The 144179-nt window shown below is 45.6% G+C and overlaps 3 protein-coding genes across 4 annotated transcripts in view; 2 read left to right on the top strand and 1 right to left on the bottom strand.

Annotated features, from left to right (window-relative positions):
• chst8 (carbohydrate (N-acetylgalactosamine 4-0) sulfotransferase 8) overlaps nt 1–4214 on the top strand; it is a 136267-nt gene extending 132053 nt beyond the window's left edge. Inside the window, exon 4 of the mRNA XM_080843639.1 lies at nt 2767–4214. Within this exon, the coding sequence (XP_080699765.1) occupies nt 2767–3861 (1095 nt within the window). The 3' untranslated portion in view covers nt 3862–4214. The remainder of the gene's footprint in view (nt 1–2766) is intronic.
• Nucleotides 4215–28911: 24697 nt separating this feature from the next.
• kctd15b (potassium channel tetramerization domain containing 15b) lies at nt 28912–53901 on the top strand (the record flags this gene model as incomplete). Of its 2 annotated transcripts, none has more annotated exons than XM_080843947.1 (5): nt 28912–28923; nt 31544–31719; nt 39093–39237; nt 47745–48050; nt 53743–53901. In XM_080843947.1, the coding sequence occupies 5 exons, from the start codon at nt 28912–28914 to the stop codon at nt 53899–53901; spliced, it is 798 nt and encodes a 265-aa protein (XP_080700073.1). The 2 variants fall into 2 exon arrangements, with proteins under 2 accessions (XP_080700073.1, XP_080700072.1); XM_080843946.1 differs by lacking the exon at nt 28912–28923 and adding an exon at nt 29895–29948.
• A 9202-nt stretch (nt 53902–63103) lies between these two features.
• On the bottom strand, nt 63104–143390 carry LOC308369148 (transcription initiation factor TFIID subunit 4; the record flags this gene model as incomplete). Its single annotated transcript, XM_080843493.1, has 15 exons — nt 63104–63277; nt 88070–88192; nt 101593–101649; nt 106166–106291; nt 107892–108022; nt 114849–115018; nt 121076–121190; nt 122299–122374; nt 125306–125488; nt 126275–126364; nt 126821–126943; nt 128175–128324; nt 129495–129545; nt 135178–135356; nt 142061–143390. The coding sequence occupies 15 exons, from the start codon at nt 143388–143390 to the stop codon at nt 63104–63106; spliced, it is 3078 nt and encodes a 1025-aa protein (XP_080699619.1).
• Between the last annotated feature and the right edge of the window lie 789 nt (nt 143391–144179).

The following is a 144179-nucleotide window of genomic DNA, read 5'->3' as shown; positions in this document are numbered from 1 at the left end:
TGTGAGTGTGTGTGTGTGTGGTAGATAGTGTGTGTGAGAGAGCGATACAGAGAGACAGACAGAGAGATGGTGGGTGTTTCTGTGTTTTAGCCTGCATGGAGAGTTGTGTTGTGTTTGTGTAGATTCTTCAGGGATTCTCTGTATGCAAGCATGCAATCTTTGTCTGTGTTCATGTGGGAATGTGGATGTGTATGTATATATCGGTGTGTGTGTGTGTGTGTGTGTGTGTGTGTGTGTGTGTGTGTGTGTGTGTGTGTGTGTGTGTGTGTGTGTGTGTGTGTGTGTGTGTGTGTTGGAGACCAGGAATAGCTGTCAGACTGCTTGATATGTTCAGCATGCCCTGCCTGGGTTTCTTGAGGAGTGACCTCGTTGTGCTCCCTCCTCTACTGTGATCATCAATAGATGAGAGAGATACATTACGTGTAATCTTTGTGTGTGGCCTCTCTCATTATTATAGCGTGTGTGTGTGTGTGTGTGTCTGTGTGTGTGTGTGTGTGTGTGTGTGTGTGTGTGTGTGTGTGTGTGTGTGTGGTGTGGTGTGTGTGTGTGTGTGTGTGTGAGTGAGACAGAGATAGAGAGAGAGAGAGAGAGAGAGAGAGAGAGAGAGAGAGAGAGAGAGATACTTAACTCCTAATTGCAGGCTCAAATGTAAATGTATTCATTGGTATAAATGCAAGTGTGTATGTAAGTTTGTGACGGCTTGTATGTGAGAGTGCAGTGGTTATTGCCTGTGGAGTTTGTGCGTGAGGTATATGCTTGTGTGAGTGTGTGAGTGTGTGTGTAATACATTACCTGCAACTGTGGATCCAGATAGGCATGCATACACGTTATGAGTATATATGTGAACTGGTGTGTGTGTATGTGTGTGTGTGTGTATGGCAGTTTGTGTTCATGTTTCTGTACAAGTGAGAGTGTGTGTGTGTGTGTGTGTGTGTGTGTGTGTGTGTGTGTGTGTGTGTGTGTGTGTTGCCTGCTTTGTGTGAGCCTGTGCTGAATGGCTGAAGCAGCCTCTCAGAGAATCACTGCCTCCACCAAAGCCTCCCAGCGCAGCCTGTGAGACATTCCACATCTGCGTCCTCCAATTACAAGTCAAATGAGCCCTGTCCAATAACAGGCCTAATCATTTTATTAATGGTGAAATTGCGATTATATTCAATCCAATGGGTTTATGGCTCCATGATGATTTCTAATGAAAACGAATATGGTTGCCCAGGCATAGCCACTAGGCAACTTCATGTGACAATCAGGGCATATTAGCTAGTCTGATTTGGCAAATGGAATAAAATGTTTACAGGACATGTATAATGCATCACAGTGCAGTTAAATCAGAAGCTTGGTGAAGTTACACTGCACAGTTGGAGGACATATCTCAGCTAGGAGGGTTTTTTAATGAACACTGAACAGTAGAACAGCGCCATCAAGTGGCCAGATTAAGCACATCACCAACAGCTACACGGCTTCACCAAGAAGTAACTCACTAACTGTTTTAATTAGCCACAAACTAAAAATGTGCTGTCTTAATTACCCACAAACTGAAAATGCGTTGTTTTAATTATCCACAAACTGAAAATGCTTTGGAAACAATGTTTGCAAAATGTTTCTCTCCATTCCATCACATTTTGGGCACATTTCATTGATAAGGGTCACAAAATGAGGAATTATTTCGGCAGGAAACTCACGTTCTGCTTAAATAACTTTTATATCTCAACTAAGTGGACCCAGTAGTGGAAGGGGAACCATATCAAATTAATGCAGCAGTGCCTAAACTGATGCAGCCACAAGTGTCTTATCTTGAAATGAGCCGTAAGCCGAGTATGTGAGAGGCCACACAGTTGAAATACACTGTAAATGTCTCTGGCTTCTCAAAACTGCTGTTATGTTGCATTAGACCTTTTGATGTACCAGCAGACAGACACCAGCCATCGTATAGATCTTTACAAACTGGCCAACTGCGCCATTGCCAAAGAAACGTTCACCGTGTTGCCTACGCAGTGTGCACAGCTATTCAAGAAAAACGGGAACCGACATAGGTCTACACAAGGTCACTAAATGTGCCAGGGCAAAGGAGATATCAGAATCCCCTGACCTTATGCCACATGTTTTGCTACATTGGACTGCATCGCACCCCAAATGAGGCTTACCGTGATTACATCAGCAATAGACTACTACAAATGTGCTGTGTTGATGTGTGTATCATTCCTGTGCTGTGTGGATGCGAATGAGTGTCTCCATCCTAATATCACTCGAGAAGTATTACTGGCAATTTCAAGATATTTATCAAGACAGTTTTATAGACAGAATATTTTTGGAACAAAATCACAGGTTGCAAATCTGGTTACTCACAAAGCTTTTGGTGGTCAACAGTTTAACACATATAAGTCTGCTACAATTGTGGTAGTAATGTGGTAGTTATTAATGGGATAATTCATATGATTTGATCATTCATAGGATTTGCTATTTTTCAGAGAGACTCACAGTATGATGAATCCATACATATCTGTAGCTGAATATATAATATAATATGATATCTCACTACATAGAAAAACTGACTCCACATCTGTACCATACATTTATATATATTTACATGTCCTTTGTTCTTTCACTATCTTTCATAGGCCTTTATGACGATGTTTAATCTAGCATTTATTAAAATACATAGTGTTCAGCTTTGGGAGTATTCTATCATTTAAGTGTTACCATCTCTTGTGTTCTTTTGTTTGTGTTAACCCTGGTGCTTATTCACAAACCTGTTGTCGTCTCTTTCAGGAGCTGAGGAGTCCAATCCCACCCATGCAGTTCCCCGCGTTCGAGCCCATTTCCCCGGGGTCAGCCGAACACGACCCAGACTCCTCTCAGGTGACCAAACGCCACAGGAAGCTCCTGAAGACCAGCCCTGTGATCCGACACCAACGAAACTCCTTCCCATCCTCCTCCTCATCTTCATCATCGTCATCTTCATCGGTTTCATCATCATCAACATCGTCATCCTCCTCCTCCCCTCTGCCTTCCTCCAGGCAGGGCAGCTGGGATAGACTCTCACACATGCAGGAAGCACGCAGACGACTGATGAAGGAGGTGTGCACTAAGTACAAGAGCAAGATTTCGCGGACAGTCACACCACAGAGTGTGTCACGGATTTACGTGGAGGACAAGTACAAAATCCTGTACTGCGAGGTGCCCAAGGCAGGCTGCTCCAACTGGAAACGGATTCTGATGGTCCTGGCGGGCCTCGCCTCCTCGGCTCAGGAGATCCAGCACGACGATGTCCACTACGGCAACCACATCAAGCGGCTGGACAGCTTCGACCAGAAGGGGATCACCCATAGGCTAGAGACCTACACCAAAGTTCTGTTCGTCCGCGAGCCACTGGAGCGCCTGGTCTCTGCCTTCAGAGACAAGTTTGAGAGCCCTAACACCTACTACCACCCGGTGTTCGGCAAGCCTATCATCTCCAAGTACCGCGCCAATGCCACCCAAGAGGCACTAAAGACCGGCAGCGGCGTCACCTTCCAGGAGTTCATGCAGTACCTGCTTGATGTGCATCGGCCCGTGGGCATGGACATTCACTGGGAGCCCGCACACAACCTGTGCAGCCCCTGCCTGCTGGACTACAACTTCATCGGGAAGTTCGAGACCATGGAGGACGAGGCCAACCATGTCCTCAAACGGACTGGGGCGCCACGCAACCTCACCTTCCCCAGCTTCAAGGACAGGAACCCCGGGGCAGAGAGAACTTCCTCCAGAATCATGCAGCGCTACTTTGCACAGCTCAATGCCTCAGACATGCAACGAGCCTATGACTTCTACTACATGGACTACCTAATGTTCAACTACTCTAAGCCCTTCAAAGACTTATACTAAAATACTCTTCATTGCTTCAAGCCTTTCCCTGACAGATCTACATATCTTCTCCCAATTGTCTTTTGTCAGACATTGTGTCATTTTAAGCTGCAAAGAGTAGTGTTAAGCAACACTGCCAATTCAAACTACGCAAACTACATGTACCAGTGTAAGACTAACTTACAATGACTAACCGATTGCTGTCTTTGCTCTCTGATGAGAAGTTGAGACATCTGCTTAAATCTCACCAGGTCTGAACCATGATCCCCCCCTTCCTGTCAGTCTTCTCTTCGGTTCCCACTTAGGGTAAAACCTCATCGCATTTAGATGCACACAGCCAGAATGAAGCGTCCCAGCTGACACCCCTGCTACTTCAAAGACACTGAAGGGTAAATACGGACCCCCGTAGGCAGCTGGCTCTGGTGGCCTGGGCTCGGTCCAGAACAGTACTGGAGCTGGCTGCCCTGTGGGGAGCTGTAGGAGTAGAGCATATCCCTGGTCCCACCGTACCCCCACCCCCCATCCCCCTGTAGGTAGTTCACCACTGTACCCTTTAGTAAATACACACAAAAAAGCACTGTCATAAAGCCTTTACTGACAACTATTTTAGAGAAAAAGGGCATTCAAAAAAAAATATATATTCTATTTTTATATGTATTTGTATGATGGGTTGATGGGAATGATGGGTTTGAGCTTAATCAAAGCGTTGTGTGGGTGTGTGTATGTACGTGTATATTTCTTGTTTTCCCCACTGACTGATGTTTTTAGTAACTCAAAGCTTCACTCCAAGTGTCCTGTGACTGCTCATTCAGTTGTCTTTCTCCTGATTCACAGTTACGGTAAAGCTATCTTAGATTCCTGGACATGCTCGTTTCTGACAGAACATCAGCACCACCCAGGAAAGTCAATTCAATTGAGTTCAATACATTTCAATTCAATTCAATTCGTAGATCGGGTTCGAGAGACTACAGCAGCATCCCACAGCGAAGATAGTCTTGACTAGGAGGGGAAGAAAGAAACAGCCCAGTTTTATTGGTATTGGGAATTTTATTTGTTTAGTTTTGATGACTTATGTTTAGTTATGGCTAGCTGGATTGGTGCATGGGGAATTCTAGTTACACAAGCATAGTAAGGGTGGCAGGACACAAAAGCAGTGACCAACTTGTTGGTGACAGCCACAACACGCGCCACATGCTGTGCCCGGGATCTGTAAAGGCCCTCCTTCACAGTATCAATGACTATGGGATGCACTAAAGAGGAATGTCTTTAATCTCGATTTGAATATGGAAAGGCTGTCTGCATCTGGAGGCAGAAAGATTATTCCAGAGGAGGGGGGCTAGATAGCTGAACGTTCGGCCTCCTATTGTGCTTTTTGGAATCCTGGAGGGCAATAGGGGATAACTAATTTACCTTTACCTTTAGGTAATTTGGAACCAAGCCATTTAGGGCTTTGTATGTTAGACCACAAGTCAGACCCCAGTCACAGACCAAAATGGGCCACCACTCACGTCACCTTGAGAGATGTAAGAAGATAGATAGAGAGAAGGAAAGAAAGATAGATGGATTGACAGACAGATAGAGAGAAAGAGACCACGTTATACCATCGCTTGAGCCTAACCATTACATAATAGGAAGAAAGACCATGAGTGAAAGTGTGTGAGGTAGCAGAGAGATAGAGTGATAGCAGGAGATGATGAGAGAATGAGAAGGGGGACAGAGAGAGAGAAAGAGAAGGAGAGAGAATAGAGAGAATCCCTCACAGCAGGTATCATTCTAATCATATCTATCTGAGGCAGCTAGAGGAACAGGATGGCTACTGTGATCTGCTTTCATCACATGTGCATATTAAATCACCGCAGAGAGAGAAGAAGAAAGAGAGAGAGGAAGAAAGAGAGATAGAGGGGGAAAGAGAGAGAGAAAGAGAGAGCTAGACCAACTGGCCGACAGCCCAGACACGAGCCTCTCTACATGTCGGGGAAAGGGCTTTGTGCACATCAACAGTGTACGGCTCATGGCACATGATACAGCACTAGGGCTCTCCAGCATGAGATCACAGAGCCAAGGGCTCAGAGCAGAAGCTGACTGGATCACTGACACACTAACATCATAGCCAGCACTGCAGTCATGGCAGCCACGGTCATCCACAACAGCTCCTCTCGTGTGGAGTCTACAGATATACGCTGTAGTCACTGCATTTGTTGAGGCTAAAAGGAATGTCGTTATTTTTCCTGCAATTTGTGATCATGTGCAGAGACCGGAAAACAGTATTGAGAACATGCAAATAAGCTAAGTTTAAGAATTTATGTGGAGTACATGCAAACCAAGTTGTGGATGCGGTCCAATGGCACACTACAGCAAAGTGAGGAGACAATTTCCATAACGGTTACTTTTGATAAACCACCAGTAGCATAGTTTAGCATAGCATTTATGCTGTTCAGCTTTTAGACAGCACCCTTCATTTAAAACCTAGATTCCAGCACTGTTGGTGATTCTGACATGCAGTGATATTTTTTAAGGTGAAAGCAACTTCAACAAAGATTTCAGCAGGCATCTGTTTTCCCATCCTGATTGGGGTTGAGTATGGAACAGAGCCAGTCACTCTTTGTCTGTCTGATCTGAATCCACCACTTGTTGCTATTCAACAATCAGATGCCGGCTGGCCAGGAAGATAACCCTGTATTCTCTGAAAGTAACTAGGTATGGATGGCTAACACTCAGACTTCACTTGATACTTATCAACACCCCTAATCGTGCACTCATCACCATCTTGCTGAGGTGGTATGGAGGTCAGTGTCAGACCAGCTTGGACAAGAGTTCCGGAGGAAACATTGAAATTGCTGTGTTAACCCCCGAGTAGCCAGTGTGCGTCTTTCACGCTCACGATCAGGAGATCAGGCCGTTCCAAAAGTTAGGTCTTACTGTGATGTCCCTCTTTTGCTGTGCACAAAGTGTGCCAGTCCACTTAAGCCATCCATGTTCCATGTTCCATGTCCACAGACCTGTTGTTCTTCACTAATGGGCACGCTGAGCCCATAAGTAGTGCTGTTTATTTTCTACATTACCAAGGACAAACAAATGCACATATTCTGCATTCTATTTTTTTTTTTGTTATTTTCATATTTAAGTATATTTTTTGAATGAGAGAGAGTAAATATATAATAAAGTACACATAATGAAGACATATATTACAAAGAGATAAATACAGTATATATCAGATTCTATTGATGTAGTGTGTTGGCTTTGCCGTAACCCCCCCCCCCCCAAAAAAAAGCATACTTATTCAGATGATTTCTGAGGATTATATGGGGTGCCCAGTTTCTGGCTTCAATCTGTGGGGTGGATGTTGGCTAAATCTACGTGAATGCTTATCCCCTATCCTACGGAAGCCTTAAGGGGAAAAGAGGCAAAAAAAAATGTCTAAAAAAAGTTTCTAGTGGGCACCACAGACAAGAAAGCTGTGCATACATACTTTCTCGAAAGAACGGAAAACTTTTACATGAGCACCTGACATGTGAGCACGGGATGGTTTCTAGTGCACACCAGAAACTTTAAAGATTTATTTTTTGCCCATGTCCCCTTAGGGCTCAAATACACATAAGCGTTTTTTTTTAAACGCGACGCTAGGAAATGCATTGATTCCTATGGTACGGCGCGCTTTGCGTGAAAGCGCGCCGTACCATAGGAATCAATGCATTTCCTAGCGTCGCGTTTTTAAAAAAACGCGTATGTGTATTTGAGCCCTTAGGGTTCGAATACACATAAGCGTTTTTTTAAAAACGGGACGCTAGAAAATGCATTGATTCCTATGGTTTGGCGCGCTTTGCGTAGGCGCACACGCCAAGCGCGCAGTACCATAGGAATCAATGCATTTTCTAGCATTCCGTTTAAAAAAAAAAAACGCTTATGTGTATTCGAACCCTTAGGGGCTCTGCACCTACCTGAGTTCTCGTTCATGGGGTTGTTTTGGGAATAAATGTTGGTACACTACAGATATATCAAAACTATGTAAGGTAACATGGTATGGTGAATGTATTATCTATCGTAGGTGCAAAAGTGTACAAAGTCATGGTCTCAAACCTTTTGCCTTATTTTACACTGCCAATCAAAAAGTGTATATCAGGAAGACATTTTTCAGGTGGTTGATTTCTTTCTGCTGAGTGTCTATGAATAAATGTTTTGTCTGCTTTTAACCGTCTCTCCCTTCATTCACTTATGTCTACATTTACAGTTATTCATTAAGTGGACGGCTTTATCCAAAGTGACAGTACAGCACTCATACATCTACTTTCATCTAGATGTGTGTTCCCTTGGTATCTGAGTCATGACCTCCATGTTGCCAGCACCTCACACTCAGTTGAACAGCAGGAGCAATGAACACTCTAACACATGCTTTAATAGTCATTTCAATCTTGTATATTAGAGGTCCGAGCCCTGAACTGGTAACTAATGATTCAACAGAGTAGCTGTTAATTGCACACATTTCAATTACTACAGTGAGAGCTCCTGTTTGGAAGGAGTCAAAGGTCTCCCACATGATACAAGTTTTGAAGTCAATGCAGCTTTAGAGAGTGATGTGTTCTAAACTTTATGTGTGAGATAAATTAAATTTTGGGCTAACGATCCCAGGTTTAAATATGTCTCCCTAGTTCATAAGCGTACTCAAGCTTACTCATTTTAAGAACACTTAATCTTGTACAGAATGAAACCACTATGTAGTAAGTGACCTTTGCTCACTCCTCTGGTAAGGCACGTTATTCAAATATGTTTCAAGGATCTGTCCTGGTTATTACTCTTTCTCTATGAAGGTGAGCAATACATCTATCAAAAGGTTTAGATAGTGTAATTGCACTACTTTCTGCAGAAAAAGGGCCCACTCTGCTGGAAGAGATCCAAAATCAATACAGCACATGAATAGATAGATTCATTTCCAAAGGAACACAGAAAAGGAGCTGAATTGGATGGCAAAACCACTTTGTTATGAAGGGCATCAACAGCACTGTATATAGCCGATGCAAACCTTGAGCACGACTCTCATAAGAGATCTAGATAGGCAATGTACTAGTTGAAATTTATAGTAGAGAGCATTGTAGTTATCATCTACAGTAAATGAAAACCACACCAAACTTTCATGACGGTTGAAAGATAAAACTCAAAAGCACTTATGGTGAACGACAAGGGCTTGGTGAACACAGCTCTGTTTTGATTGGTACACACAATCCTGTGTTTTGATTAGTAAACACAATCCTGTGTTTTGATTGGTAAAGACAGCCCTGTGTTTTGATCGGAACTGGCACACGGTGAAGTACGCTCCGTACTGTACAGACATGAATCCTGATAGGCATCTTTCCACAAAGCGAATTGAAGGCACCTGTCTATCTTTACGTTTCTGTCAGAGGAGAGCTGAAGGCAAACATTCCTGCTGATGACGAAAGCGTCTCTCCATCTCATCTGCAGTGTTTCTGTGAAGGGAATGACCTCAGATGCTAAATCAAGTTTCTTTTAAGATTCATACTTATTCATTTAGAGGGTGCTTTAACCTAAAGCAGAGTAAGGTACAGGTAATGAGTATAATAGTAAGTCTGAGACCTCCTGACAAATCAGCAAGCATGTCTGAACTTTAATAATATCAGCTTACAGAGGTAATTCTCTTCTAAGCTGATGGAACTGAATATAGCTGTTAACCTGTTTTGTCAGACATAAAATAAGTGCTTGATTATTTTGTATTATCTTATTCTGTAACCCAAGTTCTGGTTCATAGGCTTTGTCTTTGTATCAATAAGAGCAAATAGCTGAGACTCATTAGCATTCAAAGGACAGGTGAGGATTCAGGTTTTCCATTATGCATTTTAACTCCCTTCCCCCAGATAGCCTCCTTCCTGCTATGATAATCCTCCACCTTTTCACCACTCCCCTGTATTCTCCTATTCTTTCAAAACTCTCTCTGTTTCTATTATTATTATTGTAATTATTATTTTTATTATGTTTTATTCGTATTATTACTTGATCTTTTTTACTTTAAATATATTTGCTTTAATGTTAAGTAATTTGTTTTAGACAAAAGCACTTGCTGAATACTGTTACTATAACTATGATATCATCTTAATGGTAAATGCTAATGCTGTAAATGTCTATCAAAGCTGTGAGTGGCTGATGTTGAATTAAATCTACACATGGGGTAAAAGGCTGATGTTGAATTAAATCTACACATGGGGTAAAAGGCTGATGTTAAATTAAATTTACACATGGGGTAAAAGGCTGATGTTGAATTAAATCTACACATGGGGTAAAAGGCTGATGTTGAATTAAATCTACACATGGGGTAAAAGGCTGATGTTAAAAGGCCCATTCTCTGCTACCATCACCCCTGTCACTCCAATCAATGGCACACCATGTTAGCTCATCCTACATGATCGTGTTGAAAAGGTAAATAATCATTCTTTGGGCTGCTGGAGGATCTGGAGCATCAGCACTTGTAGAATGAATCATGGTCTAAAAATGGTCACAAAGAAAGAGCTTACTTCAGAAACAGTCTGCTATTGTTCCAAGAAATTACAGCTATTCCATGCAAGAGATTGGCAAGGCGTGCTATCCTTCAGAGCACAGTGTAGACCAACTTTAACCAGGATACAGAGGGAGGCAGGGAGGCAATGGTGCACAACTGCACGAACATCCAGGGGCGGACAGGGGGAAAAAAGTGGCCCGGGAGTTACTGTCAGACCGGCCCACTCAATACACGGCGCGCGGTCCGCTAAGTACATGGCGCACTGCCCACTCAGTACACGCTGCGTTGCCCAGTCAAAGCATTGCACGTATCTACCAGTCAGTGGCCTACTGGGAAAAATACCCATACACTTAACATTGTTTTGGATGATTACAAAGAAATTACATCATATATGTTTGTTTTTTAATGGATCCACCAATTTGCCTGGATGGACACATAGAATAAAATGATACTGGCTATTGTAACACTCCAAGGTAGGTATAGTTTGCTAGATGAGTATGCTTAACTCAGGGCTAGTATCAGATGGTTATACGTATAACTACAAAGCGTATTAGATAAATATACCTGAAATTAGTGCTGTCAAACTATTAAAATATTTAAACACAATTAATCGCAATTTTTTTATCTATTATAAATGTCCCTTCATTTATTTTTTTATCCATTTTTTTTTTTTCATTGTAATGCTCTTATCAACATGGAAAAGTGGATTGGCTTGCTTTATGCATATGTTTTATTTTATTGAAAAACAACATTGCGAAAGTGAAAGTCCTCTCTATGGCAGAGGTGTAGACACACACTCTGAAATTCACCTCTGCATTTAACCCACCCAGGGAAGTGACACACACACACACAGTGAAGTGAAGTAACACTAACCCGGAGCAGTGGGCTGCCATTGGCGGCGCCCGGGGAGCAGTGATCGGGGTTAGGTGCCTTGCTCAAGGGCACTTCAGCCGTGGATGTGGGCATGGGAGAGCAGTGGTCTACCACTTCCCCACCCACATTTTTCCTACTGGTCGGGGATCGAACCGGCAACCCTACGGTTTCCAGCCTGAAACCCTAACCAGTAGGCCACGGCTGTCCCAACATTGCCAAACAGGGCGGTACAAAATAAAATTCTGAAGTGCACATTTCAGGTAAACAAGGACTGCCTATAGTGCAGTCAAACCATGGCTTAATACATTTCTTTTTTTTCAGTTTGCTGTGAACATAGCAGTCAGGCCTCTTATTTGAGAAACAATTAACCGTAACAGTTAGGTTACCAATAGAAGGTAAAACCTACTACTTCTTTGCTTTTAGCCAGCTACTCAAACAGACAAGCCTGTTGACATTTTCAGACAACAGTGAAGCTTGCTTCATTTGCGCAACACAAACAAGCCCAAACGGGGTCTAGCTGTATCCGGCGTGGTGCTGTAGTTTTTCTGAGGTTAATAGTGGTTGCAACAGCATGTAAAAAAAACTACACAGTTTGCGAGGCCAAAAAGAACGTTAATCTAGCGAGAAAAACATTGACGTCGTTAAAATGGGTTTGCATTAGCGTCGTTAATAACGCGTTTATCTGACAGCACTTTTTTAAATACAATTTGCTCAATTGAAATACACTTATTTTGTACTTAGTATATTAAAGTGTCACTTAGGGTGTACGTTGTACCCTGGCTCTTATCTTGGCTCTCAGGAAGAGTTTGACAGAGGCAGCGACGAGTTGTGCCTCATTTCAGATTGTGCAATCCCTCTCAAACTGGCGGTTGAGCGCATGCGTAGAAGCCCGTAGAAGGGCTAGGGCTGACTGCACACGTCACTACGGTTGCGTGCCCTTGCGGGGCGTGTTGCGTGTATGCAAATCCAAATTTAAGAATCCTCTACCTCAATCCGCACAGCTGAGACAACTTCGGCTGTGTAAGAACCAATTTTCAGGTGTATATTAATAACGTGGAGATCTTTTCTTACGTTGAACTTCCGAAGTCTGTAAAACACAAGAAGATACTTAAAAAAATCGTGAAATAAGCACCATAAGTGTGAAGACAGATCGCGAGTAGGAGTATAAAACTCAGTCAGTGCATTTGTATCGATATAGACTTTAGAGAAAACTAGACCTGGGCTGTTATACACGGCATAAATCAATTTGTACCGGTTCGCGAAGGGAGTGGGCCGCTTAGTGATGGCGGTGAGCCGGTATATTGGGCCGTCGGCCCACCGGGGATTTCCCCGGTACTCCCGATGGCCAGTCCGCCCCTGCGAACATAGGAACATCGGAATCTCTAGTTTAAGAAACAGTTGCTTTACAGGTCCTCAGTTGGCATATAGTACCCTTAAAATACCAGTGTCATTGTGAGCAGTAGAGAGGCTCTTGACTGCTGGCCTGGGCAGAGTTTCAAAGAAACAGCCATATCTGAGGCTGACCAATGGCAGGAACAGACTAAAATGGGCAAAAGAAAACAGATACTGGATGGAAGATTACTGAAAATACATTAAACACGTACACATCTATGTTGAGGTGTTTGGATCACAGAGTGGAAAGGTTTGTGAGGCATAGAACAAATGAGAAGAGGCTGAAGGAGTGCTTGACACTAGCTCTCAAGCACAGTAGAGAAAATGTGATGATCCGGGGGTGCTCTGGCGGTGGTTAAGTATGTAATTTGCACAGAGTAAAAGCAATCTTCACTTGACTGGTGACTTGAATCACTTGAATGATCACTTTATCCTACAACAAGGCAAAGCATTGCTCCAAATTATGCAAGACCTATTTACTGAAGAAGCAGTCAAGCTGTAATGCTTGTAATAGCTGCCAATGGAGGATTCTTTGATGAAAGCAAATTATCAAGCACAATCATCTGAAAAGGTTGTGCGCATATGCATGTTGTGTCAGGGGATATTGTGCAGTGGCCTATATTGGTTCCGTACATAGAACTGATTTCTCTAAACATCAGATGAGTTTCTAATGTGTGAACAAATGCATCAACAATTGCATAAGGTTCACTTCACAAATATTTGTTCATACATTAGTGAACACAAACAATCACACGGATTACATACAATGGCAAACCATTAGTAGATCTAAAATCAAAAACAGAAGTTTACGGTTTGTCTGTCTTACATCCATTATTCAATACAATAGACTTATTCATTTGAACAAATCATTTTTGACACATCTTCAGTATTGACACGAGATATATTAACTACTGGCCCACATGCTTCACTCAATGTGGAATACATTGAAATAAAAATAAAGAAAACATAACTTAAGAGACAGGACGAGACTTAACACTCAAAGGCTATGATCTATTACTTTGGTTACGTTTTTGATAATGAGCTTTATGAACTACTCCATATACACAGATGAGCAAAAACATTTACATTCATAGATGAAGCGAATAATGTTGTCGAACTTGGAACAACACCAGCATTTGTCAGTGTCTAAGGTACATCAGAGGGGAAGCGAACAGGAGAAACTCATAGTCAACATGCTGGATGAAATGTGCAGGTGTGGAGACCTGAGGGACTGTGACATGGGCCACACATGGTTATGATCCCAGGACTGGGCAAGAACATCTCTGAAACAATAAGGCCAGCAGGGTCCTCCCGGTCAGCTATGGTGAGTGCCTAGCAACAGCGGTCGGGGAGGACGGACAAACCATGAATAGAGTGTTGGACACCAAAGACACATTGATTAAGGCTTTCCAATTTGGAAAGAAGGGCTACTGCAGCACAGGTCTGGGTGCCATTTTAATGGAAATAAGAAATGGAAAAATTGGGAAATGATTTTGCAAAGAATGTGTAATCACCCACAGTGTATCACAGCCTACTGCATGGGATTGCACAGCAATCGACAAGTCAAAATGACCCTTGCCAACCTCTGTCCACCAACGAAAGGACCTATGATGGGGACGTGAGCACTGAAACTGGATCTTGGAGCGATAGAAGAAGGTTGTCTAGTCTGCTGTGGTTTATTGATGGGTAGGTGTGTGAGCTTTGCAATGTAACATAGCATAAAAAACATAAAACAGGTGGACATAATGTTTTGATTCATCAATCAATGTAATCAGAATGAGTTAACGGATGTAAAGGCGAGTAAAGCAGAAAAGGGAACGTAAACATATAACATGCATGTGGTAAATAAGAAACAAGAAGCATGGTGAGGGGCTTTGAAAGGTTGTGTTACATTTGTCCCAAGTTTGACAAATACCAAAACGTCTAAAGATGTGCTTGTAAAGCCAGAGAGCTGATCTTGGAATTCAAGGCAAAAATAAATGTTTTATGAAAGACCACAGGGCATGACCTAAGTTTTACCGCAGAGTTCAAAAGACCTAGAGCCCGAACAGTGTGGACTACACCAGTGTATGACTACCCCCTACTGGCCAATCATTTATTAATCAAGAATCTCCAACAGACTTTGACTGACCGCTCACTTTTCACAACCTCTGTGACGACCTCTGTGACACACATGGCCAAAATAATTGTTGCTCTCTATGTATTTTTTGTCAAATACCTCTTATTTTAATTTATGTTCGCGAGCTAATTTATAGTATTTAAGCCAGTCCATTTATGCCAATTTCGTGATGAAAATCGGCAGCACTACGGGCTAAATGGACACTGCCTTAGTATGACCACTAGGTGTCACCCCATGTTCCATTTTAAAAATAGATCACAGTGTATGGATCTGATTTTCTTGAGATCACCATGGCCTAAATGGCTCTTCAGCTTGATGACAAAGTATGTTTTACCCTAATGTTTCTAATGGTCAGTTAAAGGGACCAGACATCAGGAAACAGTTACACTAAGCACACCACAGCTCCATATTTAGCATAAAACCTTTTACATGCATCAATATGCTATATCCATTGCACCAGGACAGTTACATTTTTACAAAGGATTTTTGCATTTTCAGTGCATCCAATGAAATGTGATATGATTACTTTGTTTCCACAACCCACTTAAAGGGCTTTAATGGCTGTATGTATCGAATCAGATTCTTCATGAAACACAACCCACTTTTAATTAAGCTATATACTGCCATTGACATTAATTATGCAACATCATTAATGAACTTGAATCAATAAAAACACAGGATCTATAATTAAGCTGAAAGATAAATGGGGGGAGTTCTATAACCTTCAGGCTATCTCTCAGCGAGGGCAATGGAGCCTGTTTGCCCGCAACATTTGGGTCATAAAAGGGAATCTCTTGTATCCCTGTTAATACCTCTGGAACAGCAGCTATCCCTTTAATGAAGACATTTGGTCGATGTATTTTTAATGCTAAAGTGATTTTTAGGCCATGCACACCAGCTGCATAGTGACAGGAGGATCAAAAGTAAGCACTTTCTGATGGCACAGTTTGCCGAAAAGCACGAAAAAAAGGGGGAATGAGTAAGGAATGCATAAGAGAAGTAAAGAAAGGTGAAGAAATGGGTAGAAAAAAGAGGGAATAGAGAGAGAGCTAGAGAGGGAGAGAGACAGACATAGAAGGAAAGCATAGTGGAAGGTAGAAAGATAAGAGAAGGTAAAAAGACAGGAGATGGAAGGAGAGCAACACACGACAGGAAGCAAAAATGGGAAAGAAGATATTTAAGAGAGGAGGAGGACAGGAAAAAGGAGACGAGAGGTGATTGGCATGGGGGGGGGGGGGCAAATAGGAGAAGATGGAAGAGGAGCGCAGGTCCACAGAGGAGAAGAGTTGACGAAAGGAGAGTAAAGGAGAGGAGAGAGAGACAGAGGAGGAACAGGAGTCAGCTAATGGACATGCTCTTTTAGCATCCGACAGCGTGGAGTGCTGACAACAAATGTGTTACTTGTTCTGCTTTCAAAATAAGAGCATATTTTCCTCCCAGGCCATCAAGGCTGGTGTAGAGCTGCTGAGGGCTATGTGAACACGGCCTTACTGATGATGCTCCTGTGCTAAATAAGCCAAGATCAGACCTTTTCTCATGTGTGATGGAGGGGGAAAAAAGATGTAAGACATCATTTCCTGGGCCATAAACCATATGTGGTAATAAGATTTCACCCAGCCAAATCATCATTCCTCTCCACCTGGAGAAAATACGCTTCAAAGCCAACGATGTTCAGACTGTATGAGTCATATCTGCGCACAGGTAAGGTTGACATGCTGGCCAGCAGGTGCCTTCTTCTGATGCCCACCTGCTCCCTGTAGTTTCCCACCAGTGCACAACTACTGATGATTTATGCATTTTGGTGTAATTGTGTGCAACTGACTGAGTTCACATTCTTGTTGTCCTCCCACAGGGTGCTGTTCATGACTGAAGAGGTGCGTCCCCTGCTCATTAGGTGGTTTACATGCTGTTACTCTTTTCATTATCATGTGGTTTGTGTGTGTGCCTGTGTGTCTGTGTGGGTGGTGTGTGTGTGTGTGTGTGTATGTGTGTGTGTGTGTGTGTGTGTGTGTGTGTGTGTGTGTCTGTCTGTCTGTGTGTGTGTGTGTGCATGTGTTTGTGTGCTCACCTGTACCAAAGCAGACAGCTGGCACCGAGTGACCACTGACAGCCTGGAAGCAGCGGGCGTACGGAGAAGCAGAGACGACCGAGATGAGCCGCACTGCCTTATGGGTAAATCCAAGGAGAAGAAGGGGGGAGAGTATGAGGGAGAAGAGGACTACCTGAGCCCATCGCTCATGCTCTGACAGGTGAGTTTGTCTGTGGCGGCAGTAGCAGGCAGCGGCGGAGGTGGGAAAGGCCCCTTCAGCCCTTTGCAGTGCGATGGGGCCCTGGATGAATGGGACTCTGCTGTGGGACTAAATTAATACGGGGGCCCAGAGTGGAGTGGAGTGAATTGCTTTTAGACCAATGTCCTCCCACGGACCTAATCAACACAGGGTTACTACAGAGTACCCCCCAGGGCCCTGCTGGCTATTTGGGGGCAATCTGCTGCCACGTCAGGGGGCAGGTGCGGTACAGCAGAACCGGGGGGGGGGGGGGGCTCATCAGTGGCTCCGATCCTCCCTCAGTGTGGCTGGGTGGAGGACAGAGGCACAGGAGGGATGTTGCCATTTTCATTCTTATGGAAACCGAGGACTTTTTCCGTTTTTGGTTATATTAGGACAGGTAAAGAATAAGCAAGCCTGATCGTGGGACAAATGGCAATGCTCAAATACTCGCATCAGCTATGAGTACCAGGGGACAGATGCTTGGGAGCCCAGTATTTTTTTCATTAGAAAATGCCCAATCTTAACCCGACACACAATTCCAACCTATTTCCCACTTGAAATACCCAGCATCAGACTATCAGACACCACTCTTGTGCCTTGATGTTTTATAGGTGTATACTGGGTTTGGGTATTTTTCAATCAAGACACTGATTTCCAGTGACACAGTAATGTTGGATTGTTGCTTACAAGTGCAGATACCCAGATAAGTATTCCATTGCCATTCTCTCATGGTGGAACATGGTAAAGCTCCCTTTCTGTGGATACATCCTCAAATTAAACTTATACAGACAACATCTCTCTCTCTCTCTCTCTCTCTCTCTCTCTCTCTCTCTCTCTCTCTCTCTATCTCTCGCTCTCGCTTCTCTCTGTCTTTCTGTGATGGTAACTGACTGGGTGAAAACAGGTTTCCCATGCTCTCAGGTGCTCTAGCACAAGGGTGACCAGGTGTCCCACTTTGCATTGTTCTGCACAGCATTTTAACCCTTTGTCCTGCATCCTGCATGTGTCACCGGTGAAAACTTCTGCGTTGTGTAATATATTTGATTCGTGGCCAACTGTTGCAGAATGGATATTTATTCACCTGTAAAGCACACCAACAGAAACAGTTAAGTCTCCAGCTTGCCAGCTTCACTTTACATGCTCATTCCAAGCATATGTCAAACAGGCTAATACAAACAGACATGTAATATATACATAAAGAATATATACATTAAGAAAGATAAATCAAAACTGTATCACACCTGTAAAGCACACCAACAGAAACAGTTTGGTCTCCAGCTTGCTAGCTTCACTTTACATGCTAGCCCCCACATGTAGCAAAAAGGAAAATCATATAAACAATATGTCAGAAGGATATTCTTATAAATAGTCCAGATATATAATACATATCATAATAATAACTTTTAAGGGGATATATAATAACAGATGCCTATTTTTAAAGGCAATATTTATCAGATCATTTATCCCCATGAATCTCAGCCACCTACCACATTCCAAGCCCTGTCAAACAGGAAAGAGGAAGGAGGGAGAGAGCAACATAACAGGGGGAGACAGGGGGCTAACAGAGACCCCAAATATCAGTGTGCATGTGATATCAAAATAAAAATAATAAAAGAAACTGAAATACAGGTTACAGATCTTCTAACCTGTTACACATGTCAAGATAATGTCCAACATTTTCATTGTTCATTGGGTTTTTATTTAATAAATACTTAACTAATAAATAAAAAAATGTCAAAAGCAGCAACCTGGCTCATACAAATGCAACATAGCAAAGCTATTCTAAAAGCCTGGCTTTCATCCAGAGGCTGAGAAGAGAGCAGTAAAGTCAGTCATCAAGAGGCTGTGTCAAGTCAGTCAAACTGTTCAGAAGTGGGACCTCTCTGCTATGTCACAAAAAACTTTGCAGATTAAGGTAAAAGCTTTGTCTGGGAATTCCCCGCCCCTTCACTGCATTTCATTTGCTCAGTTAGTCTGGCAAACTACTAAATGGAGGTCCAATTCACTCACGTAATTGGACACGCCTTTAACCAATCAGACCAACGATACTATACAACGATACAACGATCGGTAATAAAGCAAACACATATTTTTTCTGTATGAATTGTTTCAGAGCAAGTTTCTGTTCTATTTTCAAAGAAAACTTGCCTTTAAAATCATCCAAGACAGCCGCGAGAGCAGATTATAGTTTGCTGTGCTTTTCTCTTAGGTTTCGCTTTTGATACTAGACGTGGTTATTTTAAATCCGCCAATGGCGCGCCAGGTAGCCAAAAGCCAGTTTGTGATTGGTCCCAGAGATCCTGAGAATGCTGTAATGAACGGCTGTGCAATCTTTGCCAGACCCTTTTCAGAGGCAAAATCAAATTGGCCGGAGAAGAGGGGCGGGACTTCCCAGACTAGTAAAAGCTACCAGTTGACATCATACCGTTTTTATAGCAAAATCTGTAGCCTGTATCTTTAACGGCCTAACTGGTATGCTGTGGAATCAACAAGAAAACAAAGTAGAGGTGTTTTACGAGCCAAAAAGCCAAATGCAAATGTTTCTTATTCATTTGATAGACATTATATCAAAGTGGTTATCTCTTAGCGATGGTCCCACATTGTCCCACACACACTCACTACTTATCCCACATTTGGTCTGATGGCATCTGGTCACCAGTGGGACAGTGGCGGAGCGTGAAACTAGCTATCATTTGACGACAAGGGCTTACTGGAGGAGGTCGCCACAGAGAAGGACCACAAGGCCACGTCCAGTTCCACACATGAGTGCATCGTTAGGGATGCGGAAGCAAGCACAGCGTATGGCGGTGCACAATAGAAACCCAGCGTAACTAATGGCCACTTATACGCAAAGTGTTACTGAAAGAAAACTGAGCGCCTCAGGGCAAGGAGAAGGCAAGCAACCCTACCCCCTCCGCCTCCACTCATACACTCCTCTTCTGACCTGACATGAGCCTAGAGAAAGAGAGAGAGTGAGAGAGAGATAAAGACAAACCTTACAAAAAGAGAGAGTAGAGATGAACATGAGAGAGGGAGCGACAGAACAGAAGAAAGAAAGAAAGAAAGAAACCAAAGAGAGAGAGAGAGAGGAAAGAAAAAGAAGATGCCTCGGGCCAGGCCCTGCTCCCCCCCCCCCAGTATCGCAGCACACAGATCTTCGGTATGATTCAGTGCAGCGGGGCAGCTCAGGATCATAGTAATGCACTGCATATTCGGCCTATGCACACACACACACAGACAGTGTGTGGGCTAAGGTTGTGTCTGCTGCTCTCTTTATGGTAATAGTGATATGAAGAAGTGAGCTTTTACAAAGTGCTAACGAGTTCCCCTGGTTACTTGACAAAACAGGTCAGAGGAAATTCCTCCAGAAAAGGTCCGAAGCCCAAGATCTCTCTAGTCCAATAACACGTGAAAGTCTATCAATCATAATCCAACAGCACATTCAACTGAAACATGGCTGTGCTATCTGAGGCAAAAACAATGCAATGATATTCAAGAATGTGACTGCCTTTAATTGACCTAATAAATGGGTCACGTAAAATCTTTGAACCATGATCAACCTGCCACCCAAAAATAGCCCGAAGATTATACCAGACAGGCACTTGAAGAGCAAAGAGATAACAAGCTGACACCTTCCCGTCCAGCACACCTCAAAGACTCTCTTGCCTTTAAATATGGTTTTAGGGAGCAAACTGACTGATATTGCATGTTGTGACCAGAAAATGTCATCAGCTAGAAGCTCCAGCCACTATCAGCAGCCCTAGACTGCTACAAAGAGAGAGAGAGAGAAGGAAGGAGAGGGAGAGAGCGAGGGAGAGGCAGAGAAGTAGAGAGAGAGAGAGAGAGAGAGAGAGAGAAGGAAGGAGAGGGAGAGAGCGAGGGAGAGGCAGAGAAGTAGAGAGAAAGAGAAAGAGCACTCTCCTCTTGCCCTGGGCAGTAGACACATACTAACCCCTCACCCGCACCCCTCCATCTCCTTCCTCTCTGTGCCCGTCTCTCTCAAGCGCCACCCCTCCCACCCCTCTCAACATCCCTACCCCCACCCGCCAACAGCCGCCCCTCCTCCAGTGCCCCCAGGGCCCTCGCTCCCGCAGTGCAAGGGGGTCCCGTGTCCTCTGTGTTGACAAAGCAGCTGGCCTTCAGAAGACACATCAAACCCCTTGCTCAATCTTCAGGCCCTCTGCACCACACGCGCTGAAAACACAGAACTCTGGTGTCAGTCACACCCCATCACAAGCCCTAATGGGGACACGAGCAAATCACACACACACGCACGCACAATGTCAAAATGCCAGATGCATCTAAAGGATAACAAAGCAAACCTTCTCATATGGATATAAGATATAAAAACAGAAAGATGAAACACTAGATAGACATCTTTTCTTTATTCTGATTAAACGTACCAAACATGATATTTGTAATGACCACCGATAATGCAGTGGCTATTGGGTTACAGATCCTGACAAAAATGAACAGAAAATCAACCAATGGACGTTTTGAAAGTCTGCATCCACACCATAGTTATTGAGTACACGCCACATCTAGACTCCGGCTAATCTCACAGAGGCCTGTGTACCCTGTCCCAGATGAATAAAAAACGAGACATGATACTCATACTCTGAAATTGCCTCCATAAAAGTATACTATTATGGCACGTGGAAAATGTACAACCTATGTCAACCTTGGTGGGGTATTGAGTAAAAAAAGAAGTCCAATGTAAAAAATGTCAATCTTGAAACAGTTTACATACAGCTAGCACAGACCATAAATTAGCTGCACTGCTATTTGACTCCACCAGATGTCAATCTTTTAACAGGAATTTACCTTTGATTACTAGATACAGAACACACTTAGAGCTTTACAATCATTACAAATACTCTAAAGGTAAATGCCAGTGGCTTGCATTAATATCCAGACAGTGAGTAGGCCTAATATCTAGTAAAGGCTCCGTACTAGAGAGCAAAAACACATTTTACATGCTTGCTTTCACAGACCCACGTTGACTCAAATCCTCGTCATAAAGTAAATTACCCTTGTTTTGGGTTCGCCTGGCTGGTTGAAGTGAGCATTTATGAAAATCATGCTTGAATTAAACAAGTGAAACAGCAGATAAGGCACAAGCGCCCTGAGGATGCACAAACACAAAAAACGTAATTTGACATATTGTAAAAATAGCAACACACAGTAACCTATTTTAAGTGAAAAGGGAAAATATCTTGTAATGAATTCCAGATCTGCCATATTATCTCTATCGCAGACAAAGCTAGTGAGAGGAAATCTAAGTGAAGTTGAAACTGTGCTTGAGGTCCCACCTGATGCACCAACTCAAGGCCTTGTGAGATTTATTCTGCGGGGAAAGATGGCAAATCGGGTCGGTTGGTGTTAAAACATTGTTTTAAAAGACACCACCAGTCAAAACTGTCATTTATCCAGGCCGTTTTGAAGCGTGCTCAAAAAACAAACAAATGGGACTTGAGAGAGTTTGGCGCAGCAGTGTTTCATCTCAGGAACTAGGTTGCGTCAAACAGCGGGAAGCAAAGGCACCGCGAGACAGGTAACTCAGTCCCTTCATGTGCAGTTTTGTCAAACTTCATCGTCAACATTAAGCACTTGGGGGAATCGCTGTACTCGTTAAAGGTACCTATTGCTATGCAACACATCCCCATACATTCTAATAATAAACAGGCGCCCGCATGCTGTTTCTGAAATAATGAACAATATGCCTATCCATCACGGCGGCATTAGAGACACAACCACATCAGACAGAATGGCAAATGGATAGATAGGGAAATGGGGCGCATGGCTCGAGAAAGATGACACTGGGCTTGCGTATCTCTCAAAGTCACTTGTGTTGGATATGTTCCCAAAACTCCCTGTTTCCTTATCTTCGCTATCGATCAGACGTTTGATTTGTTTCAGTCTTAAACAGTGATACGTGGCGACGAGACACATGCTATGGAGCTAGTGTTGATATTGGACCAAGTGTTTGTACAAGATGTTAACATATAGGCCTCTTAAATATACTCAGAAATGCACTCAATATTGCATAGGATGTTTATTTCACATTTGTTCACGAAGCAACAGAGTCACAATTTTCACAGAGCATTAAGACAGAAGTTAAGCGTTAGTCAATAATCGATTTCCTTGAAGATGAAGTATAAATACAGCCTCACATCAGTTAGGACTATTAGGTTTCAGAGTGATGTGTGCAGGAATGTTTATTGGACTTGATCATAATCCTCAGTGGAAAAGATTCAATTGAAACTTTCTGTAAAGTTCCTGTTTAGTGCCATATACATTTAAGGTGACAATTGTGGGCAAAACTCCAGCCACTGGCATCACTTTAATCACCCTGGTTTTAAGATGCAGTTGGACCTGGATACTATCATTTGGATTGGAGGTTTTCATCCCAGAACACCTGAACTACAGCTTGTTTGTCAATTGGATTGGAGGTTTTAATCCAAGAACACCTGAACTACAGCTGGGTTGATCCATCGGATTGGAGGTTTTAATCCCAGAACACTTGAACTACAGTTGGTTGACAAGTCATATAGCAAGGTTTTTGCGTGAAGTGTGTGAAGGTGCTTGCAATGTCCAACTTTGCGAGGTGTTGTGCATACGCCTTATTTAGTGTAGACATAATTCAGCAATTCAGTTTAAATTATCTAGTGATTTAAAATGCAGAAATGTCCTAGGTCAACAAATTGTCATGGAGAGCCATTTTCTCTATATAATTGTGATAAACACTGATTGATAGAGATTATTTCCAAACACTGTTCATGCAGCTCCGGAGTCCTGAACTAACTAGGGTGATTTTTCACCTATCACTGATTAATTCCCATGAGCCGGAATACGTTGGGTTCTTTAAACTTCAGTAAATATGGATTGCTTTTTGACTTTAAGTGCTGCTGGATTCTTCACACCTATGTACCTCATCATCCAAGAGTGATGTGAGTTGGTGAAGTTGCAGGAGAATGGAACACATAACTCACAGCACAACATTCTAAGATTCTGCTTCTCTCACGCTCTTGCCTCCTTAGTGCATTATGGACTCAGTTGTGCAAACTAGTAGTTTCTCCCTAACACATTATTTAGAAAACTCACTCAGTCTAAATAATTAAGTCTTTTTGGCTGTAAATCTGTCAAATAAAGAGATTCCTCAAGGTTCCATTTTTCATATGATTCTTAGTATTAAAAAAAGCCCATTAAGGGAACGAGCCTGAGGACAGCATTAATACCAGTCGCTGTAATGCACAATGAAAGCATGTACATCTTTGCTAATTGCTTTTGTCTTCCCTAAAATGTCACACGGTATCCACCAGGTGTTGCTGAAGAGCACAGGAAATACATCTGAGTGGATTTGATGGTTGTGGAGGAGAATGCCCCTATCACATACACACGCTGCGTTTTCTGTTTAAATGCCCAGTTTCATTTGAGAGAAGAGGAAAACAGGCCCTTGTGTGCATTCTTTTCACTGATAAATGGAAGGTGGGAGCACCATCTGTAGGATAGAGACACTATTACCCAGAAAGCATTGTTGGTGCACTGTGCAAGCCTGAAGTACAAAAATGATTCGGACAGCCTGGGGGAATGGCCAAAATTGAACTGAGTTTGGGCAGGTGAACGCATACAAAAAGACAGATAAGAAATACAAAGAGTATGGGTAGGGTAAATATGCTGCCTGAAATAGGTACATATTTCTGTCAAAGTTGCTTCGAAAGGTTAGGCAGGTGAAAACATTCACATAGACTGAAAGACAAATTAAATGGGGGTGGATCGGAGATCTCAGCTAAATCTACAATGGAACAGTTCCTGATCCAGCTTAGATGTGAGTCTGACCCATTCCAGAGTTGGTTAGCTGTTGGAAAGACTGGGCTCTGTTAGAGAAAGAGGCCAAAAAAAGCGGGACAGTGTTTTGCTTGGGTGAAACTAATGCATAAAAACTAGCAGATAATCTAAGCGTGGCTCAAGAGGAAGATCAAAGCGACACTCCTGTCTGGGAGCCCCGGAGGTTAAGCGCTGACAAAATGACAAAAGAATTACAAAAGGAGGGCATCTTCTCCGTCTGTGGCACTGCAACAGTGCCACAGAGTGATGGTAATATGTAGATGTAATCCTATGTTCTGTGGCAGCATGGCAATACCTCCTGCTCCTGTGCTCCAATTCATACAGCACTGTTTCCCTTGGTCATTTCATATACAGGTTCAATGCTCTCTTGCTGTTGGGGAAGCTTGTCCTACATACAATGATTGATCTGATGAGAATCTGACAGAGATTAAACAGCATCAGCAGTCATTGCTGAATAAAAAAGTACATATTGTGCAGCTCTTCCCAGGGTGTTGGCCTTCTGTACCCCTTCTTGCTTTGTGGGCATAGCGTGTGGCTCAACACATGCTAGTGGTTGTGTGGAGCTGTAACAGGATATGGTGAGATTGCCTCCGGGCAAACATGTCACTGGGGCATCGACTGTGCTCGTAGAATAAACACTATGGTCCAGTTACACGCAACGGAGAGCTGGCAAAGGCAGCGATATAAATGTGATATAAACAGCGTTCTCCACTTCCTGGCATGAGGTATACACAGACCCACATTTACTTTTAATTTAACATTTCAAATGCTCTAGATGCCCTTGTGTTTTCTGGTGCAAGCAACTGAATGGCATTCATTCAAATACATCCTCAGGAAACATTGAGAATAATGACTGACAAATCGGAATGGCATTGCCAGTCCAATAAGATATAATGTTTTGTATTACATTATGCACATCAATGTTATAACAGAATTGGGAGCATTCTCACACACGCAAAAATACAACATTAGGGATCAGTACATTTACTGCAATTTATTGCTATATAGGAAATAATAAAAGCACTGAAAAAAAAAACAACCCTGGAAAGAGATTAGCGCCAGGCAGCAGACTTTGACACGACGCTCTCGGCATAATTATTAATGACACCTGCCTTCAAGGCTCCAGGCAAAGTTATTATTCTTATAGGGTCATGCATTAATGCATACTCTTCATTAACATACACGCTCTCAAAAGGTCTCGCAAATCCTGACAGATTTTCTCTTCTCTGCTGTGTTTTTTACCAGGTATTCTTCAAACCTCAGTCAAAGTGGCTGTGGAGCAGTTGTAGAGTGCCGTTAATTGAATAGGCTTGTAGCCTTAATGCAGGGCATATTCAGACATATAATACAATATAATGAACGCTATATATCCTACTGGTGTTACTAACACCAGTTAACCCATACTGTATATATCTGTGCATATAGGCTAGATATACGCAAGATGATATTATACCATAATGAGATTGCTAAGATCTATGATGCAGATTTCTCACATTAAATCAATTTGTCAGGGACAGTATGACGTCTAACACCGTCTCGCAGATCCAACACAAGAAATAAATTGGACCCCACGTCAAAACATCACAGCCTGCTATGATAATATGAGTACCGTCTTTTAACAAGGGTCTTCATTCACTGTACACGAAACTCACCCCATCTACCAACACAATAAAGAATAATGAATGGCAAAACATATACCTAACCGAACATAGCCTACGGTGTTTTTAATGATTGTTGGTCAGATAGATTGTCATAGTTTGATCACCATATGTGTCTCCAATAGTCTCATAACAGTCTCAGACGAGCAGATAGATTTAATCAGAAAAGGGCAGATGTAGTTAGAGTATATGTAGATAGTGACCTATAGACTACCTCGTAAAAACACCTTGCCACCAAATCTGACAGGCCGACCCGCGGTGACGTTTTTGTGGCATTCAGCTCCGGTGCTGACCTAGTTCTCTGTCTCCTTTTCACTTCAGACACTCCGCTTAAATCCATAAATTAAGGAAATTAACTGATGGGGCCCGGGGCAACTTTGTAAGCTATTTAAATCTTTAAATTTGCAACATCTTCTGCATAGTTCATGTAATTGAACTAACTCGGGGCTTGTTGCTTTAATGAGAAAAAATATCCAGTCTTCCCCTCCAGTTTGTACTGCCGAAGACAACAAATCTATGCCCAAGGGCAAGTTCTCTGTCCGCTAAGCCAGGGTGATCTCCAACGGCTCCCTTTCCGAGGACCACGCAGGGACAGTCTCTATGCCTTTCCAATAGTCACGTATAGGCTACGGAGAACAACCCACCCGAGCACTTGTGCAGAAGGTTTTCAGGTGATCATTTTTAGTATGTTTTTTCTACTTTGTTTGACAACAAACCGGGAAATTAAATCATGCTCGCTGACCTAACAAAGAGAGGAACGAACATCTGCCGGCTACATATGGGAATGTCAGATTGACCATTCATCTGTTCACACACTGGTAGGCGCCAAACATCAAGAAACAAACCCAAGGAACCGTTGCCTGCATTTGAGAATACAGTAATTACGGGGCTCAATGCAACATCAATTATTCACAGTTATTTACACGCAAATAAACAAACAAGCAAATAAATAAATAATCACCGAGTACCTGAATAAGAGGGCAAGAAAAGGGAAACGAAAAAAGCTATTTTCTTTGGGAGATGCTAAATGCATTTTATATTATAGACATGGCTGTGTTTAATGTAAAGACAATTCAATTTAGAAATACCCACTATTTTGTTTTAATTAAATGTATCTTTGAGGTAAAAAGATGCATTCGCTGAGCTAGCAGCAGCTTCCCTGTTTGCATGGGAAATCTTCACGGCAGACATCTCCATCTAGCCGTGTGCTATAATTGAAATGGCGCGTTTGGCTCGAGGCGGGTTGTGAGGGTGCTTTTTGCAATAGCAGAATGCATGTCGATAGACGTCATTTGGTTTTAATGGCCTACAGGAAATTTGGCGTTACAATTTGGGACATTAGCGAGGGAGAGGGAGGACAGGAAAATTCTCTGCATGAAAACTATTGAAGAATATCTACATATGCAACATCTTTTTCTTTTATAGACACTTTATCAACAAGTTATACTGCGCCTGAATAATCGCTTCAGAAGTAGAGAGCAAGGAAGAGAGAGGGAGAGGAAGCGTGCCCTGTTTTACTTATTTAGAGAATGAAAATGTATGCCTTGCTGAAAATGCCTGAGGAAATATTACATCAGACGAAATGACAATGATTAAAATCTGATTTTTTTTCTGCTCTAAGTCTATTGAGCGACGTGACACTTGCCTGATACTGAACAGCGTCAAACCGTTATCCCCTGCAAACCCGAACTTTAAACCGTTACGAGCGCTGGTCTATTTTTACTTTGGCGGAAAATACGAAAAACACAACACTAATGACTCGTTGTTATAGTTGTCACCGTTTTGGGAACAGTGAGAGAATATCACGTTTTCATCTTAAAAATTAGCCTGGGCGCAGAGCAGGGCTGAGCTAATTGTAGCCTAATCCTTGCCCCAGAGGCGTTTGGGCAGCCCGGAGCAAGAATTCTTTTTTAGCTCGGCTCTCTTATTTAGAGACGGATTATTGGCTTTCTTCTTCACATAACAGACCCGGCAGATTCATTTTAGGAAAAAAGACGGTCAAGAAGCAAAAATACGCAGCAGGATCCGACCAGCCGAAAATATAAGTATTTAGAAATAAGAAGGGGGAAGCAGAGATATCTTCTATGTACAAGGTAAGAATGCTGCTTGCTTCCTGTACCGCTTTTGTGGAAAGTGCTTGGTCTGAACAAGTCAAGCCAACACAAGCTATAGATCTTTAAAGCCACAGCGACCCTTTTCAATGAATGTATCACTGCCAGATTCACATGTTTTAATACAGTTTGAGGACATTTTCTGCTCTTCGCAGGAAGAGAATAGATAGGCTCGTCTCAAGGAATGCTTGTGTATTGGATTGCACTAGTTTAAGGAAACTTGGGGCATTTGAAAGGGAGAACGCAACCTTCAACTGGCACCGATTGAATCTGGCTGGGATTTCTTCGGGCTCCTACAATGTTTGAAACGGTACGCTTAATTTCATCTCAAACTAAAGATTTTTGGCATGAATATCTAGATTAGTTGTAGCATATTTAATTTACCAGGAATGATTTACACATGAGGTACTGTAGATTATTGCTAGGTTAGCCCGCAAGGATGGTGTGCGTAAAGTCTATTGAATTGTGTGTAGATTGACGTAGGTTACAGTCGACAAACCTTACTCTTGCCGCGATACATCTATTTGTCTGTAAAATACACCGCTACAAAATCGTGTAATAATGAATCTTGCTTACAGTAGCCTATTTTATGTCGGCGTCTGAGTAAGACGCCATATTGTGTAATTATCAGAATTTAGGCTACCCGTGGGCACCAGCGCAAAGTATGATGAAGAGGGCAAAAGTGTGGAAATGACATATTTGTTCAGTTTTGCGAGCGTCGTGATGAATTCAAACAATATGTTAAGTTTTAGTAAAGATAGGCTATATTTAAATGAGTGTATCGCATGGCATCATTGTGAACGTGTAATTACCGTTTCCGAAATATAAACGTTTCTATCGGAATGTCCGCTAGTTGATAGTAAGGTTCGCTTCGCGTTGAAAAAGTGGTGTGATTGCTTGAGATGATATTTCACTGAAACGGTGTTAACGTGATTACAAGGTAGCCTAGGCTATCAGTGAAACTTGTGTGTTCTTCTAGAGCTCACTGGTTATGATGTGGTTATGCGATGTGATGTTACATACGTCAAAAATCCGGTCAATGGGAGACCCACAGTACAGACAGCAAGGGAGCAGATGTCAGAGCTGATCTCATTAAAACGAGCCAATGGTCCTTCACTCCCACTGTTGGTGTTTTTTTTTTCTACGGACGACTCGAGAGCTAGATGTTCATTCAGAAGCGTGCTTTCGCACTTTGTAAATGAAGAGATGTTAGTGCAGAGTGCTTGTCACAGATTTCATTGTTACCCTGTACGTCCATGCGTGTCATTATTGTGACATGTAATGCACTCCACCTGGATTATGATGAGTCAACATGGTAGTCAAAGTAGGTGGTATGTAAGTGTGCGCTAAACTATTGGAAACTTGCACTGGACTAGTGTGGTAGCCTATTTGCATTTTATTTGTGTGTATACGTGTGTTAGTGTGTTTGAGTGTTTGTGTCAGAGTGTGTCTTGTACATTCCTGCTAACATTCATATCAGAGGGCCATTGGTTACTATGGCCCGTGGCTATATGAAGAGGTGGGAGAGCTTCATACGCCTAAAACTTCTCAAGTCTTTTGAAGTCGTTCTTTCACTGGGATCTGAAATGTCTAACCCAGCGTGTGTATTAAATGAACATTATTCCTGAAGGCTTCGTGCGCAGAGGCAACACCCTGGAAAATTCTGTAGTCTTTCAGCAGTCTTTGCCCAGGGCTTTTCGCCCTAAGCGAAATAGTTGAATGGAGCCTTAACAACCGCCTTCTGTTTACCTTTTATGGTAAAATAACAGCTTCGCAAATGAGCGCGAGCATGGAGAAACTAGTCGATGAAATCCTTTTCAACTCTTTGCAAATCCCTTTCCGGACGACTATGCAAATAAACCGTGTTTTTTTTTCTTTCTCAAATCTGAGTCTCTTTTAAGCGCCGCTGGGTGCGACATAGTCTTTCAGTATAATAAACATCATACATCTAAACTTAAAAATGATATAGGCTATTTAAATAATTTTGGTTAGGCTTATCTGTCTACCTTTCTGGAACCATCAGACGAATAATGTGAGAGGATGACGTTTATGCCATATACGGTTAAAAAAAGCGGCCAATGAAAACGACATATGTGCCATTTTACATGTGTGTAGCAGGGAGGTGAATTATGGGGCCTAAATAGTCTGTTCTGACCTCACTCGACTGAGTTCATCCAATGAGAAGAAAATTGAAAGCTGATATAATTGATGACAGTCTTGGAATTTAGACACGGCATCATTAAAACGTTGCTTGTTATCGACAGTAAGTAGCCCGTATTAGCAGGTACACGAAAAGTGACCAAGATCTTTGTGATTTGAGATAATGTGTCAAGCAAATCAGACAGGAACTGTTTTCACGCAAAACAGCCTCAGTGAAATTTGGGTGTCATTGTCACGAACTGATTTCTTTAACTGAATAATCGCACCACTACACCTGTGGTAACCAACTTAACACGCAGTTTAAGTGGGTGCGTTTTAAGAAGCTAATTCGGATGTGTTTGGTAGGCTACATTTTGAACATAATAAGCGCGTGCGGCTTATGGGTGCTCTAGGTCACAAAATGCCCCAAACTCCGAATTCTCAGATCGGTTGTTCACGTGTCTGAGAATATCATGTCTAACACATAACACGACCTTTAATTAGACTACTGCAGTTTGTTTTTGTCCCCCTAGAGGCTGACACCTAGCATTCCTCTCTCTGTATCGCTAATAAGCATCCTCCTATCCTCCCCTCAGGTGATATGAATGAAGAGATGCAAACATACTTAATTAGAGCTGTGGCAATAATTTGTAAGCTAAATATGCGAACGGGCAGATGTGGAAGCGATCTGATTTGAGTCAGGACTGCAGTCACACTTAAGGTGGGAGATAGAAGCATTGTCTGGAGTCGCATCACTTATATCCATGGCTTTCGCATTTACTTGCTTTCAGGAAGGAAGAAGCATGTCACGTCTGTCGTTGACCCGGTCCCCGGTATCTCCTCTGAATTCGCAAGGGATCCCACTCCCGGCGCAGCTCACTAAGTCGAATGCACCGGTGCACATTGACGTCGGTGGACACATGTACACCAGCAGTCTGGCCACTCTCACCAAATACCCAGACTCAAGGTAAGACTATGATTATCCTTATCATGCATGCTGAGTGGACAGGGTCTGTTGCTTTGGAGAAGAGTGCTCTGACTTTTTTGCATTATATGAATATGATATTACATCTTGAAATGTATTTATGTAATATAATGTTTTGCACTATTATTATACACTGAGTATTTGCATTTGGAATTGGAATTATATTTTTAGAATCATTGCAATATTCTCGTTTTCGTTTTACTATATTTACCCTGATCTTTTAGCGTGGAAAGTCATTCAGGACATTGCATATTTGTTAGCATTAAAGTAATTTACGATTAGCAGTGCCAACTCGATCTACAGAAAACACTTTAAGTAGTTTTTCATGTATTTTTAAATATGCTTGCTGGTTCTTTTTTCAGTGGTGTCACATTTGAAATATCATGCTGGTTATTGTAACCCTGCACAGTCAGTTGCACAGTCAGGAAGTGTCTCCAAAGCAATTTCATGTATTTCAAAGTTATTCTCTCATTATCAGCATGCCCCACATCCTCCATAATAGCACCTCAAAAACAATTAAAGACTTTAAAAGATTGAATTAAGTCATCTGTAGCTGCTACACTAACTGAGATGGGTTTATTTCACTTTCAGTAAAATCTAATGTTATGACCATGGCTATTGATGAGAAGCATTTGTGTGTGTGTGTGTGTGTGTGTGTGTGCTTTAGTCTACCAAAAAAAGAGGTAAACAAGGTTGAATTTGTGTCCAAAGTAAAGTTTCTTGAGAAGCTTAAACATTGTTCTGACAAAAAATAGGAGATGTGTTGTATCATTAAGTCAAGAGAGGTGCCTTTTTGAATTGTGTACAGTATTTACCTTTGTTCTCACGTGGCAGTAATCAGAAGTTTGAGGAGTTGGTGTGGGATTTATTGCAAGACAGGACAAGAATCTGTATTTTGTGCCTGCTGTTGGTAGAGGGGACAGAGGTTAAAAAGTCCATTGTCACACGATGCTTAGCAGCCTAAGGAACAAGCTGTTTATGTCCGTCTGTTTAAACTATAAATGTTGGCTTATTGCTGGAGTTGCCTCCATGATGTACAGTGCTGTACATAGTCAGATTCCTCAGATCAGGAGAATAGGCACGTCATTGTCAAAAGTGTTATAGTGAGGCCACACACATGGGATGTTCAACCCTAAGCATTCAAGTAAGGTCCCACTAGCTTTCCATTTTAAGTGCAATTCATCGCAGTCTGTTAATGCTTTAGCTCAACTCTTGAATACACACAAATAGACACCACAAACACACACACCACACACACACACACACACACCACACACACACACACACACACACACCCATACACCCACACAATGCAGGCACAGGCCAGCCCAGAAATACTTCCTCATCCAGCAGTGACAGGACAGCAGTGTGGAAGCTAGACTTCTTTATGCCTGCTCTGAGTGTGCCTCGGGGGCAGCTCTTTCCAGTGGAGCCAGTGAAGGAGGAGCCATTTGTGTGAATTAGGATAATGGCTGACAGAAAGCTAAACAATTATGGAGTGATAGCTGCACTATGCACACACAAGCTTCACAAGCTACAAAAGAGAGAGAAAACACACACACACACACACACACACAAACACACACACACACACACAGACACACACACAACCACAGCCAATGTGGAATGTCACAGATGTGACGAGCTAGAAGGGAAGTTAGAGAATTTTAAGTCGATGATTTCCTTTAATAGATTGCCTGCTGAATTATGCAGTGGGGGAAGAGAAACTTAGTCTAGTAACTAATGTTGGGGCATTCGTCTTCCTCGCTGCTCTCCGTGGATTAAAGGACAAGGGTCATGAAACATTGATGCGCTCTCCTTGCAGACGACTCCTTGTCGCCCGCGTGTGTCTGCGAGACTCGCAACATGGCTCGGATCTATGGGTGACACAACTGTCTAATGAAGCCCTGACGCTCTGAATCCGACGCCGGATGGCATGTGCCATTTAGACAATCACTCACTGGCATCTTTTATCAGGACAAAGTTTGGATCTGCTCCAAAAATGTCCAGCAGTTGATTTATGAGATGTCTGTCGAACTCAATTTAGTTCTCGCCAGCATGGCAGTGACGTTATCACAGTAATATTTAGAAGCAGCAACATTTGCAAAAAGGGGCGGTTAGACAGGTGAAGTCATAAGGTTCTCTGGCACAGATGTCCCGATCTCACAGCTAATGAGTTTGTGTCTTTTCTTCTTGAGCCTGTGAGGAATCGCTGTGACAATGGGACAGAACATTCTCTGTGAGAACATTCCCAGTCAGAACTTTCCATGTCAGAACATTCGCTGTGCTAACACTTCCATATAGCTGCATACCAGGAACAGATGTGGTCTTTATCCGTGTCTGTGCCAGATGAGTGCCAGTTCCGTTCTCCAGTCGGTTACTGTCAGTGCACTAAGCCTCCACTACTAACTCAATAAAAGCGAGGTGCAGCCCAGTGTCCCTGCCTGTCCCAGTGCGCAGCAGAAGTCAGGTGTGCTTCAGCAGGCCTGTCAGAATTCATTGGGAATCAATCAGGGAAGGAGGCGTAGGGCTGCCGCCTCGCTGAGGCACTTGACCTCACCTGCACTGGCGGCAGCACAGCCGGCGCTAAGCGTTGTGGTACTGTGGGGAGGCTGAGGCTGACGTGTGTGGGTCTGGGAGATGCCTACCTACCGCCCCGCTGCCTCTGCACGGCACCGCCGGGATGGGAGATCTAAGAGCCCAGGCTGTCCTTCAGAACAAACTCCCACTCTGTTACTCTCCCACCCCTTCTCTATATTTTTCTCTCTCCCTCTCTCTCTTATTCTCTATTTCTTTATCACTCATCCACTCTATCTATCTATCTATCACAGATCATCTAACTTTCTCTCCCACTCTGTTTCTCTCTTTTACCACCCCCCTTCCCCCCCTCTCTCCCTCACTCTCTCCCCCCTCCTTAACTGTCTTCCTTTCTCTGTGAGGCAGCAGACTGCATGGTGTGCTCTCCTACTCTACCTGTCTGACATGACAGAGACAAAGCATGTTGAGAGGGGGCCTCTTACTGCAGGTGCTGAGGGGCTCGAGCTGGTGATTTACCGAAAGGAGAGGGAGAGAAGTTGTATGGATGAAGCAGAGAGAGAGATAGAGAGAGAGGGAGAGAGGTGGGAAAGAGATGGAGAGGAGGGAGAAGAAGAAGAGAGAGAGAGGGAGACGGAGAGGATGAGGGAGACAGAGAGACGGAGGAGAGAGGGAGGGAACAGAAAGAAAAGAAAAACAGGCAGCATTTTAATTGCTTTTTAAAAAAGTGGAGATGAAAAACAGAGGTAGCCTGGAGGGGTATGGTGAAATTCTAGCTGGAAGAATTGCAAGACCATATGAGAAAGGAAGACCCCAGGCACAACAGGGAGATGAGTATTGGTTTTTTATAAAGCATTTTGCATCGATTTTCAGAGAAAAAAACAGAGAGAGAGAGAGGGAGAGAGAGAGGAGGAGGAGGGGAGGGAAGAGAAAAAGAAAAAGAAAGAGAGATTGATAGAGAGGAGGGAGAAGAGGGGAGAGGGAAAAGAGGAGAGAATAAGGAATAAGAGAGTGAGGTGGAAAGGAAGAGAGCATCTTAGGCGATGTATGCACACAGAATTATAGGACTAAGCATACCATTCACATAATGGGATTCCCTGTGCACTTGATGAGGTTTTCGGATAGGGGGACCTGTGCATGTACAAAGCGAAGGATTGCGATGGAAATTCCTCCCCATTCGTTGCAGAGATTTAGACATAAAAGTGTACACAGCTGTGTGCATTAAGACTCCTGTAGGAGATCTCCCCTCCCTCTTACCAGCATTATTCCCTGTAACAGGCTTTGACAAGCGCCGGGCGAAAAAAAAAAAAAGTGATTTTGACTTCCTAGTGCTTTTCCTTTCCTTTTGTGGCTCGACTGCACTCGTGTGACCTTAAAGCTTCATGCCATGATTAAAGGGGAGATTACATCAAAACGACGCTAACAGCCCTGGCCTCCCGTGGCACAGAGACGTGTCGGGATAGCACACGGAGGAGAGGAGATACTTCAAATATATACAGATTGTGAGTGAGTGTGGATTCCTTCACTGACAGTCTCTGAAAGCAAAGCCCTCCTACAGACGTACAGTGCAAAAAAACACGTAGGGATATATGGACTTGAATTTATATCATAGTAATGGTGACGGTATTGGTATTATATGACGTGTTTATCGTCTAAAGTTCATACACTTAAATTATGCATGACAAAAGTATTTAAAAAGAAAAAGAAACGGTTAAAGAAAGTAAGATAAAGGTATTAAAAACAGTCTAAAAGCTAGAGGCGCACTCGGTCGCAGACCTCCGCTAAGGCCAAATGACGTATCTCACTATGTGTGTGAAAAAGAAAAATTAAGTCACCAAGTCAGAAAAACTGTGGAACCACCCCATGAGTCAGATCCGCTCCAAAATTGAACAGATTTTTCCTTTGCTCATGCTACACCTATTCACCACAGTTTCATGAAAATTGGGCCGGTGGTATTTGTGTAATCCTGCGTACAGAAAGACAAACAAACAAAGTGCACCAAAAACGTTGTGATGTCGTGAATTTATTCTGTATAACTAAAATAGCATAAAACAGCAAACTAAAACGTATCCAAAAAATTATCAAAACAGCTATTAGCCTTCAAAGTTCTTTGCCAGAAAGACCAGCATGATCACATTTCCTGGCTTGAGGGATGGTCTGGTGCGTGTCACATCATTTACTTATAGAAACATAATTTACAGATTTAGAAGACATAGTTGGGCAGTGTGTCACCTGCAAAAGTTTGCTAGGCATTTTGTCAAGCTGATTGGAACTAAAGCTGGAAGCAAAAAATACCCTCCTCACTTTCAGGCCCAGAGTCCCAGCAGTGAGGAGAACCCCTCTGCATCCCACTCCAGAGCTGGCGTTCCTTTGCTCAGGGGAGGCCATGGGCTTAATAAGAACTTATTTCATAGTGTTGATGTGGCTATGATGTATCTATCTATCATGTTGAACCAGTCAGTCCAGCCTGTAAGAGTATGTGACACAGGAACAGGTCCGAACGGAACACACTTTGTCTGGAGTGGAACTGAAATAGTATGGCGAGAAAACGTGCCTCCTTCTCCCTCTACTGAATATGGGAGAACTATGTGGGCAGCCCATTGTATCTGTAGGCGAGGCAAAGGAGTAGGGCGATGAAAGCTTACAGATTACTGCAATTTCCAGACGAGGCCGTGATGAGCACCAGTAGCGGACATCATAGCGAGACTCTCGCTCATCAGTACACTCTTGCGGCAATTTGGTGAGGCCAGGTATGGGTGGAAGACAGGTGTCCTATTACGTCTGAGTTATGTCAATAATTCATAGCAACTTGCACTCTCTTCCTGCATTCTAATGGGGAAAGCCCCTCACAGGCGGAGAAAGGCAGAGATATGAGCTGGAATCCAGAACATCCAGAAAATGGGTCAGTGGCGTAACATAATTGTGTTTAATGTGAAAAAAATATATACTTGACCCCCCCCCCCCCCCCCCTCCTACACACACACACACACACACACACACACAACTCCCCCCTCACCCCTAACCCCAAACACTAGCAAACATGCTCATTCGCATATGGGCACACACACATACACAGACACAAACATAGACACACACACACACATACACACACGCCAAATTTATCAACGCTAATCTAACAGCCTGCCCTGGATTCAAACCACCACAGCCTAATTTCTCCAACTATCAAACATCGGAAATAGCTTTAGCCAGCCTGCACTAACATACCAACACAAAGGTAGCTTACACAGTACGTTGATAAGCAACAAATAGCCATGAAGAAAAGCACAGCAACTCATAATAGGCCGACATCACGCCATCACTTGCATTTATAGAATTCATCGTTCATCAAAACATAAAAAATAGGATATTTGTCACCTGCAAGGTGGGGAGGTGGTATGTATAGCTATCTGAATTACAAGTAACTTTAGTGATATTGTTAAATGGGTACTTTAAAGACTGTGTGAAACAGTCAGTGTGCGAGAGGGCCCAACTACAATAGCAAGGCAGCAACTACAGGGCCTTGGTGCGCTGTCCATAGGGACGCTGGTGAAATGGGTATTCATAGTTACGCTGGTGAAATGGGTATTCATAGTTACGCCATTGAAATGGGTATTCCCATTCAGTATTTCATGCCAACCACCGAGATAATTAAAAAAATATCTTTCTGAATCAAGAGAAAATTAACAACACCTTAGGAACTGAGGAACTTATTGGCCAAATCAGCTGGGTTGGTGAATGGTTGTCACAAACAAATGGCTGCTGCTGGATCAATCAGACTTTGATATTGGGGTTCCTGTCAACACTAGTAGATGGAACTCACTTGTCATTCAAACAGTTGGGTAACGAAAATGTACATGTTTACCTTAGCTAGGAAAAAGCATTGCAGAGTGAACTAGGACACACAGAGACAGAGTTGATGCGTGTCATTGAGAAAGCTACATATGGTAATTCTGATTTATCAGATGGCCTGTTTTCTAATAATCAGTCCAATTGGAGAAGCCTATATTATAGTGATATAGTGATATTATTAGTTACTAGTAATAAAGGGTAACAGCATATAAATACAAGGACATGTAAGAAGGGAGTATCAAGGTGATGGCACACATTGATACTTCTACTAGTTTATATTAGATATAGTATATATTTATACTAGTATGTTGAACTATACTAAATTACATTACTACAATCCAACAAGGGCTTTGTAATAGCAAGCATATTTTGTAGAGAAATCAGTCAGCCCAATGCATGGGCAAACCAAGAACGTATGGACGATCTTTGCTTTCTGAATCTGAATCTTCTGGCATTTTAACAGACTACCTTTGGTTTAAGCAGGTTGTCACTATCTTGCTCTGTTCTGTTAGTAGAGCTAGAACAAGCCTCTCATTTCAACTACTCAGTTGGCATCCTGTGGCATCCTGAAATTCTTTCACTCAAAAAAATAAGTGCCTTAAAAATAGCATGCTTTTACACGTAGGCACCTGATTTTCTGCTCTCTGTCTGCCTGTGAGAGGCACGCTTGACTCCCGAAAAATGTCTGTAACAGGGACATGGGAGGCAGCCAGTTCTTTGCAGAACCCGAATTCTGCATGGTGTTGGTTGGGTTAATCTTGCCCCCAAAGAAAAGGACACTTCAAATAGGTTTAGCAAGCAGCAGAAATGCCCCTGAGCTCCTTGTTTCAACCCCGAATGCTAATAGTAATGCTTCTCGGGTTTGGGCGCTAATAATATTGAAAAAAATAAATGGAGGGTAATTGTTTTGTGCGTCGGAAAGGGGAAGCCGGCTCTCATTCCATTACGTGTGTTTGCATTTTAATTTGCAGAATCAGCCGGCTGTTTAATGGCACAGAGCCCATCGTGCTGGACAGCTTGAAGCAGCACTACTTCATCGATCGGGATGGGGAGATATTCCGGTACATTCTCAGCTTCCTCAGGACCTGCAAACTGCTTCTACCTGATGACTTCAAGGTAAATGAGATGAAATAGCACACACCTTTTTTTTTTTGTATGCAGGTGTTTTAGGTGCATAAACACAGCTAGTTCCTGAATCACAAGAAAAACAGATAATGCAGGTGATGCCATCACTGGAGGATGTGAGAAAGGTACCTGTGAAAAAGGACTTTTAATTTGTATTGTCTATGTTAGTGTCTTTTTGTGGTGGCATGTACTTCATGCTAAAGTAAATTCATGCTGAAGTACATTGTAAATAAATTACATAACATAAAAGAGATCAGATCAGAACATGCTACTGCGGCTAAATAGTCAACAGAACTGCTATGAACTGTGAATAAGCTTAATTTGAGGATGGTGATAGGTAGCAGCTTCTTCACACTACTGTGGCTCAGTATTATCAGTGTGACTTGCCAAACTCGCAGCAGTGCTGTGAACAGTGACTAGGTGTTGACAGATTGAGTGGAAGGATTGGGAACACCTGCTAGATGATACAAATGAATTGTGCAGAGGGCCATACATAATCACAATCTACCATCTAGAATTGTATTTTTCTCAACCCATAGAAATGTCTTTCTTAATTAGTCGTGATTTGGAAGCTATGAGGGTTCAAACACCGCTTGACTCAGTGTCCCCCCAAAGCGTGGAAGGTCTGAGACGAACCCCAGTGCTGAACGTGAGCCATTGGGGAGTGGTGTTATGTGTGCCAGGGCCAGGGGCTGTGGGCTCTCCCTGGGAAGGAGAGATTTCTGGTGAGGGCTGTTAGGTGAACCTCTCTCTGTACATCTCCTCTTCCTCCCCCTCTTCCTCCTCGTCTCCAGCCCCTGTGCAGTAAGGTGTCATAGTCTACCCAAGAGTAGAAATGACTGGCATGGTGTGGAGGACGTCCCTGGTTGGCAGGAAAGAGATTTCTGTGGTGTTGTGTCATTTCCTCTCCCAGAAGGTGAGAGAGAGAGAGAGAGAGCGAGAGAGAGCGAGAGAGAGCGAGAGAGAGCGAGAGAGAGAGAGAGAGAGAGAGAGAGAGAGAGAGAGAGAGAGAGAGAGAGAGAGAGAGAGAGAGAGAGAGAGCCTTAAGATGAAGTCTGATTCAGACGTTCATAAACACAGATACTGTGTTTTGCAGACATAGTTATCTCCACATACACATTCACACACATACACTTTTGTCATGTCATGCACTTTTGCACACTGGCTTTTCTCACACCTACAGGGACACACACACACACTTACTCTACTTCTCTCACACGTGCGTGGACACACACTCCCTGAATTTATGGATAACCTCTCATTCTCTACTCCCTGTCTCAGGCTTTCACTTATAAACACACACACACACACACACACACAAACACACACACACACACACGCGCGCGCACACACACACACACACACACACACACACACACACACACACACACACACACACACACACAGCCCTTGTAAGTGGGCCGTGGGAGCTACTTTGGTCCTGATTAGCTCCCTGTGGCTGCACACACCTGCCCCCTGCCTCACTGCCTGCACGAGGATGCAGCCATGCCTCACACACTAACCTGTGCTCAGTGTGCCACTGTTCACACACAGAATCTGCCTCACACACTAACCTGTGCTCAATGTGCCACTGTTCACAGAATCTGTGTGTGCTGCTGCTGTTTCAGTGGGCATGTGTGTTTGCAGGACTGGTGGACTGTTGTATGTTAATGTTTTTGTGTTACATGTTTATGTGTGTGTGTGTGTGTGTGTGTGTGTGTGTGTGTGTGTGTGTGTGTGAGAGAGCGAGAGTGTGTGTGTGTGTGCATGTATGCTGTTTACAGTTTTCAACAGTTATTTTCACAATTGTCTCAATACCACGTACAAATTTTAAATATTTCACACAGTAGGCTTTACAAACACACACCTGAGCACATAAGTTAACCTTTGGTGCAAAATGTACTACAAAACATACTTCAGCCAAAAGTGACTCATGTGCCATAACTCTCTCCATTTAAACGACTTCATCACTCATTGTACTGTTAACTAAAAAGACAAACAACTTAAAAACATTGGAAAATGCACATGTTAAGGGTTGCTGTATCCTCTAGTTTTGCATAGTTTGGTGTATTGCAAAAGAAAAGAAAAACGTATGACACCTTAGCTTACAGTACATATTGTAATACAAAACAAATAAAGTAAAATTATATATCTGTGGTATACTCTTTCTCAGTACAGTAAGTGAAACACGAACACATAGACTAACACTAGAAGTGTCCTGCAGCCGTAAAGCTGAACCATGGTGTCTTCTGAATTTAGAGTGACATTTTTATGAACTTCACATTTACAGTACCTCAACATTATCACTTGCCTTAAATCTTTAGCATATCTTATCCAACCCTAAAATTCCCCATATTCCACAAATATTCCAAGGCAAGCAGTTGTCATTACACCAAGAACAAACTTTTTTGATCTGTTGTTTTGCACGTCACAATGCTGTAGATACCACTTTTGAGTGTGGTTAATTTACCATGTGAGATAAATGGTGTCAGTGGTACATTGGTTAGTGTTGGTGTCAAACAAGTAGCTAACCTGGGTTCAGGTCCTGGGCGATGCTATTGCAAGTCACTTTGGATAAAAGTAGTATCAGACCTTTGTTGTATTTGCATTTGGGTTGCATTGTCTAATCGAGAGCCCATGGCTTACATATACAGCAGTAATAGTGGATAAATGTCTTCAGCGACAACTACATCTATATTTTTCCTTTATACATGCACATTTCAATGCAAATGCTATATAACCACGTTTGTTTAGTTGGTAATAAGCTGCAAACAAGCAAAACAAAGCAGAAAACGGAATACATTTTCCACATTTCTGAATAATCTGTCTTATTTCAAACGTATACATTTGCTGTGGTTGCACCAAGTTTTGACTGAGTCAGTATCCATTTATTTCCGAAAAAGTGGTAATTGAATGCATTTTAGCAATGCAAAAGTATCCACAGTTTAGTTCACATAGTCTACTGATAAGGTGAATGCGTTTTGAAAAAGTGGACACAATATTGAGTCTGAAAATGATTGTAAAAAAGTAAGTATTTGTATGTCTCTGTGTGTTTCCATACATGTATGTGTCATGTGCTATGTGTTTGGAATTTATTATAAGTATTTTTTTAAATGGGTTGACCTGCATAATGTGTCCTGCCTATATGTTTGTTGTATGCATCTCTTTGTGTATGTATGTGTGTGGGGGTGTGGGTGTGGGTATAGGTGTGTTGGCATGTACATATTTGTCTGTATCATGTTATGTCCTCCATGTGTATTTGCTCTGGGCGTCTGTGTGTGTGTGTGTGTGTGTGTGTGTGTGTGTGTGTGTGTGTGTGTGTGTGTGTGTGTTATATCCCATCAGAGGTGAGCAGAAAATGTATGTTCAATCAGGTAGTAGCATCATGTCTGATGGGACGTCTCTGTGGCTCTGTCTTCAGAGACCCAGCCGCAGTCAGAGACACACGGGGAGAGAAAGCAGGGAACAGGCCGGGAGGCTCCAATTCAAATCGGGAATGGGGTTTGGCAACAAGCCTCAGGGAGATTTTTTTCTGAAGGAGGTTTGCATTTCAGCCCTTTTCATATTTCTCCCCTTTTCACGCACTCTTTGTTTGCCAAGAAAAACAGCAACAAGGACAACAACACAAAAGGGGGGAATTAAAAAAAAAAGAAGAGCGAAATAATAAAAAAAGACAGAAAGCAATAGAGAAAGAAAGAAAGAGAGAGAGGCAGCACGGCGTTTCAGCTCATTACCTCTCCCCTCCTCCTCCCCAATCACATTCGGTTGATCCTCATACCTTTCAATTTGCATGAACGGGGGAAAACATGCAAATGGCGCCTGACGGAATGGAGCATGTCCTTATCTGTACGGCATCACGCCTGCGACGGCCCCGGGCTGCGATCCGCTGCGCTGGCAGCCATGGTGCTGTGTGTTTTACTAAATCAATGTGAAAGTCAGGGAAGAATAGAATAAATCTCCCTGCATCTCATCGCATATATCAGACGGCCTGATTTGCTTTCTCACTCACTCACTCACTCAGGAACAAAATAATAGTTTTTTTTGTACGTTTTCGTTTTCTTTCTTTTGCAAGAAGGCATTTTCACAATCCATGTTTTTTGTGTTGTTTCTGAATGCAAACATACTGTATATATTTTTTTGCTTTTGCACCTCTTGAGTTTGATGTTGAAGTTGTGTGTGTGTGAGCTCGTGTAGCTATCGTTGCATTGTTTTGAGATGCAGACTGCTAGCATTGGTGCAATGGTTGTGGTTGTTATGGCAAAGCAGTTGTGTGGTATTTGAGGCTGACCCCTCGGCGAGCCTTTGGCGCTGATGTCTGGCTGAGTGGGAAGAGCAGAGGAGAGGAGAGGCTGAGTGGGGAGAGCAGAGGAGAAGAGAGGCTGAGTGGGGCGAGCAGAGGAGAAGAGAGGCTGAGTGGGGAGAGCAGAGGAGAGGAGCGCAGAGGAATGGGTGAATGGAGGCCATTAAGCTGCGAGTGCATTCGGTGAACGGCTGGTGACCTCCTGTTTTCACTGTTTTGACTGCTTCTGAGGGAAGAGGCTCCCTGTTTTTGGTCATGTTGGATGGATCAGGAGAGCTCCTCTCTCACTCTGTCTCTCTCATTCTCTCTCTCTGTCTCTGCCTCTCTTTCTATCTGTCTCTCCCTCTCTCTTTGTCTCTCCCTCTCTGCCTCCATCTCTCCCTCGTACTCAGAGATGTTTTGCCTTGCCAGTGGGCGATCAGGTCAGATCATTATTTCGGTGCTCAACGGGCCCTGTCTGGACGCTGGACCGTGATTGTGGAGGGATCGTCTGAGGGAGCCTGGCAGGCTGGCAGCAACCAAGACAAAGCTGCTGGGATGAGAACCCTTTTCTTTCTGTCTCTCTCTCTCTCTCTCTCTCTCTCTCTCCCTCGCTCTCTCTCTCTCCCCTCCTCTTCCCAGTCTCAGGCAGTCAGGATTACACTGTTGTTTTGTGTGCGGTGGTGCTCAGGATGACTAAAGTGCCTCGCAGACAGACCCCTGTTAAAAACATATCCATCCGCACCGCGACTGCAGACCTGTGAAGGATGGAGAGCCGCACTTTGATAGCGAGAGCGCCCTGGAGCGCAACATCTCTGTATGAATTTTGTCAGCAGCTGTGTGAAGGGAAAAAAAAGAGAGGGAGAGAGAGAAGGAGAGACAGAGAGAAAGAGAAGCGAAAAAGAAAAAAACAAATGTAAAAAAGGTGAAGACAAAGAAGAAACGAGCGAATGTTCCATAACGTTTCACTTCACGTTCAAGTTAAACATTAGAACGTCTGCTTAGTATGTTCTACCCGGGTGGCTGTTTGGTGAGCAGCGCGTCCGCTTTAAGAGGGGCCTTCTGCAGGACGTCTGCAGTCAGCGGTCACGTTTTTGGGTGTGAGTAGACGCTCAGGGCTGGGGCTATTTCAGAGGCTCAGTGGAGGTGCGCTTAAAGAACACACCAGTGGCTGTGGCTGTGGCTGTGGCAGTGTCTGCCTCAAGTTTCACACCCAGCAGAGCTTGGGGAAGAAGGACAGGAAAAGTCTTTCTAGTTTCGCTGGCCCAGAGGCCACATCACCCTCAGCCAGTGATGATCCTTCTGAAACTCTCTCTGCCCCTCTTTGTTAGCTGCACCCCTCCACAACACACACAGACACACACACACACAGACACATACACACACACACACACACACACACACACTCACATTATCTTTCTCTCTCTCTCTCTCTCTCTCGCTCTCTCTCACACACAAACACACTTTATGCCATCCACCCTCTCTCTGCCACTACTGAGAGGATTAGACTCTTCTCTCTCAGTTCCCAATTTCATGAAATCAATAATATTTGTTTTGTTCTGTTTTATCTATTTATTTTCTTGTTGTTATTTCAGCCATCTGGGCGAAATTAGAATGTGTTATGGTTGTGGCCTGACATGACAGACAAAGCTAGCTGGCCCAGCCCCCTCACCTCTAACCCCCCCCCCCCCCCCCCCCCCCCAGGGCAGACCTGGCTTTGGCAGAAACAGGATCATTGATTGCCACAATTAACATGGCGCCTTTTGTGCACTGAAAGCTGCGCACATTTCCACTGTGTGAATAAGTGGTGCTGACAGTACAGGTGGAGGCCCGTTTCTGATCAGCACGTTCAATGTAGGAAGTAATCAGTCCCACGATTGTGTGCATAAAACTGGCAACAGATGGGCCTACATTTGCATCCTCACCAAGCACCAGTGAACACACAGAATGCATTCAATTAGCGTTAGCTCGTTGTCCTTGCGTGCACTCACACATACGCACATACACACACTCACACACACACACAGATACAAATACACACCCACACACACACACACACACACACACACACACACACACATACATATACACACACTAACATATAAACACTCACACACACACACACACACACACAAATATATACACACTAACATATAAACACTCACACATGCAGAGACATACATCTCCATGCTCCTCCTCCTCATTCTCGTTCGTTGTATTACTCATAGTTTTCTCTCTACTCTCCACTTCATGGTACTTTTCATGCTAGTTTTGAGCGATGGTGCCATCTGGTCTTGTGGGAAATCACAGGCAGGCGGGAGAGGGGGCAAATGGCCCCTGGGCGCGGGCAGCCCAGGGGGGGGAAGGGCAGGCAATCTGCTCCGACTGCCTGGAACACAGGAATGCAGATTACAGTGGAAGAGGGAGAAAGGGAGAGCGAGAGAGAGAGAGAGAGAGAGAAAGAGAGATGTCTGCCCACCGACTTCATGAGCTCCCAAAAATAATGTTTCTAATGCTGGAAGGTGTGCTTGAGGCAGACCTTTAAAGGCTCACATTGAAAAGTATTTTTGGAGCTCATAAACCCCCATTCAGACTCAACACTCAGATGTGATCTGGACGCTAACCAATTAGCTAACAAGTATACACTAATTCGTGGTGTACACAATGTGCACAGTGTACAATGGAACTGTCTTGCTCTTAGTGTGTGTGTGTGTTTGTGTGTGTGTGTATTTGTGTGTTCTCATCGTGTCTTCACATGTCTGTCTGCATTTTGATTGAACCTCAGAGAGGTGGACACTCAGTCTCTGCAGTGTGTGAGCATTTAACTCACCTGAATGTTTGCATTCAGCATGCTGTGAGCAACACTAATGAATATGATCTTAATACAGAGATAATATGTATAATAATTAGAACATATCCATGTACAAATAGCAGATGTGAAGAGGAGGAGTTAATGAGTTGTTAACTAGAAGGCCATATTTGCCCCAAGGTGGAGGACATCTTTGCTGTTTTGTTGTCCTGTCACTATAGACATTTTTAGATGCACACATCTCTTTGCTCTCCTTAAGACCAAAGTCTGGCCTGACATCTAAAACTGACAAGATGTTTAAGGACAAGTGCTTTATTTTTCTTGGGACCTATTCTCTCCCTCTGTCTCTCGCTATCTCTCTCTCTCTCTCTCTCGCGCTCTCTCTCTCTCGCGCTCTCTCTCTCGCTCTCGCTCTCTCTCTTCCTCTCATTCTTATCATTTCCTTTTCTCAATCTCTGTCTTGTTCTTTAGCTTTTTTTCTGTTTTTCTTACTCTTAACACAGTCTTTATTTTTTCTTTCCATCTTTATGTTTCTTCTCCAGCCGGTTCAGTGGGGTTGTTGTATCCTGTGTGCAGGATCTATGGTTGTTGCATGGTTGTTATATTGGTTAGGTTAGGTTGCTGGCTGTGAGTACTTGCTTGTGACAGTGAGAGGATTGGCCGCTGTGGGAAGCCCCCAACCAATAGCATGAGGACTTAAACATCTTTCTTTTTCTCTCCTTGACCATATCTTTTTCTCCCTCTTTGTGACTTTCTGGCTCTTTATCACGTTCACTCCGTTTCGTTCCTCTTGTTCTGGGTTAACATTTAATCTGTGTTGAAATCTGCCGCTAAGGCTCCCGTCTCTGGAACAGTTCTGCTATACTCTGTGGCCCTGGGTCAGACCATTGTGAGGCTGGATAATAGCTGTAATAGAATCCGCCATCTTTGGATCCTTATGGTACAGACATAGATATTGTGACGCCTATGGGTTCTGTCTGAGGGATGCCTTGGTATTTGTACGGAGACCTGCTTACAACCGCCTTGGAGACCAAACATTGTTAACAACAAGGGAGCCGATTAAAATGATGTAATCTTTCATAACAGCAGACATCGAGACACCATTACTGTAACATGAGAAGCTGTAGAGCCGGCTCAGGGTATGGGGCGACACTGAGTGGGGTGGGGGGGGGGGGTGCGCTGTACAGGGGGTCTGTACAGGGTCTGACCCTGGGATATGTGCCATACAGGTAGGGACATGGGATTACATAAGAGGAGAATGGACGGTCCTATTCCTAGCAATGCTATGTTTTCTCTAAAACAAAATAAACAGATGGGGACATTGCTGGTTGCCAGCATAAACTTTGCTCTGACCTGACCTCTTCTCCTCTTCTCTCCTCTTCACCTCCTCCTCCTCCCTGTCCTGTCCAGGACTTCCACCTGCTGTACGAGGAGGCGCGCTACTACCAGCTGTCGCCCATGATTAAGGAGCTGGAGCGCTGGAAGCAGGAGAGGGACCAGCGCCGGATGGCGCAGCCCTGCGACTGCCTGGTGGTCCGCGTCACGCCGGACCTGGGCGAGCGCATTGCCCTCAGTGGCGAGAAGGTGCTCATCGAGGAGATCTTTCCCGAGACCGGCGACGTCATGTGCAACTCCGTCAACGCCGGCTGGAACCAGGACCCCACACACGTCATTCGCTTCCCGCTCAACGGCTACTGCAGGCTGAACTCTGTGCAGGTGAGAGGGCAGACAGACAGACACACACACACACACACACACACACACACACACACACACACACACACACATATTTACCACAAACATGTACCCACTGACACACACATATTTACCACAAACATGTTCCTACTGACACACACACACACACACACACACACACACACACACACATATTTACCGCAAACATGTACCAACTGAAACACACACAGACACTCACGCACACACAATATAGCTTGCAGGCGCACACATACACACACACATACACGTGCTCACATATTTACCCACACACACATTTATACACAGGTTTGCACATAGGCTCAAACACACACACACATGCAGGTCTTGATGTGCACCTCCACTGACATACACCTGTAAGTATACTTGACACCTACAGAACCAACAGAGAAGCTGCAAAAGATTATTAGAATGACTATCTCAACTGAAAGTAAATGTGAAAAGAGAGCTCTCCTTTTAAATCATGTGCTTACCTCAACATTGGCTGCTGTCAGATTAGTGTCAGTTACCCTGCTGAGTGCTACACAGAAGAGAGCTTTCAGAGGACGACCTCCTCTCAGGGTCCTCATGTCGGGTGCTGGGTGACAACAATGAGAAGACAGAGCTGGGGGCCAGAAGAAGGCCTACACCAGGCCAGAGGTCCTGAGGGGAGAGGAGGAGGTGGAGGAGGAGGAGGTGGTGGAGGTGGTGGTGGTGGTGGTGGTGGTGGTGGTGGAGGTTAATATGAGTGAGAGGCTCATCAACACTCTCTAGCCTTAACCAAACCCCCACCTCCATCCCCACTCTATGCTCCCTCCCTTCAGCTCCCCCAAAACACTTTCTTAACACATTTATTCCAGTGTCCTCACATGCATGCAGACACACACAGTCATACACACACACACACACACACACACACTATAACACACACTCCCAGACAGCCAGCACCCGACACCTCCACACCCTCCACCCCCCCAGTGTCGAAGTGAGAGACCTCCTCCAGGGATGGCAAGCCCGGGACAAAGCTCGTCTCGGCTGCGGCCATGTTTTTTTGCAAGAGCGAGAAGCAAGAACGGGGGAAAAAATGATATGCATAATTTACGTGTTCCCTCTTTTTTAAGACACTGCTCCTCTTTTGAAAAAGACTCCACTGTAACACTGCCTCGGGCGATTGAAACACACGTATTGCATTTTTTAATACCATACTTACAAGTTCTCAAACAGCCTTAACCGGTTTATACTTCTTTTATAGATTTATAAATGGCTTGCAATATAATTAATTGGCCGCATCAACTAACACAACATTTTCTCGCTCTGTTTACCAGCGCGTCTGGTCGCGGCGTGCCTCACCCGGGTTCATGCGGTTAAAAATGCTGGTTCCCCTCTTCCAAAGCCAAATTAGTCCTAGGCGACACTCATCTTACCTCTATCAATGTCTCTCTCTCTCTCATTCTCTCTGTCTCTGTCTCTCTCTCTATCTCTCTCTGTGTGTTTGAGTCCATCTCTTACCCTTTCCCACTCTGCCGGTCCCTGTCTGCAGATCTCTTCTGTGATAATAATGAACATTAAAACACCCCAGCCACCCCACAGGCCAGCTTTCTGCCAGCTCTCCGCTGTGTATTACACTCAGGCAATTTCAGCAGCCCCCTCTTCACGTTTGCCATGTGCTGGCCCTTTAAGAGCAGGGCCTCGCCTCAGGGCTGGCCTGAATGGGCCGATGCACTATAGGTACGTGGAGAAACAGCAGATGGAGGTGAAAGGGGCTTTTTTTTCTTCTTGTTCCCGCTGCTGCTGTAAGGGGAGAGCTCTTCTTTTAAACAGCTCGTGCTCGCCTCGTCTTGTGCTCGCCTCGTCTCGTGCTCACCTCGTCTTGTGCTCGCCTCGTCTCGTGCTCACCTCGTCTTGTGCTCGCCACGTCTCGTGCTCGCCTCGTCTCGTGCTCGCCACGTCTCGTGCTCGTCTCGAGGGCCAGGAGTGAAACTCTAAGCTGCAGGGCAGGGAAAGGGAGGGGAGGGGAGGACAATGAGGCTGAGGGGGGATCAGATGCAGGTGCCTGGGAACCAGCCCCAGTCCCAGTCCCAGGGGAGCGCAGACACACCCTGCCCAGAGAGACTAGACAGCCAGCTAGGAGCAGCAGCAGGGGGACTGATCAGTGATCAGACTGTGTGTTTATGTGCATGTACGGGAATGGATGTGAATAAGGTGTGTGTGTGTATGGCAGGTGAGGGTGTATATGGGTTTGGGTGAGGTATGAGTGTAAAGTTGCTTTAGTATTTATTTGGGTGGGATAGTGTTTGTGTTTGTGTGAGCAAACTCTTAAAGCATTGCATGTTCCTTTTATTCCTAATTTTCTAGGTTCTTCTTCCAATGTACATCATTGGTTTGATAAACTAGTTTGTAAAAGGTTTATGAGTTTATGTAGTAAAAGAAAAGGTCATGTTATATGACTCATAGCAAATATTTGGTTTATTTCTGGCCTAGCCAAACCTAAAACAGTGCTTTTGTTATTTTGGGTCATCTAATTTAACCATCTTTCAACGTAAATATGCAAAAGAGACCTCCCAGAGTTTGCGTTCTTGCTTTGAAGTTGTGCCGTGGTTTTCCTGGGAATAGAGGTCCTACAACACCAGTCATAGACCAAACCAATAAACAAACGCACAACGCTGAACCATTTCTGTTGACATCTGAGGAATTTGGAGCATAATATGAACCACCTGTCCTGTGATGCTGAGCCAGAGAGAGAGGAGGAAGAAAAAGAGAGAGAAAGAAAGAGAGGGGGAGAGGAGGGAGAGAGAGAGAGAGAGCAAGATGCATCGAAAGGAAAAGCGGACTATATACACATATTAAGTTAAAAGCAGAAGTTAAAAGCAGCATTTATCCAAAACTACATGAAGGCGCACCCACACACACCCACACACACAAACTAACTGACACAACACACAGAGAAACACATTGAGAATACACATGCGCACGCACACAAACACTAGCAAACACACACACACACACACACACACACACACACACACACACACACACACACACTTGAAACTGGTAGCGCCATATATCACAGTGATGGAGCACCCTGATCAGTCTGGACAAAATCCTTCCTTTATCACTACCAGAAGCACTAGGAGAAATGGAGAGGCCCGGTCCCGTCTGTGTACGCTGGGCGCACACACACACACACACACACACACACACACACACACACACACACACACACACACACACACACACACACACACACACACACACATACCCACACACTCACTCGTCAATATGTCACTCACCCAGACAATCAATTGTGGTCAGGGGCTGCAGGTGTTAGCGTGATTAGGTACAGCACTGCCACTCTCTGTGACAAGGAGGACACAGTGTTATGATCAAAGAGGATGTGTGTGTGTGTGTGTGTGTGTGTGTGTGTGTGCGTGTGTGTGTGCACAACCTGCATGTCTGTGGAGAACGATAGTGTGTCAGTGGTGTAGGGAGTTATATAATTATTAACACAATTAAAAAGCCACATACTCTATTTATTGAAACAATGTATTTTTTTTATGTTAATATTGCCAGAAATATGTACATATAACAAATACATATTTGTATTTCTGTCTCCAATCATTTACCTCTTCCCTTCGTTCGTGAGTTAGTTTGTGCACTCTGCTATGGCATATGCCTGAGATGGTGAAGGCAGATAAAGGCTCTTCATGCACAAGATGTGTGTTCATTTAAATGTACAAATGTAAGGTCCAAAGTTCATTGACAGTTGCTTAAAGTTGGATGTTTCATATGTGAGCAGGTGTGTGTAGGGAGTCAATAGGACAATAGGAGAAATGTGACAACTGCTCTGTTTGTCCAAACTAAAGCACCATTCTCCTCTGAATTGTATAATCATACATAGAGTGGTTTGTTATGAATACTGAAAATGGATCAAAATGACCAAATCAAGAACATCTACTGTATAGCATACATAGTCTGGTTTGGCAGAAGACTTAGCTCATCACGACTACCGTTTGCCACCATAGTTCAGATTTACGTCTCTGCGAACATGTTGGCTCTCGTTACGATTGTTGTGAAGTAATGTGTAGCGCATGTTTTAGCCTATTGCCAGTGACACAGCCACACATGTCGAGATGGGGTGAGTTCAGTGTGATGCAATGATCAAAGCTGGCAGTGTAATATCATTTCCATAATGGCTAGTCTTTCCCCATCGTCTGTCGTGGATTTGGGAGCGTTTGATGCCTGTGCAGGTCTGCTAATTAGTGCACCACTTAGCTCACCAACCATCAGCGTGCTGCACTCCCCACCCCCAACACACACACACACACACACACACACACACACACACACACATACACACCAGACACACACACACACACACACACAAATTATAGGCATCAGCGTGAGGAAACAGAGGGACGTGGAGTGTGCCTCAGTGTGTGTGTGGCCTTGCAGGCACTTAGATTAGTTAGACAAAGTAATTGTCTGTCATTGTATGCGAGTTGGCGTTAGTGTTCGGGGAGATGTGCTGGATTGATCACTATATGGGAGTTGATCTGATGCAGTAATATTGTATACTACAGTGGAAGGGGCTCAACTAGGGTTTACTTTGCAAGAGGGCCATTATTGACCATTCAAAATTAAATGAGATTTATTTCTTTGGATGTCTTAATTACTTTCCTCGCCAACATGTCTGCATGCACACACACACACACACACACAGATGCAAACAAATGGGACTACCAGTGTGACACCAGTAGCAACCTCATTCACACTTTGAAGGTATGATGGTGAGGAGAGGCCATGTGTTCTCAGGAGTCAGAGTGTGTGTGTGTGTGTGTGTGTGTGTGTGTGTGTGTGTGTGTGTGTGTGTGAGTGTGTGTGTGTTCAGGCATGTGTGTGAGTGTGTGTGTGTGTGTGTGGTGTTTGAGGTGCTGTCAGCCAGCTTGCCCAGAGCTAGACCTTTCATTTCAGCACACTGCATTACAGGGCTGGGGAAGAAGTAAACACGCCGTACCGTCCGCGCTGGGATTTAGAGATACCCCTTTCCCCCAAAGAAGGGAGGAAAAATCAACTCCACAAGGATTAGGAGATGGAAGAAGAAGGAGAAAAAAAGAGTGCCGCTCAGATGTTCATCCCTCTCACACCTATCTCTCTGTCTCCCTCCATCTCTCTGTCTGTCTCTCTCTCTCTCATCCCTTCGTCCGGGTCTCCATCATGAAGTCAGGTCCTGACTCAGGCGATCTTCCTCATTCCGCACACGTCCCTCAGAGCTCACGCTGTCAGACCAAACTCTTCTACACACACACACACACACACACACACACCTCTGACCACCGGTGAAGTTTGGCTGATCGTCCTATCAGATACCTCTGATCAAGGGGACCCTTGCAGGCACACTTATCACACACACTCCATTTCTCGTATTCAAAACACACACACACACACACACTCAAATTCTCTACAAGTCTCAAATGTTGTACCCATAACTACATAACCACCAGATAAAACAGAGATCCAATAATTTGATACACTGAAGCACCAAAAGAAAACTGTGGCTATCCCACAATTCCAGAGCTAGGTGATGCTCCAAGTCACCAGCATAAGAAAGACTGGATTTCTGAAGCATGACAATGGTGTGGAACTCTTGTAGTTGGTATCCTTTGTGTTTGACCCTCTGTGCTTGCTGTCATATTCACAGGTTCTGGAGCGGCTGTTCCAGAAGGGCTTCAGTGTGGCGGCATCCTGTGGCGGTGGAGTAGACTCCTCCCAATTCAGCGAGTACGTCCTGTGTCGCGAGGACCGCCGCAGCCAATTAATGAACACCCCCATCAGGATAAAACAAGAGCCCCTGGACTAGGGCATGCTGGGAAAACAAGACTAACGATGCAGGGAGCAAGAAACGGCACCCCTACCCCCTATCCCCATCTCCATTACCCACCCAGCCGCCCTCTTACCGGAACTCCCCTGCTCAGCCACACTAAATCTACCCTTCAGTCCTTCACAAACTCCCCCGGACACAAACAAACCTGAGGACTCCCAGACTCCTTCGAACCACTCCAGCTCTGAGGAGCAATCTGTTTCAACACGGAATGTAATCTCAACAACAAAGAAATCAACAGAAAAACTAACAACGAACAAGCAAACAAACAGAAGAAAAACAAAGACAGACAGGCAGAAGTCTCTGATTTTGACTAGATTTTACAACCCAAAGAACACACACTCACACACAGAGAAGGCGCAGGACTTGTGAACAAGACAAGAGGCAGGTGCACCGTGGGAATTCTTCTGCCTCCGTGACCGATCCCCCTTTTTTTCTCCTCTTATCCATGGTGCCCAAAAAGGTGCCTGTCTTGTCTGTTAGGCATGGCACAGAGTACCCCCTTGTACCACCGACGACGTGTCTGCGCAGCGGGGCGTCTTCCAGTGCACCTGTGCTGTGGGAGCCCAATGTGTGTGTGTGTGTGTGTGTGTGTGTGTGTGCCTGTGTGAACACACACCCCGTGCAGTTGCAAGTTGTCAGGGTAACACTGGGGGACTCCCGACCCTCTCTCCGGAACATTGGACACGTGGCACAGCTGGCAGAGAGGGGCCAGAGCTGATGCCAAGAGGCTGGCACGGAGCAGTGTGGCACAGGCATGCCTGCCCGCCTCATTCCCACAGCCGAAGACCCACAGGGCGATGCTGCCAGTGGGTCCTCACTCAACGCCTCTCTCTTTCAGCTGAAACAGGACCTCTGACATTTCTCTGTTTGTCCGCTTCGTCCTTTATATATAAATATACACATTTGCTCCTTTTCTTGTCTTCATCACGGCCAATGATGGACATGGGTATTAACAATGGGTTTCCTGGGTTTTTTGTTTTCTTTCTTCCCAAAACCATAATTATTATTATATTGTTATTGTTTTTATTTCACATATGAAGGATGACTGAGAGCTGGATTCAGAAGTCGTTAGGGTTTGAAAGCTTCAGAAGGAGCTCGCTGGCATCGGCTGCACAAGCACTATTATGTCTGGAGGCTACATGGCAGGAGCAGTCTGGCTGATAATACTCAGTAAGCCCTAAGAGGGCCCCTTTGTTTCAAATGAATCTGCAAAGGAGCATGGGTATTACTTCTTAGTCTTTCAGAGAGGGTAAGAGAGAGAAATAGAGAGAGAGGTGAAAAGCGCATTGCGTTGCAGTCATTATAATTAGCCTTAAAACATATCTTTAAATATTCGAGATTCACATGTGCGCTGTGTTACGGACGAATCGTGTTTGGGAAGGTTCAAAGAAACAAAAGATGATTATGGATTATAACCTTTTTGAATGAGGGTAAAATATTGTATATAATGGTCCTTATGTGTGACAACAAGTGAAGACCAGAATGTGTGTACCCCAGTTCATGACTTGAGCAGCCAGGCTGAAACCAGTGAAAAAAAAGATTGTGTTGAAATGTTAATATTTATGCTCATGTAACTAGTTTTGCACTTAAACACAAATTTCAAATCTACGCAGATGCCATCTCTCATGGTAAAACACCAGTGCCAACACACAAGACAGCCACAAAGTTCCAGATAGTAGCTGAACATAGAGAGAGCTGGGCCAGCTCCAGATGACCGCTCCACAGCTCTCCACATGGACATTATCTCTGCTTTAACCCTTCAGCAGGCACCATCACACCAGTGGGTTTAGAATGTTGTAGAATGAACGTTCTAAAGTGTATCTGGGTCCATCTTATATACCGTGGAATTTTAGAATCTTACATTGTTGATAAATGCATTCTTTACAATGTTCAAAACTCCCCTACTGAAGGGTTCTAATTAGGGTAGGCGGTGAAACAGTGTCATTCAACACTTGCCATCACTGAAATACAATTCAAAAAATATTGTATCGTTTGGAATAAAACGGTAGCAAAACAGCTATATGCAGTTGATTACAAATATTTCCATCATATTTAAATAGAGGCCAAGGACAATAAGTATTTGGAGGACAGAAAAAGTTTCGATATTATTTGATGCTAAGGTTGTATTAAGATCTATTAGACTGCTCTTAAAAATCACAAACTTTCCTTTATGTTTGCTTTTCTGTATTGTTTTTATTATTTTCTGTTTTGTTTTATTTTGCTGTCTGCGGTCATTTCACAAATGTGGTTGTTGCAATAGTGTGCCAAGCATGGAAAAGAAGAACCTGAAAGGAATTTCCCAGAACTGCATCAGATCTCGTCTGAAGAACTAGCAAGATCCTTCACTCAGAATCCAATCATCTTATGCTCAACATTGCTGCATCAAAAGGGGTCACACTAGACAGAGAGAGAGAGAGTGAGAGAGAGAAAGAGAGAAAGAAAGTTAGTTCTGTGCTCTTTGTATTGGTGTTACTTGCACATGCTGTTTCTTCAATTCCAAACTGACCGGATCAAACGGAACCCCGGTGGGCTACTCTTTTCTGGACAAAGGCAGTTCATGTGTAAGGGTTAGATGATTACATGTTTGGTTGTAAGATGGGTGGTTACACACGACCAACCAATGGTGTTTGATAAATGTAGTGGCTTTCCTGTGTTGGCTCTGATTAAATACTCACACAGGGATGTTAAACAGTGGGGCTAAGACTGCTCCAGGTCCAAGTCCAGTCCGATCCTGGGGGTAGGGGTGGGAGGGGTAAAGACCTCTAATCAACACTCTTTTTGTTGTGGGCTGTATCTCGACTGGTACTTGCATGGAGTCACCCACAAAGAGAATGGCCAACCACTCCTTTCATGTTCGGAGGGGCATGTGTGTGAGTGTGTGTGTGTGTGTGAGAGAGAGAGGTTCAGAGTGAACCCCTCAGGCTTTAGGCACAGCAGTGCCAGTGGAGACATAGCCTGTACCCCCCCTGCTGTGGCGTGGCGTGGCATTGCACGTGTACACACACACACACACACACACACACACACACACACACACACACTATTCAAATGCTCCCATCAGCTCTCCTCCACCCCAGCAGTGGACCCCAGTTGGGTAGAGTGGGGTGGACTATTCTGTCTCCATGATCCGGACCAGCTAAAGCGGCTTCACATTTTACCTGTCGCGACATCACACCTGTGTTACCTGTGATGTGCACCACTGTGCAATATCTGTGCGTTGGCTCTGCCACAGGGGCTGTGAGCACAGGCGTAGAGCACTCAGTTTGGATCGTTTGGGCTGGGCCAGGGCAGGTCATGCAAAGGCGAGTAGCTTCTCCATCAGGCTGGTGATGATGATGATGATGATGTTGTACAGTTGTTTGTATAGAAAAGGGATCAGGACCAGGGGATGTGTTCTCAGTACTCTTGAGTTTACCAGAGGAAAAAAAAAAAAGGAGAACACCCCTGTCCCCACAAAGTCCTCATCTTCTTAAAAATAATAATAAAAGGAAATTCACATTTTCAAGCAATATGTTGTGTACATATGATTAAAAAAAAGACACATTTCAGAAAGGTATACCAAGGTGCAAAATGTTAATTATTTAATATGTTTTAATAATTAGACTGTGGTATTAAAAGGGCATGTGTTCATTTGCAGTGTCTCCATCCTTTGGTTTTACTTACATATTTGCGATAATAAACGGATGTACTGTTTATCTGACCTTTTGCCTTCTGTGGTTTTATTCTGTGTGAATGGTGTTCAGATGAAGTTATTTACATTTACATTTAGTCATTTAGCAGACACTTTTATCCAAAGTGTCTTACAAGGATGTATTCACATTTTACATTTACACTGATGGCACACTGCACATCAGGAGCAATTGGGGTATTATTTGGCAAATACATTTAGTTTATCCGGAAATTATTTATAATAATAGTGATAAAATACTCATAAAAGCTTGACAGGCGAGTTAGGTTATGTCCAGTATACCTACTAGGATAAAGATCCTGTTTGTGTGTGTGTGTGTGTGTGTGTGTGTGTGTGTTTGTGGTGGTGGTGGGGGGGATCTGGCTGAGTGTTCGGTCCTTCACCTTTTAAAGCACCTCAGCAATGAACAGAAGACCGCAAAAGTAAAAAAGAATGCAATGCAACTAGGAGGATCTGAAAAGGCAGGCTGTTGGGTTAAGCTACTGGAACGAATGCTGATAACATAACATTGCTCTCTGACAAGACTACTGGGGAACTAATGTAATGTTAATTTCCCCCTCTCCTCCCTATGCTCCACAAACACGGAGAGGGAGAAGAGGGCTGAAAAAAGTGCCTCTCCTGATCTTGCTCCTGCTCCCGGATGGCAGCGTTTCGCACCCCAGTTAAACGTTTTGGTCTTTTCAAAATGCTGGCGCTTAATTAGCGCGCCTCCTCCTGAGGGTCCGCTCCCCGGCTCTAGCAGGGCCACTTAGCTGCTTTTGTACTTAGCATGTGTAATGCAGGAGAATGAGGAGCAGCAGAGGCTAGCTCCAGCGCGCCGCCCGTCCCCCCTCCTACCTCACACACATACACACTCCATGGAGAGGCTGTTTACTTTTGAATGTGTTCAGTGTAGATATGTGACCGGGAAAAAACATGTATTAAAACAGAATATTAAAAAGGATTTTTTTAAACTGAATAACTGATTTCTTCCATAGCTTTGTATGGGGTCACTGTAAATAAAAGTTGTTTACAATGTATGAAATTGTGGTAAAACAGAGAGCTGTGTACGTGTGAGCCACTTGCAACCATACGGACAACAGTGATAAAATAAAGAGACAGTTCTGCAGTGATTGTGTATTGGCTTTCGTTTAGTAAACAGCTTATTTATTCCTTTACAAAATAGGTACAAATACAGAAGTATGTTTTTTTTTTTTTTCACACAAACAGGAAAATTTTCAGGATATGTACAGAGTTTACCAAAAATAACGCCGTTCTAATAAACACATGGTCTTGTAAACAATATTTACAAATTATCCATACAGGAAAACGTGAATTTTTCTCACTGTGTACATCAGTAATACCATCCTAATCATATTTTGGCTAGAAAGCTGAAGTAGTAGAAAGGTTGTCCTGCTGCCTCAGACACCATAAAAATAATTATTAAAACTGTATTTTTTAAACTGGACAAATAGTTCTATTTGTGCTTTGTTTTAAATTACTATTTTTTTCTGCTCATTACTATTGTAGCTGTAGATAAAACTGCACTGCCTGAAATGTGGCAAGCTCACATGCTGATGGAGGAAAATAATCAAACAAAAAACGTGACAAAACAAAACAACAAAATAAAACCCCCAAAATATAAAATAAGTTACAAAAGCATTTTCTTCCCTTTTACTGCTGATGACGGCGCCTAATGCTGACGGCTGTTTTAACTCTTGTCAGTCTCTTAAACTTCGTCTTTCCTCAATGTAGTAACAAAAAACATTTTTTAGAGTGCTATTTGAAAAAAAAAAAATCAATGCACATTAAATTTAATTCATTAATTACCTTTAAAAAAATATTAACCATATAAATTAGAAACCAATACAATTCGTAATAGACTACGTGCATAGAAGCCAGAGACTCCAGTTTTTAAAGAGCGGACCTAAAACAACCTAAAGAGAACCAAAAGGCTATAATATAAAAAAGAAAACAAGGGTTGGTCATGAAGCCACTGTGGATGCTTCTCCACAGGAACTGTGACCTCTGGTGACATCATATAACAGCAGGGGTGACACCCCAAGCCAAAGATGGGAGCTAGAGACCCCCCAAAAAGTGTGTCGGACCTGTGACCCCACCTCACCTTTCCAATGTCACGAGACAGGGATCGAAGTGTCTACATGCTCAGATGGAACCGTGCCCCGAGATGAAATGCATGATGGACATTAACGCTGTGGGTGGAGAATAACAGGAAGTGTGTCTCACGACATCCCCCTCCCCCTTAAACAAAAGCACTCAGGAACAAGATTCCCAAAAGCTTAGTGATGCCAAGATCAACGACACAAATTCTACAGACCCTATAACATTCTGTCTCTGTCTCCCTAATCCTCTCAGCCACTCTTGAGATGACTAACACTAAAGAGCTTTTGGGGCTCGTGGGAAACTGATCTGTGATCAGCAAGCAAGATTAGCCCTGGATCAGTTAGCTGCAGTTCCCCAATGCCACATCTGTACGCACATACACTGGACTTGCCTGAACAAAGAAGGTAATTATAATGCCCTTGACTAGCAAATCAAAACTGGGTTCACTGACTAAATACATGAATCAAAATGAATCAAAGGTAGAAGAACCAAGCGGTTTTGGGTGTTGTAACTGATTCCTGAAAACATGACTTGCATAAAGAAAAATCAAGATTGTGTGTTCTACAAATAGCCACTGCTCTTTAATTAAGCATCAATAACTCTAAACCAGCCCCCCAAGCTTTCCTTCTGTTTATCTGTGACTTGAGTCTCTGCCACTTCTCCTTAGGCGCTTTCGGACCGCAGGAACATTTCACAGTCAGAACTGCTGGAGGAAGTCCCCCCTTTTCTGTGTGCAATGCAGGAACAGAGAAGGATCATAGATCTTAGAACGCCATTTTGAGGGACGTCTTTAAGCTGCTACTTCAGAGTAGGTACTCTGGCAACACAATAGAACCCTCGAGGGACACACGTGACGCAAGCGTATAGGGATGGGTTGCTCCGTCACCTTGAGAAAGAAAAAGATGGTGGACAAAACCATCAGATTTTGTATGTAAATGTAATTAGTTTTTTTTTTTTCGCTAATTGAAAAATGTTACAGAGAAACGGACATCGTACAATCTGATAACCCTGTTACTGTAGCCAAACAAACACTGTACAATCTGATAACCCTGTTACTGTAGCCAAACAAACACTGTACAATCTGATAACCCTGTCACTGTTACCACATTTGGTGGTGACTTGTGGGGTGTCTCCAGGCGAACTATCCGACGTTAGCTGGCTTAACGTCACTTCAGCACTTCTCCTGGTGGTGCGAATGCAAACAGAACAAAAGCGGTTGGAGGTATGTCGTTTTCCCAGTCAGTAGTCCCCAGAACGGTTTGGTCCGAAAGCACCTCTTGTGAACGTGAATAAAGTTGTTGCTATGCTATCATGGCTGGATAAAGAGGGAAAACCTTTATGATTACTCTATCAGTTTTGTCAGAGATGGAAAACCTGCTGTGAGGCGGAACACCTAGACGCATCAGAGCTATAGTTCTCAATCCTGGTTCCTGTTTCTCTCCTGTACTCACAATCCTCTATCTATCCAAGCACACCTGATTGAAGTCAGTGTTCTTAAAACACTCCTGATAAGGTAAATCAAGAGTGCCAAAGAGAGAGAACCATGCTGTTTCTGAAAACCTGGGTGGGTCTTGCACACTCTCAGAAGAGAATGCCTGTCAATGAGAGTCTGCTAGTTGGTGGTCCACTTTAGCTTCAAAAGTCATCTGCATTTAGCCCAGAAGAAAAAAAAACTTTAACTTGGGCATCACTAGCTTTCAAAAGCTGCCATCGAGTTGCCAACATCTACCAGGACTTACTCACTGATGAAATCCTGGGTGGACTGATGCAGCTTCAGCAGTAGTCTTGCATGAGCCAGAAGTGACCTCATTGCTATGGGACCAGAGGTCACAGTCTGGGGACAACTCTTTGAACATTGAGAAGTGTGTCGAAACGGAACGCCAACAAAGCTGGGCCTACAGGGGGTTCCTCTTAGACTCGCCCCCTTCCGCACCTCCCGTGTTCTTTCAACCCAATGAGATTTTACAACCTCCTTCTAGTCCTGCCTTCAGGAGGTCTTGCGATTGGTTAAGAAATTTCAAATGTCGATAATAATGCTGTCATTGTCCAAGAAGACCCTATTTAGTCCACATTTTCTATGGTTGTCTCCAGACATGTAGCCTACGTCAATGTTAATATGTGTCTCGCTACACAAGACTAGCTCTGCCGTGATTGATGTACTGACCAGTGCCTGAAGTACAGAAGAAGGTTGTTCTGCATCACGATACAGACTTTAAAAATATATTTAACAAAACAAGTCTCAACACTTGGACATTTTCAAATGCACATGATTATACAATGGTTCACATGATTCTTCATTATTAACAAGTGATTTTAGACATTATTTTTGCATCTTAGAAATAGTGGAGGGGGGGGGGGGGGGGAACTTAAAATATATTTTACATGCCATCAGAAATTTAAACTTGAAAAGAACACTATTTACATTTAGGTGTACTTAACATATAATATGTGGGTTCCATCATTACTTTCCCAAATGCTGGGGGTCTTACTAAAGTCCTCACGGCAGACCAAGAAAATGTTTCTGGGTTACAGTATTATGATTGGGTCTGTGTGGGTTCTGGTGGGGACTATTTAACATGACTGATCTAACAGCGCTGGACTGCATGATGCTGGAAGTCTGATTCTTCAGTAAAAAACAACACACAGAAAGTTAGCCGACCCCTCAGAGAAGGCCAGTCATTAAAAGATAGTTCGCTAGGAGCGCTACAGTTTAAATATGCAAGAAAGAACGCTTTTTAAAAAGGACAGCTGGCTCAGAGGCCCAAACACACACATGAAAACACACACACACTCACACGCAAAACATACACACACAGGCGTACCCGCACGCACAGAAATGCACACACACACATTCTTGTCTTTTACACAGCCCAAATCCTGACTAAAATCATGAGTTTGCATGGCCTTATAATCAATATCCTAAATACACATTAATTCATCTTCTTTTCATCATGTCGCAGAAAACAGCAATAACACGTAGAATAGATTTTTTTGTATCTTATTTTTTGTTAGTTTTTTAAAAAAAAGTCTTTTTTTTCCTAAGGAAAAAGCTACAATAGACATGATGGAGAGCGGAGACACTGAGCTCAAGCACTAGACCCGGTCTGAAGGCACGTCGCAGGAGAGCTGGAGAGCGCTGGGAGGGCCGCTGCTGTGTGTGTGTGTGTCTGTGTGTCTGTGTGTGTGTGTGTGTGTGTGAGAGAGAATAATAGAGCATAGGTATGCATACATAAATACATACATACATGTATAGATACATATGCATGAAAGAATGTGTATGATTGAAAGTGTCTGCGTTCAAGGTTGTCTGTATGTGAGGTAAGAGAGAGTGTGTGTATGTGTGTGTGTGTGTGTGTGTGTGTGTGTGTGTGTGTGTGGTTGTGTGTGCTACTTGAGCAGCGCTCTGTACAGCACGAGGGAGCGGGCCATCTCGCGCTCCTGTTCCATGTAGAAGATGAAGTCCCTGAGGTTGACACGGGTGATCCTTTGCCGGCCGTATTGCCGTGACGACGTGGAGGCCGATGACGAGGCACCTGGCGAACCCGCAGAACTTCCCGACACCTGCGGAGAGAGAAAACACACACACACCCTCTCAGTCAGTCAGCCAGTCAACTTACAGAGCACTCTTACCACCAGCCAATTAAAGGCACATCAAAGGTCACCAGCCAATTAAAAGTATGCCTTGCTATCTCTGCCGTTATCATTACCGTTACCATTCCCATTCCCTCCAACCAATCAGGGCCATCGGTGATTCTCAAAAGAACCTTATTTCACCTTCCAGAGCCAGAAAAGGGGGAAGTCATCAGCAACCTTCTCATACATCCCACATATGGCGAATGTAATCTATACAGAAACACAGCGCGCACACACACACACACACACACACACAATTCTCATCTTCCATCTCAAACCTGGGCATTGTCTGAAGAGAACCTCAATACATTTGTAAGGAAGAAGAAAAAAAGAAGGCCGTCTGCCATCAGAGAGCAAATGAGAAAGAGAGCATGTCAGAGAGAGACAGAGAGAGGGAATGAGAGAGAGAGAGAGATCAAAGCTGCTCTGTCTAATGAGGGCCAGAGATTCAGGTGTGTTTATCCTAGCTCTGTTTGGGCTTTTTTTATTGGCCTCTTACAAACATGTCAGGGCTGGAGCTGATGCCCACGCAGCCATGTTTGTGTGAGCGAGAGAGACAGAGTGTATGTGTGTGTGTGTGTGTGCGTGTGTGTATGTGATAGTGTATATGTGTGTGTGCGTGTATATGAGAGAGTGTATATATATATGTGTGTGTGTGTGTGTGTGTGTGTGTGTGTGTGTGTCTAAATCCGAGCCGCTGCGGCCCAGATCCTGGAGCCCAAATGAGGAGCAGTTCTCGTAGCGTAAACACGTCTCTGATTCCAATCGCACCCCTCAGTCCACTGAGCCTTTATTTGTGTTACAGCTGAGGGGTGCGGACCCAAACGCCAAAACACACATCAGCGCGCGCAGGCAGACAGGCAGGCGGAGGGACAAGGCATGTCCACACACACACACACACACACACACACACACACACACACACACACACACACTCAAATTACAGACGAAAACACACACCCACCATCAAGATATCCAATCAGTCAATATCATACACAAACACACACGACTGACATCATACCCATACAAGCATACACAGCAACCACACAGACACAGTCACTTCAACGAGAGCCAGAGTTATTCCTGGCAAATGAGAACCATCAGGTGGGGAGTGACCATTCAGATGTAGGTGGTGGTGGTGGTGGGGGGGTTGGAGGGGAGAAACTCCTCCACTCTCCCACACACAATTAGACTGATTGCGCTCACACAGAAAACACAACACAGTGAGAACTGCATGCAATTACAACCATCTGCTGGAGGAGGGAGAACCTCAACCACACAGTGCTCTCACACACACACACACACACACACACACACACACACACACACACACACACACACACACACACACACACACACACACACACACACACACACACACACACACACACACACACACACACACACACTCTGGGGGTCACACATAGATGTATTATGCAAATATCCAGCTACTAACACACACTTCAATTAACCTGTCAACAAATGTAGCTTACTATAACCACACAAACACAGTCATCACACACACACACACACACACACAGAAACCTGGGGGGTATTCCAAGTACGTGGTTTAGATTCAAACCTGGGTAAGTTACGTCAGAGTAAGTGGTAAACCTCCTAATCTTTATTCTCCAAGCAAACCAAAGCTGTAACACCTCCCCTAGATTTCTCACTACTGAACCTGGAGACCCCCGTGTTTGCAAACGTAAGCTGAGAAACACCCTGCCATCACTGCCATGTCACACACACACACACACACGGCTCTCAAAACCAGCAGCCACAGGTGTAACCTATGGACAGGTGGTATAACTGTGCGTGTAAGGCTTTTTTAACAGAGCCATTTTGCACATAAGGCTTACACACACACACACCCACACACACACACACACACACACACACACACACACACACACACACACACACACAAATACAAACACATGCTTACAAGATTGCTAACATAACTCCCATGTGTTCAAAGCTTCTCCACACCCACACACAGAGCTGGCCCTGCTTCCCTGCTGCCTAGAGGAGCCCAGCCGATGAGACAGAGCAGCGCACCGCGGCTTTGAGGCCTGGCGGGAGGGCGGGCGGCCATGTTGCCTCCGCTCCTTCTCCATCTGCTCCTGTCCGCACTCATGACAGGCTGAGGTAGGTGTGTGTGTGTGTGTGTATATGTGTGTGTGAGAGAGATAGAGAGAGTGTAAGTGTCTGTGTGTTTGAGGGTGTGTGTGTGTGTGTGTGTGTGTGTGTGTGTGTGTGTGTGTGTGTTTGGGAAGGCTCGGGGGTGTATTGGTCCGGCCCCGGCCTCATCAGGCCAATCAGAGCTGACCCTGTGTGAAAGATGAGCCTGCCTGCTGTCGTGACAATTACTGCCAATCAAGTGCCGGCCTGCGCAGCCGCCCGCCGTTGGACAGCCAATCAAACGCATCCATCCATCCACCTGGACAGGGCGGCCGGACAGGGTGGCCGCTGGCGTGCGGAATGTGGCATGACAGAGTGTGTGCATGTGTGCATCAGTGTCTCACTGTGTTATTGTGTGTGATAGACTATAGCCGTCTGTCTATATGTGTATGAGTGTGTGTGTGTGTGTGTGTGTGTGTATCCATGAGTGTGTGTGCATGAGTGAGTCAATAACACAGCATTTGAATGACGTGAAGTGCATGTATGTATGCGTGTGCTGGGACTAGGTACACTGTCCATCAGTGCGACCTGCATTGCCAGCCCGACCTCTGACCCTCTTGCCCTCCGCCCTGGGGGTGCCTGGGTAAGTGATCCAGATGTGAGAGGGAGGGGAGGGGAGGGGAGGGGAGGAGAGGAGGACAGGAGCCTCTCTTCTCCTTAATGCACTCAGCTTGTGCGTGGCTTTAACAGGATCCCTCTGCCAGCAACCCAAACACTGGCCTGTTGACGTCTGTGGCCATGGAGACCGCTTATGCTGAGCAGAACATGAGAGAGGGAAGATTTGGAAAAGAAAAAAAAAAGAAAAACAACAGCAAGACAACAGAAAACAAAAAAGTGAAGCAGATGTCTTAGTGGCACTTCCGAACTACCACACACACACACATGCACACACACACACACACACACACACACACACACACACACACACACACACACACACACACACACACACACACACACACACACACACACACACGCAACATGATTGCTCCTCGTACAGAAGAGGGAATGGGAGGCCCTGTGAGGTCACCAGAGAAACACGAAGTGTACTTTCAAAAACAAGGAGAAAGACAGAAGGAGGAAAAGTCTCTGAAATCCTCTGTGTTCGGAAAGATCCACAAGGCACCAAACAGCATCTGTCATTTTATCGGTGACAGGCGCTCGCAGGCAGCATGTCACACGACATATCCATCCTGCAGCAGCATGGATACCTCAATGCATCTCTTCAGAGAGAGAGAGACAGAGAGAGAGAGGGAGAAAGAGAGGGAGAGATGGACAGAGGAGCGAGAGAGGGATGGAGAGAGGGACAGAAAAAGGGCCGGGTGGTAGAAAGAGAGGGCAGAGAAAGAGAGAGAGAGAGAGGGCGGAGAGAGAGAGAGAGAGAGAAAGAGAGAGAAGTGGAGAGTGGTCCGACCTGCAGACAGGCCCAGATGGGATCAAAGAGGCTGGCCAGTGTCCCCTTCACTAAGCTACACCACATCCCTCAGCTGACAAGGAGCCAGTGGCGCCAGCCACACACACACACACACACACACACACACACACACACACACACACACACACACACACACACACAGATGCAGACATAAGTCCAGGGACATACTCAAAAAGACAAAAAAAAATTCACACACTCACAAGCTCAAGTATCACAGTACTCTTACTTCTGCATTGTGGAAGGGATCATCTTTGGTAGCATGGATAAATATATGTATGCTCTCATATAGAAACTGATATATAGAAACACACACGGATACACACAGACACACACAGACACACAGACACAGACACACACACACACACAGTGCCTGAGGACACACACAGAATATGGGAGAGAAATCAGATGGTCAGTGTGTGGTGTGATGCTTTTGCCTGACTCCAGCGGTCTGGCGGGAAGCTAACCTTGGAAGCAAAGGAGACAACGGCCAGATTAGTTCCCACTTTGCTAAATTTACTTTTGATTAATAATGCATGCTCTCTCTCCCTCTTTCTTTCCCTACCCTACCCTTCTCTCACTCCTATCTCTCTCTCGCTTTCTCTCTCTCTGTCTCTCACTCTCTTCCTCTCTTTTAATTGTGTAGTGGAAGCGATGCTAAGAGCTGGGGGTGCTGGTGGTGTGTGTGAGTGAGTGTGTGTGTGTGTGGATTTGCATAGTGGGGTTCTGGGAGTGAGCTGGCCTGGGTGCTGGCCTTTCTGCTGAGACGCAGGCTTTTGAACTTGACTGGCAGCGGCCCTTGATGCCGGAGCCAATATTGGATTTGGCTGAGGTCGCACCTGAGGGCTCGGGGTTAATGGCCCACTTTGCCAGACACACACACACACACACACACACACACACACACACACACACACAGTAACGGGCAAGGGGTCTGCCGAGAGATGAGGTGCTGGCTCAGCACAACAATTCAGGGTGGATAGAGGGAGACAGAGAGAGGGAGGGAGGGAGGTGGAGAGATACAGAGAGAGGTAGGTAGGGAGGTGTAGAGAGAGAGACAGAGAGAGAGAGAGAGAGAGACAGAGAGAGGGGAGGCAGGGAGGTGGAGAGAAAGGCAACAATAGAGAGGGGAAGGGGTGGGGTTAGAGGAAGAAAATGACTGTCAAGAAAGTGTAAGAGGGCTAGACGAGAGAATGGATGACAAAAGAAAGAGGTATGGAATAAGGAATAGAAAGTAAATCTGTGTGTGAGAGAGAGAGGGAGAGATAACCTGCAGTCTGTTCCCACAATTAAAAAGAAAGACAGAGCAGGCATAAGTGTGCTAATGGAACCTGCAGGTCATGGGACTGGTATGGTAAACTGGTGAGTTTGTGCTGTGAGTGAGTGAGAAACACTGAGTGAGAGAGAGAGAGAGAGAGAAATTAAGTGTTTACAGATCACACCTCACACTTATAACCTTCAGGCTATCACACATCATGCCACTCAAAGACATTTCTCCAACTCTCTCTCTCTCACACACACACACAGGCACAGAGACACACACGAACACACACACATACACACACAGAGACGCACACACAAACAAACAGACACACACAGAGACACACAAACAGACACACGCAGACACGCAGACACACACAATCCTGCTATTTGTGAGCCAATGGTAACGGATGTAAAGTGACCTCATGAGGGCTAGACTAGCCAACAATCAGAGCAGCATTTCCTGGACCTCCACAGATGCGGTTACTGAATAGCCACCAACCATTTCCATGTCACCCTTACATCAAAGCGGATTGCATTACGAGTCATCACTGTGACATACGACGGCACACTGCGAGTACGACGTCCCCGAGACTCAACACTAACACCATGTGGTCAAGCAGAGGGAGAATAAAGCTAGATCTGAATCCGATTGAAGAAATAAGCAGAGACGGAACAAGAGTAGACATACACAGTTGGGGAAAGGCCCAGGTGGGCACATGTGTTTAAAACCGGATGAAGTTTCAACGGGTTAAGAAATCGAGGCAGGGATGGTTGGGTGTAGAACTAGACCAGATTGAAGACATTGACAAAGCAGGTTTCCCACGGATTTAGGAACTGGAGTGGGAGTGACCAGGCTTACAACTGGGATAGGTGTGAACACGTTTTTGAATGGCAGCAGACTACCCTGGAAAAGAAGTGAACTCTCTCCGACGTGGAGCGAGTGTGAACAGGTTTAGAATTTGGGTAAGGAGCGAAATGGTTGTTCTTAGCGTTGGCTTTCCCCTCTTCTCGCCTGCCCGACTGACTGGTTGACTGACGGAGTGCCAGCATACAAAGCTCTTCCACATGCAAAGTCTCCACGCTACATTTCAGAGCCCAAACAAGAAGAAAGTCTCTCTCCTCCTTTCCTTTCCTCTCCTCCTCTCCTCCATGATCCTTTTTTTCTTCCCTCAATCATGGCTGTTTACAGAGCTTGGGTGGGTGTCAGTAGCGCCAGCCGTGGCCTTCACAAGCAGACTCGCCAGTAACACCAGGAAATAACAACAGTGAGAATAAACAAGAATGGGACTCATACTGAAACAAAGAATGGAAGTGTTTTATAGAGAAAGAAAATTCGAGAGAGAGAGAGAGAGAGAGAGAGAGAGAGAGAGAGAGAGAGGCCAAAAGAAATAATTAATGGGGACAGAATTAAAAAGGTTCACGGTGAGAAAACACAAAAAAAAGTGGACAAAGAAAGATACTGTGAGGGAAAAACAGATTAAGGAGAAAAGAGAGATGAAGCCTGAGAAAGAAAGCTAAAGATGTAAGAGCTGAGGACATTTCGAAAGAGTTAACAGATGTCGGCTGATTGGCTGGAGGCACTTTTCTCCATCGCCCCAGTGATGTATTTGATGTGGAGTTTATTCAGCTCTAATAAACTTATAAAGAATTAGAATAATAATTCGCAGATGTACGTGTGCAGATTATACGCCGTGGCTCCTCTTTGAAGCAAACAAGTCAGCCAAGACGAACAAAAGCAGGGAGCGGAGGAGTGGAGCAGGATGAACAGATCGCTTTCCTCTCCTCCTTCTTTCCATCCAAGCGCTAATCAAAGGGTCAGTAAAGCAAAGAGAAGAGCTGCTAATTTAGTTTTTTTTTGCTCAGGCTTGTAGGTGGACAGCCCTGAATCACTAGGTAGGTTTAAGAGAAACCTGGCTTGGGGCGAGGCCTTCGGGTTGCCACAGGGTGACAAAATATCGTAAAAACAAGCGTCATGTTAAACCACGCCAACATAAATCATGTCCCCTTTTCGGCGGGCTTACATATTTTCTTTTTGTCAGAGACAAAGACAGAAAAAAGGCAGGAAACCAAATTGTGCTGCAAAAAATAACCGGGCCACTTTCTCCCTTTCTCTACTGGCACTGTGTCCTAGGAGCTGTAAGTACAAAAGGCACATCTGACAAATATATAAAAGGCTACAAAAACACAAAGAACAGCCCAGCTATTCTGATCATGATGACAAATGGGAGGATTACATTCAAAACAAACAACTTCAATTTGGTTTGCAACTACAGCAACAACAAATCTCCAAAATGGCCAGTTGCAGAGGCAAAGGCATCTTAATACCCCACATAAAACACAAAAACAGCTACGCGGGCTCCATGGCGATGCATAGCAACCGTGCAGAATTTCAGTCAAGGAGAAAGAAGGCAAAAAAAAAAAAAAAAACACCTTATTACTTCTAACTCCTGCAAGCCATTTTGGTCTCCAAAGGTTTCGGAGCGCCTGGGGCCATGTGTCTGCAGTGTTTCGGGAAATGACTTGCCTTCGCACGAACACTGCTATGTTCTGCAGCACTCCTGCCCCCCAGCATCCCCGCTCAATTTCTGCTTAACCCTTTACTGTCTCTCCCTCTCGCTCCCTCTCCTTCTCTGTCTTTTCCCCTGCAGTGACTCACTGGCAGCTCTCTCTCTCTCTCTCTTTCTTTCTTTCTTTCTTTCCCTCTTCCTCTCTCCCTTGCACTCAGAGCAGCCTTGTCACATTGTTCAGCCTCACGACCCCGTATGCCGACACCAGAGCCCTTATTCCATCCCTCCCTCCCGCCCTCTCTCCCTCCCTTGTTTTTACAAGCAAATGCTTTAAGTTGCCGCCTAATTTGCCTGCTTATGCATGTGATGGCCTAAAACTAAGATGGTGGGAGGAGGTGTAGAGGTTAGGCCTTTTTCAAAAGGACAGAAGGAGAGGGGGGGGGGGGGGGGGGGGGGGTTGCATGGACAAATGCTCAACATGACTGAACATCAATCCCCCTCCCATAACTGATTTATGGGCGAGGTGTGCAACATACCAACACCACCACCAACTCCTCTCGAGTGTGTATCGAGCGCGGATTAAATCTGCAAACTCGTTGACACAACACATAATTAAAACATCGCGCTCCGGGTCAGGAATTTTCTAATTAGTAGTGTACTGACAAAGCTGCAATTCCATCGCCTTGAGTTCCAACGTCCACAGGTTAGCGCTGGAGATGAAAGCTGCGCCCGGGGCCTCGCTCCGGAGCACTCCGCGCACACAGCTCCTCAGAAGACAGTCACAGGGTCACCCCACTAAACAGTGTGCAGCACCCGGAACCCTGCTCACAAACAAAGCACTTCAAAACTTTTCAACCCCCGCCCGCAATCCACCCCACCCGAACCCCCTCCCTCCCCTTCTCCCTCCCCGCCTGAAAACAGACAGAGAGTAACAAAAAGGACCGCAAGCGCTAGAAAGGAGCCAAACAAAGACAGAGAGAGAGAGAAACAGAGAGAGCAAGAGAGAGAAGGAGAGTCTAAGATACAGAGTATGATCTGCTTGCAAGGAACGTTGTTTTTAGGCCTAATCATAACGGTCTTCGCTAAACTCGCTTATCGATCGGCTGATTTGATTGTTCTCTTAAAACAATTCCGGTTGAGAATCATATTCCGAGGTCGGGAGTGCTGTGCTCGCTAGTGGCTCTGATGTAATTAGGTGGCGACCATTGAGGGCGGACATGAATGCAGCACGTGGGCCATTGTGCTCCTACTCAAATAAACAGCAGAGGCAGACGCAGAGGCTCGGACTGGAAATGTGGTCATCAGAGAGTTCCATGTGCTCTGGCGCTGAAGCCGAACACGAATATAAACACAGAAACACAAACCCGACGTGATGGGAATGACGTTCTTCCCAAAAAGTTACTTTTTTTTTGCCCTTTTTTCTCCCACTCACCCCATCAGCCACAACCAATCACAATCAGCAGATTGCGTTCTGTGCCTTCGTCCCGGTCGCTAACGACATTAACAACCGTCTTGATAACCTGGACAATTTATCAAGTGCTGCCGAGTATCTTTGGCTCTTTCGAAAATGGAGGACAGCTGCAGAACTTTTTTACGACATTAAACATTCAAAGCGTTTCATATATAAAATGAACCCAATTAAAGTTGGAATGGGGGGAGGGGGGAGGGGAGTGTAATGAGTCTCAAGTCAGAATGCTTGTCTTCAGAAGAGTCGGGCTAATGAGGCCTTGTTGGTTTTGCGCGCTCCGCTTTAAATGGCGTGGCCCACTGTCACTTCAGCTGGCATTTTAATTTTTAATTCCTAGCATTTGACTGAGAGGGTGGGGATTCGGTAATCTCACCATTTAAGGACCATTGGGATGTTATTTTGCGAAAGCATTATAATTTAGTTTTGGGGGGGACGAGTCCAAATGAGGGGTGCTGGTGGTTAGCACGATAGCCTTTGAAGTCTTTGTGAGAGGCTGAAAGGGAGTCAAAAACACAGCTTCCAGATGAAACATGAAAACAGATGACCTTAGTTAATGAACACATTCCTGCGAAAATAAATTATAGATATAAGTGGAGAGAGAAGTTACTGAATACGCCAAGTAGGGTTGTGGGGGAAAGTGGATCAGTTTAACTACACTAGTTTCTAACTGGGGTGAGGTAAAGGGGTCCCCTCAGAATCCCTGTGCAAAACTCTGAGACTAGGGAAAGAAAGAGAGGAGCAGAGAGCGAAACATGGGAGCAGAACAGAAATGGAGGGAAAGGCCTCACGACCCCTGAGCTGTCAAACTTCGACAAAAAGGTTTTGTTGTAGCGCTGCTCCGGCTAACTCGAACAAGATCCTAATGCGTGCGACTAGAGGGCTGGCAGGAGGTTTGCAGGGAGGAGTTGGTAATCTTCTGGATTAAAGAGGCGAGGGCGACAAAGGCACACACTGCAGAGTGTCTCGCCTTGATGTGAAATTGGCGTAAACACGGGGCTTCTATGCGGGGCCCCTGCACTAGGGCCCTCAACTAGTCCCTCTGCTCCTGTCAGTCAACATGCGCTCCACGCACTGCGGAGCACAGGATCGCAGAGAAAGAGGGGAGAATTGAGAAAAATCTATGAGAAGGAGCCAGTGTGAGGTTTCAGCCCAGTTGTGTTTTTTTCCCCCTCTGTGTCAGGGATAGTGATGATAGTCCTCATGTTTTATATAAATGTGCCCCAGAAAAAGAAAAAAGAAAAAAGGGGGGAAAAGCTGACAGATTTCTACAAGTCAAATGGCTAAGTCATTCTGACACTGGTTCCACTGAGGAGAACTTTGTCAGTCTTCCAAAACACTAATATTCTCGAGACTATTCAGTGATTTGCCGTCTCTCTTGTCAAAACCCAGACAGACAGGTCTGATATGTATAAATGATCAGCATTTGTATCACATACTGAACCACCCAAAAGAAATAATGAAAAACATCCATGATCGGTCCCTTTCTTCTGTCGCTGCCCTCTTTTCCACCGTAATTCACTTTCACAAAATTCACTGCTTGTTATTGCAGGCAGGAAACTGACAGGGTCTTTACATGGTGGGATAAAGTAGACTGCAGCAAAGACACGTGACTCACTTGAGAAAGGTCAAAGTTGAATTGAGTGCGACTGTGAGCTGGTGTCTAATCTGCGTCTCTGTCTAGGTAAGTGAATTGGTCTGGAGGATGCTAAAAATGCAGGCAGCTAGCAGGTTTCCCCCCGCCATTGCCTCGCGGCTTCAGCTCATACCTGCGATAGCAGTGTTCAGATACTGGGGCTGTTTGGAGCCAGCTGTGTGCGTGTGTGTGTTAAACCTTATCTACATATTGACTCGTTTTAAACCCACACGTTTGTCGGTGGTGGTAATTGTAATTGTGCATCATGTCGCAGGAAGGAAGTGCTTGAGTCTTCCTGCACCTGAGGGGGGAAAGAGCCTCAGTCGCTGGCTTTCAGGGAAGGCCCAACGGCGCCCGCCACAGGAGATATCACCTGCAGCGCCGCCTGGAATCCTAAAAGCTTTTGAATACACATGCACACACTCATACATACACACTCGCACATACACACTTGCACATACACACACGTGTGTATACACACACACACACACACACACACACACACACACACACACAAAGCCAATTTGTTAAGAGCCAATGGTGGCTGCCATGACAATGCCGCCAGCACACAAAGCACTGTGTGCACTGCTAAGACTTGGGGGATATTTCACATCTTCAGCAGAGCAATGCCACAAATGTGAGTGCAGGCAATACAGTGTGTATGTGTGTGTGCACGGCCTGTGAGTAACTAGCCTGGGCCTATATGTGTGCGTGTGTGTGTGTGTGTGTGTGTGTAAGAGTATGGGTATTAATGTACACCAAGCCAGGCTTCAAGAAAGCGCCCCATCATAACACAGCATAATATAACTAGAATAATGACGTTAGCTTGGACTGACAGAGCATCAGAAAAAAAGGAATGTATAGAGAGAGAAATAGACTGATAGAAAGAAAGACAGAAAGAGAAATAGAAAGAGACAGAAATGGAAAAACAGAAAAGACGAGGAAGAGTGGGACAGAGAGAGAAATAGATAGATAGATAGAAATAGAAAGAAACAGAAAGAGAGAGTGAAACAGAAAAGAAAAGGAAGAGTGGGACAGAGAGAGAACAAAACTCCAAGTCAGAGATCAGAGGAAACTATCATTCAAGAGTGTTCATTACTGCGGCCGATCCATAATTTATGCAATCTAAAAAATACATGCCCGCATTAATCACACAGAAATGTGACAGTCAGGACGGCAATGGCTGTGGGGACGTGTGTGTGTGTGTGTGTGTGTGTGTGTGTGTGTGTGTGTGTGTGTGTCAGGGGGTATATGAGTTGAGTGGTCGAGCATGGCATGTGATGGAAGTCAGGGAGAGAATTGAAGGCCTAAAAGTGCATGTGTGCGTGTGTGTGTGTGTGTGTGTGTGTGTGTGTGTAGAAGTGATAGAGAAGTGGTCCTCGAAGACTGTGTAAGCGTGTGGGTGTCTGAGTGTCTGTGTGTGTGAGAGAGATCAGGCCAGTGTGGGTGAGATGGGAACCAGATACCCCTACCCCCGCACACTCCAACCACAATAAGGCTCAACAGTCCACACACATGGCATACATGGCGAAACCTCGTGTCCATGCTCACTCCACAAGCACGACTATGAGTCTCTTCAGGCTATGGCCTTCCCCTGTAACGTTTGACTACAGGACTTGCTCAAAGACACAACTCTAGACTCCAACTTCCTGAAAACTGTTGGGTTTTTCTCTCTCTCTCTCTCTTTCTCTCCCTCTGCAGCTAGGGTCTGCTGGTGATGCTGCAAATGTTGTGGAGAAGAGAAAGAAGAAGATGAAAAAAAAAAAAGCCTGAAAATTCAGAAGATATTAATTGTCAAAAAAAGTGCAGGCGATTTCACAGTTAATTGGGCTCCCTAATTAGCACAGGATGTCTAATTCCCATCGCAGTCAACGTGCTAAATGCAGGAGCTTTAGCAAGCGGAAGCCTCAGCTTAAATACGGACTGAGAAAGTTAGAGAGGGGGGAGAAGGAAGGAAGAAAGGAAGGAAGAAAGAAAGAAAGAAAGAAAGAAAAAAAAGAAGGAGAAAGACATACAGAGTCATGCAGGAAAGGTTGAAAAGCACTAGAAAGACGAAGGAAGAAAAGAAAGAGGGAAGCCTTTAGAGAACAGAGGGGAGAACGAACGAGAACTCTGCTGTTCGCTCGTGCACTCGCAATGATCGATTCTAAATCTTAATTAGGGCAAACGACAAACACGCCATTGCCTTAATGAACTGTGTACCTTGTCAAACAGCTGGCTGGATATATTTATCCAGATCCCCCTTTGATTTAATGATTCGCCCAATTAGCTGCAGACCCCCTCAGTAATCTCAGAGGACGACAGCGCTGGGGCCGCTGACCTAACACACCGCGACCAGCAAATATTTACCGTCCCCATGGAGCTCCGCTCCAAAGAGATGTTTCAATGTGCTTCCTGCTGCTGCCGGCTTCACCTAGGTGTGTGTGTGTGGGGTGGGATGTGTTTGTGTGGGGGGTTTCGGGTGGGTGCGTGTGTGTGTGTGGGGTGGGATGTGTTTGTGTGGGGGGTTTCGGGTGGGTGTGTGTGTGTGTGTGTGTGTGTGTGTGTGTGTGGGTGGGGGGGGTTGGGGTGTGTGTGTGTGTGTGTGAGGGGCGGGGGCGGCAGTGGTGAGCTTGTGTGTGAAGCATAGCTTTGGATGGTGCAGGTGTGCTCCAGTGCTGACAGAAAGGCTGGTCAGTGTTGGAAAAACTCATCAGTGTAGCTATGGTTTCAGTGGACACAGCATTAACCTGGCCCTGGTGGGGTGTTTTTTCACTGGAGCCTTTCCGAACTTTTCCCCCCTAAATTGATCAAATGGAAAGCAGTAAAAAAATAAAAATAAAAAGCTGGTTCAAATGAGAATGGGGGGGGGGGGTTGGTATGGTGTAGAGAAAGAGAAAAAAATTGAGCTCAGCCGAAAAGTGTGACTTGGATTTAATATTTTATAATTGCCAAGGGACATTCCGAGATCAATGAATCTTTTCCCCCCCCTTTTTCTTGCCCGAGACGCACATCAGAAAGCGATGTACTTCAGTCTTTTTAAGGGAACATTGGTCTATTTAATTCGGGCGTCTGATGCATGTGAAATATGCCTCCCCTGGCCTGCTCCCTCTCCCCCTGGCGGTGCCCCAGGCCCACATTACAGCTTTTAATGGGCCGCCCGGCGAGGAAGCCAATAACCCTGCCTGCCTAATGGATCTGCTTGTTTATTCACTGCTGCCATTTTCCCCGGCTAATTTTAGCCACAACGGCATTCCACACAAGCTCGGTTCTATACAAGAACGTATTAAAAATGCATTCCGCACAAGCTCGGTTCTAAAAATCTATACGGACAAAAAATGGTCGAGAAAAATCAAGTAACAAATCACCATGAGAAACGACATACGAGAAGTACAACACCAAACAAGGTGGAACCAGGAAGTAGAAGTGAGGCAGAAGAAAGGCTTATGTTTTTGTTTTTTTTGCTTTAGATAGCTTTAGCGGGGTGTTAGGGGCTGTGCTATTCATTTTTCAGGCCAGCTAATGTTTGTTTGGTTGTGGAAAAGCGCGCACACACACTATATATATATATATATATATAGGTGAGGGAATGAGAGGCTAAGGAGTGTTGAGTACAGATGGACACAGGCAGTTCTTTACCCATTCATCAGGGAAGAAAGGAAAGAGAGAGGGAGAGGGAAAGAGAGGGGAGAGGGTGAGAGAGAAAGAGAGAGAGGGGAGCACAAATACCACACGATTAACCCTCATTAGAGAACAGAAATATCATGACCTTATTAAGTGTCTGGTGGGGACTTCTATGTGCTTCGTACTGCTGCTAATTGGATGTCTTTGTATCTCTGCTCACAGGGGAGCGAAGGGGAGAGCGGGAGCACAGCCATCTCAAATTCACCCGTGTGTGTGTGTGTGTGTGTGTGTGTAAGTGTGTGTGTGAGTGTGTGTGTGTGTCACCACCAGCAAAACATGGCTGACACACTCACACTGAATCTCAGAGAAAAAAACTGAAGATTAACAACATTTAAAAAAAATCTGTACATTATTAGGGATAAAACTAAGTCAAAATACACCTTGATCATGATAAACACAAACCAATACTTTGAACATAGATCTTTGTACAATCCACATTATGTGGACCGTGGTTTTAGCAGTCTCAGATTAGTTTGATAATCACAGATGACTTAAAGCGCAGGATTATGGGAAAATCTGCTTTATCTTCATTCCTTCTGTCTGCTCTTCATCAACCCTCCCTCTCTCTCATTCCCGGTGCACATGCTAATAAAACGTAAGACGATTTTCCGAGGAGAATTGCCAGAATTTTTTTCTCTCTGGTAATTCTTCAAGAGTGCGGTGCCATGGCCGGGCGAGCCGCAGTGAGCCGCGTGCCAGACAGGTGTGGCGGCCGGCCTGGCATCTCCACGCGCACAAATTCAATTAGACTCTTCCTGAAGCGCCTCCATCTGCAAACAATATGGTGGCCTTCTTTTTAATCAAGCGCTTCGCCGGTAAGGAACCCAGGGCCTTTCAAATTAAAAGTCACTTTCAGAGAGAGAGACAGAGAGCTAGAGAAAAAAAGAGGATTTCCAAGACTGGACATGGTGCCCACACATCGTAAGTGGAAAATTGGAAATATATATATATATTTTTTTAATAATAATTTAATGAAGGAATGTTGCTTTAAAATTTGGCAAATAACAGGAGAATGTGTGTGGAATGGCAACGCAGGTGCTTAGTAGAGTGACCTCCTAATAACTACTGAAGCAAACAACTTTAGACCTTCACGATTCATACCTATTACTTCTGAAGCACAGACGACTGAGTTTTGCTGGCCATGTTTGTCTTTTGTCTTCAGGAGCAATTGCAGTTTCCATGTATTAACGGTACGAAAAATAAATACAATTATCTTGCAGAAAAGTTGAAACCAAATGTTTATGTGAGCAAATTCTGTTTGTCAACTTCTTTTGCCTACACTATACATTTTCACCGTTTTCCCTCTGCTTCTCTCTCTCTCTCTGTCCCACTTCAAATCCCATCACCACCCCCCACCCCCCTCTTTTAATGAAAGATCATTCCCCACAATTTCACTCCGCTTTGTCCTCAGGCACCAACCTTTGGAGCTGTGCAACGTGGCTGACAAAAATCATTTAAAAAAAAAAAAAAAGAATCGAAGCAAAAACAAACTTTAATAAATACTAACACGAACACCACTGCCTCCCAATAATGTCACAATGCAATGGCACACAAAGCAATCACGGCTAATTCCTGCTACGTTACAGGAGGGGGAGCTCTATTAATAACTCTAAAGCTGGAAGTGACAGAATCGCACACAGAAGCATGGCCTCCCTCACCACTACAGAGAGGAGAGGAGAGGAGAGGAGAGGAGAGGACTAGTGTGGCAACTGCAGACAGGGGCCAAGGAAAGGAAGGTAGGCCTGGACGTCTGTGGATAGGTGTGATTATGATGAGTCATGTTTGTGACATGAGTTCAGATGCTAGTGTGTGTGAGGAGGAGAATGAGGTTGTGAGTGTGACCACGAGTGCTACAGCAGGTTGCTGTGTGACTGCAGAAGTGGTTGGTGTCATGTTGAGGACACCAAAGTGTGAATGTGAGTTTGTTTGTGAGAGTTTCGTACTACTGCGAGGCTCAAGTCTGTGTGTGTGTGTTTTTTTGTGTGATATGGTGTTATTGTAAGATGCAAAACTTTAATGCTTGTCTGTTGCTTTCGTCTGTGTGTGTGTGTGTGTGTGTCTGTGTGTGTGTGTGCGTGTGTGTGTGTGTGAGCGTGGGATGGTGGCTGTGTTGGTTGCCGTGGTGTCCCGGCGTCCCCGGCCAGCAGGCTGGCACACCAGCCCTCCTCTCCGCCTCGGCGTCTCCATGGCACCACCATGGATTCCACTCCTCAGAAATTTAATTATATCAAGATTAACAAGGGAGGTAATTAATTTCTTTAAGATGGGTATCTTTTAATTGCCCGGGGCCCAACTTTGTTGTCAAAACTGTATATTTAACCGTTATTTCAGGGCAAAGTTTTTAAGGCAGTAATAGGGATGGAAAAAAAATTGTTCATTTTCACCATGAATATGGAAATACAAGATTTCCTCATGCAAAGTATTATTCTAAGATATTAGCACAAATACACACACACTTTGGCATGCATATGAATGCTCACCTCAGCGGGTGCGCTGGTGTGTGTTGTTCTGACACACACACACACGCACGCACACACACACACCTTTCCACTAGGCCCAGAGCCTGACTACAGTACCAGCTCGAAAACAGGGGCAACACTTGCGGTTGTGCTCGTGTGTCTGAGAGGCGGTACGCACTGGTCTATGTACGAGAGGACGGACAGCCAGTGTGATCACGCAAGAATACGTCTGTTAAGTAGTCTGTGGCCGTATAATAAGTGTGAGGCAGCATCCACATGTAATCAGGCATGCGTGTGTATGCATGCATGCGCGTGCCTGCGTGTGTGTGTTTGTTTGGGTGTTTGTGTGTGCGTGTGTTGCACAGTGTGCAGTCATGGCGATGTCTGTGCTGGGTGAAAATCCTCCAGGGCGTAAACAGAGCTGTCCTCTCTGAGTCAAAAGGAGCACCAGCACCTCGTCGTGCTCTACGGCAGCCCCAGAGAGACACACAGAGCTACAGACATGCTCACTCTACCCACCCATGTGTATATTAGCAGGAGAGCAAAGGGCTTATGCTGGTGTCAGTGATGGTGGAAAGCTTCAGATGAACATTGCAGTCTGATCCCGTGTATGTTAATGATACAAACTGTGCTCTCCCAGCACCAGAAGAGTTCATTATCTCATCCTGGACGTCACCATGGTGCTTAGACTTTAGTAAAAAGGCACATCAAGCCACATCGTGACTACCAAGCTTCATAATCTACATACATCTACATACATATACATAAAAACACATCTGTGATATAGGACTTGTTTCCTTTAGCTGAAGGAGTACCATCCCTTAAGGGTGTGTTCTTTGTTTTGGACTGTTGTTCAAGAGCCTGACGCATATCCTCCTTATTGCTTCAGAATAAATAGGCAGCTACACACCAGCTAGTTAAACTCTTTAGGAAGCAGCCGTTTCCAAGTGGTTTCACCCATCAACTCAAAGCTGGACTGGTGAAGCACACGTGAACCGTCATCCTCCTCCAGCCTCGACACGGATCAGGGCGAGGGACATTGTGATCATTGTGATTAATGTGACGCAATGTTTTCCCCTCTTTACTATTATTATTATTATATGTGGTGTTGTTATCTTTTAATATTGGTGCACTTGAGAGAGTGGCACAACAAGTCTGAAAGATGCGACACTTAATTTGCCATCGCAGTGTAGATTCTGGCACAAATGGCACACCGGTACTGCTCAGTTTAGGGATCACAGTGTGACAACCACGCCAGAGTGAAGGGCATTAATGAGACATGTCTTCACTGCACTAAAGGGTAAGAGTGGCCTTATCGGCCATTATGTTCCTGAAATTGTCATTTGTTGTACAGACCATTTGGGCTCAACACTGAGGAAGTTAGCCTTGAGTTTCAGCTCATCTGTAAGGTTGAATGTAATCACCTCAGTATCATATAACACACACAAATCCTTTTAGTAACCATGTAAGTAGCTATACATATCACACACTGAAAGAAATGTTGATGATCATGCTATGCAGCAGTTTTGTGTTAATTTAATTGTCTGCTCTAGCTTACCCATCCTTTGTTAAATTACTTAGTTGGGCTGGGCTGAACCTCATACACAGGTTCAACCAAAACAAACTAGTGATGAGCTTAACATGACACTTTTGAGACAGTTCTATACTTACCTGCGTTATGGCTTTGTTGAAAAACACAAAAGGTAACCAGAAATGAAAATGAAACCATAAACCACAGTGTCATTAATGATGACCATCTAAATACTAAAGCTATAGGTGTACTTAAGGCATAGGCAAACTACTGTAAAGGATGGTAAAAAGAAAATTTTTGATATTACCATATTTGTTACGATTTAGAGGCCTTTTCTTATTATTCACTACTGATCAGAGTACTATGTCACTATATGATCGATGCAAACAATGCCCTTATTCTCATTTTCCATGGACCAAACCAGCTGGCACGATAAACGCGAAAGATAGCAGCCTCCCTGGCCTTCGCCCCCGGTGTGCCACTCACGCTGTAGGGCAGCTCTTGTGAGGGGGCAACGCATTCATCAACAATCTGACCAGAGCACCCCTACACACCCACTATGGCCTTTCTTGACTTTGGTGCTTGGGAGTTTCCAAAAAAACAACGCCTAAAGACAAAAGGCAAACTCTGACACTGTGCTCTTTCTAGGATAAACAACCCATAACAAGTTCTCAGTGGTGGACATGATACATATTTGTGTGTGTTCCCTTGTGTGTGTGTGTATAGAACATAATTGGGCTTTTAAACATGGACTTGGCTTCTGATTCAGCCCATGTTTAATTCATGCAGCTCAACTGAATGGCTAAGGTGAGTTCAGGAACAAAGGGTCAGGACACTTAGCCCTGCCCTACACACATGAACATACAGCGTGTGTGTATGTGTGTGTGTCTGTGTGTGTGTGATTGTGTGTCTGTGTGTGTGTGTCTAGAAACATGCCATGTGTATACAGACACAGAGAATGTTCATGTGTTTGTGAGTGTGTGTGTGTGCGTGTGTGTGCGTGTGTATGTGCATGTATACAAGGGCACAAATGTTAAAAGAGTGTGTGTGAATGTGTGTGCCGTTGTGTGCCTGTCTACACATCCATGGAATGCCCAATACAGTAAGATTTTGTAAGAGAAGAAAACCGCAAGGCTAGTAGCATAAACGGTCTACATGTTGGTCTTCCATATGGCAGAGAGAACGGGGGGGGGATTTTCTAAAAAAGAAAAAAAAAGAAAAAAAAGAGTTGATATAGAGAAAAAGGAGCAAAGGAGAGGAGACAAAATAGAGGGATGGGGAGGAGGGAAAGAGAGATGATGGCTAAGGATGATGCCCAAGTGGCCAGTAAGTCCCCTACCCCTCTGGACCCACCCCTCCCCTCCCCTCCCCTCTCCCTCCACTCCCCCTGCATATCTCTCTCTCCTTATCTCTGCTGGTCGAGCTTTCCTGTTTGTCTGGCTGAAGACGGAGCCGTTTACGCGGGGGCAGTGCTTTAAGAGGGAAAGGGGGATCAAGAAGAGAGGGAGAGAAAATGAGAATATGCACTAGTGTGTGTGTGTGTGTGTCTGTCCACATGCAAGTATGAGTGTGTGTGGGTAAGGATGGGTGTTGGTGGGCTGGTCAGTTGCATAGCTGGTTGGTTGGGTGTGGTGTGGTGTGTATGCATGTGTTTAGAGGTTTTGTGTGTGTGTGTGTGTGTGTGTGTGTGTGTGTGTGTGTGTATGTGAAGGGAGGTGGTGGTTTGCAGAAAACGGCACACTCCAAGTTGGGATTGATTTACTTCATTAACCGAGATTACAAGTTTAACTTACAAACCAGAGGTCAAAATTTCTCATTAACAAGGGGAGCATGGAGACCCTGAGGGCAGAGAGACCACTCTTATTACCAACTACACATTTCAATCTGTCTTTGATGTTCCCTGTCTGCCTTTCTGCCGCTGCCCTCCCCCTCCCCGCTCCTCTTTTTGGCAGAGAGGTTGATTTTAATTGTAGCTATAGAACAGAGCCTCGTTTGCCTGCGAGCCAGCCTCCACATCTGTAGAGAGTGCGGCTTTAGTGATATTGGGTGCAGTCCATAGCCTCGGGCACATTTTAATGGCTCCCCCCTTTCATTCTAGGCTCAGATTGTTTTCCACGTGACTCCTGTTAATTTCGCTGCAGGAAAGGGCATCAGTTTTCCTTGTGCTCCCTCCCTCTCTCTCTCTCTCTCTCTCTCTCTACCTCGCTTTTTTGCCTTTTCCCTCTCTTTCTCTCTCTCTTTCTCTTCCTGTCGGTCCTCTTTTTCCCCCCCCTTCTCTTTTTCCACTCTCCTCGCCGATTCTCTCTCGTTTTTCTGATCTGCTCCTTCTCTCTCTCTCAAAGTGAAAAAGGTGAAATGAATAACCAATGGTAGAGGTGGACTGCTGCCATAACACAAGCGCCCAACCCCATCAACTCTCCTTCGCCTCGCCCTTCCCTCTCCTGCACTCCGCAGACGCGGGCATGGCGACCGCGTCCGACAAGTCCAGGCACTTTAGCGGCCATCCCCGTTCAGCAACCCACTTTCTCTCCTCCTCTGATGGGATGAACGGCTTGAGTGCTAGCGATGGCGACAGGCAGCTAGAGGCTAACTCACACTTGCCACACGAACGGGCCCTCGTCCGTAGCGGTTGAATGCGGGGAGCTCGGAGGTGAATCTACCAAACAGCAAGCTGAAGCTGAAGGCAAGCAGAAGCTCTCCGCCAAGACGCTGGAAAAGACCACGCCATTGATCCTCACCTTCCACACTCCACCACAGAGCATCACTGATCGATCAGCAGGAACTGTTAACCAGCCCCCGACACACAGCTCCAGTGCCAGACTTGGGGGGGGGGGGGGTCTGCAGTACCTTACCTCAACAGGGGTGAGACTGTGATAATGAAGTAAACATCCCTCACCTCTCCTTGCCCTGCTCTTCAACTTCTCATAACACTTCCTGTTTCTCAATCTCACTCAATTTATCCTCCTTCACTCCCGCTCTCTTCCTCTCTCTTCCTCCCTCCCTCACTCTCACTCTCACTCTCACTCTCCCTCTCCCTCTCTCCCTCTCCCTCTCCCTCTCCCTCTCTCACTCTCCCTCTCCCTCTCCCTCCCTCTCTCCCTCTCCCTCTCCCTCTCTCTCCCTCCATCCATCCATCTATCCCCTTCGTCTAAAGCCCACTGCTTTTGTACTACACTTCAAAAGCCTGTGTTGTGCTGTGAGCACGGGGATGTTTCAGGCACTGTGCTGTGACTGGGAGGGAGGGGGTGCAAGTGCGGCCCCCCGTCTGTGCTGGGGGGCCCCATCGAGGGCCACAGCAGGCCGTTCTGTGTCCTTCTCCTGGAGAGAAAGAGAGCAAGAGAGAGAAGAAAAAAAAGCGCCCCGTGCTCCTGCCTTTGCTTGAAACTAATCCGCCCTGCGGAGCCTTGCAAGACCTCTTTGTTCCCTTCCTGCAGACGAGATCAGGCTGCAGACAAACACACACACACACAAACGCACACATACACACACCGCAGCTCTTGCTGGCTATCAGTTTCAGGCCCTCTGGCTATCTGCGTCCAGGCACTGCCTTCGCCAAGCCACCATGCAGAGGAGGAAGGAGGGAAAAGAAGGAGGGGTGGCAGGGTGGAGGAAGAAAGGAGTGGAGAGGAGGGTGGAGCAGCAAGCCCAACCAGCAGCAATCGCCGATGGAGTTTGTCTGTTTCGACGCGGGAACCTGTAGGAGGTCATCCGCGAGTTTATAAGCCTCATATTATCTCTTCTTCCCTCCTTTTCTCTTTCTCAATCCCAGATCTCTCCCCTTCTTCATCCATCCATTTCTCCATTCACTCACTTTCTCTTTCACACAACCTCTGACAACTGATCCCCCCCCCCCCCCCGCCCCATTTCTTCTCTCTGTAAGGTCATTACACCTCTCCCTTAATTTCAGCCTGCTCAAAGGAACGCCTTTGTCTAGTCTGTGGGCCCTCCTTAATGCACCGAGGCCGCCTTGCTCAGCTCAGGATGTGATGTCGTGGGGGAAAAATAATCAGCATGGGCCTCCATAATGCAGGCAGCCTGTGCTCGAGGCCAGCTAACCCCCCCCTCCATTCCACCCCCGCCATCCTCTCAGCCAGCGCCCCCACCCCCACGGCCCGCCGCACCCCCCCCGGCTCATTGCTGTGCAGATGAAATCTATGACAAGCCCCACAGTGAGGCTGAGAGCGGGCTGCCGTCCAGCAAGCAGCCAGAGGGCCCGGGGGCATCCTGTGACCCCCTTAGAAAAGTCACATTCACTTTGCTCTGGAGAAGGGAAAAGAGATGGCCGCCGGCAAACCACCCCGGTCCCATCCCCACATCCCCACCCCAGCTAAAGCCCCCGCCAGCCAGCCTCAACCAGAGCAGAGGAGAGGAGGGAGTGTGGGTGGGTGGTGGTGAAAAGAAGTTAAGATCCCCCCCTCAACACACACACACACACACACACACACACACACACACACACACACACACACACACATATAATAATATATATATATACACACCCCCACCTCTCTCTTTCCACTCCTCCGCCCCGATCCCTCGCTCATTCGCGCCGTACGGCACAGGGACCACACATCATTAGGTTCTCCCCACTAATTACCCACGGACAGGAAGATGGTGGAGGGAGGAAGGGGAGGAGAGGAGAAGAAAGAGGGGACGATGAGGGAAGAAGAAGAAGAAGAAGAAGAAAAAGAAAAACGGCTGTTGGGGAAAAAAAGGAGGGTGAAAAAAAAATCAAGTGCATATTCACAATTATGGTGTGTGACTGTTTATATATTTATTTGGAGTTTGCTCCCTCGTTGAGCATGGGGAGTCTTGTCCGGTGATAGGGGGCACGGCCACTATGGCGGCGGTGTGTGTGTTTATGTGTGTATGTGTGTGAGGGGGGAGGTCAAAGCACCACACTCAAGCAGCAGAAGTAATGCTTTTATTTTGTTATTTATGCTTGCCGTGGTTTACGGACACATTGTATGCGGCTGGCTTTTTTCTCCCCTAACAGATTGCAGCTAAGCGCATGATGCGAACACACAACCCAATAAGCAGGTTATTAAAATGACGAATTTACATTCAGAATTCAGGGTTTTTTTTTGTCTCTTTAAACAGTTTTATCATATTCAAAGGATTACTCAGACCACTCTTTATGAATCTTAATAGTCTCTGAATTTCTCTGTGCAGAAGCATTCCAGTTCTGACTGTCTCTGCCTGACTACACAAGTACTGTAGTGTTGGACCGACGATATTTAATACATAAGATTTGCTTTTCTTTTGATGCCAGCTTCTTTTTTTCCCTCAGTTGAACTTGATTCCTATGGGAAACAATGTTTGCTAAAACCATAAGCCGTCGTAATTGAGACCATATTTAGTCAGGCGCATGAGAAAGAGCCAACATGCTTAGGCCCCTGTCAATACGTGTGTAACTTCATGTGTTTCCAACAAGCTGGACAGAGCCGGAGAGGAACACCTCTAGCGTGTTTGTTTTGTGGCATTCCCAAAAGCCTTACAGCCGTCGCAATTAAGGAATAATGACCAACCTGGCATCCATTCAAATCTCAACGTAAGACTTAAAAAGAGGAGGGAAGGAGAAAAGGGTTGGGGGGGGGGGGGGGGGGGGGTCTTCTTTGCACGGCTCTGGCAACCCGTGGCTTTTTTCCGCTCTCTTCTTCAAACTGGATGTAAGAGGAAATGAAAATGTGAGTGACCCTCTCGGCAGAGCGAGCGCGACCCTTAAAACGGAGGACAGAGAAACAAACGAGAAGAGAGGAGGCAAGAAGTGGCCTGGCAGCAAACATGGCCTCAGTGCAAAAGAGAGAGAGAGAGAGAGAGAGAGAGAGAGAGAGATGGGAAAGACAAATGGAGATGAAAAAAAAAGAGAATGAGTGTATTTGTGTGTGTACGTGTGTGTGTGTGAGAGTTATTGGCTCATGACACAACTGGAGGAGATATCAGAACAGCTCATTCTCATTGTCTGAAGGGGCTGGCTGGGTGAGCTTGAGAACAATGCTACAGACATTCTCTCCACAGTCTCCCAGTCCAAGCCTCTTCGCTGAGCAAGACCAACCACGCTGGCTTAACACTGCATCTACTCCAGCTTAACACTGCATCTACGCTATCCACACCAACCTGCTCTGTATTCACTGATCAAGATGGCTGATCAACACACTGTTGTTCTTGTGTTCCATCTTTGAGTAAAAGGTCCACGACTTTACTGCTATCATTAGGACCCAAGCGCCCATGCTAATTTAAATGAACCACTGAAAGAAGCGCCCATGGGATGACTGCTCTTAGATAAATCATACACGGTAAACTCTGGCTCTCTCTCTCGGAGTGAATTGCCGGCGAGCGGTGGGAAAGGAACACGAGGATCTGCCCCCGCGGCTGCAGCGGCACGCGGACTTCCTCCCCTCTCAGGAACACTTGGCTCAGACGGATCAGTGAAGCTTGGAGAGGGCCAGCCACGAGGGGCATCCGGGGCCGACGGGACCTCTGAGGACACACTAGAGGACTCTGGGATATCAGAACCGGGCCGCCTGCAGGGGGAGTGAGCCCGCGTGGAGGAGGGAGGGGAGGCGAGGGGTTTCGATCTTACCTCGGTGCCTGACGACGACGCTCCCGGCGAGTCCACCTTGCGTTTCTTGCGGGGCCCGATGGCTGCCAGCGCGGTCAGGTTGGCTTCACGCTGCCGGATCGTTGCAAGTTCCTGCTGCTGCATCTGAGGGGAGGAGAAAGGAATTCAAAAAAGGATAGGAGGTAGAAAGAGAGAGAGAGAGAAGGAGAGGGAGAGAATGCAATCAGGTTCATTTTGACTGGCAACACTAGCTATCTAAGTGAGTTCATCACATAATGACTTAAATCAGCACAGCACAGATGGTACAGGCAAAATGACTCTCATGACTAAATCTATCCCCAGCACCTCCCACCCACCCTGATACCTAACCACAATAGCAGGAGGAGCCATTTCACAGTAAGACATCTTCAGTCAGACCACCAGCACATTTTCCTTCCCTTCTTCAATCTGGACTAGAGTCAGCCCGTGCCCCCTCAAGATTGAAGTAACTGCAATCTGCAAGTTGACATCTAAAACTCCTGCCATCGAGATGGATAAGGGGTTAAAGCTGACAATCAAAAAACAGTTGATGTTCCCTGATTACTTAAAAGTCAATCTACCACTGTCGATTTGTACGGTTGTTACCGCCTTCTCCGACAAGCCGATGTGATCAGACCCGTTTTCCAGTGTGTGACGTTCGACATAAAGCCTATAAATCACGCCTCTCCAAGCTTAAGTGCTGTGGATGTGATCAGAGTGTGCAGGGAGAATATGCGTAACTGCGATGTGTGTAAGTGGAGGCACACAACAAAAGGATTTATGTGTGAATGTGAAAATACAGCCCTTAGTGTTCTACCTGGGAATCAACCCTGTGACATCAGCATCACAAGTCAAACCCTCCGAGCTCGACCGGTTGAGCCCACACACAGGATCTCATCTGAAGCCACACTAATGACCTGGCAGCTCTGAGAGTCGGCCATGTTGTGTCTCCAGCATCCATTTCGCGGCCTGCCTGAGGAGAGGCCCCTCTGCTCTAAAATGGCAGCGTGCTGTCAGGCGTCGGGGCTGCAGAGTGTGTGTGTGTGTGTGTGTGTGTGTGTGTGTGTGGGCGGCCGGGCTGTGCTGCGCCGCCTCGGTGGTGCAGTCACATGCTCTGATGTGATTTCTCCCGTCGTGATTTGTGAGAGGAGGCGCGACGCCCCAGGTAATGTCATGGGTGGCCGCAGGGAGAGTGAGAAAGAGAGAGAGAGAGAGAGGGAGAGAGAGAGACAGGAGCGAGAGAGAGAGAGGGAGAGAGGGGTGAAAGAGAGGATGGTTGGAACAGCGTGACTGGGAGCTGGCCTTTCTGCCGGCCGGACGTGTGAGAGCCCCCAGGACATGGCACAGAGGGCATCAAGCCTGCCTGCTCTGGCAGCAACACGCCAGAACACGCACACACACCCACACCCACACACACACACACACACAGATATTCCACCATACCCACACCTAAACACTAGCAAACCCCCACACAAAAACACAAACACACTGTGAACACCGATCCAGCAGGGGGTTGTAGGAGGAAGGGAGGGTGGGTGAGCGTGTGTGTGTGTGTGTGTGTGTGTGTGTGTGTGTATTTGAGCAATTAAAAGGGAACAATCAATGCCTGCCTTTCATACTCATCTACAGTGTAATGTGGGTTAGAGGAGAGATTGTGTCCAGTTTTGCTATTTTTAAGGTTGGTGTTTAAGGTTTGGAGGGTGCAGGCAGACGGTTGCATTGGTAGATGCAGCGCAAAGAGCGGTGCGGGCCCATCGCTGTGGCAATGATGGCCGTGGCGTCACAAACACTAGCAGTGCCCCTGGCGCAGGCTGGCCTTTAGGGGGGTTGCCACTTCTCATCACTGCAACAGGCAGACGAGCTGGAGCCCCCCGCCCTTCTGACAGCTCAAACACATACCCAACACGCTAAAATAAGGACACACACGTATGTGTACACACACACAGCCACAGCCACACACACACACACAGCCACAGACACAGACACAGACACAGACACACACACACAGACACAGACACAGACACAGACACAGACACACACACACACACACACACACACAGACACACACACACACACACACACACACACAGGGATGCTCTCTATGGGCCAGTCTCCTTTTCTCTCAGAGGGCTTTGGGAACGGTCAGTAATGCTGAACTATAACTATTATTTCTATTTACTTTGCAGACGCCTTTATAGACAGCAGCTTACAATGCAGTACAGGTTGTCTGTACAGCTGATCAGTGTGGGTATTGGGTGGGTACTGTATGGGTTCTGAACTCATGATCTTTGCGCCACAGCGCTTTGATTAACTAGCTAAGGTACAGGAACACAGAGGCAGCGGTTTGGAGCTGGGGAGCTTGTGCGTGTTGCAGCATGACTAATACACAACATCCACTGACCTATGGGCCACAACTGTGCTTGGAGATGAGCCTTTCTGTCATCCAGCCTTGACATGCATGAGCTGCAGGGGCAATGGGCAGAGGGTGTGTTTATGATCATCACAAATCGCTAGCTGTCACAACTCCAGTCACTATGGAGACACACACAGTCACCACAGAGACATGCACGGCAGGCATGCCATTGCGGACGTCGACCCAGCAAACCCCACCACAGACCAAGCCTCCAATTAGGCACACCTCCTGCGTCGGACCAACCCCAACAGATAATGGGCAGCTAATCCGCTGGCTTCATGCCACTCCAGGGGATGTGGCACTGGTGCACTGTGGCTGGCACCAGGATGTCAGGATACCATCTCTGCCCGGCAGCTGGCACCAGGCTCAGGCTCCGAGTGCCTGCGGGGACAGTCTGCGTCTGCAGTTTTACGATGCCACGATACACGCAGACGTACTCTGTGCCATCTGCAGTGCCTGTTGTCAGTGTGCGATCGATACCTCAGACAGCGGGGTGGTGGCGTAGGAAAACGCCCGATTCTCCTAATGCGCAGAGAGACAGGTCTGTACTATGGGTCTCTCCTAATGTGCAGAGACAGGTCTGTCCTATAGGTGCTGGCTGTGAGACAGGCTCAGAGAGACAGGTCTGTCCTATGGGTGTTGGCTGTGAGACAGGCGCAGAGAGACAGGTCTGTCCTTTGGGTGTTGGCTGTAAGACAGGCGCAGACAGACAGATCTGTCCTATGGGTCTTGTCTGTGAGACAAGTTCAGACTATGCTCTACACACCGTGCTGGAGACTGAAAACTCCAGGGTTGTGTACATCAAATATTGCCAAATTACCCCAAATTCACATTTGGTTATAAACGATATCCGCAAAATATCTTATCGATTGTCTGAGCGCTACCAGTAGCCTCCATCTTACTGTAAAGGTTAAAGGCTAAAATATCTGCCACGGCTGAACGCTGTTGCCATCAAAGGTCTCCTATAAAATAAAAAAAAATAACAAAAACTCACCCTATACAGGAACCCCTTCCATATGCTCATTTCTCCCTACCTTTCAACAGACATTAGAAAAATAGATGTCAAGTTTGATCAATACCGGAATATGTGCTGGCCCCCTCAAGCCTTCTTTAAATACCAGAGGAGGTGGCGGCCCTTGCTGGCCTTTGAGGAGCAGGGCGTCGTGCTTGTAAGTTGAAATCACTTTCCAAAGGTCACGGCCAGCAGGACATGCCCGAAACATCCCCAGTGAACTCATCTATATTTGCTGCTCAGATTGAAAAAGGGGATGGGGAAGCTGGCGGTTAAAATTCACACGGAGTATTTACAGATTCAGTGCAATTACTTTGTGACTGGAGGCGTTTGTTTCCAGGGCACACCAACGGCTGCGAACGGCACAAGGAAGGCTCTCTGAATCTCCACACGCTTCATAAACACTGTCAGTCACGTAGCCAGACTGTGTGTGTGTGTGTGTGTGTGTGTGTGTGTGTGTGAGTGTGTGAGTGCCTGAGGGGATGCACCATATGTAATATTCTACCCAGAGTTAAATTACATACATGTGTGGTCGTAGCATTGTGAGCAAGAAATGCACTATGGGGTCTGAGAAAATTAGCATGCAAACACTGAGATTTTACAAATTATATGAAAATAAATCTGAAGCCGTGATGTTCATTAATTTAAGGTTAAGGGACTGTAAGTCAAGAACAAAACACAATTTCCTCAGTAAATGAATCGACTAAATCAGAAAGAAATACTGTCTGTAAGTCTATGCTTCACTATGCTTTACATGACAGAACACCCTGTTCCACCCTATGACGGGTGCATTGCAGAAGAGAGAGACCAGATCAGGGCACCATATCTTCCAGGGTGGTAATACCCCAGCCCCAACACGAAGGAGGCAGAAAACAGCATCCTGACAGGCGACCTGCCTTTCACGGTCTCTGCAACTCTAACAAAGGCTCCACACACACACACACACACACACACAAACACACACACACACACACACACAACACACACACCCTCCCCCCCTTTGCCCCTTAGGCTTGCTCTGGGCTTTGCAGACACTAACAGACAGATGTCCTTGGTGGAGCAGAACGTGTGTGTGTGTGTGTGTGTGTGTGTGTGTGTGTGTGTGTGTGTGTGTATGAGCCTGACGTTGGGGGGAGAAGAAGGGGGTGGGGGGGGAGCGAGAGGGGTGGTAGCCCAAGTGAAAGGAGGGTAAATAAAATAAATGTCATGGGTCCGACGCTGATCCCCAAACCCTCCCGACTCCCAGTCCTCAGGGACAAAAAACACACACACACACGGGCACGCGCACGCGCACGCGCACACGCACACGCACACGCACACGCACACGCACACGCACACGCACACGCACACGCACACGCACACGCACACGCACACACGCAAACAGATACAGGTCAGATGAATGGGTGAACGCGTGTGTGTTTAGGTCTCCACGTGGCCATTTCCTTTCAAAGTTGCCTGGCGCACACTTGGCTTCCGGGGCATCTGAGCACTTCTGCAGGAACATCTGCAAGCTGTGGGCTCCTTCCTCATCCCAATGTGCGGTGTGTGTGTGTGTGTGTGTATGTGTGTGTGTGTGTATGTGTGTGTGTGGGTGTTTGTATGTGTGTTTGTGTTTGTGTGTGTGTGTGTGTGTGTGTGTGTGTGTGTGTGTGTGTGTGTGTGCACGCATAAGGGCTAGCGCTCTGCCCCTGGCCCCTCTACTAACAGAGGGAGCGCTGGTAGGGGTGATGGGGTTGGGGGAGAGGAGAGGGCTGGCCTTCAAACAAGAGATGGTGTGATATGGCGTTACGTGTGCCAGCACCCTGCCATTCCAATTAATTAATACATAACAGCTAATTACATTACTTAACTTTAATTTACTCAATTAGTTAGTGCGGGATGATTCTGTGTGCTGGCTGAATAGGGACACACACACACACTCAGAGACAAGCCCCCAGAGTCCCTTTGTTGATCAGCCCATCAGATTAGTGCATAACAGCAGGTCAGCAAAGATACTCCATACTTGTCTGCTTGGCTTGATTGCACATCTATATATAAAATAGGGGCATATTGTTAGAAATGATGGCGTTGCCCTTCTTTTCCTGCCTAACCACAAGGAGAGGTGGCCAGGTGTGCGCCCGGCAGCTTGTTGTGCCACGCTGACACTTCCGTCCTTGCCAACTTCAGCAAAACACCCTTCAAAGACGTGACCGCAGGGGAGAGTGGGGACAGAAAGAAGGAAAGAGAGAGAGAGGCAGTAGTGAACCTTCAACATGAGAGCCTCAGAGATGGGCGAGAGACTAACTCTCTCTCTCTCTCTCTCTCTCTCTTTCTCTCTCTGTCTGTCTGTCTGTCTGTCGCCCCGAAAGGGCCTGGGTGTGCCAGACCTGTTGTCAAGGGCCAACCACCAATTATTCAGTGTTAGGAGCTTCTCTTCAGGCACAGGTCATTAGGAGTGCATGGTCTTTCTGACCTCATCCAGACACACACACACATGGGCGGGCATGGGCGCACACACACACACACACACACACACACACACAGACACACAGACACACAGACACACAGACACACAGACACACAGACACACAGACACACAATTCACCCCCACACATTCATATTCATACGCATCTTATTTGCAGAAATTATGAGGTGCTAAAAGTGTGTGTACGACACGCGACCTTGCCCTACGTGCCGTATGCTAATGAGGTTGAACTAACGAGGTGGTGGTGGTGGAGTCGGCGTGCAGGCGGCCGGTGCAGAAGGGGGCCGCGGCGCGGCGGAGCATCTGAGCGTTTGTTCAGTGGAGCGTTTGTGAGGTACGCGGGGTTAAGCAGCGCCGAGCTGGAAAGGACCTGATAAGCACATTTAAGGCAGACTTCACATCGCGCTGCTCCGTGCCGCGCCGACACTGGAGCCGATCATTAAAAATAATGCTTATCTAAGGGGAAAAATTTCCCCACTTGAAAATGTTTCTTTCGCTTTTGTGTTTTTTTCCCCACGCACATTGCTCCTTGCTTGGGCTAGCACTCTTCTTTCACTGTCTCCCTCTCTTCTCTTCACCTCTCCCACTCTCTTTCTTTTTCACTCGCTTTCTCATTTTTCCATGAGAGAGGTTCAGTGCTCGTCACCTGCTATTGATCACATGTAATTTGCATCCCGGAGAAGAAGTGAACTCAGATGCTTGAGCGCGGCGCGAAGAGGACGGCACCGATGATTTATTCATTTCCAAATCAAAAAAAGAAGAAGGAGAAGAGGAGGAGGAGGAGGAGGAGGAGGAAGGGGAAAAAAAACTGAAGGTAGATGAGAGGAGAAGCTCCAAAGATGGAGGGAGACTGGAGGCTGTAACGCTGGGCTCCTCTTCCTTTCTAACTCCCTTTCCCTTTCCCTCTCTCCCTCTCTCTCTGCCTGAAGCCCCCGGGCCCTTGGTGTGCAAGTCCTTCTAATTAACAAGGTGAATCATGCCGCCTCTCTCTAATTAGGCAACATGACAATCTAATGGAAACATGCGGGCAAAGCTGGCACACTTAGAATCACCTCACAAAGGCGCCCTGCACCCCCCCCCCCCCTCAAGCTGCCCACCTCCCTCCCCTCTTTGCCTGTGCCCTCCCGCCCTCCCATCCGCCAGCCTTAGTGCGGCTGATCTGGCCTTAGAGCTGATGGAGGGAGGGGGTCTGGAGACGCTCACTTGCACTCACACGGTGGAAGGGAAGGTGCAAGGGGTCAGAGGTGGGCTACGAGTGTGTCTGTGAGGGTGGGGGGTTAGGGTGTCAGTCAAGAGTTTCATTTCCTTTTTTCCCCCCTCCTCATTTTTCAAGTGTGTAACTGAAACACGTCTTTCCGCCCAGCTTTTCTCCTCTCCTCTCCTCTCTCCCCACTCCCTCTCTCCTCTCCCCTCTCCCTCTCTCCTCTCTCCTCTCCTCTCCTCTTCTTCGTCCCAGGCAGGCAGGGAGGCAGGCTGGCAGCTCGCCACGAGCGTAGCTCCTTGTACCCAATTCCCATGGTGCCGGAGTCCCAGGGAGCGCGAGCACAAAGAGAAGTGTTCATCCTTACGGGGCTCCGACGTGGGCCCTGCACTGCCGAGCCAACGCTGCAATCTCGCTCGCAGGCAAATCTCCCTTTTTTGTTGTTCTCCTCTCCCCTCTTTCCTTCTCTCTCACTCCCTCTCCCTCTCATTACGCCACTTTGTAATATAGGAAAACACACAGGAACACCAAAGGTATTTTTAAAAGCTGGGGCTGTTTTTTTCCTTGTGATATGACTTGAGGAAAAAAAAAAAGAGAGAGAAAGAAAGTGAAGGCGAGAACGCCAACAACAAAGTAACAAATAAAAATAGTGTCAGGACAGCCCGCTATTTAGCCTATGCACATTTTGTCTTCAAAACACATCTTTATTATGTGATATTTTTAATTAAAAATTAAATAACTGGCTTTGATCTATCAAATAATTAAACTGAAACACAATGGGCAATTAAAAAGACATCCGCTGTACATTTGTAACCGTAATGGATATCTCCATTAATGTAAATTATAATCGGAGCCTTCTGGGAGGTGGATGAGAGAGCGAGACGTGCCTAGGCCTCCTGTGTCTCGGTGCTGGGATGGCCTCACGGTGTGATCCAGTGTCAGGAGCCCAGTCCAAAGATGAGCGGAGGAGAGGAGAGATATGGCTGTGTTTGGCGACACACACATTTACAGCTGGTGCTGTAAACAAACGGCTGTGGCAGAGGTTTGGTGTTCCGGGGTGGTTCCAGCTGGCAGGCCTTGTGTGCTGACCGGCTACATGCTGTGTGGGTTTAATCTCCATCGGTCCCCCACAGCTTCCACATCAAAACTGGGTTACGGGACCTTTATGGGTCTAGAGTTCAGCCAACATTCTGTAACATAATTGCGAGGCTGATGATGGAGACTACATTTGGTAGAGATCGGTGCAGTGAATCAGCTGACGTCTCTATCAATTTCCTGTACGATTCGGTTCAGAAGGAGTTTATGTGCAGGCTGCCCTTTATGCCAGGGCAGACTCCTTTTGAGGCAGCAGAAACAGAGAAGGGAACAGGATGATATCAGTGGCACTGCTATGCAGAGAAACCAACTCTCCTATCCAGTACTGCATCTGACTCATTTGCCCACCCTTATTCCATGTGGAGGCAGAAGTGCCCATTCACTAAAGGGCATTCAAAATGTGATCCGAGGGGCCAGACTTCAAAACACACACACACACACACACACACACACACACACTCACACACACTCACACACACTCACACACACTCACACACACTCACACACACTCACACACACTCACACACACTCAGTTCATGTTTTGCTGGTTCAGTGACATAGCAGACCCTTGTCCTTACAGGCATGGCCATTTGGGCACATGGACACTCATGTAATAGGTGCAAGGGTGAGAGCCAGCAGAAGGAACGGTGGCACAGGCTGCAGTGTGAGCTTTATATGCAATGCCGGCGTGCAAATGAGGCAACACACACACACACACACACACACACACACACACACACACACACACAACGCACGTACATACACACATGCCTCCAAAGCGCCCGAGGTGGAAAAATATTTGAGGAAAATTATTCTAACAAAAAGCTGCAGAGAGTCCCATCGGACAGCTCTCCCGTTCTCTCACACGAGGCTGGGATCACTCCCAGCAAAAAAACTAGAGCATTGCTGCAAGGACAAAGCATCACTGTGGATGTATGGAGAGATAGACAGAGGGAGGGAGCGGTGGAGAGAAAGAAAGGCAAAGCATAACAAAAAGCAAGACAGAAAGAAAGACAAAGAGACAAAGAGAGAGAGAGAGAGAGAGAGGAAGAGAGAGAGAGAGAGAGAGAGAGAGAGAGAGAGAGAGAGAGAGAGAGAGAGAGAGAGAGAGAGAGAGAGAGAGAGAGAGAGAGAGAGGGGGTGGAACAACTGACTGGGCTCAAGATCTGGTCTATGATAAAAAGCGGACAGACTTGAGATGTCATTCAGTGCAGGCGCACAATTGAAGACTGCAGCCAGGGCTCTTCAAAGCGCACAGATCCCTTTCCCCAACCCAGCTGTGGAGTTAGCAAGAGTTTGTGTGTGTTGTGCTTTACATCAGAGGCCTGCAGAGTTGACAGAGGGAGAAAGATAGTGATATAACAGCCTCACTATCCATCATGGTACACCCCGTGCTGCTCTTACAACACTATTGCGTTTCAAAGGCAGTCAGTCAGACACAGTTAGCAGGCTAGCTGTGCGTGGACAGCGGTGCAGGTTAGAGGGCTCACGGGAGGCCAACCGTAGACATCATAGTAGACCAAGTCCCTTAGCAACCCAATCCCATCTTAGACACTGGAGATTTTCAAGGTTCAAGAAATAGTATCCTACAAACTATGACCAACCTATATTGGGACATTTATAACGGTCCTTGTGAATAACACACAAACACAGCACCAATAAATGACGATGTTAATTCCACCCACCCACCTGTCTGCCTTTTGCACAAAATAAACATCATCTCCAAATGTATTGTTTGGTTTCTGGAATCACGTTTTGGAGGCCTGGACTACTTTTATCATGACCAGGCCAGACAGTGAGGCATCCGGACTTGAAGACGGGGACTATTTTTTTTTTTTCCACAACGAGGAAGTAAAGTGCATCTAACGAGTCCAATCAACTGGGTCAGAGTATGGATGGAGGGCAACCGCCGGGCTCCTTTCACTTCCTGGATATGAAGACTGAGGCCTCTGGCAGGGCGTTTCTCAAACCTGTGGTCAGTTCCAGGGGCTGCGCTCTCCATCGCGGGGTCTGGACGCTGAGTGGACACCCCCACCCCCACCCCTTGGGGCCTGAGGACTGGCCAGGAATGATGAATCTGTGGCCGCAGTGTGTGTCTGTGTGTGCTGACATGGTGATGCATCTGCTATCGCCCCAACACAGCCCCCTTTTGAAGTGGTGTGTGTCTGTGTGTGAGTGTGTGTGTGTGTAGGTGTGAGTGTGTGTGTGTGAGTGAGTGTGAGTGAGTGTGTGTGTGTGTGTAGGTGTGTGTGTAGGTGTGTGTGTGTGTAGGTGTGTGTGTAGGTGTGTGTGTGTGTGTGTTTGTGTTAGGGGGCGTCTTAGTGGAGTGCTTTTCTCAGGCCACACCATAGGGGCAGCAAGAGGAATTAAATGGCAACAACAAAAAAGATGAGGCCAGATGGGGGCAATATTGACAGATTTGGGCTCTCACTCCATCCTTCTCTTGCAAACACACAGACACACAGACACACAGACAAACAAAGACAGACACACAGACACACAGACACACAGACACACAGACACACAGACACACAGACAAACAAAGACACACAAAGACACACACACACACAGACACACATATCCTATGTCAATTCCGGTCCTCCATGTTTAGGCCTACATTACACATACTAATGCATACTAGAATGATGCCTTGCCAGATTCAAAGTATACTATGTCAACACTGTTTCCAGCATGGATCGTATAATTCCACTGTAATGCTAAAACGCTGTGGATCTGAAGTCGGACATGCAAACCATATCCACAGCACAAATCAGGTTTCAAAGGTTTTAATGGATATGACTGTAAACTGTCTCATTCCATGTGCCAGCATAATCCTAACTGAAGACATCTGACCTAACGCTGAACTCAAATCCAGAAACCCCATCTTCCAGCCCTTTAGATGGGAACATTAGGCATGGCAGTAGCACAGATGTCGCACCATCTTTGGGCTGATGTGAAGGGTTTCAGAAGCCATTGTGCCATTTCCAGTGGCTTCACCAGGCACCTACCCATCATCCAGGTCGGGTGAGAACATATGTGCTATGCTCCTTACAGTCTGTCCGACACACACAGTCACTGTGGCCCTAAGCCACGCAGGTGATGAACACCACACTGGCGTCGGGACGAGAACCGACAAACGTTCAGAATTTTAAAAAAGGGTCTTAAAAGAAAATCTCATTCCTGGTTTTGGCATTTGGCAGGGAGAGGGAGGGAGAGAGAAAGAGAGATAGACGGAAAGAGAGAGAGAGCAAGAGAAAGACCAAAAATGAGAGATTGAGCCTCACATTAAATGAAGGCGCAATTTCAGCAGAAAGAAGAAGAGAAGCTCTTTAAAATTCAGAGTGAAAATGAGCGGGAGCTGCTGCGAAGCAAGGAATGAGAGAAAATGAAAGAGAGAAAAGAGAGACAGGGAGGAACAGAAGGAAGTGAGAGAGAGAGAGAGAGAGAGAGAGAGAGAGTGAGAGAGAGAGAGAGAGAGAGAGAGAGAGAGGAGAGAGAGAGGAGCTCACAGGAGCTAATCTGGCAGCATCCAGATGATGAGCCGGCTGCCACTTAACAGGGAGGAGATCCACTTTGATCACAGGGCCCCCGGCAACGCCACGCCGCTGCCTATTAGCGCCCGCGCCCATTTGCATATGCAGGGGACTGGATCCACTTACAGGAAGAGGGGAAAGAAGGGTGGAGGTGGGAGAAGGTGGGGGTGGTGTGGGGGTGGTGTGTGTGTGTGTGTGTGTGTGTGTGTGTGTGTGTGTGTGTGGGTGGGTGGGTGGGTGGGTGCATGTGTGGGTGGGTGCGTGTGTGTGACTAGGAGGAAGAGAATGCCTGCTGTGGATGGAGGTCCGGCATCTTCATCTTCATCAGCCAGCTTTCGTTATCAACATCATCGTGGTTGCAGCCGTCATCGTCGACAGCATTTTTATCATTTTCTTCCTTCAGCTCCTGCTGCTCTAGGCCTCGTCAGAGTCTCGCTCCAGTTTTCAAGCTGATCTTCCCCATGTAATCTTCAATGAAATTATCATCATCTTCACCCTCATAGTCATTTTTCCTGCTTGAGATGTATTACATGAATGTGCACCTCTTCCGAATTGGGGAGTCTCCGAACCTAACTCGACATTAATGTCATCATCTTTCTTGTCATCAACACCACCTTCGTCACAATCATCTTCACCGTTGCCTTTTATCTCCCGTTATTCTCTACTTCTGTTAATTAACTCCTATCAAGTTCCCCCTTCATTTCACACTGAACAGCATCACATCGCCCTCCTTGGCTGGGTGTTAGTGTTTTGTGAGGAAACCCGCCTGTGTTTTGGGTCTTACTTTTTGTGACCTCTCCAGGGCTTATTTCCCTCTGCTGTCAAGCTCGAGTACATAAGGACAGGCAGAGTGCGTGCACACACACAGACACAGACACAGACACAGACACAGACACAGACACAGACACAGACACAGACACAGACACACAGACACAGACACAGACACAGACACACAAGCGCAGAGCACACAACACACACAACACAACATAGACAGAGCACATACATTCACATACACATATTTCTACACACACACATGCACTTAAATACACACACACATATAGTGAGTACACACACAGAGGCCATCATCACCCCCTTACCCATCCTAACTAGCTCACTCACACATCCCGGGCTTCCAAGCAGAACTCCACTGCATAACTACTGGTCTACTTTCCACTCCCTATCCACTGGGAATTTGGGGAGCCTATAATCCTTTTTCATAATTGGGCGATAAAAGCAAGTCTAAGTTTTTCATCTCTCTTAAGCCTGACATCTGTGGCTCTGGTGTTAATGGCGGATATTCCTGGTTTCATCACATCAGGAAGGATGAATCCTTTATTGGAGCTTGAAGAGTAAACATAATGTGGCTGTGGCTGTGTGTGTGTGTGTGTGTGTGTGTGTGTGTGTGTGTGTGTGTGTGTGTGTGTGCAGGTATGAAAGAGAGAAAGAGTGTGTGCATCAGCAACACAGAGAAAAGGCTTCTAATGGCTTTTATAATGCAAATGTTTTGTCTAAAAAGCACTGGTGAATAGATGTCACCTCTTCAATAAGTTCCCTAATTTATCTGTATATGAAAGGGGCGTTGCGCGTGGAAAGCAGCAGTCTAGGGAAGAGTCTCTTCCCTGCCCGGACATCAATCAATCCCAAATCATTCCTCAAACTTTTTTTCCCCTCTCGCTAACCCCCCAACCCCCCTCCCCTTTTTTTTCTCTCGTCAGATTTTAAATGGCATTACATATGTAGCACGGCATGAAAAATTAATATGCTGAAGCTGTGAAAATGTCAAGGGTAATGATCTCCACGGCGCTTACCTCCTTAGCTTTCTGCTTCAGCCGAGCCTGCTCTGGGTCCTCTTGCCTCGAGCGACTCTGCATTGGGAAAGAGAGAGAGAGCGAGAGAGAGAGAGAGAGAGAGAGATAGAGAGAGAGAGAGAGAGAGAGAGAGAGAGAGAGAGAAAAAGAAAATCGACAGAGAACAGGAAAGAGAGAAGAGAAAGGAGAAAATGAGAGAGAGAAGGAGAATGAGCGAGAGAAGTAGAAGACAGAAGGAGGAGAGGGAGAGGGAGAGGGGAAAAAAAAAGGCGACACAGGTTAACAGCTGTTTTCAGGACCCCCTCATCTGTTGCCGTGAGTACAGAAATAGAGGCGGATGGAGCTGGATATGGAGCTGGAGTGGGGGAACAGGATGCAGGGTGTCAAGGACGGTGCGTTTGAACCCATAGGAGAGCGATGGGCCGCCCGCAGGCGCTGCCCTCTGCTCCAGCTCCAAATCGGGACCGTAAATAAGCCGCCGCCGGCTCATCCTAATCAAAAGATGTTATTAAAAATTCCTCCTCTCCAGCTACAGGCACCGGGGGCAGGGGCACACTAAAGCTCAGACAAGTCAGATGGCATATCTCTCCCTTTCTCTCACTCTCTCCTTCTCCGTCACTCTCCCTTTCTCTCCATCTCTCCCTCTCTGTCACTCTCCCTTTCTCCAGCTTTCTTTTTCTTTTCTCAGTCTCAGTGATCACTCTTTCCTTCATTCCTTTCTATGACTATCGTTTTTTCGGACTAGTTCTCTCTGTTCCCAGTCGTTTCCTCTTTCCCTCAATCACTTATTTTAATTGGTGTCCTTTTATGGGTTTGCAGTGTGCTCTCTTGTGTAGCTGTGGTAAAAGATTAGACTAGGAAGACTAGACCTTGATAAGAGGTTGATAGCCTTGTAGCATTTGAATATCCTAACATTATGTGGCCATGTTACTCTCCATCCTGTACAGACATAGCACAGGTCTCTCTCTCACACACACACACACACACACACACACACACACACACACACACACACACACACACACACACACACACACACACACACACACACACAACGTGATTGGTATCAAATCCTTTTTCTCCCCGCACGGACTAATGGGATTGAGAAGTGGTCGAATTTACGACTTTAAAAGAAAATAAGATGCTAATTAGATATTAGTTCCGTTTTTCACTTCTTTCCATCTGGAGACAGCGCAAATATCCTGATTAAGGACACGTTTAATGTTTTATATGAGCTTTATTATCGAACATTTGTACATTTTAAGTTTGTGTGAGCATTATCATCGGACATTTTGACCAGCACGTTTTTAAGGTTCTTTTTTTTACATTTTCATAAATAACCGGCTAACGGAAACCCTGACACACACACACACACACACACACACGCAGATATACAGACAAACTCAAGCACAAATCCCACATCTCCCTCTGTGACACAGGCAAAGCATCTGTGTAGTGTTTGTGAATGCACTGCAGATGGACGGGCCTGTGATGGACTGCCAACAGCATGAGTCATGCCTAATACACCCCCTTAAGATAGATTCGGTGCTCGGTACAGGCATCTGTGTGTGTTTGAGTGTGTGTGTGTGTGTTTGAAAGCGAGAGAGAGTACAAATTGGTGGAAGAAGGATACAACACGAGTGTGTGCTTATGAGTGTGCACAAGAAAAATACTGTGATTGTGAGTGTGTGTAAGAAAAAAATAAGTGAGTGAGTACACGTGTGCAACTTGGAGAATTTGTTTGTGTGTGTGTGTTTATGTGTGTGTGTGTGTGTTTATGTGTGTGTGTGTGTGTGTGTGTGTGTGTGTGTGTGTGTGTGTGTGTGTGTGTGTGTGTGTTCGTGTGTGTGTGTGTGTGTTCGTGTGTGTGTGTGTGTGTGTGTGTTTGTGTAGGGAAGAAGTGTGTGTGTGTAGTTGTTTGCACAGACTATCAGTGTCTAACAGTTCCTTTTGCTATTGACTGCACAGCGGGTGCTGAAGCGTAGTGTTTGAACGCACAGGCTAACGGTGAACAGCGCTCTAATTGCACCCTGCCTCAGTAATGGTCTCCTACCTATGTCAATGGCCACGCTAGCTTCTGACTGTCTGCAATCAAACACTTCATTTTTTTTCGCCTTCGGTCCACTATCCGGCACAGGCTCTCTCTCTCTCTCTCTCTCTCTCCGTCTCTCTTTTTCTCTCCCCCCTCTCTACACCACTCCTCTCCTCTCTCTCTTTCTCTAAGTCTCCCTCTCTTCATCTCGCTCTCTCTTCTCCCTGGCTCATCAGCGCATGCAGCTGCCCTGCCTTTCTCGTGGCTAATTGGCTTTAAATATATCAGGCGGTTCACGCACTGGCCGTGTGTGTGTGTGTGTGTGTGTGTGTGTGTGTGTGTGTGTGTGTGTGTGTCGCTATCTCCAGGAGGACTAATGCGTTTGGCCTCTGGCCTGGTGGGTTCGCCGCCGCATCCCCGGAGTCTTGAGTCATGTTTGAAATGGACGGAGCGGGAGGAGGAATCATTTTTTGCCGGTGCTCATGTTTAAGGGGTCAAGCTGGTGCCGTGCCTGCCAGGAAGGACACCAGGGTGGAGGCTTAAACATAGCCCTGGGGGTCTGCAACATAGGGGGGAGGGGGGCTTCCATTCCAGGATTCTACTACTACAGCGTCTTTGGAAAGGGATGGACATTTGTGTATCCCCTCACCAAACAGTAAGCAATGCGCTGCACCCTCAAAACATCTGTGTGACATGGCACAGGGTGCTCCTAATCTCTCACACACAGACACATACACACAGACACACACACACACGCTCTCTTACATCCACCCAAATAAACCCGGAGTGCCACCCCTCATCACTGACATTAAGAGAAGGTCCCCCAGCAGAAGCCTGTGCCTGACTCCTGCCGGCGTCTGGCTCCATAAATCAGGGTGATCTCCCAGCCCAAAGTCAATGGGGTCGGCGGGGCTCTTGTGCGCCGCGGGTGGGAGGGAGCGGCCCTTCCCCTGAACCACAGGCCGCTCTAATATCATAATAACACCATTAACACAGAGAGGAGAGGCTTAACGGCGCCGCGGCCGCTCCAGCCCAAAATGAATTAATGAAGTCAGCCGCTCTCCTCCAACGTGTGGACGTCTGGCTATGGGCAACACACACAAACACAAACTCTCTCTCTCTCTCTCACACACACACACACTTAGACACACATACTCCTAGCGGCCATAGTGACTTCTGTGCACCTGCACCCGCACACCCGCATGCACACACACACACACACACACACACACACACACACACACAGACACACACACACAGACACAGACACACAGACACACAGAGGCTAAGGTGATTTTGTTCATGCAGTGCTCCTGTGTAGTGCACGTGGTCCTGGGCATCAGAAGTGCAACCCTTAATTTAAGGACACCTAGTGGTGTACTATGGGCTGTACTACCACAGTACCTCCATCCATGCTGTTCAGTCTGCATGTTGGAGAATGCAGTGTATGAAGAAGATTATGGGCTGTGCTTGCATTAAATGCCAGCAAACACTATTTGGCTATACGGCTCAGTTTGGTTTAAAAAAAAAAAAACTGACCTTAGGTATCAAAAGAAAACCCTTAACCCGAATAGTTTCTTTGAAAAATTTGGTCTGGAGTGAGAGGAGTTTGTATGTTGAGAATGAATATTAACAGTTCAGTAACATGCTGACTTCACTTCTGTCTGACCTATAACACTTCTAAAATGCTGGAAGTCCTTGTTATGTCCATGATATCAGCAGTACAGGCAGGGTCCTTCTGCTGAGGGGGTGATCTCTCTCACATCCCATCTCAGGCACACAATGGGCACTCCCGACACGATGTCTGGCTGTCTCTAAGGACCCCAGGGGACACACTGAGAGTCCGCCTCCTCTCTGTCCGTGGCAGTGATTGAGTCCTAACCTAATGCTCCTACTTCAGCACCTACAGTCAGGGTGAACCCTGCAGAACCCTGCTCAGCCCCTTCTGGTCATTCTCTGATGTCAAGGGGGCCAATTTAGACAGGAAAACCGTGTATATTGAAAAGAAATTATGTGTTTTTTTGTTTGTTTTCTCCAGATACAAACACTGATGCTATCTTTTCCTGTTCATTCTAGGCATGTGAAATGTGCTATTGATATGTTTGTATAGTTAATTTAACAAAGAAATTTAACTTCAATCCCAAACAGTATTTTTTCCCACCAGAGTATTGGCTCAGTAAGAGGTTAACCCCTGAACCGAATGTTACTCGTGCCAACACCTTAGATCAGGGGTCTCAAACTCAAATTACCCAGGGGCCAATGAGCGTCCAGTCTGGTCATTGGGGGGCCAGATGTTTACAGTAAGCGTTGGGGTGGCCCATTTAAATCAATGGAACTTTTCATTTTTTTTTTTAAATCAATGGAGCTTTGAGGGCCGGATAAAATCACTTGGGGGGCCGGAATTGGCCCGCGGGCCTGAGTTTGAGACCCCTGCCCTAGATGGACAGAGTCTCTGTGAGTGTGTGCAGGGGATGAAGGGATGGCGGGAGAAGAGGGGAGAGATAAGAAGAGACAGGGAAAGAGGGATGACCCAGGACTCACCTTGGCTGCTTTGAGCAGAATCTCCCTCTCCTGCTCGTCCTTCCTCTGCTTCTCCATCCTCTCCAGCTGCTCAAAGAACTTCAGCTGCGACCGCACGTCTGTCGACTGCTCGTACCACTCGTCGTCCTGACAGACAGAGGAAGAGAGAGAGAGAGTGAGAGAGAGAGAGAGACAGAGCGAGGAAGAGGGAGAAAGAAAGGTTGGAGTGAAGACGATGAGGGAGAGAGAAAGGGAAATGGAGAGACAGAACTGTTTAACAAAACAAGAGAATAAACATTTGAGGTAAACTCTACTTTCAGAGGACAGGATAAACAGCTTGAACGCCCTTCATAACAACATCAAACACCGCAGTGTTAAAAGTGTTCAAGAAAAAGACAAACAACAACACAAATAAAATATGAGTCGCATTAAAGTTTCAGGTCGTAAAAAAGTTGAGTGGCATCATTGATCTTTATTTAAGTTTACTAAGTGCTTCTGTTTCTTTTCCTACAGTCCCTTCTCCATCTTTCAGCTCATCTTTCTCTTGCACCCCGTCTCCATGTGTGTGTGTGTGTGTGTGTGAATGTGTGCGCGTTACCGAGAGTGTGTGTGTGTGTGGGGGGGGGGCTGCGCTTGTGCCTGTGCGTGTGTGTGAGGAGCAGGGTGACTTCTAAGCCCCTGCTCCCTCCTTTGTAGTGTGTCGAGTTGGTGCGCTCTTTCAGGACGCTGGCGTGTTTCTCGCTGATGTCGACAGAGAGAGAGAGAGAGAGAGAGAGAGAGAGAGAGAGAGAGAGAGCGCTCTGCACCTACCGCACTTCTAACTCACCTCATTCACGAACCGCAAAAAGACACAAAGGCGAAGGAAGAAAAGAAACGAGAAGAAAGGAAGAAGAAAGAAAGATGAGACGACAGACGTCAGTGGCGGCCAGAGAGCCCTGCTACCCAGTCCTACCCTAAGACAGAGTGAGCGAGGAAAACAAAAGCCTTTCAAGGGTTTCAATATCTTAGTTGCGTTGGCAGGAATGGGACGGCTGGCTTCCCATCCCAACAAGCAGACACCCATCACTTAAAAGCTGCTGCTGCTGTTGTTGTTATTGTTATTGTTATTGTTGTTGTTGTTGATGATGATGCACAGCTACAGTCACTACAGTAAGCGCACCAAGGGGTATTTGTGAGTAAACATCATAATATGGGTAAACTGGCATTTGAAATGGTTAAACAGGAAGGCTTTTGTGATGTATTGACGTGCAAATGTCATGAAACTGAGGTTGCCCATCAACTACTGAGTGACAGCTGCGTGTGGTGAAGTTCTAAGGGGCGCACAATTTCTGAATCTAAGGTCTTGCTTATGTCTTCTGAGGTTACCATATTAGAGAGAGACACAGTCATACACTTTCTGCAAGTCCGTAGGGATATGGCACACATAAAAACATTTGGATAGAAGACGCTACAACCATACAGATTATACAAATTTGCACAGCGAGAAGATACTTGACAGAAGTAAAGTTGTCTAAACTGATCGAGAACAAACTTTTTAATCGTTTTAAAAGTGTGACTTGTTTGTGTGAATGAAAATGAGCACCTAACTCCATCCTGTTTGATATATGCATAAATGTGTATGGTTTTCTGTATGTGTGTGTGTATGTTTGAAAGACACTGACTTTGTGTATGTGTGTGTGTGTGTGTGTGTGTGTGTGTGTGTGTGTGTGTGTGTGTGTGTGTGTGTGTGTTTGTGTGTTCATCTTACTTTGCAGGTGTCCATGCGGTGCTGGGCGATGGCAGACACCTTCTCCAGAACGGTTCGAAGGCGTGACTGCGTTGCGTGGGCGATGAAGTTGACCGCTTCAAGGGGCACTTCCGTCACCCCAAACCTCTTCGCTGGAGGACACAAAAGAGGAAAGCACATGGTCAAAACAACAGACAACAGAGACAAGCAACCAGTCAGACACAGAGACACAGAGACAAGCAACCAGTCAGAAACACTCAACCGGTCTGAGGACCAGGTCCCTCTCAGAGACCACTGGAGACCTAGGAAGAGAAAGACCAGGTCTCCTTCAGAGACCACTGGAGACCTAGGAAGAGAAAGACCAGGTCTCCTTCAGAGACCACTGGTGACCTGAGAACAGAAAGACCAGGTCTCCTTCAGAGACCACTGGTGACCTGAGAACAGAAAGACCAGGTCTCCTTCAGAGACCACTGGTGACCTGAGAACAGAAAGACCAGGTCTCCTTCAGAGACCACTGGTGACCTGAGAACAGAAAGACCAGGTCTCCTTCAGAGACCACTGGTGACCTGAGAACAGAAAGACCAGGTCCCTCTGAGAGACCACTGGTGACCTGAGAACAGAAAGACCAGGTCCCTCTGAGAGACCACTGGTGACGTGAGAACAGAAAGACCAGGTCCCTCTGAGAGACCACTGGTGACCTAAGAACAGAAAGACCAGTAGTAAGAGGCAGGAAACTAGACAGAGAGTATCAGAGAATCTAGTCAAAGACGAGCAGAGAAATCAGATACAGCATTAAAGCTGACCACTGTACCAGAAGACTGGTCAGGCACAACAGAGGCATTAGGCCAAGAACAACAGGCTACTCAGACACAAGCACGAACAACTGGGGATGATGTAAAGGCATGTAAAAGGAGAGACCACTCCACTGCAGAATTCAGAGTAGAAGATCAGATACTGTCCAGTTAAACTGAGGGTATTGAACTGAAGGACTACTGAGGGCGAAAGAGCTTTATGCCTATTGATCATTACAACCCTCCTCTCAAACACACACACGCGCACACACACCCTCCCACACACACACACACCCTCCCACACCCTCCCACACCCTCCCACACACACACACACACACACACACACACACACACACACACACACACACACACACACACACACACACACACACACACACACACACACACACACACACACACACACACACACACACACACACACACACACACACACACACACACACACACACACACACACACACACACACACACCACAAAAACAATGGTGTTATAACTTAGAGGCAAGCGCTCGGCAGATCCAGTCGACAAGGCGTAAGGAGTACGAGAAGAAAAAGAAAAACAGACTAGGAAAAGACTCTGGGCTGCCTTTCATGTGAGTAAACGCCATTGACCACCTTCCTTTAAAGGATAATTAGGCTTCCTCCCAGCGATCCACTCTCTAAAGTTCCTGTGCGGAGGACGGAGTTTGGTTAGGTTACAGATCTGTTATTTCTTCCCTTTGTTAATTTGTCATTAACATAATTCTTTCCCTGGCTCTCTTTTAAGTAAACCACACCAATTATTTAAATCTGCCGTACAATACATATACTTTCTTTTTCTCCAACAGCTTGAAAGGATAGGGATTGTTAAAAACTAGATAATTAGTGTGTGAAAATACAAAAACACGGCGTGCGCATGGCCCACAAAAGAAACGGGAAAATGTGAAACTCCGAAAGAGATGCCATCTCGCTGCACATAAGGACTTAAAAAAAAGAAAAAACGACAGCAGAGAGAAATAGAGAGAGAGAGAAGGAGAGAGAGAAACATTCGTTCAGTGAAGAGGAATTTATGGCTAGTGCCAAAGTAAGCAGAGTTCTGTGGTGGAAAGACCTTCTCCTAATTTGCAGTAATGGGAGTGTGTAGGCTCCTGCAGCTGGCCCATACTGCTGCACTCCATCCATACGGCTCCTATACGTTCAACATTAGATTACTCGACCTTGCCAAAACTACTCACATTCTCTCCGACTGCAACACAAACACAGAAAAGCAGAGGATAGCAGAACTCACACACACACACCAACAGAAACAAGGTATCCGTGTTAAGACATTGTTTCGTAAGCACATGACTGACCGAACAGTTGACTCTTGACATTTAGAGCATACATGCGTTCTTCAGTATGTGCAGACAGGCAGTACAGCATGATGACAGTTTCATATCATTACCTTGTTTGCACTTTGAAACACAAGTTAGTGTATTCAAAATACACTTTGCATTTCCAAAAAAATGGAGAGAAATATTTTAACACTGGTATTGCAAACCCCTTTGTTTATTAATTTCCCTGACCTAAGGGTTATATAGACTTACAGCCTGAACCCCACAGAGGCCGAGTGGTCCTTGTAGAATAAGACTACTCTGCAGGGGCTGCGCCTCGTGACGGGGGTCTCCCCCTTGAGACGGGGGCTTTTGGCAGTCCTGAGAGGCCGGGGAGCACTGAGGGTTTAGTGTGAGAGGCCGGGGAGCACTGAGGGTTTAGTCTGAGAGACCGGGGAGCACTGAGGGTTTAGTCTGAGAGGGTGACACTGAGGACAGATCCAACGGAGTTCCAGATCCAGGGAGAGGAGTCTCTGTCAGGAGGTTCGAGCCATGTTCAAACAGCAGCAGCAGGAGCAACAGCACTCCTCAGCCTCACTTTTGTGTGAGTGAGTGTGTGTGTGTGTGTGTGTGTGTGTGTGTGTGTGTGTAAGACGAAAGATAGAAAGAGAAAAGGGAAGAATGCACGCATATGAGCCATCAGTCCATAGATACCTCAAATAAAACAGTTCCTCCAGGATTTGATTGGGATTGTTGTTGCCAAGAGTGACCACATTTGCTATTGGAATTCTCAGAAATTGCTGTTAATATTGCCGCGATTTTGAGAAATGCGTATGATTTCTTTGCAACTGCCAGAAAACCTCATCTTTTCTGTGCATGTATGCATGTCTGTGCACACGTGCTTCTCAGTGGGGGGCAGAGAGATGCAGTCTGCTGGTGAAGGCAGCGCTAAGAGGGCAGTGTGCGCTAGACCTGTGCAGCCTGGCGAGGGCCGAGGGCCGGGGTGATGCCGGGCTGTGTCGCCGAGGCTGAGCCGACATGGCAGGCCGGGGCACCTCCCCTGGTCAGCTGTCGGCAGAGAACTCGCCCCAGCCCCATCACTGCCACCGTGGCCCCGCACAACAGCAATTTGCCAGCAGGGGGCCCACATCGTCCCCATGGACCCCCACACAGAACCCTGGGGCCCGCAGGGGCCTCGCAGGGAAGGAAGTGACACGTGTTTCTAAACTGGAGTGGTGCTGACTGCGGCCGGATCACGGCTAGTCTGAGAGGTAGGACACAACAGCACAGGCCCCGAGGGCTGCATGGAGCAGGACTGCAGAGATTTAATTGAGATCCAGAGAGAGCAGGGAGGGAGGGTATGGGTATGACAGGAGTGGACACCTTCAGGTGGGTGTTATTTAAAGCAGTTTGTCTGGTAATTACAAGAAGTGCAGCAGGGGGGAAGACATGACTTATTGAGGATTTGGAAGTCAGAATTACAAAAATGCAAATGCTAAATGTTGCATATTTCTCCTCACTGTTCTCAGAAATTGTCAATTTGAGAAATGTTCTTCCTAGTTCCCCGCACCCACCACCACCACCCTGGGTACCCTTAAGACATTGAACACACACACACACACACACACACACACACACACACACACACACACACACACACACACACACACACACACACCAGTGGAGGTTCTTCCATTGAGGAAACGGAGGAAGAACCTCCCCAAACCTTTTGAGAAATGTATTTTTGTAATTGAACTGACAACTCCTTTAAAAATGCAGTTTGATATCAGTATTTAATACTATACATATTATAATTTGTTTCCCTGAGTTAAAATAACATTAGCACCCCCTATCGTAACAAGAAATTACTGCACGGAGGACGTCCTCCCTTTGGCTCCCATTGAGATCAATGTAATCTGTCTCTGATACTGGCGGTTCTTGGGGCTCATTCACTTACATTGCCCAGGGGAGGAAAGACCTCCCTAGCATCTGAGTCTGCGCCAACATCGCTTAACCAATAAACAACGGATTTGGCGTTGGAGGGAGGGGATTAGACATTAATACCGAAAGAAGTTTCCGTCTTCAACCATTCTGCTGAAGGATATCGATAACTCGTCACCCTTAAAGAGTGTTGTAGAAAGATTGCAAATAAAGAGGATGTGCAATGGAGAACGAAGATATTGTTCATGTTTTATTGATCAAACCGTTTCATTCATTGAGCTACAGCGAGAAGGTTAGTATATCATAACAACAGGGAAACCTGTTCCAAAAATCCAAGTCACTAAACCCAATGGTAAAACCGCTGCCGTTAATGCTAACTGGTATGCGAAATACTTATAGCTCACTGGTACCATAAAAAAACAATCGGCTGTACTGTTTTGTTTTTAAGTCGTTCATACGCCTATTGTTAGTCTGACTGTTCACGCTCAGCTGACATTCTGAATGGAAATTGTTAATGAATGTTCAGAACGCGATGTGTTTCGTATCTAATTAGCCTACACATTGACAAACATTCTGAAACATCCATTAACATCCACATTTGCCACAAACAATGTTAGGTTAACAGCCCATGTTAATAGTTCTGAAATAATGTTCTCTTACTTGATGCCTTTGTAACTTGTTGTTTAATATTGTGGAAAGGATGTTAGTGAATGATTCAGAGCATTTTAAATGGCATCACTTTTGGTCTTGTGTCAAAACAATTGCAGCTGAAAATAAATTTAGTCAAGAAATAACCAATAGCTTTAGTAATGGTAGGCCCAAAATTTAGAAGGTAGTTTTTTAAATCAAGAGTAGGCCTGATTTGACTAATTGGCTTTGCATCCTTTCCTTCTGGCCTTGTCTAGTCCAAAGACATGCTGCCCACCAGCTTTTTAAGTACAATGGTGCCACACTGGTGGCTTTGTATCAATTGTATCCCTGCCTGCTATTTTGTAGTACTGTAGTCCACAAAAACACCCTGAAACAACTTGTATCTCACATACTTATGCCACCAACAGAATAAGCAGGCCAATGGCAACCAGGCGCACAGTCCTTCCTCCCTCACTTTAAAAACCACCAGCCGCCACTGACACACACACACACACACACACACACACACACACACACACACACACACACACACACACACACACACACACAACCATTTTCATTGTCACAGTGCAACATTCACATGGCTGAACACCCTCAGATAACACACACACACACACACACACACACACACACACACACACACACATCTGGAGCATGTGAAAGAGCCCAGTGTTTTTAATACATCTATCGGGAGAGAAAAGCAGGTTTGTCAGCCTGTGCGGAGAAATTCAGCTGAGCAGAAGGGGTTGATGATATTGGGGGTGTGGAGGCATGAAGAAAGAGAGGGGGGGGGGGGGGGGGAGACAGAGAGGGAGAGGGAGAAAAAGAAGAGTCCTGTAGCAGAAAACAGCCTTTGCTCAGTCCACAGGACAATCTGACAAGGAGCCTTCAAACAGCCACCCCATAAAGTATGTATGCCAGGGCCTGGGGTCTCCGGAGTTCAGACAGCCACTGAAGAATTCATTAGAGGAGGTGAAAGAACTGTTAAGTGCAGCGCATTTACACCAAGGCCAGCAAGGGGAGAGGGCTCAGAGTAAATCAAACCGCCTCTTTACTGATGACACTCCAGATGGGAGTCAAAACAATACATGAAAATACAACACCCTCACATCACACACACACACACACACACACACACACACACACACACGCACACAGGCATGTGTGTGTCACACACACACAGATACACTTCTCTCTCTCTCTCTCTCACACACACACACACACACACACAAGAAGAGTCAGAAGATAGCTTTCTTCCCCTCGGGCGCTGGAAAAACTGGCCTACATTCTGATGCAGAGAAAGTTTTGAGATCTGCACAGCGCAAAAAAAAAAAATGATTTGGAACTCTGCAGGGCATATGATTTAATTTTGAACAATTCATTTAATTGTCATATTATAGATCTAAACAGCTTTGCCTAAGCTGACCCAGATGCAGACGAGCCACGTACATATGGCCAAAGTGAGGATGGTAATAGTGATGATGATGCTCATAGGAAATACTACACTTACACTACATGATACACTGACTCGTGTAATCATGAGCCAATATCTTTTATAGCAGCACCAAAGATATTTTTTCGTTCTGGGAATATTTAAGGGTAAATGCATGTAGGTGCATCTGATGAACACAAATGGCCAAGACATGTTGAAAATATTTAGTTAGTGAAACCATTTCTAAACCCAGATGAATCTCTGGCGTTAGCTTTAGTGGTGCTTAACCCGTTAGCCCTACCTCCTTAGGGGCATAGTACTTTGGATTCTCATGACAACTTCTTATGTCAATAACAAAGACACATAACGAGAAGACACTTGCACCTTTTTAATTCGTCATACTCGTTAGCTAATTTTAGCTGGTTATCAGCTAGCCTGACATTGCTTGCTCTCTGAACATCTTGGGGTGGGGGGGGGTGGTGGGGTGATACATTCAAACATTAAATAATTAATTCATGCACATTCATGATGTGGCATATTAAAATGTGGTGAATTGTGTGCATATTGCAGTGTTGAGGAGGATGGGGTAAGATGTGGTGTAAGGGGTCTACCACTATTTGTGGAGCAGGTTTCTTGTAGTGCCATATATTATTACGGTTGGATATACTATGCCAACATGTTCAGTAATGTAGCTGGCCGTCTCTCTGATGAATCTGTGCGGCAGGTTATGCCAAAGAGTAATACATAGTGTTCACTTTAACATGAGGATGTGTTTAAGCGTGTCCTGGGGAGTCGCCATGGTGTATTACAGTGTGGTACCCTACTGAGTGCTGAGACGCAGTGTAGCTTACCCGTGTCTAAAATGCGTCTGTGCAGCAGGCCCGTGGGCAGGAAGGCCTCGTCCTTACACGAGCGGATATGTGTGCCCACCAGGTCCGAGTTTGTTGCTAGGATACGGGCGCTCTCCTCGTTCAGGTTCACGCCGGCCATGGAGGCCACGTCATTGATGTCGTCATCATCCCTGGAAAGAGGCAAACACAGATAGAGACTCATTAGCCCGCGTCTTTGGGCCTGGCCTGAAGTATCAACAAACCTCCCTCCCCTGTTCTCCAGGCCTCATTACAGGAGAAGTGGACCTCCGATTCAATTTCTCAGTTTGCTTTACCGAAATCTGAACTTCACTCACAATCAGTAAAGATTAACCTCACATCACACCGCCCTTCCCACTCCGCAATAATGCAAAGCCGAGTGAAACTTTAATAATCTGCCAGCAAATGTACTGCAACGTGTCAAGTTGGGGCCTCGTGATTGGACAAGTAGGGTCACATTTACATTTTTTCTAGAAAGTGAGCGTTAAGACTATAGTAAATGGTCAGGCTCCTCTTTGTCCAAACCTATAAGCTTAATGAACAGAACAAGGTGCCGGGTCAAAAAAAAAGGAGTCTCTTGTAGTTTGTCACCTTCCTAAACCAGCTGAATGTCCTAAAAACTTAAAAGTAGGCGATGGTCACGGCATGCCCTCTGGCCATCAGTGAGGCAACATCGGGAGCCAGATGAGCTGGTTATGTGGAACGACTGTTTGATACAGGGAAGACTTCATCAGCAGCAACCAGAGCACTGGTGTGAGGGAAATGTTCAGAGTTCTTGGTAAAATATCAAAAGGCTGGGGCGATGATTAATACATCAGAGCCACCCATCACCCAGAACCTGCTTCGGCTGCCTGAAAAGAGGCGGAGCTGGAGGGGAAAGCTTTTGATTGACAGCTGCGGTGCTCGCCGGGTCCCTCCTCTCCGGTGCGCCATGGAAACGGCAGCCTGATTAATTCAACGGAGCTTCCTTTGAACGCACTCTTCCGCACACACGCAGGGGTAACTCAAGTATTTCTCTTCTTCTTTATCTCTCTGTCTGTCTTTCTTGTCGTCTTTCTTGTTCTGCCTATATCTGCTGCTTCTTCACTCGGAGGTATTTGTTTTGTTTTGAAGGTTTCACTGGCTGTACCAGAGGCTACACAGAACAAAGTGGAGACTGCTGGTTGACCCGATGCTACCTATACATGTGTGTGTGTGAGTGAGTGTGCCTCTGTATATGTGTATGTGCATGAGTGTGCTTTTTATGTGACACATTTGCAAGTGTGTGTGTGTGTGTGTGTGTGTGTGTGTGTGTGTGTGTGTGTGTATGTATGTGTGTGTGTGCATGTATTTGTCTGCTATACGTGCATATGTATCTGTGAGTTTGTGTGTGTCGGTGTATGCGTGCGTGTGTGTATGCGTGTGTGTGTGTGTGTGTGTGTGTGTGTGTGTGTTACGTGTGTGTGAGTGTTTCAGTTGTACACGTGTACGCCCCCTGCTGCTGGTCCTGTGTTATGCTCTGAAGCCGTCCTGACGTGTCGGTGGGGGGGTGACAGAGAGGATTAGTGGGCACCTCCACCCTCAAGAGCTGGCACTGCCACAGGGCGACCCCCTCCACGCCCAACTCACCGCTAATGAGCATCACACCTGCTGTGCCAAGCGTCCACTCTTCATCATCGGGAGAACGCTTACATAATCCTCCTCATCCTCACCATGGTAACTGTAAATGTTGCCATCATTTACTTATTTGACTAAAGTCCCTTTCACAAACGAAATGTGTAACAATGCCAGATTAGAAACAGTCTTCAATAGATAATTCATTTCCATTCCCAGTTAGCCGTCAAACACAGCAAAGTTGCATGTGTCCCTCAGTCTGTACCACACGACACAGCATGTTATGGAATACTGAGCACTGACATACACATGAAACAATCCTGGAGGAAATGATGGGACATCAATGGGGCAATGGCTTACTCTGGCATCAATGTAGTGGGGGGGTCCCCTCCACCTTGCCCTTCTCAAAAACAGGAATCTTGATGCTCCCATTTCCACTTGAGCCATTGCCATTATTGTTACTAGGTGGCCAGCTGGTAGAATGACCACTGGTCTACACTGGCTTCCATTCCCAAAAAACTGCTTTCTATGCCAGTGGTGATGACATATTTGTCTTTGTATGAGTCAGAGGGTGGTATATCTAAAGAAGTCAGTGGATTCAGAGAGAATTCAGAGAATTGAGTGAGTGAAAGCTTTAACACTGATTGTTCAAACACCAATAATCTAAATAGTCATACTTTGAACATTGACTGCCTGAATGGCTATCATATGTATTATATGAAACTTTCTGACAGACTGAAATGTTGTATTTTCAAAAACCAACAGTCTGATTGGTGATAATCTGAATATCGACAGTCTAAACAGTATTTATTTGACAGTGAATGGGTTCTGGTGTGGTGGTCTGGTCTTGGTTTGCCTCTACCACTGCTGGGCTTTGTTTCAGGAACTTGTTGACTGTGATGCATCCTCCCCTCTGTGACTGTCCATTCCTTATGATGGTGCCACAGAGAAGACATATTTGTGGTGGCTAAATGCATGTGTACTGTACCACAACATGTATAACTAATACTTTACATATTTCTCAGCATTCCACGGATAAAGACTGCCTCAGGCTTTGAAACCTGAGACTAGGCCACAATGAGAGACAAAAACAAGGAGGAGAGAGGGAGGGAGAGACAGAGAGAGAGAGACGAGAGTAGACAAAATGAGTGAGAGAAAAGGTAGAGAGCACGTGAATACTGATTTTATATGTATTGTTCTGTTGATTAATGTTCATTACTGTTGAATATTGAATATTACAACACTGAATAATGTCCAAATAAATATGCACTGACATATCTATGTGTGTGTGTGTGTGTTTGTGGGGGTTCATGTCTGAATGTGTTTGTCAGGTGAAGTGCATTAATAGGCTATGTGTGTGTGTGGGATGGGGACCCCCCAGTCAGTGCTCATACAGAACCCCCCCCCACACACACACACACACACACACACACACACACACACACACACACACACACACACACACACACACACACACACACACACACACACACACACACACACACACCTTGGTTGAATCACTGAAGGGTGAATGTGAGCTCACTGTTGGCATACCTCACTCCCCTTACTAGCTCAACAGCCACTACAGCTGGTACTGGAAAAACCCGCACGCGCACGTACACGCACACACACACTCATGCACGCGCACACACACACACACACACACACACTCACGCATGAACATGCACGCACACGCACACAGAAGGATGAGAGAGATGGGATCAAAGATGGAGAAGGAGAGAGGGACCAAAAGAGGGCAGAGAAGAGACAGATAGTCGGAGTAAGGGAACAGGAGGAGAGGGGGCAGCTGTTTCCACTTAGCTCAGTAAACGGAGGCTGTGGCCACTCAGGGAAACCCACCAGCCCTGTAGTCTGACACACACACACAACCCCCCCCCCCCCCCCCCCCCCACACACACACACACATCCCATGGGCCCTCGAGTTTTCAATCGGGGCAAGTGGAACACTGGGACTCACCAGGCAGACCCAACACACACTCATGCACACACTCACACACCAGTCTCCCGAAAACCATCACACACACTAAACACGCTCTTAAGCCACAGACACATACACACACACCTCTTACCCACTGTCTTTGCATAGCCATTCCATTAATACACACACACACACACACACACACACACACACACACACACACACAGCATGTACATATGCTCATGCACACAAATGTATTGTGAACACACTGCAGCACACAGACTTGTTTAATACCAGTTCACTGGAAACCACTACAATAGTTTCCACTCCAATTCTGCCAATTTCTTGAAAATTAATTCACATTAAATTTAGAATCGAGCCTATTGAAATTCAGCAAAGATTACTCACGGAACGAGCTGAATTGAATTTAAATATTTTGAATTTGATTTTCCAGCCGGAGCCGCCTGAGCCGAGCTGGCGTGGAGGCCTGGGGCCGGAGGCAGCCCTCCGGGGGCGCCGAGGCTGAAGGCTCAGAGGGGGAGGAGGGGGTTGGGGGCTGGGAAGAGGAGGATCATGGGAGGAGAGGTCTGTTCAGACATGTCTGTTCTCTCTGTCTCTTTCCCCATGAAGAAAAGACAAGCTTGAGTGGTTGTGAGTGTAAGTGAATGTTTGGGTCAGGGGGGTTACTAAAGTACAAAATCTGGGTGGCCCTTTTAAAATGAAAGTAAAGCCTCTCACTGGGTAACCAATGTACAGATCAATGTACAACAACAATACGATCTAGTACATATCACTACAGCACAAAACCTACAAATAGGCCGGTTCCCAGGATGGGGGCAAAATGACGCAACTACCTCATCCAACCACCTCATCCAATGAAAGATATAGAGAAAAACGTAGCATAGACAGACACCAACAGCCTCCACTAATGCATGCCTAGAGGACGTGGGTCTGTTTGCCGGAACAAAGAGTTCAACTGCACGGAGTGCAGCTTTTAGGCAAAATGTAAGCCACTGGAGGGGGAGCCTTAATGTAACTGGGTGAACCAATCAAACAGGGCACCACACATAGGGTAACATAGAGCAGCACTGCAATCACTGTATTGGCATTAAAGGCAACCAGAGTAATGAATCGTCAAACTGACTTGGTACCTCGGCCCGCGCTGACTAATGTTAGCTGTAGCCAAAACGTAAGGCCTCGGACACAACTAACATCAGACGCCATAGCTAATTCATGTCCGTGCTTTCCACCTCACAGCCATTTGAAAGGCATTTCAGCAGCGATTTTCGAAATTCAGTGTGCAATAGTCGAGTCTCGTTCAGCTACACGCTAATTATCGGTTTTCAAAAAAAGGATGCCGATTTGGCTGGGGAGTCGGTGCGACATAAAAAAAACGGTTGTTTGTCTTTCCAGCGCAGTTCAAAGGGAAGTGAAAGTCAGGGCTGCGCGGGGTCGGCAGCGCGCGGGGAGGCCACCAAAGAGCGAACAGCACCAAGGCCCGCAGGGGGAGGAGGTCGTCAGTAACAAGCAAGCCTGACAGCTTAATTACCAACGCTGCTAAAGATTTATTGGTTTATCAATCAGAGCCTCCGGCAGCTCCTTTCCCCCCGGCGGCCAAACAGGCAGGCAGGCAGGCAGAGAGGGGGAGAGAGAGAGAGAGAGAGAGAGAGAGAGAGAGAGAGAGAGAGAGAGAGAGAGGAGGAGCGGGCAGTTACCATGAACTCAGTGGTCGCCTTGACCCACACACGTACACACGTGCACTGAAACACTCACACACAATCACACGGATACCAACACATGCACACACATGAACACCACCTCATGCACACACCGAATGCAGCTTCACCCACCCAACTACATACACCCTCTGTCATACATTTACATACATGCACACACTGGCACAACACCATGCACACAGACACAAAACCTCAACACACACAGACACACACCTATAAGTCACACATGGACACATAGATGATGTATAGTTATGCAGAACCCAAGTAATTAACTATACATGATCTATCTGTAATAAATAAATAACCTATGGGTCATTGCACATTTCCTAAGTAACATATGCCCTCAGTCATTCCACCTCTCAATCACGCATGTGTGTACACACACACACACACACACACACACAGCAAATGATGGTTGGAATATAAGCTACAGCCTTGCCAGTACGTGCCCTGCTCTGCGAGTTTATTATTTCAGATTCAGTTCATTTAGCTTATAGGTCTGGACAAAGGCCTGTCCAAAAGGGGCGCTTTCTGTGTGATCCTACACTTCATTTGAGACCCAGAGATCCAGAGAGAAAGGGACAGAGCGAGTGAATTAGACAGACAGAGCGGGGGCTGGAGAGTGTGAGAGAGCGAGAGCGATGAGGACCCTGGAACAGACAGGCGCTGGGACTGAGACTCGTGGCCGTGGCTGAGAGTGTAGCCCGCAGTCATCTACAGGAGCTCGGTGGAAGACTGCCCCCATGTGTCTGCTGTGAGCAACACTCCTCCCTCTCCCTTCCTCCCTCTCTCTCTCTCTCCATCTTTCTTTCTTTCTTTCTTCTCCCTTCAGTGAACAACACACTCAGTCTTTTGTGTCTTTTTTGTGTCTTTTTTTCTTTCTTTCTTTCCCCCACATCTTCCTTTCCCGCTCTCGGCCCTTTCTTCGGTCGTGTGTGTACCTGAAAGATCCGCCTCCGGGGTCGTTGAGCTTGTTTTTCTGGTTCCCAGGGAGCTGAGCGGTGAAGCCCTGGGGACTTTTCCCCGTCTGGCTGACTGGTCCCTTCCCGGCCACGCCTGGGAAATACAAAACACACACACACAAACACACAGACAGACACACACAAAAACACACATCAACGTTAGCACTTCACGTCTTTGTGCATCTCCGTCAAAACTCGCCGCACGCAACTGCCGGCAGGCCAAGCTACCTTTCCCCGCTCCCTGCTCGCCTCATGGCGTTTCACACACAAACACACACACACACACACACACACACAACCATCTCTCCCTCTCCTCCTCTGCCGCAGTGGCGGCGGCGGCTCTCCCCAGGTCTGCTGTGGAAGCGTCGGGGAGACGTGGCAGAGACCGGAGACTCGGGCCTGTCAATAGTGGTGTGCTTCAGAGGCCGCCAGGCGCTCCCGGACGTGTCGCCTGACGGGCACGGGCACTGCCACTCTCGATCTGCGCTCGCGTCTCTAACAGGCAGGCATGCTCTCCGTGCCCAGCAGGCATCACGTGTGGCGTGTGTATTTTTAGAGTTTTTTTTTTTTCTCCTCTTTCCTCTCTGTTCCTTTTCTTTATCCCAGCATTCGAATTTGGAGGACATAAAACAACCCCTCACAGAGCTCCCACAGTCTGCCCGTGGACCCTCCACAGGGGTGGTAGGAGTTTTTTGGTACACAAGTACAGAAATCTTTGATAACACCCACATTCCCACACACACCTGAAGCTGAGATCTGAGAGAAAAGGCATGAGGTAGAACCTCTCATGCCCCCCTCCAGCTATGGATAGAACCAAAACCCAGGTCAATAACTGGGCTAATTAATGGTCAGACTGGAAAACCCTAAAGGGAGATTAGGCCTTTGCTGTCATTGTACTTTGGGGTCACTTCAGCTGGTCGCGCACCTCTCAATTTCTGTAACTTTGTGAATGTGGCGCGCCTGGCAAATATGCAAAATGGGTACTGGGTGAAACAACCCGCTCCAACACATTAATTTGGGCAAACTATGGCAGGACTTTAAATACTGTTCCAGAAATGTGCCATATCTGCCAACTCGTTTACCAGTCTGCAGTGTTTGTAGGAGCATGCAGGCAGGTCTAGGATCATCTGTTCAGCTAAGGGAGTTATTCAGAGGGGATATGGGAGTCAGAAGGGTGCTGTTCTCTGAACAGGCCCACGTACCTGGTGCTCGAACTGCCTGAGTGATCACCATGGGCATTCGCACCTGGGCCCCAGGACCACACACACGCTTGATACCCTACAGATAGAAACAGAAAGAGACAGACAGGGAGAGGGAGAGGGAGAGGGAGAAAGAGACTTAGAAAATGGATCACGCCGGGTTTAGGTTTAAGAAAAGCACCATTGTAAACAGCACTTCATGAATGAAATCACACTTTGAGGCCATCATGAATAACAGAACATCAGGACATACAGCAGAAAGTTACACACACAAAAAAACATTCCTTTCATGTGATTTCAGTCCTTTATATCAGGATCCCCTTGGGTGTGTTTTATTAGGTGCACACACAATAAAGGAAAGCAAACACACGAGAATGAGAAAATATGTATGTGTGAGTACATGTGAAGACATGTGTGCGTGTGTGTGTGTGCATGTGTGTGTGTGCGTGTGTGTGTGCATGTGTGTGTGTGTGCGCGCGCGAGTGTGTGTTTGTGTGTGTAGGCATGCCCATGGACCTATGTAAGTGTGTGTGCCTCTAGGTGTGGCTGTGGTGTTGCATGTGTTCCAGTTCCAGGTGTGTGAGCAAGTGTGAAGCTAAGCGTGAATGTTTTACCTCAGTAAGGAAATACATACAATGTGAGTGTGTATGTTTGTGCTTGTGGGAACACGAGTGTTAACACACTTATTTGTGTGTGTTTACATGTGACAGTGTGCAGCAATGTGCTCTACATGGTGTGTGTCTATGCTCATGTATGTATGTGTATGAATATGTGTGTGAGTGATAAAGACAGTGTGTGTGTGTGTGTGTGTGTGTGTGTGTGTGTGTGTGTGTGTGTGATGTGTGTGTGTAGATTGGGGCTCCTGTTAACAGAAATGCTTCCTTCCTTCCTTCCTTGTGAGCGCTGTGCCTCCAGCAGAGCCCTGGGCCACACATCCATTCCCTCTGTTTGCCTCCCCCTGCACATCTCTCTCTCTCTCTCTCTTTCTCTCTCTCCCTCTCCCTCATTTTTCAGGTCGCAACACACACTGCATTAATGCTCAGAGCTGACACCTATACACACCCACATAGCCACATATACCTGTACACACACACAAACACATACACACACCTGCAAAGACACACACACACACACACACAAACAAACAAACAAACACACTGTGGCCTTGTTACACACCCTTGGCAAGTAAGGGCTCGGGGTAATGGTGAGAGAGATGAGGTAGAGAAGCTGTGTGGGTGAAAGAGATGAAAAGATAGAGGGAGGGGCAGGGGGATTTTCAGGCTCTGGGGCACAGGTAGAAGAATGGGGCCAGGGACACGTTTCACACCAGAGGCACAAGTTTATCACCTCTGTCTGATGACCACATCTAGCCAAGGCACAGGGAAAGAGAGAGGGATGATGGAGGGAGAGAGAGAGGGGGGGATGTGTAGCAAGACAGAGAGGGAGAGAGAGAGAGAGAGAGGGAGGGATGGGTAGCAAGGAAGAGAGGGATGATGGAGGGAGAAAGAGAGGGAGGGATGTGTAGCAAGAAAGCGAGGGAGAGAGAGAAAGGGAGGGATGGGTAGCAAGGAAGAGAGGGATAGAGAGAGGGAGGGATGGGTAGCAAGGAAGAGAGGGATAGAGAGAGGGAGGGATGGGTAGCAAGGAAGAGAGGGATGTTGAGGGCCACAGAGAGGGAGGGAAGGGTAGCAAGGAAAAGAGGGATGTGGAAGGAGAGAGAGGGATGGGTAGCAGGGAAGAGAGGGATGATGAAGAGAGAGAGAGAGGGAGGGATGGGTAGCAAAGAAAAGAGGGATGCGGAGGGAGAGAGAGAGAGGGATGGGTAGCAAGGAAGAGGGGGATGTGGAGGGAGAGAAAGAGAGACTGGGGCAGAGTGGTAAATGGAGAAGTATGAGTAGTGCAGGGCTGAACAAAGTAAATATAGACTCCAGTACAAATACAACAGCCTGCGTCTTAGAGAGAGGGACAGGATACACCTGAGAAAGATGGACAGACAGACAGTCAGGTACATGTACAGACAGATTAATGGATGGAGAGAGAGAGAAGGAGAGAGACACAGACAGAGAGACTGACAGACAGAGAGAGAGAGAGTTGTGAGCCAGTTCTGATGTCCGCTCTTCCTAATTGACCCAGTTTCCTGCGCTGACCCGTGGCCTGGGAACATGCCTGCTGGATGGAACTACCCGCTCCTGGCAGGGAATGAGGCGTCCCCTTGGCACTCAACCCATGGCAGTGGACGCAGACCTCGGGTGGATCATGTAGAGAGGACACTCTAAGCACCATGTCCCCGTCCACAACAATCCCTGGACCTCACTCTTGCTCTCTCTGTGGCTCTCCCTTAACCACTGTCTCACTGTCTCTTGTTCTCTCTGTTTCTCTCTTTTCTTGTCATCTGCCTTTCTTCCATGCACTCTTTTCCTGCCTCTTTCACCCTATCTGCCCTGCTCGCTCACTTCCTTATTGGCTGGTTTCTCTCTCCCATCACTCCATCTCCCTCCCTTCCTCCCACTCCCTCTGCAGCTCTGCCCCCAGCTCTGGCTCTCTCTGTGTGGGCAGGAGGGGTGTGCAGGCTGGGCAGGAGCCTGGGGTGAGGGCCTGTCCCCTTGGCTCACCCCTCACTCACAGCCCGGGAAGAGACACCTACAGAAGCACTGCCGCTAGGGTGTAATAAGGGTGTTATTACATGTTATAAACACAGCCTTCCCGCTTTCCCCCTCTTAAACTAGTCATGGCCTCAATATAATGCACACTCTCAGATGTTCCTGCAAATGTGCAGGAGGCAAACACATTCATCGCTCTCTCCTACACACACAAACAATCCCATCATTACACATACCACTGTCATCAAATACTCATCTCTCTCTCTCACACACACACACACACGCACACACACACACACAGTCATCCATGAGTTGGCAGTGGCTGGCCTCTAAGCCTGGTTGTGACCGTGCCCCCCTGTAACCCCCTGCCAGTGCCAGGCTGCAGGGTGGTGGCAGGCAGCTGTACATACCAGCGCAGCTGAGTGGGCACCGGCGGGCAGCGGGCTGTTGGGCTGGCGCGCACGGACAGCTGGCATCGTAGTGCCAGCACAAGGGACCGGGCTGGCGATGGCGCCAGGTTTGGCGATGACCTGGGGGTGGGTCAGAGTCTGCTGGTTGCTGAGCAACGAGAGCCGCAGCGCCGGGAGACTTTTCTGAAGGGGGAAAAGGAAGAGCGAGAGAGAGAGAGGGAGGGAGGGACAGAGAGAGAGAAAGAAAGGATTGATAAAAGGATACAAAGAGATACAGAGAAGAGAGTGGTCAAGCATGTGTCCTGTTGACTTGTTCTTTTCGGCTATGAAGGACAAATTACATTTTGGGTTCATTAACTGATATCCTATCAAACAAAAGACTTCATACAAGAGTAATGATATTGGTGAGAGCAATAAGGTACAGGCAAGGACCAAGCCAAACAGTGGGCTGTGCAGGCACTTCTGATTTGATAATAAAATCTACTACTACTTTGTTAAGGTTTGTATTTGTGTTCATGAGACACAGGTTACCATAATTGTTTCTAATTCTGCAAAGTACTTGTGTGTGGACATTTAAATGAGACTATTTAGAAGCATCAGTTAGTGTGTGTGTATAAATGTGGGTGAGTATGTGTTAGTGTGTGTCAATCCAAGTGTGTGTGTGTGTGTATGAATGAGTGCAAGTCAAAGTGTGTGTGTGGGGGGAGGGGGCTGCTGATGTGACTCTCATCTGTGTTGGCTGGATAAGCCCTACAGGGGAAGTCAGGCACTGCTTCAGGCCTCTCTGTCACACACACTCTTGAGTCAGGCCAGGGGAGCAGCAAACATGACACACACACACACACACACACACACACACACACACACACACACACACACACACACACACACACACACACACACACACACACACCCTTATTCATGTCTTCAGTAAAAACACAGATGCATCACCACAAACGCATCACCAACCTTGAGGAAAGGGACCAGGTATGGCTGAGGTGACGACTTGAGTTCTGTCTGTAATCGATTGGTGAACTCCTCTGGCTCAATCTTGGCATCCTGAAGCAGAAGAAAAACAAAAAAAAGGTGAAGAAAAAGGGAATCAGCCACAGTTTGATATAAAGATTTAGACATTGTTAACGATTCATAACAAGTTACACAGACAATATGACATTTTGCTAGTTGAAAATTAAAGCCACGTGTATAAGAAAGAATTACACAAACAAATAGTTTGTGTGTTTTATGCTGCCACCTATAGCTGACAAGATGGTATTACATTACAGGGCTACTTCAAACCATTCACATGCCAGTCTATTGCCAGAGTTAAAACCCTTATGGGTATGTGGACCCATTTATGTCCACCAGGGCATCTGTATGGCCACACACACATACAAAACACTCTTCATCTCTCTCTCTCCTCTCACACACAAACACAAACACACAAACACAAACAGCATTATCCATTGGCTACTATCCAACATGGCTGCCAGTACATTTTCAGCGCTGAAGACTCACCAGCAGATCCTGGACCAGTGCCTTGACGTTGCGAGACGTCTCCGGGGAGGGGGAATTATGGGATGCCAGTTTGATGAGCGTGGCCAGGAAGTTCTTGCACTTCTTCACGTTCTCCTGCATCTCCTAGGGACGTGCAGAGAACAAGGGAGGAAGATGAGATTTGGAAGGATCATGTTGGGACCAGTCTGGTTAAGAGTGTGGTGCATGGGTGAAGGTTACCGTGTGCTCTGCAGGGCACGCCTGCAAACTGGCCTGTTTACTAACAACAACAACAACAAAAAAAGGTTTGATCTGAGACTGAACCATAATAGTTCGAAACAGCATCTTTCAGGGATCTAAACAGAACCGCTCAAGGTTCTGCTATAACTTTAAAAGGGCCTGAAGAGAACTTTGAAGGGGCCTTTACAGAACCTTTAAGGGCTCTACGAGGAACCTTTAAGTATTCTGCTACGAGGATGAGCCAGTGCAGGCCTAAGGGTGTCTTAGTGAGGCTGCACTGAGAGATGTGAAATGACAGCACCCATCAGCAATCATCTCTGCTCTCCCATAATGGCTCCCATGTGTTTTGTCATGTTGGCTTTAATTAGTTTAATGCTAAATGTTAATGTAATTAGGGTTCCTGACACACAAACAATATGTTTGGTGGGGGTACACGCGGAACACTGTGATCATGTTTTCTATCTTTCTCAGGCATATACACCCTAATGAGGGTTTGTTAGTGTGTGTGTTTGTGTGTGTGTGTGTGTGTGTGTGTGTTTTTCTAGGCTGTGTGCGTGCCTGTGGAAGCACTACTGAGCTTTATGCCAACACGGGGCATGTCTCCACGGTAACATGCCCACAGCAGGACGAGGCCTGGGGCTGCTATGTGTGTGTGTGGGGGGGGGGGGAGATTCTGCCCAGCCTTGGTGGGTGGGTGAGTGTGAGGTGTGTGTGCTGTGTGTGTGTGTGTAAGATGACAGATTAACATTGTGAGGGCCGAAAAAGCAAATAAGGAGAAAGTAAGAGAGTAAAACAAAAAGAGCTAAAGCAGAACATATGGGAAAACATGAATAGGGACAGGGGGAAAAAGAGGGAGAAGAGGAAGAGAGAGACAGGAAAAAGGAAGTGATAAATAGACAGGAAGAGAGAGAGAGACAGCAAGAGAAGCCAAGAGAGAGAGAGAGAGAGATGCTGCCCCCGTCCATGCCCAGCTGCGTGAGTGCGGGCATGGCCGTGACAAAGCCAGCCTGCTGGCAGCTGTGACAGCACCCGCCGCCAGCAGGCCAGAGAGAGAGAGAGCGAGAAAGAAAGAAAGAAAGAAAGAGAGGAGTGTGTTTTTATAAAAAAAAATTAAAAAAAAGATCGGAGTAGAAACCTGCGAGATGACGGAGACTCCGGGGGCAGGAGTAGGGGCGGTGGCCGTGGCCGGAGTGGTGCTGGGGGGGGCGGGCTGGGGGGACAGCACTGCCGGAGGTAGCTGCTGCTGCGGAGCTGGAGCAGTCACCGCCACCACCGCCGGGGCCTTCTGGGCGAGAGACAAACAGGACGTGACGTGTGGCTCGCAGCAAGGCCACAGAGAACAGGAGGGGAGCGCGCGGGGGGCTGCTGTCACATCGCGTGTCCCCAGCTCAGTGGACGCCACTCCGCAGAAGGGTGTGTGAGTGTGTGCGTTTAAACGGGGCTGAGGTCTGACATAGGGCATCTCAGATTCATGATGGCATACCTCATATAAACACACACACACACAGGCCCCCCTCCTATTCTCCACAGTGACAGCTTGCACACACCTGACATTCATGACATGCAAAAGGCTGGTAAAAACATCACATTGATGATACTGCACACAGCTAAAACCTCAGCCTTTACGGGGTGCATTACCGATGTGATAATCCTAACAGATGTCTTATGTGTGACTACCAACAACCTCCTGCAAGTGGACACATTTGGCGTGTTTGTCTGCAATCTACATCAAGCCAATGGTCAGTACACAGCACACAACACAGGTTAACACAGCAAACACATTCAAAAACACTTAAGGTTGTCGGTCATTGTTATTAAGGTTTAGTGAGGTTTAGGTTAAGGACACAGGCAAAAAATCTAATTGAGGCTGAATTTGGAGTCGTGCATGGGTGACAAGCTACAACAGAAGAGGGGATTATGAGGAGGAGGGAAATGATACAAGTGTATGGGGATGGGATGGGAATCAAAGAGGGGATGTCTGGAAATGGACAAGGTGAATGGAGGTTTGAGTCTCTTTAAGCAGAAATACAGGACTTATTTTCAGAAATATTTTCATGGAGAGATCATAATATCACTCGTGTGCTGCTGTCAACTCAACATGCAATGTGACAAAGCATTTACTGAAGCTGATTTCTGGAAGCTGAATGGGTTTCTGCAAGTGTCTCAGAAATCATGCAACTACAACTCTATGCAAGGTAAAGATGGATGACTGAAGGTTATGGCAGGATGTCAGGGTTAACGATCAGAGGTTGAAGGGGGTTTGGACTATGCCTTGAGCGTTATGAGAGTTGGCCTGCACTGTGAGATGTGTTAGAAAAGGTCAGCGAGACGCCTACAATTAGGAAAGGTTGTGAGACATTATGGGGGGGCAATGAAGCTGGGTCAGAGGGTCAAGTGGGTCGGGGGTCACAGGGGGTCAGATGAGATGAGAGGAGAGCAGGGATTTCTGCAGCACCTTGGTTTGGACTACAGGGCCTGGACGGATGGCTTGAGTGGTCACGGGAGACTGCAGGAGAGAGAGAGAGAGAGAAGGTGGGGGGGGGGGGGGAGAGGGAGAGATAGGAAATGAGAAAGAGAAGAGGGGGAAACAACAGGGGGAGAGGAGTCAGTGCATCGGTAACACAGGTGCAGTAGCAAACAGGAGGCCATCAACAGGAGCAACAGGACAGCAGGAACTCGTTCAGTACGTTCACATGGGGTGAGCTTTAAACAGGACATAAACTCATACGCCACCGTAATGGAGAACTACTGCAGTTCTACACATATACTTCACAATACGCTTCACTTAGATGAGATGACTTTTGATGATTATGACATCTTGAGGAACTGGAACTGGAACAGGAACTAAAATAACATGCATGTCCACATTGTGCCATTCAAGAACTCGTACAGCAATTCAGAACAATACAAACTGCATGCTAACCCTGCTGATAACTTGAGTTTCAACATTAGTAAAATGTTATGAAATGTAGTTGCTGGTCAAATCCATGAAAAAATATATTTTGATCATACCCATATCATTATCATATCATACAGACACCCCTATTTCTGCACTGAAGCGGTGAAGCCTTAAAAAACAGGTAAAGGTCATGAAAAGAGAGTCTGAATAATAAGATTCTCCCAAATTACACTTTTGGGAGTACAGCTAGACGGCACAAGAATCAACTATTAGGCAGTGATGAGCACTGAAGGAAACAGGGGACGCGTTCCTCAGTCAATGCTGATCAATGTGGACACCATAGATGCAGCTCAAGGCATAACCAACAGCCTCCATGCGCTCTCCAGTCCAATCACACACCTACGGTGGAGAGAGGGAAGGCACCGGTGCAGCGCCACACACATTGGGATCCACACAGCCGGGGCAGCTATGTGGACAAGCCCTCTGCGTGCCACCCTGGCATTATGCCTTGTGTTCACACATACCCCCTATCCCCACTGTCCTGACCATCATCACAGCAGGAGGACAGGGGGTATGGGGTGGGAGGGGTGTCTGTCGCTCCCTTCAGCAGCTGTGCGTCCTTGGGGGAAGGAGGGGAGACAGGGGTGGTGATTGGGAGGCAGGGATGGGGAAGGGGGGTGGGGGTGATACCGGAGAGCCTGGGAGCGATGCAGGAGAGTTGGGGGGTAGAGAGTGGGTGGGGTGGGGTGGGGATCTTGGAGGCTTCGACCCCCCCAGCAATGCTGTGGCAATCTGCCACACGATGAGGGGCTCTAATGGTTGTTAGCTTTTTAAAACAATCAGGCAGCTGGATGGTGAATGATTTAACACGGGTGGAAGGAACTGAGGGAGGACTTCCTCGCTCTTCCTCTTCCTCTCCCCTCCCAGGTCTCCTTCTCTTTGCCCATCCCCATCCACTGTGTGAGTGAGTGGCAGGCGCGGCCCAGAGAGACACTGGGAATAAGGCTCATTTCCATATGTGTCAAGGGTATCTTCTCTAAACACCACAATTAGCCCACAATGCAGAGTCAAGCTGTAAATAATTACTGACACAAGCCTTAATCAAGGATGCTGCCTGCCAAAAGCTGGAAGAGCAGACAGAGCCTGGGGAAGATGGAAGATGACCTGAGATCTTAAATTAGTGTTATTGTAGGATTCCTCCTAAAACACTCTCTATAATTCACTTGCAATTGATGTGGTGATTCAATTAAATGGGGAAACAAGTTATTATTTTGACTGTTAATTATTAGCTTGACATCACACCATATGCAATATCTTGGTAAACAGTAATGGGAGTCTACAATTGTTGCAACAGTCCTAGGACTCCACCTAGTGGCAGTAGAGCACACTGTATAGTGTATGAGCCAAGCGCCCCAACATAGGTTCGCGCTACCACTTGGGGGGACACATTTTCACTTCATGTATACCCAATGGAAGGTCTACTTAAGGGGCTGTAAAATCATAAACCTACCAGATCCAAGTTGCAAATATATACCCCAGATACACATAGCTTTCAGATCGATATAGTGGGCATTTGCCGCCCCCAAGTGGTAGTGTTGACTCCTTCTGGCTCATGCACTGGTAGCAAGAACAGTCGATCTGGGTGAGAGAGACATACCACTCATACCCAAATGATCCCGTGTTCTACAGTAGATCTGGGTGAGAGACATGCCACTCATACCCAAGTCAGCCCGTGTATTGCCCTGGCCGAAAGGTGCTCCGAGAAGTTGGGTCAAATAACCTAGGTCATCCCTTTCATACTACAGAAATCAATACAGGTTCAACCCTGGTCGAACATCAGCAAGAGAGGAGAGGGGCAAGAGAGACTGATCTAACCTTTCAGATGAAGGGCCAGCAGTCTTTTTTAAATTAAATCTATGAAATGCCTCACTCCTAGATCCCTACTTCCACTCAGAGATGAGCAGCAATTAGTTCATGTCATATATGTACTCAGTCTTCATAGTTGCCCCATAAAACAGAGCCAGTGAAGCTCCTCTCAACACAATACACAGTAGCACTGTTTGACCATAACCAGAGCTCTGTCGCACCCTTGTGGTGAACACAGGCAATGACAAGTAGGTATAAAATAAAACAGAAAGAAATGAGAAATTATACTTAAAGGAGAAATAAAACGGTTTGACTAGAATCAAAATAAGTTGTGTGTGACAACCTCCTATGTATGGAGGACCAAACCTGCCATATTTACAAATGAATGAATAAATAAATAAATGTCCACATCCATGCATTTAGATAGAAATAAATGGATAAATGTATTAATTAATGCACAATTGTCAATCAAAAGTTACTTATAATTTACATGTATGTATGTATGTATTTATTTATTCATTCATATATTTATTCATTTATTCATTCATTCATTCGTGTGTTCTGAAAGGCCAATATTCCGAAATCTCAATATTGCGGAAAAGAAAGTCCCCCTGGCATACTTTAGAACTAGTTTAAGTGGCACAAAACACACACAGCTTTTAATTGGCGCAGCGGAGACACTAATCGTGCTATCACTTTTCCTCTGCAATATTTGTTAACTTAGCCTACTATGGTTTTGAATATGGGGTACCATTCCTGCGAAGGAAATCACCGTTATTGTAAACAATGCACCTAGTGGGGCCGGCAAAATGCTCAGTATCGTGCCAAATGCTCAAAATTATCGTATTTGGAGGATCATTATTGTGCATTTAGCAACACTGGGAGGGCAGTCGACTTAAGACAGTTCTCTCTAGTCAGAGCTCGCGCAAGAGGGTGGAACATAAGGGAGATACCCTTTCCAAAACTTGTAAGTGCGTAAAAACGAGTTTGCGAAAGACCCAGAAACACAAATATCCGATGATGCAAAATCCCGGACAATTTTGGAATCCCAACATTGTTTAGGTCTCGGAATGTCCGGGTAAAAGAGGACGTCTGGCCACAACCTGAGAGCAATAACCTGTCGATCTCATACGAAGCCATATTATTACATCAGTATCACAACGAAGGCTCTGGATTGATTGCAAAATGTCTGAACGTCAGTTTCCACGCCTACTGGCCTCCTGTCATTTTCATATTGGGAAAAACGAATGAATAAATAAATAAATAAATGAATGAATGAATGAATGAATGAATGAATGAATGAATGAATGAATACATACATACATTTAAATTATAAGTTACTTTGATTGACAATTGTGCATTCATTAAAACATGTATCCATTTATTTCTGTCTAAATGCATGGATGTGGACATTTATTTATTTATTCATTAATTTGTAAATATGGCAGGTTTGGTCCTCCATACCTATGCACACAACAACATTTATCTAAAGTAATAATTTAATTTCTATCATGTGCAATGGTCGTTTGGCAAATTGCTGAAGTGGGAAGCAGGTTATATATGAAGTTTCTCCCATACTATGGGCTTCACAGAACATCAAAATTCTCTTCAGCCCTCCAAAGCCAAACACTAACCACACCCTTTCCTACTCAGGACAGTGACCACCACAACTTTTGCCACATACGGCACATGACTATCCACATCCTCCCTTCTTACTAATATGGTGGTCTGAATGAAGAAACCAACATCTCAATTCAGCATTGATGGATGAACTACAAGAGGGACCAGCTGACCTTTGTCAGAGTAGTAACCCAATGTGCCTCCATCTGGCCATGCAACTGAATCAACTGAATCAACTGAACAAGGCACACATCACAACTCATTTCAGTTCTTCCCATTGGCTTCCTGGAGTTGCCAGGGACAACATCAGGTTCATGTATTCTATTCCAAGCAACCCAAAGAACTCTAAATGAACTTCCTCATCCAGTGTCTGCCAGTAACGTACCATAACACCAGCCATGACCAGCACATGAACGTTGCCTGATCTACGTTTCTCCCTCAATATGCTCTCCTCTTTTCCTAAGAGTGGCCTAACTTCAAACACTGTCTGTCTCCAAGGCACAACAAAGGATCAAGCTTTTCCATAAACCTCCAAAGAATGTTTTGAAAATGGGCTTTTCCTCAGCTTTATGTATTAGCTCGTGTTTTCTGCATTAACACAAATTCCAATTTCCTTTACTTCCTGCAGTTATCTTTATTTACACAAAATGGACATCTTGTCATATGGGTCCTAAGGTCAAAGCTGCCTCCTTTAAATGGCTATTTCCTGGTATTTCTGGGTATGTTACTTCAGTCATACTACACACATTTTAAAAGAACTTCTCCAATTTTGAATGTAGATTGAGTTAATTGGATTGAATGCTATTTTTCATATCGTATTCTTTCACAACCACAAAAGCACCTTTGCTGTACTTTAAGCCCGTGATCATGAAGAGAGCTACATCTAACAGACAATCAAGCAGGTTAACTTAAATACATTTCAGTCTAAAATCAGTAATTAAGCATTTAAAAACACCTCATTCCACAGAAAGGGTCAGGTCACTGCCTCATTTATCCCAGAGGAGCGGAGATAACCACAGGTGGATGATCGCTAAACCAACATGATGAATATTCATCTCTCAGGTGACAGTGATGAAAGACCCCCTAACAGGTAGGCTGTGATAAGCACACCTCTATGCAATATTAACCAGCTCATTACCCAAGGCAAACCTGGTGACTGTGCTAGCCATTACGAAAATGGTAATATAAATCAGACTATTTAACTCGTAGATGAGGCTGTGGAGTAAAATAATATGAATTGAATATGATTATAACATAGGCTTACCTTAGGTGTCTTACTCACTCGACTACACAGCCCAACATGTGAGTGTAAAATGAGACTACATACTGGTGGTGTCACTCAGACTGATTAGAACATCCAGAGATTGTCTGGACATCAATAGATGGTCTACTTCAGGTAAAACATCTGACTTTCCTGATAACTAAGATGTCAGTTCATTCTAGAAAACCCAAGGCTGCAACAGGGAATTTCAAAACTTGTATTTTCTGTTTAGGGATTATGTGAAACTGAAAAAGGGACATGAAAAATGGAAATGCATCCTGACAAACATCAAAATCAAAACATACATTATTTTCTAGGTGAGAAACATATTCAAATTGGGTTCTATTTCAGTAACAAAACAAATGGCTATTCAATTGACACACACAATTTTGGTCTGGATCACTCAACCAACCCGCAAAACAAACACACACAGCACACACCACACACACACACACACACACACCACACACACAAACACACACCCTGTCTCACCTGGGGTGTGGTGACTCTGAAGGTGGTCCCCGTGGTGGGGGTGGCAGGTCGGGGTGAGATGCTACTCTGGGCCTGAGCCTGAGCTTGAGCCTGAGCCTGGGCCTGGGCCTGCGCCTGAGCCAGAGCCTGCTGAGGCACCATCACCAGCTGGCCCATCTCCGTCCGCACCAGAACCATGCCTACAACACACACACACCACAGTGGTTAGGCACAGAACAGTCACGTGGCTCAGAAACACACACTATAAAGTCATACACAGTATAGTCATACAAAGACTAACACAGGAGAACGCATCAGTGGAAGATAAGCTCACACATTGATCACACAAGTATTAATTATCAATTTAACATACCGGTATTGTACCCTGTTTTACATACATACACATTAAGATTCTGTTCCTGGTGAAAAAACGTTAATCATGACTGAAGAAATGTGTCATATACCTACCATTTATTAGAACATATGAGAAAGGAGGACAGAATAGATAACGCTCAAAACCCTCCATGCCTTTATAGTCTCACATACGGGGTATTTCAAAACTGGCATTGTGAAGTCATAACACACTGCTGGGATTAACGACATGTGTTTCAAACAATCAGTATCTATCAGTTGGAAACACAGACTGGAACACAGTTGGGGACAGAGACCATGACATTTTCATCTGCTCAGAAGCAGGGCCTAAGCCTCACAGTATGACACGGCTTGGCTGTGTGAATATGGTGAATGTATGCGGAAACATAGGCATAGCAGAAAGCAGAAGAGTAAAATACCTTCATGTGAGGAGATAAAAACGGCCCAAAATAATCAACACCACAATCACAGTGGTGATTCACAATCACAAAGTCATAAACACCACATGAGCCACACACAAAACCCACAATGTTCAGAACATAAACAACACACTAGTCACACATAAAGGTCTGATGTGACGGCTAAATAAAGCAGTGACTTCATGCACATAATTACAAGGCCATTAGCAGTAGGGTTGAGGAAAAAAAATCGATTATTCGATTTTTCCCGATTCTCTCCAAAACGATTCTCTCTCGAGTTGAAGTTCATAATCGATTTTGTAATTTAAATATTTTTTTTTTATTTTTTTTTTTTTTTTACACATCCATTTTATGTTGAAATGCAAGCTGCATCGATTATTGGATTGTTGATAGAAAGTCAAAATTGTGACAAGGAAAAGCTTTAAACACAAAGTAGGAAGTGTAGCAAAGACTCTGAGTAGCAAACTCGAATGTTTTAAAAGTCGAAATGGATTGATAATCGTTTTATCGGTTTAGAATTGATAATCGTTTTTTTATACACATCCATTTTATGTTGAAATGCAATTATCGATTGATTATCGATTATCAATTTGAAACCGATAAAACGATTATCGATGCATTTTGACTATTGAATCATTTGAGTTTGCAACTCAGAGTCTAAAATCACTTCCTACTTCGTGTTTGATAATTAAAGAAAATCAACAGATGAATTACCTTCGCTATTTGCTTTATCAGAGTAAAAGCTTTTAATGGTCACAATTTTGACTTTCTATGAGCAATGCAATAGTCGATGCAGCTTGCATTTCAACATAAAATGGATGTGTACAAAAAAAAAAGTTTTTTTTAAATTACAAAATCGATTTAAAATCGAATCGTTGACCTCTGAATCGATTTCGAATCGAATCGTGAGGTGCCAAGAGATTCCCACCCCTAATAAGCAGTCACAAAACTATGAATGAGAACTTCTGGCAGCCACTGATGGAGGAGAACCAGGTTGAGCAATTTAGGCCTGAGAGACTAGATGGCAGTGGTGTCAAGCAAAACAACTGAGAGCAGGCACTACAGTGGGGACGTTCAGAGGCTTCACACCAGAGCACACACTTAAAGATCCACAGGAAGAGAGGGGTGTCCCTTCTGCAAATCACCTAGAACAAGATTCCACAGCATCTAAGCATTTTTGACAAGTGTGTTTGGTCCAACTGAAATGCTGACAATGTCTAGGGTATAAAAGTTAAAATGGGTCAGACGTTTATACACCGTTTTAGTTCAATGCTTAAAGAACGGGTGTACCCACGGCCAGACCACCCAGTAGCTCGCTTCCAATAATCTTTAAAATAAACCAAGCAGGTTTCTGCTTGGTCAGAACCTGGATTGGACACTTCCTAGGAAACTCAAATCATGGTGATCCAATGTCCTTCCGAGGAAAAACAATCCAGTTTTTTTTACTGTTACCAACCCCGAGATGCCCATCTCAAAGAGAGCGGTAGTCTACCCAATTTTACTCAAACACAATTAGGTGGGGGCTCATGTAATTCTCCCCAAAGGATTACTACTTGGCAAATGTCATGCCCACAGTGGGCTCATCATTCAGGAAGGTGCTCCACATTTGTGGTGCTGGGACCAGTCCAGTACAATAGGAGGGCGTGAAGTATCAACGAGGCACTGTACGTGCAACCGTTGGTCTTTTCAAGTAACCACACCATGTGGCAACAAAGCCAAAAATTAGGTCCGGACTACACATATGCTTTCATCATGTGCTGTCTTATGCTAGCTCCTCTGAGGTGTGATGGAGATGTTGGGTTTGAAGCAGTGGCACTGAGTGGCCATGAAAAGGCTCACACACCTGGTGCCCTCACCGAGGCGCCATCACACAAGGCGCTGTCAGCTGCTCAATTTGAATGTTACACAGCAAGTGAGGTGTTGACAGGTTGCCTTTGTCGCAGGGTGAGCCTATCCAGTATCCACTTTCCTGAATAACATGCACAGCTCCGTATGATTGGCTTCAGTGACCAGTGCTTGTCTGCAAATCCTCTGTAGGCCATTTTGAGCATGGCTTGGCCTAAATGAACTAAATTATGCACATTTATCAAAGTGGCTTAACGAGAGAGAAAACACTGAAGCTCACACACCATTATCTTAATAGGCTAGGTTTCTCTTTGTGGTGGGTTGTGCCAGCTGCTGAAATGTACTCTCCAAAGCTATAAGTGAGTTTCTAATAATGGAGCACTGTAACATTTTCATTTCATCAGTGTGAACATTTAAACAAAGTGTATGCTGTAATTTCAACCACACATTTTCTGAATTTCTTATTCATTTTGCAGGCTTTTTTAGGAGTTCCAGAGAGCATCTTATCTGCATGTTATTTTACCTGTTTACTATTTTTAAACAGTGCTAAGCTATGTTAAGCCAGTAAAGGTGTAGAAAAGCCCCGACTGTAAATGCAAATGACAGGCTGACCTCTGATGATGATCAATGTGACATGAAGTAGGCCAAACATATTAACAAGTGACATGCAAATCTGTCTGACAGTTAGGAGACGCCGCACATGTTGGTGTGCTATGCCTAGATACACCAAAGCATTGGACATCTGGCTGGGCAGCAGCATAGGCTATCTGCATGTCCATAGTATTCCAGTCTCAGAGCTTCACTTGAAGAACACCTAAAAGGAAATTCACATAAAGGCTGCGGGCAAATCCACAAAGCCCTTCCAGTAGCAGAAGTTGCCTTCCTGACATATTTTAGAAAGACACAGAAGTCAAACCAACACACTACTACAAGTATTAAAGAAACAGATTGTACAAGCGAGTCCACTTGCAATTAAAACAGTGTCATTAGCATTAGCACTCCAGGTTGTGAGTGTGAGGCCAAAGAACAGAAGCGGTTTTATCACTGGTTCATGGCAGAGAACTGGTAGAACACTGGAGTAGAATGTCGAGTTAAAGCAGGCCTATTAGCTTTTTAGTTTTCATCCAACACACCAGCTGGTGTGTATTTGTTATGGCCCAAATGAGAGCTCCTCATGATTTTGAGAGTTGTACTCTGCCCATTGAATTGAACTTGCACAAATGGGCTGTGCACCACCACCACCAGTAGGAAGCATCACCAACGGACCAAAGAGCACAAATATGTGCCCTTAAGAACAAAACTGGCCAACTCTGAAACTCAGCTGGTTTTTGTTGGCACACAAATGTCAACTTCCCATAAGCTGTGACTGCAACAGGCTTTGCCAGGTGCAGTTGCAATAATTACTGGTGCTTGGGTCATATGAAAAATCTCGTTTTCAATTCACTTTACAGGCCTGATCACAATGAATATGTGGAAAATAACAGGTGTGGAAAAATACGAAGTGCAATCAAAAAGTTCAGAGGCTGCACCTTCAAAAAAGCAAAAACCGTACACAATTTGAATTTGGCCACCATCTCCTTTGAGGAAGTGCATGTTGTCATGATGGAGTACCCAAATGCCAGCGTGCCCCAGATTAAGTCATTAGCTCGAATGTTGTCCTTCAGATGCCTCAGAACATTATAGCAGAACTCAGCGTTGACAGTCTGACCCTGAGGGACACGCAAATTACCTGAACTGTGACGTTCTGCCGTTTGGGTGCTCCATCGTGACTGGACGTTTTTCAAAGCGATTGGCGCTCCCCACCACCCCGATTTGGCTTCCTGCGACTTATTCCTGAAATTCAAGCTGAAGGGTCCTGAACAGTGGAGGAGATCCAAAGCGCATCGCAGATGGTGCGGGGCGCGTTAAGAACGGGACTTCCAGGGAGAACTAGGAGCGAAGTTTGCCACACAAGGTGACTTCTCAAAGGAGACGCCCTCAAAGCATTGACATTTTTTTGCTTTTTATGGGCGCAGTCTCTGAACTTTTTGATCATAAATATTCAATTGATCACATCAATTCAAAAGGCAAAAACACACTTTGACTGACGCAAAATTTGCACACAAAAAACGATTCAAGAGCATTTAGCGGAAATGGATCAAAGTACTTTTGATTGGCTTTTAGTACATACTGAGACGGTGTAAAAAGCACTGTTGGACAGAGTTTTACTGTGCACTTGGTCTAAATTAAAAGATAACATATTTACTAGGACCCACGACAGCCACAAGGACACAGAGACGCTAAGTTTGAATGTAGAGGCAACTGGATCTTTGTGATAATGTCTCCCATATTAGCCTACATATACTTTCAGATGCCGCAACCTTAGAGGAGCTCCAATGGATGACAACACAGTGGAGTTTCATTACTTGTTCTTTAAAAGTTCTTTAAAAGCTCTAGGCTGTCCTGGTTGTCTTTTTGAGCAATGGTGTGAAGCTGAACAATTTTCATCGGATCTTTCCCTTCATGTGCATCAGTTAAGAAATAATATGAACTTTTAGACACCTTGGCGTAATTTTTCCTTTGGTTGCAGACAGCATACGCGGTCTCTACAAGGTGACAAATCACCTGAGATCATCTTATCTCCTTGACAAGGCAAGACTGTATGATGACACAGTAAGAATTAGGTATCATTTAAAGAAATGAATGCCTACTGTTTGTGTCCTCATTGTAGGCATCCACATGTCAATGTGCATGGTTTTGCACCACACCTGTTGCCAATAATTGTAGGATGTGTTCACGTGATATCTGAGAAGATGCGAGTTAAAGAACACTGAGCCTAGAGACAAAGCCAGCATAAAATGCAATGTTCCTAGCAAACAGGACTGCATCCTCTATTCCATAATAAAAGACAAACCTCAGAAGTCCCTCTCCATGGCCTGCTGAGTAATCGCGTGCAAAAGCCAACAAGTGGATGACTGAAAAGGGAACCTTGTCATTGAACCAACCAAGGATCACAAGGCGACATTATGCTACTTTTCCAAAAGCACTGCTTAAACATCCGACTAGTAGAATGGCTTCCCTGCTGTACATCATTTGAATTGCTTAATTATTCTGCAAAAAAAAATGAACATACCACTGTTCATTCATAAATCCCCCATGTTTCAGTGGGTTTTCAAAGGATTAAAAAAAATGTAAATGCAATTTAAAAAAAACAAAACAATACCACATGTCAGTTACCACAGTCCTGCAGTTTTTAGAAATGCTTGAAGTCAGAACTCTGAGCCATGTCTTGATGTCTAATGGAGGTGGTGACCGTGGGTGCAGTGACAAAAAAAAGAGTCACTGGAGTTCTTTCCTTCACCTGATCAATGACTCACCTTTCTAGTTTCAGAGTTAGCAGTACTTCACCACTTCATATCACAATTACAGGCCTTCACGAGCTTGGGCCACTGGCTATCAATTTACCTATAGTTTCTAATTGGTTCAAGACATAGGCTTGCTAAAAAGTCTAAAAGGCCATATCTACAATGCTGTCAAGTCTATTCAATCAGCATATCTGACAATCTTAATGCATTAACCAAAGATGGTGCTGAAATAAAAGGAAACTATTCATGACCGATAATATAGACTCAGATTCAAATACAAAGTTGGACTGGTGTGTGTTACATTTTCTACCCATGGTTCAACGCACTATGTAAGTATGCGCCTCTTCACACATGATGCTAAAGGTTTCTACGTGTTCGTATGCATTCACAGATCATTAATGTAGCTTGTGCTATACAGCAATGCTCGTAGACGTGTGTCACATATCTAAGCAATGTAAGCCAAACAATATAATATCTAAAACGCCCCTTAAGAGTTATTGCATATTTCTTTGTAAATATATAGTTTCTGATCTGTTACCACTGCAATTAACGAGTGGGCACTACTGTTAAACAACATAAAGAACTTTCAGCAGTTCAGCAGAACCAAGTGAGTGTTGACTACTGAACCACTTTGTTAAAGTGGGGTCTAGGTGAGAAGACAATCACACATCGAACATTTACTATATTCTTGAAAAGTTAATTTTACTGTAGTTTAACGCAACCCACCATATGCATTACCATTGATAATGCAAAGAAAGCATGTATACTGGTCTATGACAGTTATAATTAGACAGACTCATGTTAAAACATCAACACACAAGCCTGTAAAATATATTTTCATTGGCAGAGATGCATAAGTGAATTATTCCATTAGATTACTAAATGATGAGGCAGCCAACATGTCTAAGATTAAATCACTCATACCTTGAGGGATGGTGAACCCTGGTGGTAGCTGAATGGTAGTTTGCTGCTGAGGCGGTCTGACAATCAGCTGAGGTCCCACGATTCTCTGTGGCGCAGCGAGTCCTGGGCGAAGTTGTGGCTGAGTAGAAGTTGCTACGGCTGGAGCGGAGGACACCGCTGCAGGCCGTATCATTCCAACAGTTGTGGTTGTCGGTTGTTGCCCAACTATATTGACAGTGGGCTTTGCAACGGCGGTGAGAGTAACGGGACTGCTAGCTGCAGGTAACGTTACAGTGTTGGTGGTCTGCTGCTGGCTGATCACCGTGTTGACAGAGGGAGATGGCACCGTACTTATCACAGAATTTACAGTGCCAGGCTGACTCTGAATGATGTTTTTTGCCTGTACAGGTAAATCCGTCTTAGCTGAAGTAGCATCACCGCTTTTGCTATGGTTTACTTGTGGAGTTGATGCAGCACTGACCGGTCCTATTCGCGCGCCTTGCTGGACCAACGCCGACACAGTCGTGCCATTTCCATTTTGCGCGATGCTGGCGACTATATGATTCGGAAGTCTGTGCAGAGCAATAGTTGGAGTCCCGCGATCCAGAGGGATAGCAGGCTGTGGGTTAGAAACATTGGAGGGAGACAACGGTGAAGTCGTGTTGTTCGCGGCACTTGTATTGCTAGCCATGGTGTTGGCGTTATTAGCTGCCGTCGAGACAGAGCCAGAGGCAGCGGCATTTGGGGACTTCATTGACGGTACGGCTCCGCCGTCGCCGTTCTGACTCTGCGCGGCTGCAGTCCTTCGGGTTGACATAGAGTATGTTTTAAGTGTAGGGGTTCCAGCTGATGCTTCAATTGGCGTCGGAGCCGAACCTCTGCTAGCAGGGTTCATGCTGACCAGCGGAGATGGCAAAGTTACCCCATCAGATGCAGACAGTGTTGTGATGTTAGATGATCCATGTGATTGCAAACCGCTAGTACTAGCACTCACCACAGTCCCTGAAGTGGTGGAGGGTACCTCAAAGGTCGCAATGGAGCTCACTGAAGACGATATTACAGTTTTATCTGAGCTAATTTCTTTTGAGTTGTTCTCCCGATTCATCTCAGCTTTATGTTGTCCTTGTTGTTGTTGCTGCTCTGATGGAGTGCCCACTTGGGCAGGTAGCGTTCTCCCCAAGTGGTGATTTGCATTAATTGTTGACCCACCACTTCTGTTTTCCGAATGTGGAGTTGCAGGATTGCTTTGGCCGACAAGCTGCGACTCCAAAGAACCCACTAGGTCGCTAACTGCTTTCTCGTCCACCTCAGAGAACAGCATATCTTCCAGAGGGTCGGAGGCACCCGCCATCTTTGATCTGAAATCGCAATTGTAAAGCAAAGCAATGCGCAGTCGTGTTACTAGGCATTGTGGGAATGACTCTGACGTCAGACCGCCAAAATTACATTTTGAATCCATTTTATTTCCCATGATGTGATGCCATATTGTTATCAAAGAATTGTTGATCTCTCACTCAGATAAACTCCCGCATAGGCCAAGATATAGGCCTTGTGCTGTTATACTTACCATCTATTCATTTAGCGTTTACTTTAGGACACTTGACAAACCGTTTGCAAGTGGAATAGTGTGTAATTTTGGTTTCCTCCTAGAACATGTTGTGTGATTACATTATGTTTAAATAGATTCCTTTATGCATTTTATAATTTAGCTTATGCAATTAAATGTTTGCATTTCATAAAATGAACCTCATGAAGAAAACAAAACTGGAGCCCCTACACGATTGTACCCAGCAGGGGGAAGCATTAGGCTATTTTAGTTGCATATCATCTGCAGTAGGCCTAATAAAACCGTCTGAAATAAAGCATTACAGCTGAGGCTAAGGTGCCCATGCTGAGAAACAGGATATATATTTTTTTACTCAAACATGTTCAAACTATCAAAAATAAATATCACTCTGAGTAGCTCATTGTTGCGTTAGTTTAGGCTAGGCCTAGGTCACTTTTCCACGTTCAATATTGAAACAGCACTTTGGATTTCGCTCTCTCCCCTAGGAAACACAAGACACAGTGAGTAGACTATACTCAAGGACTTATGTTATAAATATGTGTTTGTTATGTGTTTGTCTGTTTGATTAAAAAA

Source organism: Sprattus sprattus, assembly GCF_963457725.1.
Source record: "Sprattus sprattus genome assembly, chromosome: 8".
In the NCBI taxonomy this organism is placed as follows: domain Eukaryota; kingdom Metazoa; phylum Chordata; class Actinopteri; order Clupeiformes; family Clupeidae; genus Sprattus; species Sprattus sprattus.
The sequence above is the reverse complement of the archived record's forward strand: the minus strand, read 5'-3'. Positions and strand labels throughout refer to the sequence as shown.